The 143,847-nt window shown below is 47.8% G+C and overlaps 2 protein-coding genes across 3 annotated transcripts; one reads left to right on the top strand and one right to left on the bottom strand.

Annotated features, from left to right (window-relative positions):
• Positions 1 to 24,396: 24,396 nt before the first annotated feature.
• Positions 24,397 to 25,383, bottom strand: LOC114810222 (GSK-3-binding protein FRAT2-like). Its single transcript, XM_029061106.1, has one exon. It carries the CDS (start codon positions 25,324 to 25,326, stop codon positions 24,736 to 24,738), a length of 591 nt encoding a protein of 196 aa, XP_028916939.1. The 5' UTR covers positions 25,327 to 25,383; the 3' UTR covers positions 24,397 to 24,735.
• Positions 25,384 to 65,792: 40,409 nt separating this feature from the next.
• On the top strand, positions 65,793 to 112,817 carry ARHGAP19 (Rho GTPase activating protein 19). 2 transcript variants are annotated; one of them, XM_029060876.2, is made up of 12 exons: positions 65,793 to 65,874; positions 89,007 to 89,272; positions 91,254 to 91,334; positions 91,721 to 91,930; positions 93,603 to 93,829; positions 94,434 to 94,520; positions 96,892 to 96,957; positions 100,528 to 100,719; positions 105,791 to 105,889; positions 107,498 to 107,608; positions 108,682 to 108,760; positions 111,883 to 112,817. In XM_029060876.2, the coding sequence occupies exons 1-12, from the start codon at positions 65,822 to 65,824 to the stop codon at positions 111,891 to 111,893; spliced, it is 1,482 nt and encodes a 493-aa protein (XP_028916709.1). In that variant the 5' UTR covers positions 65,793 to 65,821; the 3' UTR covers positions 111,894 to 112,817. The 2 variants fall into 2 exon arrangements, with proteins under 2 accessions (XP_028916709.1, XP_028916710.1); XM_029060877.2 differs by lacking the exon at positions 111,883 to 112,817 and having other exon boundaries at positions 108,682 to 108,771.
• The last annotated feature ends 31,030 nt before the right edge of the window (positions 112,818 to 143,847 follow it).

Genomic DNA, 143,847 nt, shown 5'->3' on the forward strand with positions numbered 1-143,847 from the left:
CATTGGAGGTGTCCCCTTAATAATAATAATAATAATATTGGTATTTGTTAAGCGCTTATGTGCAGAGCACTGTTCTAAGCGCTGGGGAAGATACAGAGTAATCTGGTTGTCCCTCGTGAGCCTCACAGTCTTCATCCCCATTTTGCAGATGAGGTAACTGAGGCACAGAGAAGTCAAGTGGCTTGCCCACAGTCACACAGCTGACAAGTGGCAGAGCTGGGATTCGAACCCATGACCTCCGACTCCCGAGCCTGGACTCTTTCCACTGAGTCACGCTGTCTGCTGTCACCTTTCTTCTCTCCTTTCTACCTCCTCTTTTTCTTCTTATTCCTAGACTTAGTTCCCCATGTACTAGCCTCTCCCCTGTTCTGTAGTGGCTGAAATTATGATAAAAAGCGGGACAATTATCAATCAGTGATGCATATTGAGCACTTCCTGTTTGCAGAGCACTGCACCAGGCACTTGGCAAAGCTCAATAGAGGTGGTAAACACCAGCCCTGCCTTCAACGAAGTTTACCTAATGTAGATAGGTAAATGAGATATCTAAATCTTGCCCTTGCATGGTGATTTCTAAATAACAAAGCGTGGCCTTATGGGGAGAGCCTGGGCCTGGGAGTAAGGAAGGACCTGGGTTCTAATCCCAGCTCTGCCACTTGTCAGCTGTGTGACCTTGGTCAAGTCACTTAACTTCTCTGAGCTTCAGTTACCTCATCTGAAAAATGGCAATGTAAAGCTCTGAGCCCCATGTGGGACATGAACTGCGTCCGATCTGATGAGCTTGAGAATCTATCCCAGCACTTAAAACAGTGCCTGGCACATGCTAAAGCAGCATGGCCTAATAGAGCACAGGCCCGGAAATTAGTCGGACCTGGATTCTAATTCTGACTCTGCCACTTTCAGTCATTCAGTCGTATTTATTGAATGCTTATTATGTGCACAACACTGTACTAAGTGCTTGGAAAGTACAATTCAGCCATAGAGAGAGACAATCCCTGCCCACAACGGCCTCATGGTCTAGAAGAAGTGGGGGAGAGAGACATCAGAAGTAAACAGGCATCCATAACATCAATGTAAATAAATATAATGATAGATATAAACACATCAAAGAAAGTAAACAGGCATTAATATAAAGAAATAAAATTATAGGTATGTGCATATATACACAAGAGCTGTGGGGTAGAGAATATGGATAGAGCAAAGGGAGCGAGTCAGGGCGATGGGGGCTATGGGGAGGGGGAGCAGAGGAAAAGGCACTTGCAGACACTTGCCTGTGTGACCTCTTTTCCGTGGTTGTTACCTCAGCTGTAAAATGGGGAATAAGATTGTGAGCCCAAGTGGGTCAGGTACTGTGTCCAACCTGATTTGCTCGTACCCACCCCAGCGTTTAGAACAGTGCCTGGCACATAGTAAGCGCTTAACAAATACCACATAGAAAGAACTTAAATTCCAAGAGTGGCCGAAGGGCCTGGGAGGGCTTCCGGGAGGAGCAGCAGTGAGTTTGGGTCTCTCTGGTCCTCCTGCCCCTCCTCCCCCAAATCCCCTGCTCTCTGGCCTGCTTCCCCTCTGCTGCTGCCTCAGTCCTGTGAACTCTACTAGCCAACTCTCTGCGGGTTGAGGGCCACTTTTTCCTCTCCCTAGCCTTGGGAAAACTCCAGCTCCACCTGTATTCCAGACCTTTTTTTCCCCCTACAATAAAGTGTCTTAGAATTGTAAACTTCTAAAACCAAACTTTTCTTGGCCTGGAATAGGGTTGGTAGCAGTGGGGAAAAGTCACAACCCCCCCCCCCCCCCCAATAACATTGGTCTAAGAGTTTAGGGCTTGCAGGGTGGGGGGGACTCTGAATTTCTGTGATTTTAAATCGATTCATCAGTGGATATAATGACTAAGCATCTTAGGACAAGATCAAAGTTCTGGTTCTTCTGAATGGAGGAAACGAGAAACACAAAAAAGTGTTCAATAAGTGTCAAAGGTTAACAGCAGGAGAACTAGGAAAATTTTAAGGATAGCTCCCCATTCCTCCAGTGATTGTCCATCCACCTCTGCCTCATCATCATTAGTTGTATTTATTGAGTGCTACTGTGACTGCTGTACTAAGCGCTAATACAATAGAGCTGGTAGACATGGGCTCTACCCTCAAGGAAGTTACAGTCTTAAGGGAGAGACATATTAAAATAAATTAAGGAAACTAGAAATGGCAGATTACAAGGAAATGTACATAAGTGTTGTGGGGCTGAGGGTGAGGTGAACGTCAAGAGCTTAGGGGGAACAGATCCAAGTGGAAAGACAACACAGAATGGCGGGGCAAGTAAGGGAAACGAGAGCTTGGGGAGGAAATGGGATTTTTAAGAGGGTTTTGAAGGTGGAGAGAGTGGTGGTCTGTCATATATGAAAGGGGAAGCCAGAGGCAGGATGTGGCGGTGAGATAGATGCAATCGAGGTGCAGAGTAAATTGGCAGTAGAGGAGCAAAGTGTGGGTTGGGCTGGGTTGTAGTAAGGGATCAGTGAGGTAAAGTGGTAGTGGGCAAGGTGACTGAATGCCCTACAGTGGATGATGATGAGTTTCTATTTGATGTAATCTGTCCCGAGGCTGTAAATTCCTTGTGGACAGGGAACATATCTACCAACTCTGTTATATTGTACTCTCCCAAGCACTTAGTACACTGCTCTGCATGTGGTAAGCAGGATTTGGCACATAGTAAGCGCTTAAATACCATTATTATTAAATATGATTGAGGAGGAGGAGATAGATGTGGTGGATGGGCAGGCACTGGAGGCTTTTAAGGAGCTGGGGAGTTATCCTCCAAATTTTCCAAGTTCTCCTGTTGACAACTTTTGACACTTAGTGAGCATTTTCTGTGTTTCTCACTTCCCCCATTCAGAGGAACCAGAACTTTGATCTTGTCCTAAGGTCCTTCGAGGAGTGCTCTGCCCACAGTAATAAATAACATTGATTGCATTCATCGGGGTGTTGGGTAATCCTTACCGCTATATAATTATGTAAAGAAACGGATTCAAAGGGAAACGCAGCTAATACACCTGAACTATTTTGATGATGAAGTTGTATTTTATGTTAAACATTAGCAACCTTTTGCTAACTAACCATCCACCCTTCTTCTATCCTCACTGCCTCACTCCCGTCCTGTCCTCTTTGGCCTAGATCCTCACTTTCCCTTGCTTTCCCTTCCATCTCTATTCACTCAGCCGGTCAAATTCACAAATCCAGCTTTTCTCATTTTTTGCTTTTCTCTTCCTTTCTTTCCTTCCACATGAGTGCAGTCGTAGGTACACAGGGATTTGTGTAAACAGTCTTATATATATATATATATATGTCTGGGAGAAAATGGGTGTCAGTGGTGGTGTTATTAAATGTACCTATTTATATTAGCATTCGTCTCCTCCTCTAGACTGTAAGCTCGTTGTGGGCAGAGAATCTGTTTATTGTATTGTACTCTCCCAAGCGCTTACTACAGTGCTTTGCAAACAATAAGCCCTCAATTAATAATAATAATTATGGTATCTGAATGCTTACTATGTGGCAGGCACTGTACTAAGCAATGAATGAATGAATGATTGGTGTCTTTCTGTTCTTTTGGCAGAGGTGTGGAGTAGCAGCAGGAGAGGAGAAGGGTTTTCCTCGGTGGGCAGGAACCAATGAGGACATGAGAGTGGGCACGTTACTGGACTCCTAGGAGGTTTTCAATGAATCATTAGAATTATCCTCTTTCCCCTAACTCCTCTCCCTTCTCTGTCAATCAATCAATCAATCAGTGGTATTTAGAGAAGTAGCGTGGCTTCGAGGATAACCACAAGCCGGGGAGTCAGAAGGACCTGGATTCTAATTCTGGTTCCGCCACATGTCTGCTGTGTGGCCTTGGGACTTCACTTCTCTGGGCTTCCGTTACCTCATCTGTAAAATGGGGATTTAGAGTGTGAGCCCCCTGTGGGACAGGGACTGTGTCCAACCTGACTAACTTGTACCTAACCTAGCACTTGCTTAGCACATAGTAAGCGCTTAAGCACCATAGTATCACTATTATTTACTGAGCGCTTACTGGGTGCAGAGCACTGTGCAGGGGAAGCAGCGTGGCTCAGTGGAAAGAGCCTGGGCTTCGGAGTCAGAGGTCATGGGTTCGAATCCCTGCTCTGCCACTTGTCAGCTGGGTGACTGTGGGCAAGTCACTTCACTTCTCTGTGCCTCAGTTACCTCATCTGTAAAATGGGGATTAACTGTGAGCCTCACGTGGGACGACCTGATTACCCTATATCTACCCCAGCGCTTAGAACAGTGCTCTGCACATAGTAAGCGCTTAACAAATACCAACATTATTAGAGCACTGTACTAAGCACTTGGAGAATACAGTACAACAGAGTTGGTAGACATGTTCCCTGTCCACCACAGGCTTACTGCCTGCCCTCAGGGGTTTTACAGTCTCCCAGAAAGCAGCCCATGATGGGTATGCTACTTTAAGGCACTTGACCGGCTCTCTCTCGCCTACCACCTGGCCCACACACATCTCTAATGCCAACTTACTCACTGTACCTCTATCTCACCGCCCACCCCTTGCTCACATCCTCCCTCTGACCTGGAACGCCCTCCCCCTTCACATCCGACAGACCACCACTCTCCCTACCTTCAGAGCCTGATTCAAGTCTCATCTTCTCCAAAAGCCCTCTTTTTCCCCTACTCCCTCTCCCTTCTGTGTGGTCTATGCCCTTGGAAGTGTACCCTTTAAGTCTCTAGACTTTAGTCTCTTAGGTCTCTGGGCCATGGGTGGAGAACAGGTCTACCAACTCTGTTGTATTCTCCCAAGTGCTCTGTACACCGTAGGAGAAGCAGCTTGGCTTGGTGGAAAGATTGTACATTAGTAATAATAATAATGGTGGTATTTATTAAGCGCTTACTATGTGCAAAGCACTGTTCTAAGCGCTGGGGGGATACAAGGTGATCAGGTTGTCCCAAGTGGGGCTCACAGTTTTAATCCCCATTTTGCAGATGAGGTAACTGAGGCACAGAGAAGTTAAGTGAATTGCCCAAAGTCACACAGCTGGTAAGTGGCGAAGGGGTCTTTGAACCTATGATCTCTGACTCCCAAGCCCAGACTCTTTGCACCGAGCCATGCTGCTCTGCATGTAGTATGTGCTCAAAAAATACAAAGAAATGAATGAAAGAGCAGGGGCTGGGGAGTCAGAAGTTGTGGGTTCTAATCCCGACCCCGCCATTTATCAGCTGTGTGACTTTGGGCAAGTCAATTACCTTCTCTGTGCCTCAGTTCCCTCATCTGTAAAACGAGGATTAAGACTGTGAGCCCCACGTGGGACAACCCGATTACCTTGTATCTACCTCAGCGCTTAGAACAACAGTGCTTGGCAGATAGTAAGCGCTTAACAAACACCATCATCATTATTAGTAGTAGGCACTCAAAAAGTGCCACCAATCCATTTAAGCACTTGATATTCACCCCAACCTCAGCTCCACAGCACTAGTGGATAGAGCACAGGCTTGGAAGTCTGAAGGACCTGAGTTCTAATCCCAGATGCAGTGCTTGTCTGCTGTATGACCTCGGGCAAGTCCCTGAACTTCTCTGGGCCCATAACCCCATCTGTAAAATTGAGATTAAGACCGTGAGGCCTGGGTGGGATGTGGACTTTGTCCAACCTGATGAGTTTGTACCTACCCCAATGCTGAGAACAGTGCTTGACACATAATAAGTGCTTAACAAATTATTATTATGGGGTATACACTTGTAATTTATTTACATTAATTCCTGTCTCCTTCCTAGACTGTAAGATATCTGTGGGCAGGGGAAATGTGTGCTGGCTCTGTTAGTCTTGTAGTCTCCCAAGCACTTGTGACAGCACTCTGCACTGTTTGGGGCATACACTTGACCTTTTAATCTCCAGTAACTGTTCAATCTCTACCCTCCCCAATTCTGAAACTCCTCTGTACGACTACAACCCTGCTCTCTTTCTCATTCACCCACCCATCCCACCCTCCATCTCCTTTCTTTTGACCACCCCCGGCCCCCTTTTTCTACAGGCATCCTACCCCATTTGGTCTCCATACCCAAACTACCTTCTCCTGACGCACAATCGACACATTCAACATCACCCTGTCCACTGAACTGAACTCCCCGGCTCCCCGTCCATCCACCAGTCTTGTACAACCTACCCGCAACCCTGGATCGCCTCAACAGTCCGCTTTCTCCGCTCCAACAGTCTGCTTCCTCCGCTCCTGTACAGTGCTGGAGGAAATCCAGACAGCTCTCTGATCTTGTCCACCTTAGATTAATTCTTATCAGCTTCAATCTGGGCCTCTCCACTGCCCAACAAAAATACTTCTTAATTCGCTCCTATATCCACCGCCCCCGCCAACAGTTCCAGATATTTAACTCCCTTCTCAAACTCCTGTTCCCACCCACCCACCTTCTCTTTCTCCTAATGATCCGGATACCTACTTCATCATCAAAATTGAAACCATTGAGCATGATCAGTTCTTCTCCATTCCCCCCCCCCCCCACCTCCTCCACACTCTTCAACTTTCCCTGCATCCCCCTCAGTAACTCAAGATGAAATCTCTCGCCTCCTCTCTAAATCTACCCTCTCTAGGCTCCCTCTGGTCATTGCCCCATCTCCCTTCTATCATTTCTCTTCAAACTTTTGAGAGAGTTGTTTACCCGTGCTGTCTCCACTTCCCCTTCTCCAATTCTCTCCTAGATCCCCTCCATTCTGGCTTCTGCCCCCTTCACTCCACAGAAACAACCAAGGTGACCAATGACCTTCTCATCAAATCTGACGGCCTCTACTCCATCCTAATCCTCCTAGACCTCTCAGCCACCTCCTCTTCTTGCAACGGTATCCAACCATGGATTCACTGACACTGTTCTCTCTTGGTTCTCCTCCCATCTGACTGCTCCTTCTCAGTTTCTTTTGTTGGCTCCTCCTCTGACAGTGGGGGTCCCTTAAGGTTCAGTTCTGGGTCCCCTTCTATTGTCCCCTTACCCCCTCCTTGAAGAACTAATTCTCCCATGTCTTCAATTGCTATCCCCCTGCAGATGATTCCCAAATCTATATCTCCAGCTCTGACCTCTCTCCTTCCCTGTAATCTCGCATTTCCTCCTGCCTTCAAGACATATCTACTTGAATACCTCATATCAAACATGTCCAAAACTGAACTTCTCATCTTCTCACCTCTCGTTCCCATCACTGTCCCATCACTTACCACTATCCTCCCTGCCTCACAAGCCCAAACTTTGACATTGTCCTTGACTCATCCACCCTCATATTCAATCTCTCATGAAATCATTCATTCATTCAATCATATTTATTGAGCACTTACTGTGTACAGAGTACTGTATGAAGTGCTTGGGAGAGTACAATATAACAATAAACAAATACATCCCCTACCCACAATGAGCTTACAGTCTAGAGAGGGGGAGACAGACATCAATACAAACAAAATACTGATATGTACATAATGTGCTGTGGGGCTGGGAGGGGGAAAGAACCAAGGGAACAAGTCAGGGTGACGCAGAAGGGAGTGGGAGAAGAAGAAAGGAAGGGCTTAGTCTGGGAAGGCCTCTTGGAGGAGATGTGCCTTCAATAAGGCCTTGAAGGTGGAGAGGTAATTGATTTGAGGAGAGAGGGCATTCCAGGGTCTGCAGCGAGATAAGCAAGAGTGAGGTACAAGAGTGAGGTCCAGTGAGAAGGTTAGGACTAGAAGAGCGAAGGTGCAGGCTGGATAACAGAAGGAGAGTAGTGAGGTGAGGAAGGAGGGGGCAAGGTGGTGGAGTGCTTTAAAGCCAATGGTGAGGAGTTTTTGCTTTGATGCAGAGGTGGATGGGCAACCACTGGAGTTTTTTGAGGAGTGGGTGACAAGTCCTGAATGTTTTTGTACAAAAATGATCTGGGCAGTAGAGGGAAGAGTGGGGAGAGGTAGGAGGCTGATGCAGTAATACAGGCGGGATAGGATGAGTGATTGTACTAATGTGGTAGCAGTTCGGGCAGAGAGGAAAGGGCAGGTTTTAGTGATGCTGTGGAGGTGGGACCGAGAGGATTTAGTGATGGATTGAACGTGTAGGTTGAATGAGAAAGAGGAGTCAAGGATAACCCCAAGGTTAAGGGTTTGTGAGACAGGAAAGATGGTGGTGCCATCTACAGTGATGGGAAGGTCCAGGGGAGGACAGAGTTTGGGCGGAAAGATAAGGAGTTCTATTTTGGACCTGTTAAGCTTGAGGTGTTAAACTCCCATCAGGGAGGACATCCAGGTAGAGATGTCTTGAAGGCAAGAGGAAATGCGAGACTGCAGAGAGGGAGAGAGATCAGGGCTGGAGATGGAGATTTGGGAATCAACTGCATTTAGATGGTAGTTGAAGCTATGGGAGAGAACGAGTTCTCCAACAGAGTGGGGGTAGATGGAGAATAAAAGGGGACCCAGAACTGAACCTTGAGGGACCCACCCCGCAGTCAGGAGGTGGGAGGCAGAGGTGGAGCCCGCAAAGGACACAGAGTGAACAGCAGAGAGACAAAGAGGAGAACAGGAGAGGACAGAGTCAGTGAAGCATTTCCAGGAGAAGGCGAAGGGCGACGGTGTCACAGGCGGCAGAGAGGTTGAGGAGGATTAGGATGGAGTAGAAGCCATTGGATTTGGCGAGAAGGAGATCACTGGTGACTTTTGAGAGGGCGATTTCTGTGGAGTGAAGGGATGGAAGTTAGATTGGAAGGGGTCAAGGAAAGAATTGGAGGAGAGGCATTTGAGACAGTGGGTGTAGACAACTCGCTAAAGGAGTTTGGAGAGGAATGGTAGGAAGGTAACAATAATAATAATAATGTTGGTATTGGTTAAGCGCTTACTATGTGCCGAGCACTGTTCTAAGCACTGGGGGAGATACAGGGTAATCAGGTTGTCCCACGTGAGGCTCACAGTTAATCTCCATTTTACAGATGAGGTAACTGAGGCACAGAGAAATTAAGTGACTTGCCCACAGTCACACAGCTGACAAGGGGCAGAGCTGGGATTCAAACCATGACTTCTGACTCCCAAGCCCGGGCACTTGCCACTGAGCCACACTGCTTCTCATGAAGGTGATGGGGTGATAACTGGTGAGAGCCATGGGGTCAAAGGAGGGTTTTTTTTAGGATGGGGAGACAGGGGCATGTTTGAAAGCAGAGGGGAAGAAGCCTTTGGAGAGCAAACAGTTGAAGATGGCTGTTAGGGAGGGAAGAAGGAAGGGGGTGAGAGAGTTTTGATGAGGTGCAAAGGAATGGGGTTGGATGTAGTTGGTGGGGTGTGGGTTTTGAGAGGAGGCAGGAGTTCTCTAGTGATATGTTGGGGAGGACGGGAGACTTGAAGAGGGGGCCAGGATGGGGAAGGGGCTGAGGAGGGGCAGAGGTGATGTTAGGAAGCTCACTCCTGATCAGTTCTACCTTAACAACATTGTTAAAATCTGCCCTTTCCTCTCCATCCAAACTACCATGCTGATCCAAACACTTACCCTAACCGGCCTCGACTATTGCATCAGCCTCCTCGCTGACCTCCTTGCCTCCTGTCTCTCCCCGCTCCAATCCATACTTCTCTGTTTCATGAGTCATTTATCAACAAAAACTTTCAGTTCATGTCTCCCCACTCCTCAAGAACCTCCAATTGCTGCCCATCCACCTTCACCTCAAACAGAAACTCCTTACCGTTGGCTTTAAAGCACTCAATCAGATCACCCCACCCTACCGCACCTCCCTAATCTACTACAGCCCAGCTCACACATTCCACTCTTCTAGCGGCAGTTGACTCACTGTGCCCCGATCTCTGTTTTGCCTCTGACCCCTTTACCATGTCCTCTCTCGGCCTGGAACTTCCTCCTGCTCCATATATGCCAGACCACCACTGTCTTCACCTTCAAAGCATTACTAAGGTCACATCTCCATGAGGCCTTCCCCCATTGAGCCCGGCTCGCTCTCCCTTCTGCCGCCATCCATGCGCTTCGATATGTGACCTTTAGACACTTGATATTCACCCCACCCCCACTGCACTTATGTACAGATCTTTCAATTATGTATTATAAATTACATATTTACTTATATTAATGTCTCCCCCTCTAGAATGTAAGCTCGTTATGGGCAGGGACCAGTGTCTGCTAATGTGGTATTGTAACTGTGTTGCACTGTAATTGTTCCACTGTGCTTAGGAGAGTACTCTGCAAAGCACTTGATAAATGCCGCTGATTGAATTAATTTGACTTGGGTGAGTACCTGAGTACCTTAAAATTAGTAAAACTGACACCTACCTGCCCTCAAGGACCTGACAATCTCCATCTCCCTGACCGGAGGCCCAGACCCCAGAGGCCCTCTACCCAGCCCATCCTGGGCATGCGGCTCTTCCCACTACATTCTCCTCCTGGCTTCGGCAGCCAAACAATAGGGAATCAAGAGTGTCAGCCAAAAGTTTCACTTCTTGAAGTCATTCATTCATTCAATAGTATTTATTGAGTGCTTACTATGTGCAGAGCACTGTACTATGCGCTTGGAATGAACAAGTCGGCAACAGATAGAGACAGTCCCTGCCGTTTGATGGGCTCACAGTCTAATCGGGGGAGACGGACAGATGAGAACAATGGCAATAGTGAGTCGAGGGGAAGAACATCTTGTAAAAACAATGGCAACTAAATAGAATCAAGGCGATATACATTTCATTAACAAAATAAATAGGGTAATGAAAATATATACAGTTGAGCGGACGAGTACAGTGCTGAGGGGATGGGAAGGGAGAGGGGGAGGAGCAGAGGGAAATGGGGGAAAAGAGGGTTAAGCTGCAGAGAGGTGAAGGGGGGGAGGTAGAGGGAGTAGAGGGAGAAGAGGAGCTCAGTCTGGGAACGCCTCTTGGAGGAGGTGAGTTTTAAGTAGGGTTTTGAAGAGGGGAAGAGAATCAGTTTGGCGGAGGTGAGGAGGGAGGGCGTTCCGGGACTGCGGGAGGACGTGGCCCGGGGGTCGACGGCGGGATAGGCGAGACCGAGGGACGGTGAGGAGGTGGGCGGCGGAGGAGCGGAGCGTGCGGGGTGGGTGGTAGAAAGAGAGAAGGGAGGAGAGGTAGGAAGGGGCAAGGTGACGTAGAGCCTTGAAGCCTAGAGTGAGGAGTTTTTGTTTGGAGCGGAGGTTGATAGGCAACCACTGGAGGTGTTTAAGAAGGGGAGTGACATGCCCAGATCATTTCTGCGGGAAGATGAGCCGGGCAGCGGAGTGAAGAATAGACCGGAGCGGGGCGAGAGAGGAGGAAGGGAGGTCAGAGAGAAGGCCGACACAGTAGTCTAGCCAGGATATAACGAGAGCCCGTAGCAGTAAGGTAGCCGTTTGGGTGGAGAGGAAAGGGCGGATCTTGGCGATATTGTAAAGGTGAAACCAGCAGGTCTCGGTAACGGATAGGATGCGTGGGGTGAATGAGAGAGATGAGTCAAGGACGACACCGAGATCGTGGGTCCGAGAGACGGGAAGGATGGTCGTGCCATCCACGGTGATAGGGAAGTCCGGGAGAGGACCGGGTTTGGGAGGGAAGATGAGGAGCTCAGTCTCGCTCATGTTGAGTTTTAGGTGGCGGGCCGACATCCAGGTGGAGACGTCCCGGAAGCAGGAGGAGATGCGAGCCTGAAGGGAGGGGGAGAGGACAGGGGCGGAGATGTAGATCTGCGTGTCATCTGCGTAGAGATGGTAGTCAAAGCCGTGAGAGCGGATGAGTTCACCGAGGGAGTGAGTGTAAATGGAGAACAGAAGAGGGCCAAGAACTGACCCTTGAGGAACTCCAACAGTTAAAGGATGGGAGGGGGAGGAGGCGCCGGCGAAGGAGACCGAGAATGACCGGCCAGAGAGGTAAGAGGAGAACCGGGAGAGGATGGAGTCCGTGAAGCCAAGGTGAGATAAGGTGTGGAGGGGGAGGGGATGGTCGACAGTGTCAAAGGCAGCAGAGAGGTCAAGGAGGATTAGAATGGAGTAGGAGCCATTGGATTTGGCAAGAAGGAGGTCATGGGTGACCTTAGAGAGAGCAGTCTCGGTAGAGCGGAGGGGACGGAAGCCAGATCGGAGGGGGTCCAGGAGAGAATGGGAGTTAAGGAATTCTAAGCAGTGATTGTAGACGACTCGCTCTAGGATTTTGGAAAGGAAGGGTAGTAGGGAGATAGGGCGATAACTGGAGGGGGAGTGGGGTCGAGAGCGGGTTTTTTTAGGATGGGGGAGACGTGGGCATGTTTGAAGGCAGAGGGGAAGGAGCCATTGGAGACTGAATGGTTAAAAATAGAAGTTAAGGAAGGGAGGAGGGCAGGGGCGATGGTTTTAATAAGGTGAGAGGGAATGGGGTCCAAGGCGCAGGTGGAGGGGGTGGCACTTGCAAGGAGGGAGGAGATCTCCTCTGGGGATACTGCAGGGAAGGATGGAAAAGTAGGGGAGAGGGTTGGTGGGGGGGAGGGGAGAGACGGAGGGGTGACTTTGGGGAGCTCAGACCTGATTGTGTTGATTTTCGTGAGGAAATAGGTGGCCAGATCACTGGGGGTGAGGAACGGGGGGAGGAGGCGGAACAGGGGGCCTAAGGAGAGAGTTAAAGGTCCGGAACAATCGGCGGGAGCACACGCACGCACGCAACCCCACACCCCCCACCACCCCCAGCCTGCCCCAACACACACACACCCAACCGCGGACACCGCCGGAGTGGGGCCGGGATGGGGAGGTGGGGATGGGGAGGGGAGAGGTGGTGGTGGAGGCGCGGTGGAGGGCGGGTGTGGGGCGGGGTGGGGGCAAGCGGAGAAGCGGGGGAGAGAGATCGGGAGGGAACTGGACCTAGGCCCAACAGCAAAGGTCAAAGGGCCAGACCAGAATGCCGAGTGGCAGATGATGATGATGTCAGGTTTTTCCATCAGGGCTCACCCCTCACCATGAGGGGTAATCCCTGACTACTGTCCCCCATAATCAGAGGGCTGCAGGGCTGCTGTGTCTCTCTGTCTATTCATTCAATTCAATTGTATTGATTGAGCGCTTACTGTGTGCAGAGCACTGTACTACGCGTTTGGAAAGTACAGTTCAGCAACAGATAGAGACAAGCCCTACTCAACAACAGGCTCACAGTCTTGAAGGGGGAGACAAACAACAAAACAAGTAGACGGGCATCTCTACCATCAAAATGGATAAATAGACCATAGATAAATGCACATCATTAATAAAATAGAGCAATAAATATGTATAAATATATGCAAGTGCTGTGGGGAGGGGAAGGGGCTAGAGCAGAGGGAGTAGGGGCGATGGGGAGGGGAGGAGGAGCAGAGGGAAAGGGAGTGCTCAGTCTGGGAAGGCCTCCTGGAGGAGGTGAGCTCTCAATAGGGCTTTGAAGAGGGCAAGAGAGTTAGTTTGGCGGAGGTGAGGAGGGAGGGCATTCCAGGTCAGTGGTAGGACGTGGGCCAGGGGTCGACGGCCGGACAGGCAAGAACGAGGTCCATTGAGGAGGTGAGTGGGGGAAGAAGAGTGGAGTGTGCAGGCTGGGCTGGAGAAGGAGAGAAGGGAGGTGAGGTAGGAGGGGGCAAGGGGATGGACAGCTTTGAAGCCAAGAGTGAGGAGTTTTTGTTGCATGCAAAGGTTGATAGTCAACCACTGGAGATTTTTGAGGAGGAGAGTGACATGCCCAGAGCATTTCTGTAGAAAGATAATTTGGGCAGCAGAGTGAAGTATAGACTGAAGCAGGGAGAGACAGGAGGGTGGGAGATCAGAGAGGAAGATGATGCAATAATCCATTTGGGATATTATGAGAGATTGTACCAGCAAGGTAGCAGTTTGGGTGGAGAGGAAAGGGTGGATCTTGGCGATATTGTGAAGGTGAGATGGGCGATGAGACAGGAGAACTGAGATGGGAAGGGGAAGGGGGGAAGATGGGAGGGAAGGAGTTGGAAGGGAGGGGTATGGCGGGGAACTGCACAAGGGGAAGGGGATGAGGGTCGGTGCTGGTACAGTGGGATTCTGGGGTGGGAGAGGACGGTTGGGGGTGGAGCAAAGTGAGGGAAAGAGCTGGCTGGGAGAGGGGAAGGGGAAGGTGAGGATTGGGAAGGGGAGAGATTGGGAAGGGCAGAGATTGGGAAGGGCAGAGATTGGGAAGGGCAGAGACTGGGAAGGGCAGATGGGAGTAGGGGAATTGAAAGGTCACGGTGAGGTCCACGAAGTAAATGACAGCACTGAGAGCAGTTAACAATTAACATGCAATAGCAATAATAAAATACACGGTGATGCCCATTGTAAAAAGTTGAATTGTCCATGGGTCAGTCAAATCAAATCAAATCAAATCAAAAAAGCTAGCAGCAAGGGGAGTCCAGGGGCTCTTGGCTGAATTGTCTCTGAGGTGGTGGAGGGAGTCCTGGGGATGGCCGATCTGGAGAAGGGTGATACTATTATGGGGAACTGTAAGCTTGTTGTGGGCAGGAAACTGTGTAGGTTTATTGCTATACTGCACTCTTCCAAGGGCTTAGTACAGTGTTCTGCACACTGTAAGCGCTCAATGAATACAACTGAATGAATGAACGCACGAATGAATGCTGCCCTCGAGGCCTACATGGGCTAAAGGCCCAGGGGTGGAGCTGTCTAGGTAGGGACAAGAAAGTTGGGTTGGTCAGAGGGGCCTGCGTTCCTCAGTTCCCTGCTGTCTTGCTCAGGAAGCTCTTTCACTCATTCATTCAATCGTATTTACTGAGCGCTTACTGTATGCAAAGCACTATACTAGATGCTTGGGAGAATACAATATAACAATAGACACATTCTCTGCCCGCAATGAGCTCACAGTTTAGAGGGACTGGGCTCCCTCCAACAGTCGTAATCGGTCGTGGTGTCGGTTAAGCGCTGTGCCAAGCACTGGGGTAGAGACGAGATAAACATACCAAACATGGTCCTTGCCCCACACGGGTCTTACACTCTAAGGGAGAGAGAGATCAGATATCTTTATCCCCATTTTTACAGAGGAGGAAACAGCCACTGAGACGGTTACTTGCCCAGGGTCCCACAGCAGACGAGTGACAGAACCAAGATGAGAACCCAGGCCTCCTGTCTTTCAGGTCTGTGCTCCATTCATTCATTCATTCAATCGTATTTATTGAGTGCTTACTGTGTGCAGAGCACTGTACTAAGCACTTGGAATGTACAATTCAGCAACAGATAGAGACAATCTGCCCAACAACGGGCTCACAACCTAAAAGGGGGAGACAGACACCAAAACAAAACAAGTAGTCAGGCATTAATACCATCAAGATAAATACAATCATAGATACCTACCCATCATTAATTAAATAGAATAATAATATATACAAATATACACAAGTGCTGTGGGGAGGGGAAGGGGGTAGAGCAGAGGGAGGGAGTTGGGGGAATGGGGAGGAGAGGAGGGGAGGAGGGGCAGAGGGAAAGGGAGGGCTCAGTCTGGGAAGGCCTCCTGGAGGAGGTGAGCTCTCAGTAGGGCTTTGAAGAGGGGAAGAGAGTTTGGTGGATGTGAGGAGGTCAGTGGTAGGACTGACCTACCAGAGAGAGGAAGATGGGAGATCAGAGAGGAGGCTGATGGAATAATCCACTCAGGATATGATGAGAGACTGTACCAAAAAGATAGCGGTTTGGATGGAGAGAAAAGGGCGGATCTTGGCGATGTTGTGAAGGTGAGACTGGCAGGTTTTGGTGACGGATTGGATGTGTGGGGTGAATGAGAGAGTGGAGTCAAGGATGCCACCAAGGTTGCAGGCTTGTCCCACGTGAGGGTCACAATTTAATCCCCATTTTAAGGATGAGGTAACAGGCTCAAAGAAGTTAAGTGACTTGCCCAAAGTCACACAGCTGACAAGTGGCAGAGCTGGAATTAGAACCCATGACCTCTGACTCCCAAGCCCATGCTCTTTCCATTGAGCCACGCTACTTCTCTTGACCCCACTTCCCCTTCCAGTCATCATCCTATCTCCCTCCTACCCTTCCTTTCCAAACTCCTAGAATGAATCGTCTACATTCGCTGCCTTGAATTCCTCAACTCCAACTCTCTCCTGGACCCCCTTCAATCTGGCTTCCGTACCCTCCACCCTACCGAGACTGCTCTCTCAAAGGTCACCCACTACCTCCTTCTCACCAAATCCAATGGCTCCTACTCTATCTTAATCCTCCTCGACCTCTCAGCTGCCTTTGACACTGTTGACCATCCCCTTCTCCTCCACACCTTATCTCACCTTGGCTTCACGGACTCCGTCCTCTCCCGGTTCTCCTCTTATCTTTCTGGCCGTTCATTCTCAGTCTCCTTCATGGGCTCCTCCTCCCCCTCCCATCCCCTAACTGTAAGGGTTCCTCAAGGGTCTGTTCTTGGCCCTCTTCTGTTCTCCATCTACACTCACTCCCTGGGTGAACTCATTCGCTCCCAAGGCTTCAACTATCATCTCTATGCAGATGACACCCAAATCTACATCTCCTCCCCTGGTCTCTCCTCCTCCCTCCAGGCTCGTATCTCCTCCTGCCTCCAGAACATCTCCACCTGGATGTCTGCCCACCACCTAAAACTCAATATGTCTAAAACTGAGGTCCTTATCTTCCCTCCCAAACCCTGTCCTCTCCCTAACTTCCCTGCCACTGTGGGCAGCAGAACCATCCTTCCCGTCTCACAGGCCCACAATCTTGGTGTCATCCTTGACTCTGCCTTCTCATTCACCCCACACATCCATCTGTCACCAAAACCTGCTGGTCTCACCTTCACAATATCGCCAAGATCTGTCCTTTCCTCTCCATCCAAACTGCTACCTTGCTGGTACAAGCTGTCTCTCCCCACTTCAGTTTATACTTCACTCTGCTGTCCAGATTATCTTTCTACAGAAACACTCTGGGCATGTCATTCTCCTCCTCAAAAATCTCCAGTGGTTGCCTATCAAATTTCCCACGAAGAAAAACTCCTCACTCTTGGCTTCAAAGCTGTCCATCCCCTTGCCCCCTCCTACCTCACCTCCCTTCTCTCCTTCTCCAGCCCAGCCCGCACACTCTGCTCCTCTGCCGCCGCTAACCTCCTCACTGGGCCTTGTTCTCACCTGTCCCGTCGACCCCTGGCCCATGTCCTACCTCTGACCCGGAATGCCCTCCCTCCTCACATCCGTCAAACTAGTAATCTTCCCCTCTTCAAAGCTCTACTGAGAGCTCACCTCCTCCAGGAGGCCTTCCCAGACTAAGAGTCCCCGTTCCCTCTGCTCCCCCCCCCCCCCGACCTCTCCTCCTTCCCTCTGCTCTAACCCCTTCCCCTGCCACAGCACCTGTACATATTTGTACATATTCATTATTTTATTAATAATGTGTACATATCTATAATTCTGTTAATCTATTTTGATGATATTGATGTCTGTCTACTTGTTTTGTTTTGTTGTCTGTCTCCCCCTTTTAGACTGTGAGCCCGTTGGAGAGTAGGGATGGTCTCTGTTGATGAATTGTACTTTCCAAGCGCTTAGCACAGTGCTCTGCACACAGTAAGCGCTCAATAAATACGATTGAATGAACAACCCGATCACCTTGTAACCCCCCGGCTCGTAGAACAGTGCTTCGCACATAGTAAGCGCTTAACAAATGCCATCATCATTATTATTTTTACTAGGCCACTAATCAATCAATCCCATTGACTGAGCACCTACTGTGGTTAGAGCACTGTACTAAACATTTAGGAGAATGCCATGATCCCTGATTTCAAGGAACTTATGAGCTCATGGTGGGGAGGAGGGAAGACTAACAATAATAATGATGATATTTGTTAAATGCTTACTGTGTGCCAAGCACTGTTCTAAGTGGGCCCTCCCTCTAAACTCTAAGCTCGCTGTGGGCAGGAAACATGTCTACCAACTCTGTTCTATTGCACTCTTCCAAGCCCTTAATACCATGCTCTGCACACACTAAGTGGTCACTAAATACACTTGATTGACTCAGTCTAACTCCTCATTTTCCCACCCTCTTCTCTCTATTCATTTTATCGAAGCAGCGTGGCTCAGTGGAAAGAGCATGGGCTTTGGAGTCAGGGCTCATGAGTTCGAATCCCAGCTCTGCCACTTGTCAGCTGTGTGACTGTGGGCAAGTCACTTAACTTCTCTGTGCCTCAGTTCCCTCATCTGTAAAATGGGGATTAAGACTGTGAGCCCCACGTGGGACAACCTGATTCCCCTATGTCTACCCCAGCGCTTAGAACAGTGCTCGGCACATAGTAAGCGCTTAACAAATACCAACATTATTATTATTATTATTATCGCATTTATTGAGTGCTTACTCTGTGCAGAGCACCGGACTATGCGCTTAGGAAAGTACGATATGGCAATAAAGTGAGACAACCGCTGCCCCCAAGGAGCTCACAGTCCGTGTCACCTATGCACTGGGGTTGGTACCCCTTAAGCACTGATACCCCATCCCCAAAACTTATGTACATATCCATCTGTAATTTCTTTTAATGCCTGTCTCCCCCAGCTAGACTGTAAGCTCCTTGAGGTAAGGGGTGGTCTCTACCAAGAGTATCATATTATACACTCCTAAGTGCTTAGAACCATGCTCTGCACATAGTAAGTGCTCAATAAATGCCACCGACTAATAGAGCATAGGAGATATCAATCAATCGAGGGTATTTGTGTACTTACTGTTTGCAGAGCATTGTATTAAGTGCTTGGGAGTGTATTCATTCATTCATTCAATAGCATTTATTGAGCACTTACTATGTGCAGAGCACTGTACTAAGCGCTTGGAATGTACAAATCGGTAACAGAGACAGTTCCTGCCCTTTGACAGGCTTACAGTCTAATCGGGGGAGACGGACAGACAAGACCAATAGCAGTAAATAGAACCGAGGGGATGAACATCTCATTAAAACAATTGCAAATAAATAAAATCAAGGCGATGTACATCTCATTAACAAAATAAATAGGGTAATGAAAATATATACAGTTGAGCAGATGAGTACAGTGCTGAGGGGATGGGAAGGGAGAGGCGGAGGAGCAGAAGGAAATGGGAAGAAAAGAGGGTTTAGCTGCGGAGAGGTGAAGGGGGGCGGTAGAGGGAGAAGGGGAGCTCAGTCTAGGAAGGCCTCTTGGAGGAGGTGTTTTAAGTAGAGTTTTGAAGAGGGGAAGAGAATCAATTTGGCGGAGGTGAGGAGGGGGGGCGTTCCAGGACCGCGGGAGGACGTGGCCCGGGGGTCGACTGGGGGTAGGCGAGACCGAGGGATGGTGAGGAGGTGGGTGGCAGAGGAGCGGAGCGTGCAGGGTGGGCAGTGGAAAGAGAGAAGGGAGGAGAGGTAGGAGGGGGCAAGGTGATGGAGAGCCGTGTGAACGTAAATGCTGCAAGTGTGGAGTGTGCTCAGGTGGCAAAAGGGTTGAAGAAGACAACTGAGAAACAGAGGATGAACTGGTGAAGGCCTGCAAATCTCCTGCTACCCAGCTTGGTTGGGGAGTCTGGCAGGGACAGGGAGGAAGCCTGGAGCCCAAGACCAAGTGCTGGCTCGAGACAGCAGAGAAGCAAGCCAGACCACTCTCTCTCACTGGGCAAGTGAACGAAGGAGGGGTGAGCGTTCTAGACCACCGGAAAGCAAACCTGTGAAAGAAATAAGATTCAAGATTCATCCACCCAGTTACCCCAGTACAGAAGCCGTGGGGGCGGGGAGAGGCGGCAGCAGATCCCCCGAGGCACCATTTTCCCATCATCCCAAGCCAAAACCCTCCAGGGAGAAGATGCCTTCCTGTTTTTCTGCCCAATTCCCTTGCCCAGGGTAACACACACCTGCTCTCCCCTCAAGAGAGTTTCTGAACCTCGCCCCTCATCTCCTGGCTGGGTTGCCTAGTCATTATTGTTTCTCCCATTTCCAGGTGGGTAGGGGAAGAAGAAATAAGTGGGGGGGGGGCGGGGGAGGGTTGGGGGAGAGAAAGAGAGACTGCCACACAGGTAACAAAAGGAGGGAAGTGATCTAAAAAAAACATCCATCTGCATATCCCTAACCTACATTTTCAAAGTCCTCCTGAACTCCCACCTCCTAGTAGACAGTCCCAAGTTGTAAACTCCAAATTAGATTTTTAAGCTCCCCGAGAGCAGGAAACATATCTACCTGCTCTATTGTGTACAGCGCTACACACACCATAAGCTCTCAATAAGCACCATTGATTATCTTCTCTTCAGGTCATAATACTATTAAACATAATTCATTCATTCTATCGTATTTACTGAGCGCTTACGGCGTGCAGAACACTGTACTGAGAGCTTCGGAGAGTACAACAAGATAATGGACACATTCCCTGCCCAAGGGAGTGCAGAGCACCGTAGGAAGTACTGGAAGAGGATGCACAGATGGGCATTAGACATGGTCCTTGTCCCCTGAGGAGCTCCCTCACCTATCACTTCAGCACATATTTACTTAGCTGTAGTGCTTTTGTACATGTCAATTTGTTCACCCTCAGCACTTGTCCAGCCACCCATCTTTCCCTTTTCACCCTCCTATCGGTAATTTATTCTGTGTCTCACTTCCCCTTAGACTGTAAATTCCTCAAGGTCGGGAATCGTATCCTTTCCCATTAACTATTGTGTTCCCTCTCGAGTTCACAAGAAGCAGAATGGCTTAAAGAGCCCGGGGTTGGGAGTCAGAGGTCGTGGGTTCTAATCCCCGCTCTGCCACTTGTCTGCTGTGTGACCTTGGGCAAGCCACTTAACTTTTCTGTGCCTCAGTTACCTCATCTGGAAAATGAGGATTAAGACTGAGCCCCATGTGGGACAACCTGATTACCTTGCATCTATCCCAGCATTTAGAATGGTGCTTGGCACATAGTAAACGCTTAACAAATACCATCATTATTATTTCAGCCTGGCCGGTGAACAGGGCCAAGTCTCCAGAGGTGGGGGAACTCTCTGGCCCAGCTAAACCCGGCTCCTGAGAGGCTCCGAGGAAAGGCTGGGTTAGGGGCGTCCCCCTTGGGGTCGTACACTGCAGCACTAGATTGAGGCCCATTCCCCCCTTTAGTGCAGTGAGGAGGGGAGCTGGATCCGCACAAGGACTGGCTGTGCCCAAGTTGTTTGATGTCCTTGTTAAACATTTACTACGTGTCAAACACTTTTCTAAGCACTGGGGCGGGTCCAAGTCAATTAGGTCAGGTACAGTCTCCATCCCACAAGGGACTCACCGTCTCAAGTAGGAGGGAGAATTGGTATGGAATCCCCATTTTACAGTTGAGGAAAAAGACTCAGCTAAGTTAAGCAACTTGACCAAGGTCACCCAGCAAGCAGTTGGCACATCCTGGATTAGAACCCAGGTCCTCTGACTCCCAGGCCCATGCTCTTTCCATTAGGCCACGGCTGCTTCTCCAAGTTGTGGGCATTTACAGTACTCGGTACCTGTAGTGGAATTAGGATCCTCCCAGGCTGTAATAATAATAATAATAATGTTTTTCATTAAGCATTTACTACATGCTAGGCATTGTACTAAGCGCCGGGATGGATACATGCAGGTTGGACACTATCCCCATCCCACTAGGGGCTCACAGTCTCGATCCTGACTTTACAGATAACTGAGGCCCAGAGGAATGAAGTGACTTGCCCAAGGTCACACAGCAGACAAGTGGCAGATCCGGGATTAGAACCCACAACCTTCTGACTCCCAAGCTTGCGCTCTCTCCACTAAACCAGGCTATTTCTTTAGCCCTTCGACATCAACAACGGGAACAGAGCATCTACTGGATAGAGCATCTACTGTGAGCCCCATGGGGGACAGGAACTGTGTTCCACCTGATTAATGTGTATCTCCCTCAGTGCTTGGCCCATAGTATGAACTTAAATATCACCACCCCCATATGCTCATACAAGCAGAGGGGGCCGGATCCCATTCCGTGGGCCAGGGCAGAGTTGGCTAATGAACCATTCTGATGATGACCCACTGTGATGGAATCATCTAAGTAAAAGCAAGATCAACTCTTACTACCCATTCCAGCTCATAATATCAATTTTCTTCTCAAATCTAGATCCCCCTGGAATCGGCTCTATATTCACACTGCCCTGTCACCTCCCTGATTCTCCAATTTCGCTTTCATCCTAGAAATCTTGGAAATAATAATAATGGCATTTGTTAAGTGCTTACTATGTGCCGAGCACTGTTCTAAATGCTGGAGTAGATACAGGGTAATCAGGTTGTCCCACGTGAGGCTCACAGTCTTCATCCCCATTTTACAGATGAGGGAACTGAGGCACAGAGAAGTCAAGTGACTTGCCCGAAGTCACACAGCTGACAGGTGGCGGAGCAGGGATTAGAACCCATGACCTCTGACTCCTAAGCCCGGGCTCTTTCCACTGAGCCACGCTGCTTTCCTTGTCAAGGAAATCCCTTGACAACCTCCCAAATGTCTTTTCCAAACCCTCTTCCAGAGATTTGGGCACTAGTAGAGATCTTGTGATTCGAGTTCCATTTATTTTGTGCCAGCACTGAGACAGGCAGTGTGGCTTTCCGAATTTAACAAAATATTATTCTAAGAAACAAAGGGTCATAGTCATTCAACCTAATCCATATTGATTTCAAAATCTACAGAATTTAATAGCGGTAAGACTTTTTTTTTTTTAATGGTATATGTCAAGTACCTATGTTCCAAGCACAGAATTAAGTGCTGGGGCATATACAAGGTCATCAGGTTGGACATAGGCCCTGTCCTTCATCGGGCTCACATTTTAGGCAGGAGGGAGAACGGGGATTTTATCCCCGATTTAGAGACGAGGAAACTTGAGGCACAGGATAGGCAAGAGGCAGAGCTTAGATTAGAATCCAGTACTTTGGACTCCCACGACCTAGTCCATCCACTTGGCCAGTACTACTAATAAAGTGTTTTCCACCTCTTAGGAATCAGTTGCCAAATTCCCTGCCCAACAGGGCAGCCTTGCCTAACGGTTAGAGCACAGACCTGGGAGTCGGAAGGACTTGGGTTCTAATCCCTGCTTCACCACTTATCTGTTGTGTGACCTGGGGCAAGTCACTTCACTTCTCTGGGCCTCAGTTCCCTCATCTGTAAAATGGGGATGACGGCTGGGAGCCCCATGAGGGACATGGACTGTGCCCAATCCGATTAGCTTGTATCTACCCCAGCGCTTAGAACAGTGCCTGACCCATAGTAAACGCCACCATTAAAAAATAGTAAACGCCTAACGATACCATTAAAAAACCCACGACCACCACCAACAAACGGAACCAGGAGGAGGTAAAAAGCAAGTTTATTCATCCGACATTTTCACTTAAGACAAATCCTGTAAATCAGGATCACCACAGTTTCTGACACTCCGCTGCGAAGTGTATTTGATACTTGTCACTCGCCACATCTGTACGACGAGCAAGACATTGAATCTTACAAAAAAAAAGCGATTGTTTTTAGCTATCTCGTCTCGTGGGAACAGAGGGTCCGCACAGGGTGGCCAATGCGCCGTTCAGTTTCACAGTCGAAAATCCCGGGGTGTGGGGGTTCCTCTGCTAGCCAGCGGAGTCACATTTTAAAACCTTTCAATTCAAAAGGGGGAGAGGGGAAACAACCCACCTCCACCAAGGAAAGGGCCTTTTTCTACATCACATCGGAGACCCGAGAAGACCCCCGCAGGGAGTCTCTTGCCTTCAGGAGGGCCTGCGCCTGACAGTATAAATAGGGAAAGGGGCTGGAGAAAGGAAAACCAATTGAAACGACAGTTGTTAACACGCTCTGGTTTCTGAGAAATCGCACTGTTGGGCCTGGAGCTGCAGGAGGAGGGGCTGCTTGCTCATCGAAAGGGAAACAAACACACCCTTCCCGTCCCCCGCCGCACCTCGCAACTCCGAAAAAAACCCAAAAAAAGTCAACACACGCATGTCCTCAGGAGACTCGGCGGTTGCAAAACATGAGGCCGTCTTGGACTGCAGTCAAAACAAGCCCGGGATGAGGTTACTCTCCGGCTTAAAGAAAACTGCACAACGTGTGAAACCACCACCGCCTCGGGGGGCGGGGGGAAAAGAAGAAGGGAAAAAGGGGGAAGGGGTTTTCAGAGGCCAGGAGCACATTTCAAGCCAATCACCTGTTCTCCCCCCAAGGCCCAGCCCTCCGCTCCCCTTCCCCGTCATTGTGATGGTCCCTTTGGGCGGACCCTCCCCGCCCCCCACTATCCCCACCCCCCAACACTTCCCCGTTCATTAGCACCACGTTCACAGTTGAAGCCCCCCACCCCACGTCCCCCCCCCCCCCAACCGAGCCGATGGAGAGGATTTGGGGAGGGATTGAAGGCCGGTGGAGCCCAGGGCAGGATTTCCCGGGGTGTTTCCCCCGCCCCGCCCAAAAGCAGCAGCATAGGTTAGTGGAAAGACCCCGGGCTGGGGAATCAGAGGTCGTGGGTTCAAATCCCGGCTCCGCCGCTCATCAGCTGGGTGACATGGGGCAGGTCACTTCACTTCTCTGGGCCTCAGTGCCCTGACCCGGGAAATGGGGATGAAGACTGGGAGCCCCAAGTGGGCCAAACTCATCGCCTTGCGTCCTTCTCCAGCGCTCGGGACAGTGCTGGGCTCACAGCAAGGGCGGAACAAATGTCATTATTAGTTTTAAGGGATGATGCTCCGGGGGGGGGGGGGGGAAAGCCCCCCAAGTCCCCTGGATCTCCCGAGCGTCGCTGCCCCCCATCCTCCCCGCCGCATCCTGGTCTCCTTGTCCGGACGCCCCCTCCCCACTTTGCGAGCAGGGGAGGCTCCGGGCTTTGCAGGCCGGAGGTGGGGGGGTCGGGGGTCACTGCAGGCCGTCCGGGGGGGCCCCTGCGGCGGCGGCGGCGGCGGCGAGGGCCCGCTGCAGGCGTCGCACGGCCTCCTTGATGAGGTTCCCGGAGAGGAGGAGCTGGTGCAGCAGGCGCTGGGGCTCGTCGTCGTCGTCGTCGTCGTCGTCGTCGGGCCGGGGCAGCGCGGGGGGCTTGGGGCGGGGGCCCGGGCCCGTTCCCGCGGCCGTGGCCGTGGCCGTGGCCGTGGCCGGTCCCGGGGGCTTGCGGCAGTAGGGGGCGGGGCGGGCCCTCGGGCGTGCGGACGTGCCCGGGCCGGGCTTGGCGCCCGGGGTCCGCAGGGGCCGGGCCGGCGGGGGCGGCGGGGGCGGCGGGGGCGGCGGGGGCCGGCGGGAGCCCAGCTGCAGCGCCTCCCCGATCTGCGCCACCAGCACGTCCACCTCGGCCGAGCCCCCCACCCTCACCGACTGCTCCAGCAGCAGGAACCTGCCCCCCTCCTCCTCCTCCTCCTCCTCCTCCTGCTGGTCCTCCTCATGCTGTTGCTGCCGCTGCTGCTGCCGCCGCCGCTGTCGCCGCCGCCGGTCCGGCTGGTGGGGCGGGCAGGGCATGGCGCCCGCTGCCCCGCGGGGTCAGGCCGGGGTCAGGCCGGGGTCGGGGTCGGGGTCGGGGCCGGGGTCGGGGGCGCCGGCGGCCGCGCGCCCGTCTGGGCTTTGTAAACAATGGGTGACGTCGGGCGCGCGCGTGGGCCCCACCACCGACGCCGCCCCCGGGGGGGACGGACCACGGGGACGCGACCATTCGCGAGCCCGGGCGGGGGGGGAAACGGGACGGGCGGGGACCCCACCATCCGCGGCGGCCGGGGGGAGGTGGGGACCCTACCATCCGCGGAGCCCCCCCGGGGGGGGACGGGGACCCTGCCATCCGCGGCGGCCGGGGGGGGTGACGGGGACCCTACCATTCACGGAGCCCGGGGGGGGGGGACGGGGCCCCTCGCCTCACCCTGCTCCTAACGCGTGTGGTGTCGGAGCCCGTATGAAGTCATTCATTCATTCAATAGTATTTATTGAGCGCTTCCTATGTGCAGAGCACTGGACTGAGCGCTTGGAATGGACAAATGGGCAACAGATAGAGACAGTCCCTGCCCTCTGATGGGCTTACGGTCTAATCGGGGGAGACAGACAAGAACAATGGCAATAAATAGGATCCAAGGGGATGAACATCTCATTAAAATACAATAGCAAATAAACAGAATCAGGGCGATGTAATAATAATAATAATGTTGGTACTTGTTAAGCGCTTCCTCTGTGCCGAACACTGTTCTAAGCGCTGGGGGAGATACAGGGTCATGAGGTGGTCCCGCGTGCGGCTCCCAGTCTTCATCCCCATTTTACAGAGGAGGTCACTGAGGCCCAGAGAAGTGAAGTGACTTGCCCACAGTCCCCCAGCTGACAGGTGGCGGAGCCGGGATTCCAACCCATGACCTCTGGCTCCCAAGCCCGGGCTCTTGCCACTGAGCCACGCGATGTACATCTCATTAACAAAATAAATAGGGTAATGAAAATATATACAGTTGAGCCCAGGGGTGAGGGGATGGGGAGGGAGAGGAAGGGAGAGAGGGATGACGGTCACACTCACAACGACTGAGCTCTTCCTTAAGCGCCTGCCGGGCGCCGGACACTGTGCTAGACGCTGTGTCCCCCCTCTCCCCCGGGTAGGACCTGATCTCCGTCCCCCTGGGAGCCCCGGGCCTCCATCCCCCTTTTCCAGCCCAGGGACCCGAGGCCCAGAGAGGGGCAGGGGGCGGCCCAGGGGCGCACAGCCCACCGGCCCGGGATTCGAACCCAGCACCTCGGACTCCCGGGCCCGCGCTCTTTCCAACGAGCCCCGCGGCTCCTCGGGGGAGCGAGGCCCGGGGGAGGGAAGTGACTCGGCCAAGGTCACCCGGCAGTCACCCTCCCGCTCCCCTTCGAAGCCCACTGGAGGGTCACCTCCTCCAGGAGGCCTTCCCACGCCGAGCCCTCCCCACATCTTGCACCACTGGCTCCCTTTGCTCCCCTCCCCACAAGCACTGCATCCATAGAAGCAGCGTGGCTCAGTGGAAAGAGCCCGGGCTTTGGAGTCAGAGGTCATGAGTTCGAATCCCAGCTCTGCCACTCGTCAGCTGTGTGACTGTGGGCAAGTCACTTTGCTTCTCTGTGCCTCAGTTACCTCATCTGTAAAATGGGGATTAAGACTGTGAGCCCCACGTGGGACATCCTGATTCCCCTGTGTCTACCCCAGCGCTTAGAACAGTGCTCGGCACATAGTAAGCACTTAACAAATACCAACATTATTATTATTATCATCATCTATCATTCTGTCCTAATTAATAACGCTTCTTGCATTCCTTGTGGTGATGCGTCTCCCCGATTAGAGCGGGAGCCCGTCGCTGGGCAGGGCTGGTCTCTCTCTGTGGCCCGATTGTCCGTGCCAAGCACTTGGTTCAGTGCTCTGCACATAATAAGCGCTCAATAAATAGGATCAAATGCAGGAATGAGCAGCCGTGATCCCATTTCTTCGTCCGGAGGCTCGGCCGGCTGCTTCCTCCAACGGCCGCCTCCCGCCTCCGGCCCCCCGAGCCCGCCACGGGCTGCCGCCGTCTCTCTCTGGCGCCCAACTGCGCTTTCCAAGCGTTCAGAACAGTGCTCGGCGCCCAGCGAGTGCTCCGGCAAGACGATCGATCGCCAAAGGATGGAGCGAAGGCGTCGGCCCGGCCCGCGCTCTCCCCGCCGCACCGGGCCGCTTCCCGTGTGCCGGGCACTGTGCGAAGCACTGGGGAGAGCTGGAGGATGACCGGGTCGGCCGTGGTCATTCAATTGTATTTATTGAGTGCTTACTGTGGGCAGAGCAGTGTACTAAGCGCTCGGAGTGTTCAATTTGGCAACAGAGACAATTAGAGAAGCAGCGTGGCTCAGCGGAAAGAGCCCGGGCTGGGGGATCAGAGGTCATGGGTTTTAATCCCAGCTCCGCCACTCAGCTGTGTGACCTTGGGCAAGTCCCTTCACTTCTCTTGGCCTCAGTGACCTCATCTGGAAAATGGGGATAGGGACTGTGAGCCCCACGTGGGACAACTGATGACCTTGTATCTACCGCAGCGCTTAGAACAGTGCTTGGCACATAGGAAGCGCTTAACAAATACCAATATTATTAATTCCTGCCCAGCAATGGGCCCTCAGTCTAGAAGACTCACAGTCCCGGACCCACGAGGGACTCTCGATCTTCCTCCCCCATTTTCCAGACAGGGGCAGTGAGGGGCAGCGAGGGGAGGGAGGTGGCTTGCCGGGGCTGTGGGGGATTTGGGAGCCGGTCCTTCCGTCTCCGCGGCCCGGGGTCCCGCTGGCTGGACCTCACCCACCGGGACTCGTGGACCTGCCCATCCCTCTTCCTGTCGCTGCTGTTTGAGGGCCTTAAACAATAATAATAATAATAATGTTGGCATTTGCTAAGTGCTTACTATGTTCTGAGTAAGTATGTTCTAAGTGCCGGGGTAGATACAAGGTAATCGGGTTGTCCCATGTGGGGCTCACAGTCTTCATCCCCATTTTACAGATGAGGACACTGAGGCCCAGAGAAGTTAAGTGACTTGCCCAAGGTAATAATAATAATAATGATGATGGTATTTGTTAAGCGCTTACTATGTGCTAAGCACCGTTCTAAGCGCCGGGGTAGACACAAGGTAATCGGGTTGTTCCACGTGGGGCTCACAGTCTTCATCCCTGTTTACAGATGAGGACACTGAGGGAAGTTAAGTGACTTGCCCAAGATCGCACAACCAAGTGGCTGAGTCAGGATTCGAACCCCTGGCCTCTGACTCCCCAGCCCGGGCTCTTTCCACTGAGCCACGTGGCCTCTCTAAAGCCAAACAGTGAGGAGTTTCAGTTGGATGTGGGGGCGGATGAGCAACGGCCGGCGGTTCCGAAGCGAGGTCCGGGCTGACCACTGCTCCTCCTCTGGGGAATTCCAAGCGCTTAGTCCAGTGCTCTGCACATAGTAAACGCTCAATAAATACTATTGAATGAATGAGGAGGAGAAAGGAGGAGAAGGAGGAGGGAAGGGAGGATCCCAGGACCTGAGGGCTGGAGGGCCGCCAGGAGGCTGATGCAGGAGGTCAGGGGGAGCCAGGGTAGGAAATAAGAATGATGCCAGCCATTTGTTAAGCGCTGACTCTGTGCAAAGCCCTGTGCTAAGCGTTGGAGAGGGTACAGAGTAGGCCCGTCGGTCCTCCTTCCGGCCTTGTTTGGCCTCCGGGCCGAGGCTCTGCCAAGTGGCGGGGCTCAGGGGGAAGATCCCGGGCTGGGGAGTCAGAGGACGTGGGTTCTAATCCCGCCTCCGCCGCGTGTCTGCTGTGGGACCTTGGGCCGGTCGCTTCACTTCTCTGGGCCTCAGTGACCTCGTCTGGAAAATGGGGATGGAGCCTATGAGCCCCTGGTGCGACAACCCCATTACCTTGTATCTCCCCCAGCGCTTAGAACAGTGCTCGACACGTAGTAAGCACTTAACAAATACCATCATTATTATTATTCCAGCTTTATTTGGAAAGAGCCGGGCTGGGGAGTCAGAGGACGTGGGTTCTAATCCCGCCACGGCCGCGTGTCTGCTGTGGGACCTTGGGCCGGTCGCTTCACTTCTCTGGGCCTCAGTGACCTCCTCTGGAAAATGGGGATGGAGCCTGTGAGCCCCACGTGGGACAAGCTGATGACCTTATATCGACCCCAGCGCTTAGAACAGTGCTCGGCACCTAGTAAGCGCTTAAGAGATGCCATGATGATGATGATGATGGCTGTGTGATTGTGATTGATAGAGCCCCTGTGCCCGGCCTCCCGGCCCGGCCGATGCCCCCCACCCCTCCACCCCGGCAGAGGTGAATGGTGTCGTCCAGCCGGAGCCCCCCCGCCCCCACCGTTTTGGGGAGGGGGCGGGACCGATGCCCCCCCCCTTCCTTCCGTCTCCTCTCTCCTCCCTCCTTCTCCTCTCTCCCTCCCCCCACCCCCGTCCTCTTCTCTCTTTTCCCTCCCTCCTGCTCCTCTCTTCTCCCGCTCCCTCCCTTATCTTGCTCCCTCCCCCCACCCCCGTCCTCTTCTCTCTTTTCCCTCCCTCCTGCTCCTCTCTTCTCCCGCTCCCTCCCTTATCTTGCTCCCTCCCCCCACCCCCGTCCTCTTCTCTCTTTTCCCTCCCTCCTGCTCCTCTCTTCTCCCGCTCCCTCCCTTATCTTGCTCCCTCCCCATCCTCCTCCCTTCTGCCTCCTCCTCCCTCCCTCCTGCCTCCTTTCTCTCTCCCTCCTCCCTCCCCCTCCCTTCTTCTCCTTCTCCCTCCTCCTCCTTCCCTCTTCCTCCCTCCCCTTCCCCCACCCTCTTCTCTTTTCCCTCCCTTCTGCTCCTCTCTCCTCCTTCCTCTCTTATCCTGCTCCCTCCCCATCCTCCTCCTTCTCTCTCCCTCCTCCCTCCTTCCCCTTCCCCCCTCCTCTATCCCTTTTCTCTTTTCCCTCCCTCCTGCTCCTCTCTCCTCTCGCCCCTCCCCCTCTTCCATCCTCCCCCATCCTCTGTCCTCGCCTGTCCTCCCTCTCTCCTCCTCCTCCCTCCCTCCTCCTCCTCTCCCTCCTCCTCCTCTCTTCCCTCTCTCCTCCTCTCTCCTCCCTCCCTTCTCCTCCTCTCCTCCTCCTCTCTTCCCTCCCTCCTCCTCCTCTTTCCTTCTCCCTCCTCCTCTCTCCTCCTTCCCTCCTCCTCCCTCCCCCTTTGTCCTCCTCTCTTCCCTCCCTCCTCCTCTCTCCCTCCTCTTCCTCTCTCTTCCCTCCCTCCTTCTCTGTGCTCTTCTCTGCTCCCTCTCTCCTCCTCCTCTCTCCCCCTCCTCTGACTTCTTCTCTACCTCCTGCTCCTCCCTACTCCCCCTCCCTCCTTCCCCCATGTCCTCCCACTCAGGGCAGGTGAGGGCCTGGTCCTGGCTGACCATGGGCCAGATCCACAGCACATCCTAGCTGACCCCTCATCCCGCTCCTCAAAAGTCTCTGGTGGTTGCCCATCCACCCCCGTAGCAAACAGAAACTCTTCACTCTTCTCTCCTGGCTTCTCTCCTTCTCCATCCCAGCCGGCACACTCCTCTGGTGCCGCTCACCTCCTCACTGGGCCTCCTTCTCACCTGTCCCACCATCGACCCCTGACCCGTGTCCTGCCTCTGGCCTGGGACACCCTCCCTCCTCACATCTGACAGCCGATCACTCTTCCCCCCTTCAGAGCCCTACTGAAGGCCTATCTCCTCCAAGAGGCCTTCCACCATCCTCCTTGTCTCAGGTGTCATCTTATCTCTCTCATTCAACCCACACATTCAATCTGTCACCAAATCCTGTCTGATCAACCTTCGTAAGGTCACTAAAATCCGCCCCTTCCTCTTCATCCAAAGTGCCACCACATTAATCCAAGCATTTATCCGATCCCACCTTGATGACTGCATCAGCCTCCTAACTGACCTCCCGGCCTCCTGTCTTTCCCTACTTTCCTCCATACTTTACTGCCCAGACCCCTTTTCTACAAAACCATTCAGTCCATGTTTCCCCCCTCCTCAAGAACCTCCAGTGGTTGCCCATCCACTTCTGCATCAAACAGAAACTCCTCACCTTCAGCTTTAAAGTACTCAGTCACCATGCCCTCGCCTGCCTTACCTCCCTGATTTCCTACTACAACCCAGCCCCCACCCTTGATTCCTCTAATGCCAACCTACTCACGGTACCTCAATCTCATCTATCTCGCCACAGACCCCTCGGACACACCCTGCCTCTGGCCTGGAACACCCTCTCTTGGAGAACTCATTTGCTCCTGCGGTTTCAACTATCATCTCTATGTGGATGATGCCCAAATCTCCATCTCCAGCCCTGATCTCTCTCCCTCTCTGCAATCTCGCATTTCCTCTTGCCTTCAAGACATCTCTACTTGGATTTACTCCCATCACCTCAAACTTATCATGTCCAAAACAGAACTCCTCATCTTCCCGCCCAAACCCTGTCCTCCCCCTGATTTTCCTGTAGAAGGCACCACCATCATTCCTGTCTCCCAAGCCCATAAACTGAGCGTCATCCTTGACTTCTCTCTCTCATTCAACCCACATATTCAGTCCATCACCAAATCCTGTCAGTCCCACCTTAACATCTTCGCTAAAATGCAGAGAAGCAGTGTGGCTCAGTGGAAAGAGCCCGGGCTTTGGAGTCAGAGGTCATGGATTTGAATGCCACTTGTCAGCTCTGGGCAAGTCACTTCACTTCTCTGTGCCTCAGTTCCCTCATTTGTAAAATGGGGATTAAAACTGTGAGCCCCACGTAGGACAACCTGATCACCTTGTATCCCCCCCAGCGCTTAGGACAGTGCTTTGCACATAGTAAGCGCTTAACAAATACTACCATTATTATTATTATTAAAATCCACCCTTTCCTCACCATCCAAACTGTTACCACATTAATACAGTCACTCATCCTAATCCTCCTGGATGACTGTATCAACTTCCTTGCTGACCTCCCAGCCTCCTGTCTCTCCCCACTCCAGTCCATACTTCACTCTGCTGCCCGGATCATTTTTCTACAACGACATTCACCCCGCTCCTCAAAAAAAAACTCCAGTGGTTGCCCATCCACCTCCACATCAAAGAAAAACTCCTCACCACCGGCTTTAAAGCAGTCCATCACCATGCCCTACCTCACCTCGCTACTCTCCTACTATCACCCAGCCTCCACACTTTGTTCCTCTAATGCCAACCTTCTCACTGTGCCTCCATCTCCCTTATCTCCCTGCTGATCCCTCGCCCACATCCTGCCTCTGACCTGGAATGCTCTCTCTCCTCAAATCTGATAGACAATTACTCTCCCCCGCTTCAAGGCTTTTATTCATTCATTCAATCACATTTATTGAGCACTTACTATGTGCAGAGCACTGTACTAAGCATTTGAAATGTACAATTCGGCAACAGAAACGATCGCTGCTCAACAACGGGCTCACAGTCTAAAAGGGGGAGACAGCAAATAAAACAAGTAGTCAGGCATGGTGAGAGAGTCTCTGGGATTACTGTAACTGTTCTCCTTCTCGTAGGTAGTCTTTATTTCAATTTAGGGGAGTTGGGATGAAGTCTGACTATCGTTAGACTTTGCTTCTTAAAAACTTGGCCGGTTTGGATAGGTTTTGAAATTTGATAGGATAATTTTAAATGGCTCCTGTAGTCTCACCAAGATATTTTAAGTGTTGTGAAGAAGAAGAAAGCACCTTACAGACAGCAGCAGGCATCACACGGTCAAGACTGAAGAAATGGGGGAACAAACGGAAAATGAGAAGACCGAGTGATTCCTCTGTTTTCAAAGAGCACCAGAGAAAAGGGAGTGATGAGAGATTGGTCCCAGGTGGCTCCTTCAGAGCCACAGGGGTCTGTTAGGATCTGAATGTTAAAAACAGAAAGATGAAGAGGAAACTGATTGGTTCTGAAATGCCCATTTCGCAAGGCTGGAAACATTTCATTTAGAGACTGGGAGCTAATTTGGGGTGGAGAATTGAGAGGACAGGTGGTGGGTCTTTGAAGTAGTCAGGGGTACAAGGGAGGACTGAGCAAAGGAGAAGGAAAGGAGGAAAGGAAAGAGAAGGGGGAAAAAAGGAGGAAGAGGAAGCGAGAAGTGGGGAAAGAGAGCAGTTGAGACCATGTACCTTCTATTGTGCACTCCTAAACTGCTAGTATAGTGCTCCGCGCACGTAATCGTTCAATGAATAAATTAATGAAAATATTTTCCCTGCCACCCCTTCTTCAGTTCAGCTGCAGTCTGCAGTGATACTTCTCTTCCCATCACCGTGCAGTGGAGCAAGGTCAGGAGTGTTTCTTGCCCCTGTCCCTCGCTGTTCACTGCTCCAAGCCTCCATCTTCCGATGGTCCAAGGGCTCCTGAGACGCTGGGTTGGGACATCAGAGGCAGTTGAAATTCCTAGCAGAGGCTCCATGGCAAAGCGTTTGGATTCCAGTCCCACGAGCGTTCAGCAGGACGGGACATTCATTAATCCCATGGCTCCTCACTGGGTGCAGGCCCAACGTGCTTCTCACACTCTGGACAGAGGCGACCTGCAGCCGGCTGCTGCAAGTCTCGATCCTCTGCCAGGAGGCCTTCCCTGACTACGCCCCCCCCGTTTGTGAGAAGCAGCGTGGCTCAGTGAAAAGAGCACGGGCTTGGGAGTCAGAGATCATGGGTTCAAATCCCGGCACAGCGCTTGTTAGCTGTGTGACTTTGGGCAAGTCACTTCATTTCTCTGTGCCTCAGTTCCTTCATCTGTAAAATGGGGATGAAGAGTGTGAGCCCCACTTGGGACAACCCGATCACCTTGTATCCTCCCCAGCGCTGAGAACAGTGCTTTGCACATAGTAAGCGCTTAACAAATGCTATCATTATTATTATTATTTCCTCTTCTCCCACTCCCTTCTGCATCACCCTTACTTTTTCCCCTTTTTCTTCCCCCCTCCCCGCCCACAGCACATATATCTATATCTGCAATTTATTTATTTATATTAAAGTCTATCTCCCGCCCTCATCTAGGCTGTAAGTTTGTTGTGGACAGAGAATGTGTCTGTTGATTGTTGCATCGTACTCTTCCAAGGCTTAGTACAGTGCTCTGCACACAGTAAGTGCTCAATAAATAGAATTGAATACATGAATGAATGAATGAATGTCCTCTAGACATTCACTCTCCCCATCTTCAAAGCCTTATTAAAAACACATCTCCAAAAGGCCTTCCCCAACTAAGCCCTCATTTCCTCTTCTCCCATTCTCTTCCTCTTTGCCCTTGCACTAGGATTTGCACCCTTTATTAACCTCCCCGCTCAACCCTCTAGCACTTATGTACATAGCGGTAATTGAATTAATTTATTTATACCGATGTCTGTCTTCCCCTCTAGACTCTAAACTCATCATGGGCAGGGAATGTGACTACTAACTCTCTTATGTTGTACTCTCCCAAGCTCTTAGTACAGTGCTCTGCACACAGTAAGCACTCAATAAATGCTATTAATTAATTGATTGATTAGTATGTGCCGAGCATCGTACGCTGCACTGGGGTAGATACAAGAAACTCAGATTAAGCACTCAATAAATGCTATTAATTAATTGATTGAGTAGTATGTGCCGAGCATCATACGCTGCACTGGGGTAGATACAAGACACTCAGATTGGACACAGTCCCTGCCTTAGGTGGGTCTGACAGTCTAAAGGAGGGGGTGGACAGATATCAAATCCCCATTTTATAGATGAGGAAACCAGAAAAGTGAAGTGACTTGCCCTCGGTCACATAGTGTTGGAACTGGGATAAGAACCCAGGTTCTCTGACTTCCAGGCCCATACTCTTTCCACTAGGCCATTCTTCTTCCCAAACAAAGCAGGAAGGATGATCAATCAACCAATCAATCAATCAGTGCTATTTATTGACCGCTAACTGTGTGCAGAGCACTGGGCAAGATTCTTGGGAGAATACAATACCACAGAGTTGGTAGGTAGAGTCCCTTCTTACAAGGAAGCAGCAAATCCTAGTGAAAAGAGCATGGGGTTAGGAGTCAGAGGACCTGAGTTCTAATCCTAGCTCTGTCACTTCTCTGCTGGGCAAGTCACTTCACCTCTCTGCTTCTCAGTTTCCTCATGAAGATTAAACCCTGCTCCCTCCTACTTAGACTGTGAGCTCCATGTGGGACAAGGACTGTGTCCAACATGATTATTTTGTATTTACCTCAGCGCTAGTACAGTGCTTAGCACATAGTAAGCACTTTACAAGTATAATAGTAATAGTTTTGGTCGATGTTTTGGATCTTGGGAATGCATGAAGGCACTTTACATTTTCTCCTAAAGGTGAGGATAAATTTGAAGTGGATGAGGTTGGCCTGATGGAAGCCATTAAGTATGTTAATTAGGGTAGAGCAGAGATCTTTCGGTGCTCTGTCCCCCAGGGAGGGGTAGACGGTGAGTGGGAGGGGGCTGTGGCAAACCTGTGGAAGAGAGGTCAGTCACTCAGAGGTTCGGAGAACCCCTTCCCATTCCTGCAAAACAGATGAGCAATAATAATCCAATTAAGGAAACAGAACAATCCCCTCCCACTTTCCAGGTATGAATCAAAGATCGAGCAGGCCTGCCCTAGCCTTCCCTCCCCTAATTACAGTTTCCCATCTCGTTGGGCAGGCTTGCTGTTTTTCCCACATTACACCATAGACAACAATCTGTTCAGACTGGTTTAAAATGGAAGAACTCCAAGTGAGACAAAAGTAATTCTGGGGGGGAATTTCTCCAGTGCCAATTAATCCCCTCAAAGACCCCCATTTCACTTGGGTTACACTTTGGAAGGAAGCTCTGTGGGCTGGAAAAGGAAACCTAGGATGGGGTCCGTCAATCAATCCATAGTATTTATTGAGCTCTTACTGTGTGTAGAGCACTGTATTAAGCGTCTGGGAGAGTATAATACAACAAAGTTAGTAGGCATATTCCCTGCCCGCAATGACCTTACAGTCTGGGGGGAGACATTCATTCATTCAATTGAATTTATTGAGCGCTTACTGTGTGCAGAGTACTTTATTAAATGCTTGGGAAAGTACAATACAACAATAAACAGACCCATTTCCTGCCCAAAACAAATTTACAGTCTAGACGAGGGGTGGAAGACAGACATTAATATAAATAAATTACAGGTAAGTACATAAATGCTGTGTTGCTGGGAGGGGGGATGAACAAAGGGAGCAAGTCAGGGTGGCGCAGAAGGGTGTGGGAGAAGAAGAAAGGGGGGCTTAGTCAGAGACAGGCATTGATAAAAATAAATTACAGCTATGTACATAAGTGCTGTAGAGCTGAAGTTGGGGGGAATATCAACTGCTTGAAGGGTACAGACCTCTCTCAGGGTCGTACCTGGAGAGTTTCCAGTAGTCTATCAGTCTCGGCTATGGGAGTCAAGCAGAGGCCTATCCATTCCATTCCTAGCTTGGCTAGTGAGTGGAAGGCAACCTGCTGCAAGTCAAAACTCACCCATGCTGGGCACCAGCAGCAGGGGAGAGAATCAAGGTGGAGACTCGAGTTTACTGCACTGAAGAAGGCAATGGTAAACTACTTCTGTATTTTTACTAAGAAAACTGTATGGATACATTATCACAACAATTGCAGATGGAGAGTGGGCCATTCTAGGAGAGATGTATCCATGGAGTCGCTGTGGGTCAGAGATGACTTGATGGCATAAAACAAAACAAAGGGTACAGATCCAAGTGATTTGGCAGCACAGAAGGGAGAGAGAGTAAGGGAAAGGAGGGCTGTCAGGGAACTTTTTTTAAGGAAAAATGATCTGGACAGCAGAGCCAGGTATGGACTGGAGTGGGGACAGACAGAAGGCAGAAAGCTTAGCCAAGAGGCTGATGCAGTAATCAAGGCCGAATAGGATAAATTTGGACGGAGAGGAAAGGGTGGATTTTAGCAATACTGTGAAGGTAGAACTGACAGGATTTGGTGACAGACTGAATATGTGGGTTGAATAAGTGCGAGAGATAAATCAAGGATAATGCCAAGGTTAGGGCTTGTGAGACAGGGAGGAGAGTGGTGCTGTCTACTGTGATGGGAAAGTTAGGGGGAGGACAGGAGTTGGGTGGGAAGAGAAGAAGCTCTGTTTTGGACATGTTAAGTTTGAGTTGTCAGTGGAACATCCAAGTAGAGGGGTCCTGGAGGAAGGAGGAAATATGAGACTAGAGAGAAAGAAAGAGATCAGGACTGGAGAGGTAGATTTGGGAATTATCCGCATACAGATGGTAGTTGAAGCCATGGAACTGAAAGAGTTCTCCAAAGGAGTGGGTGTAGATGGAGAATAGAAGGGAACCCAGAACAGAACCTTGAGGGACTCCCATAGTTAAAGGATGGGAAGCAGAAGGGGAGCCGTGAAAGAGACAGAGAATAAGCTGCCAGAGAAATAGGAGGAGAACCAGGGGAGGACAGTATCAGTGAAGCCAAGGAAAGGGAAAGGTCCACAGTCAAGGAAGATTAGGATGGAGGAGAGGCCATTGGATCTGGCAAGTTGGAGATCATTTGTGACCTTTGAGAAGACATTTTCCATAGAGTGAAGGAGGCAGAAGCCAGATTGGAGGGGGTAGAGGAGATAATTGAAGGAGTGAAAGTGGAGGTGGTGGGTGAAGGCAACTTGCTCAAGGACTTTGGAGAGGAATGGTAGAAGGGAGATGGGGCAATAACTGGAAGGACCTGTGGGGTCAAGGGAGAGTTTTTAGGATAGGGGAGACTAATCCCGGCTCCGCCACTTATCTGCTGTGTGACCTTAGGCAAGTCTCCTAACTTCTCCGTGCCTCAGGTTTCTCATCTGTAAAATGAGGATTAAATCCTCCCCTCTCTTCCTAGACTGTGAGTCCCATGTGGGACAGGAACTGTGTCCAAACTGAATATTTTGTATCTATCCCATTGCATAGTACTGAGAAACAGCATGGCACTGAGTAGCAGCGTGGCTCAGTGGAAAGAGCCCCGGGCTTGGAAGTCAGAGGTCATAGGTTTGAATCCCGGCTCTGCTACTTGCCAGCTGTGTGACTGTGGGCAAGTCACTTCACTTCTCTGTGCCTCAGTTACCTCATCTGTAAAATGGGAACTAAGACTGTGAGCCTCACGTGGGACAACCTGATTACCCTGTATCTACTCCAGCGCTTAGAACAGTGCTCTGCACATAGTAAGCGCTTAACAAATACCAACATTATTATTCAGTGGAAAGAGCCCGGGCTTAGGAGTCAGAGGGCATGGGTTCTAATCCCAGCTCCGCCACCTGTCAGCTGTGTGACTTTGGGCAAGTCACTTGACTTCTCGGTGCCTGAGTTCCCTCATCTGTAAAATGGGGATTAAGACTGTGAGCCCCAAGTGGGACCAACCTGATTACCCTGTATCTACCCCAGCGCTTAGCATTTGCTCTGCACATAGTAAGCGCTTAACAAATACCAACATTATTATTATCATTAGTACAGTGCTTGGCACATAGTAAGTGGTTAGCAAATATCATAATAATAATTATTATTTTTGACCATGTTTGAAAACAGGAGGGAAGAAGCCACTGGAGAGTAAACAGTTGATGATGATGGTCAGAGAGGGGAGAAGGAAGGGGGCAAATGTTCTGATAAGATGTGAAGAGATGGGGTTGTAAATACAGGTGGAGGGAGTAAGTTTTGAGAGGAGGTGAGAGATCTCTTGAGATTCTTCTGGGACAGGGGAGAGTCAAAGATGGGGCAGGAGGAAGGAGGGGTTGGAGAGAAACAAGGGAAGTTTTGGGGAGTTCATGCCTGACAGCTTCAATTTAGTCAATAAAGTGTGTGGCCAGGTCATTAGGGGCAAGAGATGGGCAAGATGGGGGGACAGGGATTTTGAAGAGGGAGTTAAATTTCTGAAACAACTGGGGAGGGCAATGAGCTTGGGAGTCAGTAAGGATGGAGAAATAATATTGCCAGGTAGAGGAGAAGGCCGAGTTAAAACAGGCAAGGATAAATATGAAGTGGACAAGGTTGGCCTGATATCTAGATTCCACCAGCAGGGATCTGCAACTTGTGCACAGGAGCAAAGGCCATGTATTGGGGAGGTGATCCAGGGGTATGGGTTAGTGGTATGAGATCGGTGAAGAGGTTAGGGAGTAAGTGAGTTGAGGAGAAAGGGTGGTGTTGAAGGTGTCAATTGTGCACCAGAGGAAGGTGGTTTGAATATGGAGACTAAGTTGAGGTTGCTGACTTGAGAAAATTGGTGGGGTCAAAAGACCAGAGGTCTCTGTCGGGGAAAAGGACAGATTTGTGGGGTGGGGGAATATGGAAGAGAAGGCAGATGAGGAGTTTGTGATCAGATAGAGAGATTTCAGAGTTGATGAGGGCAGTGATTGTACAGTGACTAGGGATGAGGAGATCCAAGTTGGTGAGTGGGTGAGATGGGGTGGAGCAAGAGGTCAGTGGAGTTGAGGAGTTCATTGAGACATTCAGTCATATGTACTGAGCACTTACCATGTGCAAAGCACTGCACTAAGCTCTTGGGAGAGTATGACAACAAACAGATACATTTCCTGCCCACAACAATCTCACAGTCTAGAGGAGTGAAAAGTGGATAGTGAAAGGATCTATGGGAACATCCGTATGGACACTGAAGTCCCCGAAGATCAGCATAGGGACGGAGATGAGAAAGGGATCAAAATGGTTGGACTGAAATGCAAGGGAGATCAGCGAGGAGGCTGATGCAATAGTCAAGTCAGCTTATGACAAGTGTTCGAACCGGCGTATTGGCAGTTTGGCAGTTTCTAGAGATGATGTGAAGATAAAACTAACCTGATTAGGTGACAGACTGTGGGGGTTGAAAGAGGGAGATGATTCAAGGATCAAGTTTTTTTTTATGGTATTTGTCAAGCACTTACCATATGTTCAGCACTGTTCTCATTGCTGGGATAGATATACCTCAGCCCAAATGCAGTTCCTGTGCCACATGGGGGTCACAGTTTCAGTAGAAGGGAGAGCAGGTGTATAATCCCCATTTTGCAGTTGTGGAAACTGAGACAAAGAGAAGTCAAGCAATTTACCCCAGGTCACACAGCAGGCAGGGAATAGAACCTAGCTCCTCTGGCTCCCAGGCCTGAGCTTTATCCACTAGATCACGCTACTTCCCCGGCCACACACCTTCTCCAAGATTATGGGCTTGTGAGATGGGAGACTGGTAGTGTTGTCTGCAGTGATGGAAAAGTTAAGAGGAGGAGAGGATTTGGAAGGTGAGAGGAGTTCAGTTTTGGTCATGTGGTACTTGAGGGGTCAGGAAAAAAATCCTTGTAGGGATGTCTTGGAGGCAGGAAGAGATGGGAGGTGGTAGAAAGGGAGACAGGTCCTTGATGGAGAAGGAGATTTAGAGTCATCTCCGTACCCGTGGTGATCAAAGCCGTAGGAGATGAGCACCTTCAGGGAGTGGATGCACATAGAGAATAGACGGGGACCTGGGAATGAACCTTGAGGGACCTCTCATGGTTATTTCTTTCTATTAATGTCTGTCTCCCTTCCCTCTAGACTGTAAGCTTGTTGTGGGCAGGGAATGCGTCTATTGTTGTTTAGTACTCTCCCAAGCGTTTAGGACAGTGCTCTGTACACAGTATGCACTCAATAAACATGATTGAATGAATGAATGAATGAGGCTGAGGAGAAGTCGGGGGAGGTAGCAGAAGAGGTAGAGGAGAACCAGGAGAAGACAGTGTTTGGGTTTCCAGGGGAAGGGGCTCAATCACAGAGTCAAAGGCGGCCTACAGGTCAAGAAAGATGGGGAGGGGTCAGGCTAATATTCACCCTATTTTAGCCTCCTCTCTGAAACAGGTGTGAAGTTCAGGCTTTTCTCTCCTTGCTAGTTTGACTGAGGACCTGGGTTCTAATCCTGCCTCCGCCACATGTCTGCTTTGTGACCACGAACAAGTCACTTAACTTCTCTGTGCCTCAATTACCTCATCTGTAAAATGGAGAGAAAATCTTCCTCCCTCGAATTAAGACCATGAGCCCTATGTGGGACGGGGACTGAATGCAACCTGATTTCCTTGTATCTATGCCAGCAATGAGAACAATGCTTGACACATAGTAAGCACTTAAATACTTTAAATTAAACCAAAACAAAAACCGAACCATAATTATTATTACTATTCAAGTTGTTCAGCGTAATACCAGTGCTGGTGGTGTTTGGAATTTAAAAAAAATGGAATTGGTTAAGAGCTTACTATGTGCCAGACACTGTACTATGCAATGGGGTAGATATAAGATAATCAGCTTTTTTTTGGTGTTTGTTAAGCACTTACTATGTGCCAGGCACTGTACTAAGTGCTGGCTAGATGCAAGGTAATCAGGTTGGATAATGTGAGCCCATTGTTGGTGTCTCTATTTGTTGCCGAATTGTACTTTCCCAGCGCTTAGTACAGTGCTCTGCACACAGTAAGCTCTCAATAAATACACAATTGAATGAATGGATGACAGACACTGTCCCTTCCCACATGGAGCTTACAGTCTTAATCTCCAGTTTATAGGTGAAGTAATTGAGGCCCAGAGAAGTTAAGTGACTGGCCCAAGGTCACACAGCAGACAAGTGGCAGAGCTGGGATTAGAACCCAGGTCCTCTGACTTTTGTCCTGAGGTCGGGATCCTGATGATCACAAATATCCTGACATTTGCACCCTGGTTTCACCTAGTGTGTGGTCATCTCCAGACTGTAAGCTCATTGTAGGCAGGGAATGTGTCTGCTATATTGTTATACTGTACTCTCCCAAGTACTTAGTATAGTGCTCTGCACACAATAAGTGCTCAATGAATACTATTGACTTCCTGTTTTCACCCAGTGCAGATGGGCCTGGGCGGGAGGGACTGAACCCTCCTCTAACTTCTCCGGGAAATAACTTGAGTCATCACCAGTTTCCCAATGACCCTCAGGTCTTCCGGGATCCTGTTTCTTCAGGCCCCTCCCCCTACTCTATGCTGGCCTCCTCTGAGTTTCATCAGGTACTAATAGAGATTTTCTGGCTACAACGTGTTGGGTTTTGGAATTATTAGCTGATCAGCACAAGACTCATCTCTGTTTTTCTTTTGATTGTCCTCTGAGAGAAAAAAAAATTCTTACTTCCCCTAGAAAGGTACAATCAATCAACCAGAACACTGACCTGAGAGTCAGAAGGACCTGGGTTCTAGTCCCGCATTTCCATTTGTCTACTGTGTGACCTTGGGCCAGTCACTCCACTTTTCTATGCCTTAGTTACCTCATCAGTTAAATGGGGATTAAGACTGTTAGCCCCATGTGAGAACTGGACTGTGTCCAACCTTATCCAACTTTGTATCCACCTTGTCCAACTTTGTATCACCTTATCACCTCAGCACTTAGGACTGTGTCTGACACATAGTGAGCACTTAAGTGTCATTAAAAAAAATCAATCAATCATCTTTATTGAGAGTTTACTGTGTGCAGATCACAGCACTAATCGCTTGGGAGAATACAGTATAGGAGCTGGTAGACAGGTTCCCTGCCAACAAAGAGTTCACAGTCTAGAGGGGAGGAGACAGGCATTAATATAAGTAAACAAACTACAGGTATGTACAGAGGTGCTGTGGGGCTGAGGGGAGGATGAGTAAAGGAGTCAAATCCAAGCTAATACAAATCCAGAGTGATACAGAAGGGACTGAGAAGAGAAAATGAGGGCTTAGTCAGGGAAGGACTCTTAATAATAATAATAATAATAGTGATATTTGCTAGGCACTTACTATGTGCCAAGCACTGTACTAAGAGCTGGGATGGGCACAAGCAAATTGGGTTGGACACAGTCCCTGTCCCACGTGGTGCTCAGTCTCAATCCCCATTTTACAGATGAGGAAACTGAGGCACAGAGAAGTGAAGGGACTTACCCAAGGTCCCACAACAGACAAGTGACAGAGCTGGGATTAGAGCTCATGACTTCCTGAGTCCCAGGCATGTTCTCTATCCACTATGCCATGCTCCTTCTCGTTTGGAGGCATGTGCGTGCGTGCACATGCACACACACACACACCCCATAATAATAGTAATGATTGTGGTGTCTGCTAAGTGCTTATTATGTGTGGAGCACTGCACTAAGCTCTGGGGTAGATACAAGATAATCAGGTTAATTAATTAATGTTGGTATTTGTTAAGCACTTACTATGTGCAGGGCACTGTTCTAAACGCTGGGGTAGATACAGGGTAATCAGGTTGTCCCACGTGAGGCTCACAGTTAATCCCCATTTTACAGATGAGGTAACTGAGACACAGAGAAGTGAAGTGACTTGCCCACAGTCACACAGCTGATAAGTGGCAGAGCAGGGATTCAAACCCACGCCCTCTGACTCCCAAGCCCAGGCTCTTTTCCCTGAGCCACCCTGCCTCTCTATACAACTATTTATTGCCATTGTTCTTGTCTCCCCCGATTACACTGTAAGCCCGTCAAACGGCAGGGACTGTCTCTATCTGTTGCCGACTTGTTCATTCCAAGTGCTTAGTACAGTGCTCTGCACATAGTAAGCGCTCAATAAATACTATTGAATTGAATGAATACAACAATTTACCCCAGAGAAAGGCTAACCACATATGCCCAGTTTCAGTCAGATGATTTTATGGGGTTATTAATGTCCAAGAACTGACTTAGAGACTGTGATCCCATAGTTGGGCAGGGATTGTCTCTATCTGTTGCCGAATTGTACATACCCAGTGCTTAGTACAGTGCTCTGCACACAGAAGCGCTCAATAAATATGACTGAATGAATGAGTGAACCAGGCAGTTAACCTACACCGACCTATTGTTATACTTTCATGTCCGACCTAGGATACATCTAAGATAGGCTTAATTTAGATCCCACAGAATCCTGGGCTGCAACTCTGGTTTGCTTAGAGGGTGGAGGATTTCAACACCCAGGGAGAAGCGACGTGGCCTAATGGAAAGAGCATGAGCCTGGGAGTCAGAGGACCTGGGTTCTAATCCTGACTCTGCCATCTTTCTGCTCTGTGTCCTTGGCCAAATCACTTAACGTCTCTGTGCCTCAGTTTCTTCATCTGTAAAATGAGGGTTAAGTACTACTCCCTCCTTTCTAGACCATGAGTCCCATATGTCCAACCTGATAACTTTGTATTCATTCAATAGTATTTATTGAGCGCTTACTATGTGAAGAGCACTGTACTAAGCGCTTGGGATGAACAAGTCGGCAACAGATAGAGACAGTCCCTGCCGTTTGACGGGTTTACAGTCTAATCGGGGGAGACGGACAGACAAGAACAATGGCAATAAACAGAGTCAAGGGGAAGAACATCTCGTAAGAACAATGGCAACTAAATAGAATCAAGGCGATGTACAATTCATTAACAAAATAAATAGGGTAACGAAAATATATACAGTCGAGCGGATGAGTACAGTGCTGTGGGGATGGGAAGGGAGAGGTGGAGGAGCAGAGGGAAAAGGCGAAAATGAGGGTTTAGCTGCGGAGAGGTAAAGGGGGGATGGCAGAGGGAGTAGAGGGAGAAGAGGAGCTCAGTCTGGGAAGGCCTCTTGGAGGAGGTGAGTTTTAAGTAGGGTTTTGAAGAGGGGAAGAGAATCAGTTTGTCTGAGGTGAGGAGGGAGGGCGTTCCAGGACCGCGGGAGGACGTGGCCCGGGGGTCGACGGCGGGATGGGCGAGACCGAGGGACGGTGAGGAGGTGGGCGGCAGAGGAGCGGAGCGTGCGGGGTGGGCGGTAGAAAGAGAGAAGGGAGGAGAGGTAGGAAGGGGCAAGGTGATGTAGAGCCTTGAAGCCTAGAGTGAGGAGTTTTTGTTTGGAGCGGAGGTTGATAGGCAACCACTGGAGTTGTTTAAGAAGGGGAGTGACACGCCCAAATCGTTTCTGCGGGAAGATGAGCCGGGCAGCGGAGTGAAGAATAGACTGGAGTGGGGCGAGAGAGGAGGAAGGGAGGTCAGAGAGAAGGCTGACACAGTAGTCTAGCCGGGATATAACGAGAGCCCGTAACAGTAAGGTAGCCGTCTGGGTGGAGAGGAAAGGGCGGATCTTGGAGATATTGTAGAGGTGAAACCGGCAGGTCTCGGTAACGATAGGATGTGTGGGGTGAACGAGAGAGACGAGTCAAGGATGACACCGAGATCGCGGGCCCGAGAGACGGGAAGGATGGTCGTGCCATCCACGGTGATAGAGAAGTCTGGGAGAGGACCGGGTTTGGGAGGGAAGATGAGGAGCTCAGTCTCGCTCATGTTGAGTTTTAGGTGGCGGGCCGACATCCAGGTGGAGACGTCCCGGAGGCAGGAGGAGATGCGAGCCCGAAGGGAGGGGGAGAGGACAGGGGCGGAGATGTAGATCTGCGTGTCATCTGCGTAGAGATGGTAGTCAAAGCCGTGAGAGCGGATGAGTTCACCGAGGGAGTGAGTGTAAATGGAGAACAGAAGAGGGCCAAGAACTGACCCTTGAGGAACTCCGACAGTTAAAGGATGGGAGGGGAAGGAGGCTCCAGCGAAGGAGACCGAGAATGACCGGCCAGAGAGGTAAGAGGAGAACCAGGAGAGGACAGAGTCCGTGAAGCCAAGGTGAGATAAGGTATGGAGGAGGAGGGGATGGTCGACAGTGTCAAAAGCAGCAGAGAGGTCAAGGAGGATCAGAATGGAGTAGGAGCCATTGGATTTGGCAAGAAGGAGGTCACGGGTGACCTTAGAGAGAGCAGTCTCGGTAGAGTGGAGCGGACGGAAGCCAGATTGGAGGGGGTCTAGGAGAGAATGGGAGTTAAGGAATTCTCAGCATCGATTGTAGACGACTCGTTCTAGGATTTTGGAAAGGAAGGGTAGTAGGGAGATAGGGCGATAACTGGAGGGGGAAGTGGGGTCAAGAGCGGGTTTTTTTAGGATGGGGGAGACGTGGGCATGTTTGAAGGCAGAGGGGAAGGAGCCATTGGAGATTGAGTGGTTAAAAATAGAAGTTAAGGAAGGTAGGAGGGCAGGGGCGATGGTTTTAAGAAGGTGAGAGGGAATGGGGTCCGAGGCGCAGGTGGAGGGGGTGGCACTTGCGAGGAGGGAGGAGATCTCCTCTGAGGATACTGCAGGGAAGGATGGGAAAGTAGGGGAGGGGGTTGGTAGGGGGAGGGGAGAGGCGGAGGGGTGACTTTGGGGAGCTCACACCTGATCGTGTTGATTTTCGTGAGGAAATAGGCGGCCAGATCATTGGGGGTGAGAGATGGGGGAGGGGGAGGAACAGGGGGCCTAAGGAGAGAGTTAAAGGTCCGGAACAATCGGCGGGGGTGACGGGCATGGGTGTCGATGAGGGAGGAGAAGAAGCTTTGCCTGGCGGAGGAGAGGGCAGGGTTAAGGCAGGAAAGGACAAATTTGAAGTGTGTGAGGTCGGCTCGGTGCTTGGACTTTTGCCAGCAGCGCTCGGCAGCTCGAGCATAGGAGCGTAGGAGGCAGACGGAGGAGGTGATCCGGGGCTGTGGGTTAGTGGAGCGAAAGCGGCGGAGGGAAAGGGGGGCGAGAGAGTCGAGATGAGTAGAGAGGGTGGAGTTGAAAGCGGAGACCTGATCGTCGAGAGTGGGAAGAGAGGACAGGGTGGCAAGGTGAGGAGAGATGCTATTGGAAAGACGGATGGGATCGAGAGAGCGGAGGTCTCTGTGGGGCAGTAGCGAAGATTTGCAGGGGGAGGGAGTGCTTAGTACTGTGCTTGGTACATAGTAAACACTTAACAAACATCATAAAAAAAGTTCTGCCTCTTCCCCCCTCTCCCCTTTACAGTTACTAAGTGGGAAGGAGATGACTTGTAAACTTGGATTAGGCCCCAGTGTCCCAGTTTCAACAAAAATATGTTCGGCCTCCTCTCTGGAGTAGACAAATCTTCCAAGTCCACATGTTACAAAGGCAGGAAAAAACAAAATACCAGTTCAGTCTTCAACCCACATGACTTACACACTGATTAGAAAAAAATGTTTCACAATACACCCCACCCAAAGATAGTATTAACCCTTGGTAAACTCTTTTCTCCTAAAATCTCCATAGAAGCGGGGTTCTAATCCCAGCTCTACAATTTTCTTGCTGTGTGACCTTGGCAAGTTACTTAACTTCTCTGTGCCTCAGTTCCCTCATCTCCTAGGGCCCATCGCTTAGTTCTTAGAGTAGCAGCATGGTCTAGTGGTAAGAGCACGGGCCTGGGAGTCAGAGGACCTGGGTTCTAATCCCAGCTCTGTCATTTGTTTGCTGTGTCACCTTGGGCAAATTGTTTAACTTCCCAGTGCTTCAGTTTTCTCAATTCTAGACTGGGGATACCTGTTCTCCCTTCTACTTAGACCATGAACTCCATGCGAGACAGGGACTGTGTCTGACTTAATTTGTATTCATTCAATCGTATTTATTGAGCACTTACTGTGTGCAGAGTACTGCACTAAGCGCTTGGAATGTACAATTTGGCAACAGATAGTGACAATCCCTGCCCAGCAACGGGCTCACAATCTAAAAGGGAGACAGTGAGGTGTACCTACCTCAGTGCTTAGAACAACATTTGACACATAGTAAATGCTTAACAATTACCATCAAAACGGTCTAGAGAGTCTAGGTTTCATTATCTGTAAAATGAGAGTTAAGTCCCTGTTTTCCCTCCCCCTTAGACTGTGAACCCCATGTGGATCAGAGACCCAGTCTAACTTAATTATCTTGTATCTACCCCAGCACTAGTATGGGGCTTGACACATAGTAAGTGCTTAACAAATACCAACATTGTATTATTATTATAATTAGAAGAAGGAGGAGGAGGAAGAGGAGAGGGCCATGGGACCCTTGCTCTCTGCAACTCAGAACGAGTGCTCAGCGCTTAGATTTCAATTCAATTCAATAGTATTTATTGAGTGCTTACTATGTGCAGAGCACTGTACTGAGCCCTTGGAATGGACAATTCGGCAACAGATAGAGACAATCCCTGCACATTGACGGGCTCATAGTCTAAATGGGGAAGATAGACAGCAAAGCAAAACAGCACAAAACAAAAACAAGAGGACAGCATCAAGATGAATAGAATCAAGGAGATATACACCTCATTAACAAAATAAATAGGGTAATAAAATAAATAGGGTAATAGAACAGTCCTTGGCACATAGTAAGCTCTTAACGAGTACTATCATTATTACTCAATTCATTGGCTGGTTTCCCACATCTCATCTCCTTTCAGGTCCCTACACAGCTGCTGTTTCCAAACCAGACCAACACCTACTGTGTTTATTAGGCTTCATTCATTCATTCATCCATTCAATCATATTTATTGAGCACTTACTATGTGCAGAGCACTGTACCGAGCACCAAGCTTAGAGAGCTCAGGAGAGTACCATACAATACTAAACAGACACATTCCCTGCCCACAAGGAGCTTACAGTCTAGGGGGGAGACAGACATTAATGTAAATAAATAAAGTACAGATATGTCCATAAGTGCTGTGGGGCTGGGAGGGGGGATGAAAAGTCAGGGCAAGTCAGGGCATCACGGAAGACAGTGTGAGAAGAGGAAGGGAGGGTGCAGTCAGGGAAGGCCTCTTGGAGGAGGTGTGCTTTCAATAGGGCTTTGTAGCTGGGGAGAGTAAATTGTCTGTTGGATTTGAGGAGGGAGGGTGTTCCAGGCCAGAGGTAGGATGTGGGTGAGGGGCCTGAAGCGAGACAGATGAGTTGGAGGCACACTGGAGAAGGTTGACATTAGAGGAGCGAAGTGTGCGATCTGGGTCGTAGTTGGAGAGTAGGGAGACCTCGGGTAGCCAAGTTAGCTGCCTCGGCTATATAAATTCCTGGGGTTCAAGAGCAGACTCTGTGCCCCGCTCTGTACCCGCAGTCAGAGTAGTCCGTGGTCTCGCCCTTAAAAGGTCCTCCGGGAGGCGCCTCGGTGACCTCAGGGCCGGACCCGTTTTCTCATGCCTCTGCTCCTGAGCCTACTGGTATTTCCAGGGCGGTGGTGGGTGTTCCCCTTATTTAGTAAATGCCTGTGGTTGTTTCCCTTATTTAGAAAATGCCTCTGATAGTAGGGCCTTGCCTCAGGCCCCATCTAAATACTTGGATCTTAGCCCAAACCAATGGTTCTGGGACGGCCCCTCTTTTGACCCCACTGGGTCCTCTGCGGCTGGGACTGTTTTAACCACAGGGCAAACTGGGCAATTGGCCAGGCCCTCTCTGACAAACATTCACCCTTGCTGTGACCTCTGATTTAAAAATACGGAAGGAACAGTATGGCAGTACTATGCATGTGGGGATTCTGGAGGGTGAGGAGGGGAGGGACACCCAGCAAGGCTTCCGCTGCCCAGGGACTTAACCAGAGCCTTAAACTGGCCCTGCCCAAAACAGCCCATCTTTGGTATGTTATAGGCTGGGCAGAGTGCCCAGAGGGCCACCACACAAGGAAGGCTTGTCACAGCTGCTTGAGAAGCAGCTTGGCCTAGTGGATAGAGCATTGGCCTGGGAGTCAGAAGGAGCTGAGTTCTAATCCCAGCTCCGCCACTTCTCTACTCTGTGACCTTGGGCAAGTCGCTTCACTTCCCTGGGCCTCAGTTACCTCATCTGGAAAATGGGGATTAAAACTGTGAGCCCCATGTGGGACAGGGACTGAGTCCAGCCCGATTTGCTTGTATCTGCCCCAGCGCTTAGTACAGTGCCTGGCACATAGTAAGAGCTTAACAAATACCAGAATTATTATCAGCCTGGCCTGCCCATACCCAGCAGGTCTGGCTACCTCAACCAGATAGTTCTGCTCTTTGAGACGGCAGCGTGGCTTAGTGGAAAGAGCATGGGCTTGGGAGTCAGAGGTAGTGGATTCTAATCCCGGGTCCGCCACTTGTCAGCTGTGTGACCTTGGGCAAGTCACTTCACTTCTCCCTGTCTCGGTTATCTAATCTGTAAAATGAGGATGAAAACTGTGAGCCCTACGTGGGGCAACCTGATTACCTTGTAACTACCCCAGTGCTTAGAACAGTGTTTGGCACATAGTAAGTGCTTAACAAATACCAACATTATTATTATTATTATTACTTTTGATATGTCCTTAAGCTCACTGTGGGCAGGGAATGTGTTTGTTATAAATGGGTTCTAATCTCTTCTCTGCTACAAGGCTGCTGTATGACCTTGGGTAAGTCACTTCACTTCTCTGGGCCTCAGTTCCCTCATCTGTAAAATGGGGATTAAGAGTATGAGCCACATTTGGGACAGGGACTGTGTACAACCTGATCAATTTGTGTCTACCCTAGTGCTTAGAACAGTGCTTGGCACATAATAAGCGCTTAAGAAGTACCATTATTATTATTACTCTCCCAAGTACTTAGTACAGTGCCCTGCATACAGTAAGCACTCAATAAATATGATTGATTGAGTTACTATAAGTGTTTAACTTTTCTCTCTCTCTAGCTCCTTTACTGAGTTGATCCAGTCCTTGGTTCTCCTGGGTTCATTCATTCATTCAATCGTGTTGATTGAATGCGTACAGTGTGCAGATCACTGTACTGAGCACTTGGGAAAGTACAATGGGATACTTGTATATAATGTTCCCCCCTTCTAGACTGTAAGCCCGGTGTGGGCAGAGATTATCTCTCTTTATTGCTGAATTGTACTTTCCAAGATCTTAGTACAGAACTCAGCATACAGTAAGCACTCAGTAAATACGAATAAATGAATTAATTCAATACAACAATAAACAGACACATTCCCTGCCCACAGGAAGCTTACAGTTTAGAGAGGGGAGACAGATATCAATACATATAAATAAATTACAGATAAGTACATAAGTGCTGTGGGGCTGGGAGGGGGGAAGAACAAAGGGAGCAAGTCAGGGCCATGTAGAAGGGAGTTGAAGAAGATGAAAGCGGGGGACCTAGTCTGGAAAGACCTTTGGATATTTCTTCAGTAAGGCTTTGAAGGCTGGGGAGAGTAATTGTCTTTTGGATTTGAGGAGGGAGGGCATTCCAGGCCGGAAGTAGCACGTGAGGCAGGGGTCGGCGGTGAGTCAGAGACAGGTGAGATGGAAGCACAGTGAGAAGGTTAGGACCAGAGGAATGAAGTGTGCGGGCTGGGATGTACAAGGAGAGAAGGGAGGTGAGGTAGGAGGGGGCAAGGTGGTGGAGTGTTTTAAAGCCAATGGTGAGGAGTTTTTGTTTGATGGGCAACCACTGGAGTTTTTTGAGGAGCAGGGTGACATGTCCTGAACGTTTTTGTAGAAAAATGATTCAGACAACAGAGTGAAGTGTGGACTGGTGTGGGGACAGACAGGAGCCTGGGAGGTCAGCAAGGAGGCTGAGGCAGTAATGGAGGTGAGATAGGTCGAGTGATTATATTAACGTAGTAGCAGTTTGGATGGAGAAGAAAGGGTGGATTTTAGCCATGTTGTGAAGGTGGGTCCAACAGAATTTGGTGACAGATTGAATATGTAGGTTGAATGACAGAAAGAAGTCAAGGATAATGCCAAGGTTATGAGCTTGTGAGACAGAAAGGATGGTAATGCTGTCTATAGTGATGGGAAAATCAGGGGGAAGGCAGGGTTTGGGTGGGAAGAGGAAGATAAGGAATTCTGTTTTGGACATGTTAAGTTTGAGGTGATGGGAGGACATCCAAGTAACGATGTCTTGAAGGCGAGAGGAAATGTGGAACTATAGAGAGGCAGAGAGATCGGGGCTGGAGGTGTAGATTTGAGTGTCATCCGCATAGAGGTGATAGTTGAAGCCATGGGAGAGAATGAGTTCTCCAAGGGCATTGGTATAGATGGAGAACAGAAGGGGTCCCAGATCTGAACCTTGAGGGACCCCTACAATTAGGGCTTAATAATAGTAATAATAATCATGGTATTTGTCAAGGACTATGCATCAAGCACTACTCTCAGCACTGGGGTAGACAAGTTTATCAGTAGGGACCCATTCCTTGACCTGTATTCGGCTCCCAGTCTAGATGAGAGGGAGGATCAACCTGTTACTCCATCATATTTATTGAGTGCTTAATGTGTGCAGAGCACTGTGCCGAGCACTTGGGAGTGTACAGTATAAGAGAGTTGGTAGTCATGTTCCCTGTCCACAGCGAGTTTACAGCCTAGAAGGGGAGACAGACATTAATATAAATAAATAAATAAATTACAGCTATGTACATAAGTGCCATGGAGCTGGGGGGAGAGGGAGGTGATAAAAGGGAGCAAATCCAAGTGTAAGGGCGACTCAGAAGGGAGTGGGAGAAGAGGAAATGAGGGCTCAGTGAGGGACGCCCTCTTGGAGGAGATGTGCCTTCATTAAGGCTTTGAAGGTGGAAATAGTGATCTTCTGTGTAATATGAAGGAGGGCCTTCCAAGCCTGAGACAGGATGTGGGTGAGGAAGATTTAATTCCCATTTTCCAGATGAGGAATGTGAGGCTTGAGAAGTTAAATGATTTGTCCAAGGTCACCCAGCAGACCAATGGCAGTCGGGATTAGAACCCAGGTCTTTCTGACTCCCAGTCCCATACTCTTTCCACTAAGCCATGCTGCTTTTCTGGCATCTGTACTCTCATCTCTTCACCTTCTCAAACCCGTACCTCAAACTTGTCTAAAATAGAAATCTTTATCTTCCCACACAAACTCTGTCCTTCCCCTGACCTTCCCATCACTGTAGAAGGTACCACCATCCTTCCTGTCTCCCAAGCCTTAACTTTGTTGTTGTTCTTGACTCCTCTCCCTCATTCAGCCCACATTTTAATTCCATCACTAAATCCTGTTGGTTCGACCTTCACAACATCGCGAAAATGTGCTCTTTCCTCTCCATCCAAACGGCTACCGCATTAATTCAATCACTAATCCTATCCCGGCTTGATTACTACATCAGCCTCCTTGCTGGCCTTCCTGCCTCCTGTCTCTCCCCACACCAGTCCATACCTCACTCTGCTGCCTGGATTGTTTTTCTACCAAAACGCTCAGGCCATGTTTCCCCACTCCTCAAGAACTTCCAGTGGTTGCTCATCCACCTCCGCATCAGACAGAAACTCCTCACCATCGGCTTTAAAGCACTCAGTTACCTTGCCCCCTCCTACCTCACCTCGTTACTTTTCTTCTACAACCCTGCCCACACACTTTGCTCTTCTAATGTCACTTAACTGCCTGGGCCTCAATTTCCTCATTTGTAAAATGGGGATTAAGATTGTGAGCCCCACTTGGGACATGAACTGTCTTCAACCTGATTAACTTGTATCTACCTTAGCCCTTGGTAGAGTGCCTAAACCCGTTGTTAGGTAGGGATTGTCTCTATCTGTTGCCGAATTGTACTTTCCAAGCGCTTAGTACAATGCTCTGCACCCTGTAAGCGCTCAATAAATATGATTGAATGAGTGAATGAATAAGCCCCAGTAAGCACTCAACAAATTCCAAAAAAAAGAGAGACTGAAAGATGTCTCCTCTCCTAGCATTTAAAAAAAAATGATCTCTTTTGGAATTTTCTTTTCGACTATTTCTGTAATTCACGGTCTCTTAACTCAATCTCTGAAGCCTTGTCTCTTCCTGGGTTTGCTGCCTTGAAGATGGCTAAACTAGTTATTTCTGCTGCTTCTGTCAGGCAGATATTCCCGAGTCTCTTGCCATTTCCATCTAATAACTCTGTGGAAGACAAACTTCTGAAGAAAAAAAACACCCAACAACAAAACAAATCTCTAATGCCTCTGAGTTTGGGAACCAGCTTTTCCACTCCATACCTGCCAAAGGTGGCTATCCTGATCTTGGAAATGCTGACACTGGCAGCGGTTACCAAGAGCGGTGTGTGTATATGTGTGCATACACTGGGTGCTGTTGAGCAGGTTTTTACAGATCATAATTAAGGTAAAAAAGATTTCCTATTTGCAGTGTGTGCCGCAAGTTGAATTTGCTTCTCTCTTTCTGAGCTGCTTCAGTCAAGGTTTCATCCAGGTTCCACTGGACATCTCTAGGTTAACTTTTTCTGTTTGTTTGGGGTTTTTTTAATGGTATTTGTTAAGCCCTTACTATGTGCCAGGCACTGTACTAAGCGCTGGAATAGATACAAGATAACCAGGTCAGACACAGTTCCTGTCCCATATAAGGCTCACAGTCTTAATCTCTGTTTTACAGATGAGGTAACTGAGTTACAAAGAAGTTTAGTGATTTGCCCAAGGTCAAACAGCAGGCAAGTGTTGGAGCTGGGACTAGAACCTAGGTCCTCTGAGTAGCAGGTCTGTGCTCTCTCCACTAGGCCATACTACTTTCCTTTTCCTGTTCCATTTTGCACACTCTACTGCTAAATTTCTTAATCAACTGACCTGAAATTCTAATTTATTTTCGAAGCTTGTGTCTTCTCCAGGTGGGGGAGAGAAGAGGAGAGGAACACCTATCCCTTACGCAGTTGGTTTGAGATTAAAATATATGGATTTCATTGTGGGCAGGAAATGTGCCTGTTATATTGTTGTGAAGCAGCATGGCTTAGTGGAAAGGGCACGGACTTGGGAGTCAGAAGATGCGAGTTCTAATTCCAGCTCCGCCACTTGTCTGCTGGGTGACCTTGGGTAAGCCGCTTAACTTCTCTGTGCCTCAGTTATCTCATCTGTAAAATGGGGATTAAGACTGTGAGCCCCACGTGGGACAAACTGATTACCTTGTATCTACTCCAGTGCTTAGAACAGTGCTTGGTACAGAGTAAGTGCTTAACAGATACCATAATTATTATTTATTATTATTACTCTCCCAAGCCCTTAGTACAGTGCTCTGCACACAGTTAGCGCTCAATAAATATGATTGATTGTGACCGTGAGCCCCATATAGGACAGGGACTTTGTCCAACCCGATGTGCTTCCATCAACCCCAGCACTTAGTACATAACAAATACCACAATTATTCTTATTATTATTATACTAAGAGCATTGGAGAGTACAATTTAACAATGTAACAGGCACATTCCCTACCCACAGAGAGCTTGCAGTCTAGAAGGGGAGACAGAAGTGAAAACAAATAAACTAAAGAAATGTACATAAGTGCTGTGGGGTTGGGAAGGAGGATGAATAAAGGGAGCATGTCAGGATGATGCAGAAGGGAGTGAGAGAAAAGGAAAGGGGTGTTTAGTCAGGTAAGGCCTTTTGGAGGAGATGTGCCTTCAGTAAGGCTTTGAAGGCAGGGAGAGTATTTATCTGTTGGATATGAAGAGGGAGGGTGTTCCAGGCGGATGGCAGGATAAATGAGATGGAGGTACAGAGAGTGGGTTGGCATTTGAGGAGCGAAATGTGAAGGCTGTGTTGTAGTAGGAGAGTATCCAGTTGAGGTAGCAGGGGGCAAGGTGATTGAGGGCTTTAACAGTTGATGGAAGGTGTTTCTGTTTGATGGGCAACCACTGGAGTTTCTTGAGGAGTGGGGAAATATGGACTTAATGTTTTTGTAGAAAAATGATCCGGGCAGCAGAGCAAAGTATGGACTGGAGTCTGGAGAGACAGGAGGCAGAGAGGTTGGCAAGAACCTATAAAAAAATTTTAACAAGAAAAACACCTTGAGGCCCCTGCTTTCTAGCCTGGTTAAATCCGGTTCTGACAGTGAGAGCCCAATTATCAGTCCGTGTCTGAGACAGGACAGACTGGTTTGGAGAAAAGTGGGGCCTGACACTTTGGGAGGGATATCCTTCTAACTCTGGAACAGGAGCTGGCCCCTCCCTCTTCCCAGAAACAGTGGCTTTGTTTGTATCTCAAAGCCAACACAGCTGTTGCTGCTAGGAAATAACCCTGAGAGCTGACACTTGTACATCTTTAATAGCATCACCTACTGAAGGTGAAGCACTGTACTATGTGTGGGAGAGTACAAGCAAGCCACGCAAATACCAGTCTTCCAGGAGGTTTTGTTTTTGTTGGGTTTTTTTTTTAATGGTATTTGTTAAATTACCCTCTCAGGGTCGCGTGTGGAGAGTTTCCAGTACTCTACCAGTCTCGAATAATCTCTAATCTCCTTGGGCAACCCCTGTAAATATGAACACCTGCTGTCTGCAGTTTCTGTTTGTGAGCCTAGAGTCACCCGCTCACCCTAAGAGTTAGTTATAACAGCCTTCTCAGAAAATACCTTTTCTAGTCATAGAAATGCAACCATTTGGAAAGAGTAAAGAATAAAGGGCTCTCGGGATTGCACCTGGAGAGTTTCTGGTACTCTACTAATCTTGGCTACGGGTGGGAGAGTCAAGCAGAGGCATAACCAGTTGATTCCTAGCTTGGCCAGTGGCTAGCAAGTGGAAGGCAATCTGCTACTAGTCAAAACTCACCTGTGCTGGGCAGCGGCTGCATGGGAGAGAGTCGGGGCCAGAAACTCAAGTTTACTGCGCAGAAAGAGGCAATGGTAAACAACTTCTGTATTTTTACCAAGAAAACTTTATGGATACACTACCATAAGGATTGCAGGTGGAGGTGGGGCATTCTGGGAGAGATGTGTCTATGGTGTCGTTATGGGTCGGAAGTGACTCGACAGCATAAGACAAGACAAGATTTGTTAAATGCTTACTATGTGTCAGCACTGTTCTAAACACTGTGATAGATTCAAGTTTTTCAGGTGGGACACAATCCCTGTCTCAAATGGGGCTTGAATTTAAAGTAGGAAGGAGATAAGGTATTGAATCCCATCAATCAATCAATCATATTTATTGAGTGCTTACTATGTGCTGAGCTCCATACTAAGTGCTTGGGAGAATATAGTGTAACAGAGCTGGTAGACATGTTCCTTGCCTACAAGGAGTTTACACTCTAGATGGGTAGACAAACATTAATATAAATGCATAAATTCTGGATACTTATATAGGTGCTGTGGGGCTGAGGGAGGGATGAATAAAGGGTGCAAATCCAAGTGAAAGGAGTTTTACGGTTTTTACAGTTTTGCCCATTTTTCAGGAATCTGGGGCAGAGAGAAGTTACGTGACTTGCCCAAGGTCACACAACAGGCAAGTGACAGAGCTGGTATTAAAACCCAAGTCCTCTGACTCCCAGGCTGGGACTTTTCCCACTGGGCTTTGTTGCTTCTAAGGAATTTCCTAGGATACATCACTTAGGGAAGACTTAACTTTCTGACCTCTCAACCTCCTGCCTCTTCCCCACTCAAGACTATACTTTACTCTGCTGCCCGGATTGTCTTTCTACAGAAATGCTCAGGGCATGTCATCCCCCTCCTGAAAAATCTCCAGTGATTGCCTATCAACCTTTGTATGAAGCAAAAACTCTCACTATTGGCTTCGAAGCTCTCCATCACCTTGCCCCTTCCTACCTCATCTCGCTTCTCTCCTACAAACTAGTCCACACACTCTGCTCTTCAGAAGGTTAGCACCCTTCTTACTGTGCCTCCATCTCTCCTGTTTTGCTGCTGACCCCTGGCCCACGGCCTACCTCTGACCTGGAATGCCCTCCCTCCTCAAATCTGCCAGACAATTACTCTCCCCCCCTTCAGAAGCTTCCCAGACTAAGCCCCACCTTACCTTTCAGCATCTCCCACTCCCTTCCACATCACCCTGATCACTCCCTTTGCTCTTCCCCCCATCTCCATGCCCCAAAGCAGTACATATATATCTGTAATTTTATTTATATTGACGTGTGTTTACTTGTATTCATGTCTGTCCTCCCCACCCCCAAGACTGTGAGTTCATTGTGGGCAGGGATTGCCTCTCTTTATTGCTGAATTGTACTTCCCTAAGCGCTTAGTACAGTGCTTTGCACACAGTAAGTGCTCAATAAATATGATCAAATTGAATTGAATTCTATTCCTCAGTTCCTTCAAGTTGTAATTTTATGACCCTGGGAGCCATTGTTGTTCTGATTAATGCTTGGTAGCTTTGTTCCCAAAGGAGTGAAACAAGGCTTGGAACCCCACTGCTTTCAAACATGCCCTGTATTTGCTATCCTAAAAAATCCCTCCCTTGACCCCACAGCTCCCTCAGGTTATCATCCCATCGCCCCCCCCCCCCCCATTCCTCTCCAGACTTTTGGAGTGAGTTCTCTACACCTGCTGCCTCCACTTCTTATCCCTCATTTCTTTCTCCTTGACCCCCTGGCTTCTGCCCCTTCACTCCAAGGAAACTGCCCTCTCTAAGATGATCACTATTGAACTTCTTCTTTGCCAAATCCAACCTCCTTAACCCCTCAGCTGGCTTTAACACTGAGGACCTCCTCCTTCTCCTGGAAACATTATCCAATCTTATTCATCCACTTTTGCATCAAACAAACTCCTCACCATTAGCTTTAAAGCACTCAGTCATCTTGTACCTCTTATCTTACCTTGCTGATTTCCTTCATTTCACTCTGTAACACTGCATCTCAGTCTTGTCTATCTCACCTCCAACTCCCCTCAAAAAATAACCCATATATTCAATCTTTCCCAAATCCTGTCAGTTCAACCTTTACAACATTGTTAAATCCACCCTTTCCTCCCCATCCAAACTGCAACCACTTTAATCCAAGCACTAATAATAATAATAATAATAATAATAATAATGTTGGTATTTGTTAAGTGCTTACCATGTGCAGAGCACTGTTCCAAGCACCAGGGTAGTTACAGGGTAATCAGGTTGTCCCACGAGGCTCACAGTTAATCCCCATTTTATAGATGAGGTAACTGAGTCACAGAGAAGTTAAGTGACTTGCCCACAGTCACACAGCTGACAAGTGGCAGAGCCAGGATTTGAACCCATGACCTCTGACTCCCAAACCCAGGCTCTTTCCACTGGTCCACACTGCTTCTCCTGCTTATCCTATCCCATCTTGATACTGCATCAGCCTCCTTGCTGACCTCCCGCCTCCTGTTTCTCCCGACTCCAGTTCATACTTCACTTTGCTGCCTGGATCATTTTCCTATGAAAATGTTCAGACCAGGTTTCCCCATTCCTCAAGAATCTCCAGGAGTTGCCCATCCACCTCCGCATCAAACAGAATCTCCTTACCATAGTATTTAAATCACTCAATCACCTTGGCCCCTCCTATCTTATCTCTCTGATTTCCTACTAATAATGTTGGTATTTGTTAAGCGCTTACTATGTGCAGAGCACTGTTCTAAGCGCTGGGGGAGACACGGGGGAATCAGGTTGTCCCACATGGGGCTCACAATCTTAATCCCCATTTTACAGATGAGGTAACTGAGGCCCAGAGAAGTTAAGTGACTTGCCCACAGTCACACAGCTGACAAGTGGCAGAGCTGGGATTCGAACTCATGACCTCTGACTCCAAAGCCCATGCTCTTTCCACTGAGCCACGCTGCTTCTCTAGCCCAGCCCACACATTTCACTCATTTAATACCAACCTACTCACTGTACCTCGAACTTGTCTATCTCACCTCTGACCTCTCTTCCGTCTTGCCTCTGTCCTGGAACTCCCTTTCCCTTCATATCTGACAGATGGTTATTCTCCCCACCTTCAAAGCCTTAATAAAAGCACATCTCCTCCAAGAAGCTTTCCCTGACAAAGCCCTCATTTCCTCTTCTCCCCTCCCTACTGCTTCCCCTTCCCCCTTGCACTGGATTTGCACCCTAGCACTTATGAGCATATCTGAAATATATTTATATTTATGTCTGTCTCCCACTTTAGAGTGTAAGCTCACTGTGGGCTGGGATTGTGTCTACCAACTCTGTTATACTGTACTCTCTCAAGTGCTTAGTACAGTACTCTGCACACAGTAAGTACTTAAATATGTTTGATTTATTGAAATAAATATGATTGATTTATTCACTGACACTATCCTCTCTTGGTTCTTCTATCTCTCTGACTGCTCCTTCTCAGTCTCTTTCACAGGCTCTTCCTCTGCCTCCCACCCCTATCTTTGGGAGTTCTTCAAGGTTCAGTTCTGGGTCACTTTTATTCTTCATCTTCACCCACTTTCTTGGAGAACTTATTTGCTCCCATGGCTTCAACGACCATCTCTATATGTAGATAATGTAGACAACTCCACTATATTCATATTCTTAATAAAAGTACATCTCCTCCAAGAGTCCTTCCTTGACTGAGCCTTTTTTGTTCCCTATGCCCTCTCCCTTCTGCGACACCTCTGCACTTGAATCTGTAACCTTTAAGCATTTGATATTCACCCAACCCTAAGCCCCCCAGCACTTATGCATGTATCTGTAATTTATTTTAATGTCTGTCTACCCTTATAGACTGTAAGCTCCCCGTGGGCAGGGAATGTGTCTACCAATTCTGCTGTATTTTACTTTCCCAAGCGCTTCTCACACAGTAAGTGCTCAATAAATGTCACTGATTGATTGATTGCTCTGACCATATTTATTATAGTCCTTGTCTTTTATGTTCCCTTTGCATTTTGATTGTTTCACCTTTCCTGATGTGTTTATTGCCAACCTTGTTTCTGCTTTATTCTTAGGTCATGAGGCCTGGGAGGGCTGGAGGTCCAGGGCCAGGGTGGAGGTCCAGAGCTGGGACACCCTGAAGCGGTTATATGCATCCCTGCGTGCAGATCCAGTTTGCTCGGCCCCCTGGCTCCCTGCTCCCAGCTCTCAGTTTTACTGCAGTGCCAGAGCCCCATCTGCCGCCTCCACAGCCAGAGCTGTAGTTCAGCTGGCTGACCCTGGCTGGGCGCAGGTCGCTTCTCCTCTGGGGGTGCCAGGACCCAGCAGAGGCTCTCCCCATCCTCATATCTACCCTTCTGCCACCTCACCCTGCCCCCCCATCCCATTAGGCTCCAGAAAGGAGCTGGGACTCTGCCTGCCACCAGTGACTCCGGCCCTGCTAAGAGGGCAGCGGTCGCCTTCTGGATCCAAGCGGAAGACCCCCTGAAGACCCTTACCCGGCCCCTCCCACATTGGAGGATTTCCTCTTCCCCAGCAGCCCCCCTGGTCCAACCCAGGCTTTTTGGGGTAATACTCAAAAGGAATTCTTCTTTGGCTCAAAGACGATCATTCATCTGCGAGCACCCCCGTTATTCTGACATGACTGACTCCATTTTAGGGAGGCCGCCATTTCAGGACTTGGCCGGCCCGGGAGAGATAAACATCCTGCCCCAGCAGTTAAATGCTATTCCTGTGGTTTCTGAGTTCCTCAGAAACGGGGGCCCTCCTCGGTAACCGACCAACCAGAAGCTGCCACGATGCTTGGCTCGCAGCGATCCGCTTCCCCACAAGGTTTTGGTCCGACTCCTACAGATCATAGACACCCCATAACTGGGTGAGTGGTCAGCCCAGACTCGACTCTTGGGGTCACCTGTGGGGCCCCGTGACGAGATAGAGGGGATTTAGGGACTTTGGCTTGTTTTCTGGTGTTTTTTGTGAGTATTGCCCCCCTCCCCCACCTTTTCCCCTCAACTGCAGTTGTTTGTTTAAAGTTTAGTTGTTTCCAAGTATTAGCATATATTTCCCCTGATGAAATGTCTTCAGTCCAAGCTAACCACCATTAGCTAATCACCCACAGAATTTTGATCAACTGTAAACTAATTATGGGCACCGAAATGTCTGCTAATTCTGTTGTATTGTACTCTCCCAAGTGGATTAGTACAGTCCTCTGCAATAATAATAACAATAATAATAATAATGATGCTATTTGTTAAGCGCTTAACAATGTGCCAGGCACTGTACTAGTCGCTGGGGTTGATACAAGCAAATCGGATTGGACACAGTCCCTCTCCCATGTGGCGCTTACAGTCTCTATCCCCATTTTATAGATGAGGTAACTGAGGCCCAGAGAAGTGAAGTGACTTGCCTAAGATCACACAGTAGGTGCTCAAAAAATACCTTTAATTAATGGAGTAATTGGTTACTGCTTCTCTTTGTTGCAACTTATACAATAAACTTGCTACTGTGGGTTTGACCACATCCGCAGACATTCACCGGTCTCCATTATCCTGGCTCCAGCCATCTCGATACCCAGAGACATCCTACTCCAGGTGTGACGTTATTAATATTGTTGGTATTTATTAAGCGCTTACTATGTGCAGAGCACTGTTGTAAGCGCTGGGGTAGATACAGGTTGTCTATCTCACCTCTGACCTCTCATCCATGTCTTGCTTCCAGCCTGGATCTCCCTTTCCTTTCATACCTGACAGACGGGGTAACTGAGGCACAGAGAAGTGAAGTGACTTGCCCATGGTCACAAAGCTGACAAGTGGCAGAACGTTACTGGTGATGAGGATGAGATTCCAGGATTGTGGGAAATGGACAAGGATGGGTCTCTCAGAGGGGTGATAAGTGGGTAGCCAATATTTGGCAGAACCCTGCCCTGTTAGCCGCAGAGTGACTTGCTCAAAGTCACACAGCTGACAAGTGGTGGAGCCAGGATTAGAACCCACAACCTTTGACTCCCAAGTCTGTGCTCTTTCCACTAAGCTACGCTGCTTCTCTATTCCCCCTATTCTCCCTGTCTTCTCTCTCTGGGAGAGGTAGCACTTAGATATCGACTGAGCACTGGCTTTGTGCAGAGCTCCATACTAAGCGCTTGGAGGAGTACAGTACAATAGAGAATAATGATGTTGGTATTTGTTAAGCGCTTACTATGTGCCGAGCACTGAGAAGCAGCGTGGCTCAGCGGAACGAGCATGGGCTTGGGAGTCAGAGGTCATGGGTTCAAATCCTGGCTCTGCCACTTGTCAGCTGTGTGACTTTGGGCAAGTTACTTAACTTCCCTGGGCCTCAGTTACCCCATCTGTAAAATGGGGATTAACTGTGAGCCTCACGTGGGACAATCTGATTACCCTGGATCTACCCCAGCGCTTAGAACAGTGCTCTGCTCATAGTAAGCACTTAACAAATACCAACATCATTATTATTAATAGAATTGTTGCACATGATCCCTGCCCACAAGAAGTTTACAGCTTAGAGATTGTAAACTCTTTGAGACTGGGAATTTTTAACCTCAGTTGAGTTCTCATCCTGCACACAGGAGATACTCAGTGAATACCATCGATTGATTGTTTGAATAATCTCACCCTTCCTCCGCAAATGAACATGTTGAGAGAACCATTCAGAACTTGAGTCAGGACTGTGAGGTTGACCGATAGGTTAGGATCGGAGCGGGAAAGTCACTCCAAAATGGAGTGACAGAGAAGGGTAGAGGTAGAATAAATGGGTGCATATTTTCCAACCATTAACGCATTGCACTGGCTCGGTGCTATTGAAATTCTGTGAGTAAGAATCCAAAGAATGGGATCTGATAGAGGTAATCAGAGAATATCAGACCCTTGAAGTTTGAAGGAACGTCCAGTGGGAAATGAATTTGCCTCAATTTCCACAAGGTGGCAGTCAGTGGTGGACTTAATATGTACTTAAATTCAATATATAGGGCTGTCCTATTTCATTCATTCAATCGTATTTATTGAGCGCTTACTATGTGCAGAGCATTGGACTAAGCGCTTGCAGCGTGGCTCAGTGGAAAGAGAACGGGCTTTGGAGTCATAGGTCATGGGTTCGAATCCCGGCTCTGCCACTTGTCAGCTGTGTGACTGTGGGCAAGTCACTTAACTTCTCTGTGCCTCAGTTACCTCATCTGTAAAATGGGGATGAAGACTGTGAGCCCCACGTGGGACAACCTGATTCCCCTGTGTCTACCCCAGCGCTTAGAACAGTGCTCTGCACCTAGTATGCGCTTAACAAATACCAACATTATTATTATTATTAATGTACAATTGGGCAATAGAGACCATCCCTAACCAATAACGAGCTCACAGTCTAATCGGGGGAGAGAGACGGACAAAAACACGACAACATAATCACGATAAATAGAATCAAAGGGATGGACACCTCATTAACAAAATGAATAGGGCAATAAAAATATATGCAAATGAGCACTGCTGAGGGGAGGGAAGGGAGAGGGGGAAAGGGGGCTTAGCTGAGGGGAGGGGAACGGGGAAAGGGGGAGGGAGCAGAGGATTTGAAGACGGCACTAATAATAATAATAATAGTGGTATTTGTAAAGCGCTTACTGTGTGCCAGGCACTCTACTAAGTGCTGGGGTGGATACAAGAAAATAGTAGACGAGGGAACTATTCTATTTATCTTGTTGTTACTGATGCCTGACTACTTGTTTCGTTTTGTTGTCTGTCTCTCCCGTTTAGACTATAAGCCCGTCAATGGGCAGGGATTGTCTCTATCTGTTGCCGAATTGTCCGTTCCAAGCGCTTAGTACAGTGCTCTGCACATAGGAAGCGCTCAATAAATACGATGGAATGAATAAATATTATTTATTTATATTAATGTCTGCCTCTCCTCCCTCGCCCCCTCAGACTGTAAGCTCATTCATTCCATCACCCATATTGAGTGATTACTGTGTCTGCACTTAGTTAAATGCATAGAGAAGAGAAACAGCGTGGCTAAGTGGAAAGACCCCCGGACTTGGGAGTCACGGGTCATGGGTTCGAATCCCGACTCCGCCGCTTGCCAGCTGGGTGACTTTGGGCAAGTTACTTCACTTCTCTGGGCCTCAGTGCCCTGACCTGGAAAATGGGGATGAAGACTGTGAGCCCCACGTGGGACAACCTGCTCACCTTGTATGGCCCCAGCGCTTAGAACAGTGCTTTGCACATAGTAAGCACTTAACAAATACCATCATTATTATTATTACTAAGCCCTTGGGAGAGTACAATAAAGAGTGACATCCATTGTGGGCATAAACTAGTTGGGGGCAGGGTAAGTGTCTACTGTTGTGCTCTCCCAAGCGCTTGGTACAGTGTTCTGTGCCCAGCAAGCTCTCATTAAATATGATCGAATGAGATGAACAGTGCTCCAACGCTTAGAATAATAATAATGGTATTTGTTAAGTGCTTACTATTTGCAAAGCACTGATCTAGGAGCAGTGTGGTTCAGTGGAAAGATCCCGGGCTGGGGAAGCTGAGGTCATGGGTTCAAATTCTGCCTCCCCTGCTTGTCAGCTGTGTGGCTTTGGACAAGTCACTTAAATTCTCGGTGCCTCAGTTCCCTCATCTGTAAAATGGGGATGAAGACTGTGAGCCCCATGTGGGACAACCTGATTACCCTGTATCTCCCCCAGTGCTCGGGGGAGTGCACATAGTAAGTAAGCGCTTAACAAATACCAACATTATTATCATCCTGTTAATAATAATAATGTTGGTATTTGTTGGGTTGGGATTCGAACCCATGACCTCTGACTCCCAAGCCCGGCCTCTTTCCACTGAGCCACGCTGCTCAGGTTATCCCATGTGGGGCTCCCAGTCTTCAGCCCCATTTTCCAGATGAGGGAACTGAGGCCCAGAAAAGTGAAGTGACTTGCCCAAAGTCACCCAGCTGACAAGCGGTGGGGTCGGGATTCAAACCCATGACCTCTGACTCCCAAGCCCGGGCTCTTTCCGCTGCTTCCCTATAGTGTTTGGCACATAGTAAGCACTTATCAAATACCATTATTATTATTATTATTATTATGAACGAATGCATCTGCCCTCCCCTCAGAGCCAGGCGGTCCCCAATAGGAGGCGGGAGGCCGAGGGCGGTTATTTGAACAGACCAATAAAGCCATAGCGCGGCCTTAGTATGGCAAGACGGGGGGAGGGGAGGCCCGCAGGCCAATCAGAAGCGAGCAGGCGGGAGCCTTAGCCAATCAGAAGCGAGCAGGCGGGAGTCTTAGCCAATCAGAGGGGCTGGGAGGCGGAGCCGTGGGCGGTGACCATGGCGGCGGAGGATTACGAAAATGGCGGCGGTGAGAAGTGAGGAGGGGGAGCCAAATCAGGACCTGAGGCCTAGGTGAGTGGGGGGGTGGGGGGGGCGCCTCGGCTTGACCAGGCCTAACTACGCTTGACCAGGCCTGACTAGGCCCAACTAGGCCCAACTCCTGAGGGGAGGAGGACAAGGCCACCACCAGTCGATGGGGAAGGCTGGGAGCCCAGCTGGGGCGGGTGGGAGGGAAGTTATAATAATAATGTTGGTATTTGTTAAGCGCTTACTATGTGCAGAGCACTGTTCTAAGCGCTGGGGGAGACACAGGGGAATCAGTTTGTCCCATGGGAGGCTCACAGTCTTCTTCCCCGTTTTACAGATGAGGTCACAGGGGAATCAGGTTGTCCCATGGGAGGCTCACAGTCTTCATCCCCGTTTTACAGATGAGGTCACTGAGGCACAGAGAAGTTATCTTCCACGGTGTTTAATAATAATAATGTTGGTGTTTGTTAAGCGCTTACTATGCGCAGAACACTGTTCTAAGCGCTGGGGTAGACACAGGGGAATCAGGTTGTCCCATGTGAGGCTCACAGTCTTCATCCCTGTTTTACAGATGAGGGAACGGAGGCACAGAGAAGTGAAGTGACTTGCTCACAGTCACACAGCTGATAGGTGGCAGAGCCGGTATTCGAACCCATGACCTCTGATTCCAAAGCGGGTGGGAGGGAAGTTATCTTCCACAGTGTTTAATAATAATAATAATGGTGGTATTAAGCGTTTACTCTGTGCAGAGCACTGTTCTAAGCGCAGGGGGAGATACAGGGTCATCAGGTGGTCCCATGTGAGGCTCCCTGTCTTCATCCCCATTTTTACAGATGAGGTCACTGAGGCCCAGAGAAGTGAAGTGGCTTGCCCGAGGTCACACAGCAGACAAGTAGCGGAGGCGGGATTATTCATTCCTTTCATTCAGTAGTATTTATTGAGTGGACTGAAGCAGCGTGGCTAAGTGGAAAGAGCCCGGGTTTAGGAGTCAGAGGTCATGGGTTCTAATTCTTGACACCACTGCTTGTCTGCTGGGTGACTGGGCAAGTCACTTCACTTCTCTGGGCCTCAGTGACCTCATCTGTAAAATGGGGATGAAGACTGTGAGCCCCCCCCCCCCCCGTGGGACAACCTGATCACCTTGTATCCTCTGCAGTGCTTAGAACAACGCCGTGCACATAGTAAGCACTTAACAAGTGCCATTATTATTTCCAAGAAGCCAGCTGCTGTTTTGTGGGAGAGGAAAGCCAAAATAATGGTGATATTTAAAGTGCTTACTATGTGCAAAGCACTTTTCTAAGCGCTGGGTGGGATACAAGGTGATCAGGTTGTCCCACATGGGGCTCCCAGTCTTCACCCCCATTTTCCAGATGAGGTAACTGAGGCACAGAGAAGTGAAGTGACTTGCCCACAGTCACACAGCTGATAGGTGGCAGAGCCAGGATTAGAACCCATGACCTCTGACTCCCAAGCCTGGGCTCTTTCCACTGAGCCAGGCTGCTTCACTGAATGTAAATAGATTACAGATATATACATTAATGTTCTCAAGAAAGCCTCTGCACTGGCCGGAAATCGAACCCAGGTCAACTGCTTGGAAGGCAGTTATGTTAGCCACTATACCCCCAACATACAGTCGTGAAAGGGTTTAGCAAAGAGAGCAGTCCAGGCTAAGATGATGGGCCCATAACCAGCATTATATTATTTATATTAATCATAATATTAGTAGTGGTATTTGTTAAACGCTTACTATGTGCCAGGCACTGTACTAAGCGCTGGGGTGGTTGCGAGCAAATGGAGTTGGACACAGTCCCTGTCCCATGTGGGGCTCACAGTCTCAATACCTGTTTTACAGATGAGGGAACTGAGGCACAGAGAAGTAAAGTGACTTGCCCAAGGTCACGCAACAGACAAGTGGCAGAGCCGGGATTAGAACCCATTAATACAGTGCTCTGCACGTAGTAAGAGCCCAGTAAATATGATTGAATAAATGAATGCCCGGCTTAGCGGAAAGACCGTGGGTTTGAGAGTCAGAGGATGTGGGTTCTAATCCTGCTCTGCCACTTGTCTGCTGTGTGACCTTGGGCAAGTCACTTAACTTCTCTGTGTCTCAGTTACCTCATCTGTAAAATGGGGTTTAAAAGTATGAGCCCCATGTGGGACAACTTGATTACCTTGTATCTACCCCAGTGCTTAAAACAGTGCTTGGCACATAGTGTTTAACAAATACCATCATCATTATTATTATTATTCTGACTCCCAGACCTCTGCTCTATCCACTATGCCATAATGTCCGCCTCCCCCTCTAGACTGTAAATTCATGATGGGTGGGGAATGTGACTGCTAGTTCTGTTGTGCTTGACTCGCCCATATGTTAGTACAGCACTCTGTACATAGTAAGCGCTTAATAATAGTAATAATGTTGGTATTTGTTAAGCGCTTACTATGTGCAGAGCACTGTTCTAAGCGCCGGGGTAGATACAGGGTCATCAGGTTGTCCCACGTGAGGCTCACAGTCTTCATCCCCATTTTACAGATGAGGGAATTGAGGTACAGAGAAGTGAAGTGACTTGCCCACAGTCACACAGCTGACAAGTGGCAGAGCCGGGATTTGAACCCATGAACTCTGACTCCCAAGCCCGGACTCTTTCCACTGAGCCACGCTGCTTAATAAATATGATTGATTGATATCCTCTAGTGCTAACCTTCTCACTGTGCCTTGATCTCTCCTATCTCGCTGCCGACCCCTCGCCCTCCCTCTGGCTTGGAATGCCCTCCTTCCTCAAATCCGACAATTACGCTACCTCCGCTTCAAAGTCTTATTGAAGACACATCTCCTCCAAGAGGCTTTCCCTGATTAAGCCCCTCGCTTCGGGAAGTAGCATGTTGTAGTGGATAAATCACAGGCCCGGCAGTCAGAAGGTCATTGGTTCTAATCCTGACCCTGCCTCTTGTCTGCTCTGTGACCTTGGGCAAGTCCCTTCACTTCTCTGTGCCTCAGTTACCTCATCTGCAAAATGGGGATTGGGACAGTGAGCCCCACGAGGGACAGGGACTGTATCCACTCGATTTGCTTGAATCCACCCCAGCGCTTAGTACAGTGTCTGGCACATAGTAAGCGCTTAAATACCATAATCATTATTTCCTCTTCTCCCACTCCCTTCTTCGTCGCCCTGACTCCCTTTGTTCCCCACCTTCCTCCAACCTGAGCCCCATAGCACTTATGTACATATCTGTAATTGATATTAATGTCTGCCTCCCCAGCTCCATTGTGGGCAGGGAATGTCTATTTTTGTATTGTACTCTTACAAGCACTTAGTACTCTGCACACAATTAGCCCTCAATAAATATGATTGAATGAATATTGCTTTTCTTACTGTTTTGGTAGCTGACTACAATGAGGTCCTCGACTCAATAGCGAGAATTAGAATTATAGTTGATAATATAATATAGTTGATAGTTTTCGCCTATCCTGCTGTCGACCCCTGGCCCACGTCCTCCCGCTGCCCTGGAATGCTCCTCCCGCTGCCCTGGAATGCCCTCCCTCCTCACCTCCACCAAACTAACTCTCTTCCCCTCTTCAAAGCCCTCCTGAGAGCTCACCTCCTCCAAGAGGCCTTCCCAGACTGAGCTTCCCCTTTTCCCTCTGCTCCCTCTCTGCCCCCCCTTCACCTGCCCTCAGCTAAGCCCCCTTCCCCCCCTCTTTCCCTCTGCTCCTCCCCCCTCCCTTCCCCTCCCCTCAGCACTGTCCTCATCCGCTCATTTGTATATATTTTCATTACCCTATTTATTTTGTTAATGAGATGTACATCCTCTTGATTCTATTTATTGCTATTGTTTTTGTCTGTCTGTCTCCACCGATTAGACTGTAAGCTCGTCAATTGGCAGGGATTGCCTCTATCTGTTGCCGAATTGTACATTCTTGTCTGTCCGTCTCCCCCGATTAGACTGTAAGCCCGTCAAAGGGCAGGGACTGTCTCTATCTGTTGCCGACTTGTTCATTCCAAGCGCTTAGTACAGTGCTCTGCACATAGTAAGCGCTCAATAAATACTATTGAATGAATGAATGAACATTCCAAGCGCTTAGTACAGTGCTCTGAACATAGTAAGTGCTTAATAAATATTATTGAATGAATGAATAATGCCAATGATTGTGGTAGGTAGAGTATAATCAGATCAGACACAGTTCCTGTTGAATACGGCAGTCTTAAAGTAGGAGGGAGAGTGGGTATTGAACCTTCATTTTTCAGATGAGGAAACTGAGGCAGAGTCATTGAATGACTTGCCCAAGTTTACATAGGTGGCAAAAGCCAGAGCTGGGCATTAGAAACTAGGTTTCCTGCCATCAAGTCCTGTATGCTTTCATACTCCTCTGCTCCCTAATTTGCTTTAACTGGTTCAGGGATTTTTATCTTGTTTCTAATCATATTCATTTCTGGACTAAGGAATTGTGTATGTTAAAATTATTTATATTTTCTAAACTTGTAATAAAATTTCCAGTGTTTTAGATTCCTTGGGTAATATCAACCCTCAGAAGACATTTGGGATGCGTGGGCTTAGTGCTCTTTGCTGGATTGCTCTGAACCTTTCGATTTCCCATCAGTTAGAATCTGCTGCCTTCTTGCTTCACAGAGATGTTGCAGTATGCTCATTTATTATTCATCAAAGAAATCTGTGATGTGTGAAAGATTTGATGCCATTTAAATTAAAGATAATTGTCATCCAGAAATTAACGAATGTGGCCTCTGGTGAAAGCTGATTCCTCTAGTATACTCATTCTATGATGCAAATACATTGTAGCTGAAGTTTCTGTGTCCGTTGGTGACTTACTGACTCACTGCTTTTAATTGTTTTTTGACTTGTTGCCTGTTAATGCTAAATTGGCACCTTGATGATGCCAGATGCTTTTGAAACTTTTTCCATAGCTTTTCTGGCTTTGTGTTCAGTCATGTTCCAGTCCCATAAAGGGAGAAGGGAGTAAAATATTTATTTAATAATAGTATTAAGCATTTATGCTGAGAACTGTACTAAGGGCTGGGAAGTAATTCACAGGTGAGAATTAGACACAGTCCCTGACCTTCAGGGGGCTCATTTTAAGAATATACCCAATCAACAGTTTGTTGAGCACCTACTATGTGCAGAGCACTGTATAAAGCACTTGGGAGTACAATGTAATAGATTTCGGTAGACACGATCCCTGCCCTCAAGGAGCTTATAGTCTTGTGGGGAAGACAGACATTAATATAAACGAATTATGGATATGTACTAAGTGCTGTGGAGCTGAGGGTGGTGTGAATATTAACCGCTAAAAGGGTGCAGATTCAAACACATAGGCAACACAGAAGGGAGAGGGAAGCAGGGAAAGAGGGCTTAATCAGGGAAGGCCTCTTGGAGAAGTGATTTTAGTAAAAGAGTGGTATTCTGTTGTCGAAGGGGGTGGGAGTTCCAGCCTGGGGAGAGATGAAGCAACATATGAAGACACCAACAGGACATTAATGAATGCACAAAATAAGAACAACAATTCCTAGGATGCTATGTCTTGAGGGGCAAAATTTTAGGTGTGTTTAATAATAATAAAGTGTGATATTTAAATACTCATCTTCCCTCCCAAATTTCAGCCCTCCCCCATATTTCCTATTACTGTAAACAACACCATTCATTCATTCATTCCCTCCCTATCTTGCAAGCTCATTATGAGAAGCACCGTGGCTTAGTGGAAAGAGCCCAGGCCTGGGAGTCAGTGGTCGTGGGTTCTAATCCTGGCTCTGCCGCTTATCAGCTGTGTGACTTTGGGCAAGTCACTTCCCGGTGCCTCAGTTACCTCATCTGTGAAATGGGGATTAAGACTGTGAGCCCCACGTGGGACAACCTAATTACCTTGTATTCATTCAATAGTATTTATTGAGCTCTTACTCTGTGCAGAGCACTGTATTAAGCACTTGGAATCTCTGCCAGCACTTAGAACAGTGCTTGGCACATAGTAAGTGCTTAATGTTTAGACTGTGAGCCCGTTGTTGGGCAGGGATTGTCTCTGTTGCTGAATTGTACATTCCAAGCGCTTAGTCCAGTGCTCTGCACATAGTAAGCACTCAATAAATTTGATTGAATGAATGAATAAATACTATCATTATTATTAATATTATCTTCAACTCATCTCTTTCATTTGCAAGCTCATTACCTTGGCAGTATCTTCAACTCATCTCTTCCATTTGCCTCACATATTCCATCTGTCACCAAATCCTGTCGGTTCCACCTCCACATCATTACTAAAATCTGCCCCTTCCTCTCCATCCAAAATGCTACCATGCTGATCCATCTCCTGCCTTGACTACTGCATCAGCCTCCCCACTGACCTCACTACCTCCGCTCTCCGGTGAAGACTGTGCTGTTTGGATCATTTTTTTCTAAAAAAAAAGCTCAGTCCACGTTACCCCATCCCTGAAGATCTTCCAGTGGTTACCCATCCACCTTCACATCAGACAAAAACTCCAGCCCATCAGCTTTAGAGCACTTAATCAGCTCACCCCTTCCTACCTCATTTGTTTCCTACTACATCCCCAGGTTGCACATTTTGCTCCTCTAAAGTCAACCTGCCCCCTGTACCTCAGTCTTGTCTGTCCTGCCACTGACCCCTTGCCCATGTCCTCCCCCTGGCTTGGCACCCCCACCCCCTTCATTACAACAGACTACCACTGTCCTTCATTAATTCATTCATTCATTTAATCATATTTATTGAGTGCTTACTGTGTGCAAAGTACTGTACTAAGCGCTTGGAAAGTACAATTGGGCAACAGAGAGAGACCATTCATTCAATCGTATTTGAACGCTTACTGTGTGCAGAGCACTGTACTAAGCACTTGGGAGAGTACAATTCAGCAACAAAGAGAGACAATCCCTGCCCTACAATGGGCTCACAGTCTAGAAAGGGGGAGACAGACATCAAAATAAATAAATAGGCATCAATAGCATCAATATAAATCAATAGAATTATAGATATATACACATCATGAATAAAATAAATGGAAAAATAAATATGTACGTATATAAGCAAGTGCTGTGAGGTGGGGAGTGGGGGAGAGCAGAGGGAGGGAGTTGGGTGATGGGGAGAGAGGAGGAGCAGAGGAAAGGGGGACTTAGTCCAGGAAGGCCTCCTGGAGGAGGTGAGCTTTCAGTGGGGCTTTGAAGGGGGGGAAGTGTGCTATTTGGCGGATTTGAGGAGGGAGGGCATTCCAGGCCAGAGGTAGGACGTGGGCCAGGGGTCGACGGTGGGACAGGAGAGAACCAGGCCTAATGAGGAGGTAAGCGGAGGCAGAGGAGCGAAGTGTGCGGGCTGGGCTGGAGAAAGAGAGAAGGGAGGTGAGGTCGGAGGGGGCAAGGGGATGGACAGCTTTGAAGCCAATAGGGAGGAGTTTTTGCTTCATGAGAAGGTTGATAGGCCACCACTTATGATTTTTGAGGAGGGGGATGACGTGCCCAGAGTGTTTCTGTAGAAGGATAATCTAGGCAGCAGAGTGAAAAGCCTTACTAAAGTCATATTTCCAAGAGGCCTTCGCCAACTAATCCCTCATTTCACCTACTCCTTTTCCCTTCTGCATTGCCTACGCACTTGGATCTTCATTCATTCACTCGTGGTTATTGAGCACTTACTGTGTGCAGAGCACTGTAGTAAGTGCTTGGGAAAGTACACTACAACAATAAACAGACACATTCCCTGCCCACATGAGTTTACAGTCTAGAGGGGAGAGACAGACATCAATTCAAATACAGACGTGTATATAAGTACTGTGGGGCTGGGAGCGGGGAAGAACAAAGGGAGCAAGTCAGGCTGACAGAAAAAGGAGTGGGAGAAGAGGAAAGGAAGGCTCTTGGAGGAATTGTGCCTTCAGTAAGGCTTCAAAGGCGGGGGAGGTCGAGGAACAGTGAGTAAGCTGGCACTAGAGGAGCTGAGCGTGTGGTCTGGGATGTGGTAGATTAGTGAGGTGAGGTAGGATGAGGTAAACTGAGCACTCAATAAATACTACGGATTGATCATTCAGTCAGTCGTCTTAAGTGCTTACTGTGTGCAGAGAGCATCGTTTTAAGTGCTTGGGAGAGTACAATATAACAGACATTCCCTGCCCACAGCAAGCGTACAGTTTAGATCTCTGGCCTTGGCATATGTGATATATGTGGCATCCCTCTTGAGCTCCATTTCTGTCCCTAACTTTGGTGGTTTTGTGAAAGAGTCAATGCTGCACTTCTTTGTATCCTTCCTTTCATCCCTCCTCCAGATGGTCTATATTCCTACCAGCCAGCTCTGGTTTGTTGTCATCTTTCTTTGGCCACGTGTGACTCTGAGGCTGTCTGGTTCCTTGTAGGCGTGGAAAGGCCTGCTTCGTGCATACTGCACACACGCTCATTACTTGGGGCCGCCCACACTCCTTTCAGAGCTATTCGGTTTTGTCCTGGGAACGGTTCCATTCATTCCCTTCAGCTGTTTGGGGATTTTAAAATCTCGTTCCCACATTCTTCTCATAGTGACTCTCCACACGGTATTTGAATTTCTAATCACTTCCCCTTTATGATGCATCTGGTCGGCGTAACCGATAGAGCCGGGGCCTTGGAGCCAGAAGGTCATGGATTCTAATTTCGACTCCGCCACCTGTCTGCTCTGGGACCTTGGGCAAGTCACTTCACTTCTCTGTGCCTCAGTTCCCTCATCTGTAAAATGGGGATTAAGACTGTGAGCCTCATGGGGGACCGGTACTGTATTCAACCCGATTGGCTTGTATCCATCCAAGAGCTTAAAACAGTGCCTGGCTCATAGTAAGAGCTAAGCAAGTATCACAATTATTATTATTATGAGTTTTCTTTCTCGGTCCTTCCTGTGATATTGGCAGCTCCCTGTAGAGGAGAAGTACTAGCGTGGCCGCCTGCGAATCCGTGTCGCTTGACACAGGGCAGACCGTGACACGGACTCGTACTTTGTAAAAAGTGGCAGGCTGACTCAAGGGATGAGAGAGCTGCATGGATAACAGACAAGGGCGTGGCTTAGTGGAAAGAGCCCGCGTTTGGGAGTCAGAGGACGTGGGTTCTAATCCCATCTCCACCACTTGTCTGCTGTGTGACCTTGGGCAAGTCACTTAACTTCTCTGTGCCTTAGTTACCTCATCTGTAAAATGGGGATTAAAATTGTGAGCCCCACGTGGGAAAGCCTGGTTACCCTATTAATAATCTTGACGGGAGACCCAAGATCACACTGCAGACAAGTGGTGGAGCTGGTATTAGAACCCAAGTCCTTCTGACTCCTGGGGACTTGCTCTATCTACTAGACCTCGCTGCTTCTCAGCAACTCCTGACCCCCTTTCCTTACCAGAAGGATGCTGGGTTAAGGGAGGGGTTCCTGCCTTGCTCCTCTTCCTGTCTTGCCCTTCTGCACCCTCTTTTGGGGTCTACAGAGAGCTGCCCTCCAAACTTGATGGACCCCTCCAACCCCCACGGCACCTATGCATATGTGTATATGTTTACATATCTATAATTCTGTTTATATTAATACCTGTTTACTTGTTTTGATGTGTATATATCTATAATTCTATTTATTTATATTGATGCTATTAATGCCATTTACTTGTTTTGATGCTGTCTCCCCCCTCTAGACTGGAAGCCCCGTGTGGGCAGGGATTGTCTCTCTTTATTGCTGAATTGTATTTTCCAAGCGCTTAGTACAGTGCTCTGCACACAGTAAGCACTCAATGAATAGTACTGAAGGAATGATTGAGTAGGAGAGAGTTCAGAGGCTTATGGCAAGCTTTTTATGCAGTGTCTCTTCTCCCCTCGCTTCAGTAATAGCATGTGTGGGTAGTGCCCGTGGGTAATGAATGTCTGCAGCCCCCTCGGCACATATGTTCTCAAGTCTGCGTTCTAGTAACCCTCCCCTGGCCTAAAAAGAAAGAAACATGAACCCGGTTTTTTTGACATCACTCTTTAGGATTCACCCTGGGTCCAGCACCATGCGTTTAGTCGTTTCTTTCAACACCATTTTGTGTACTGTAAAATGATAGTGTTTTTTTTTTTTAACCTTTATTATGTGCCAAGCACTTGGCTCAGTATTGGAGCGGATGCACGATAGATTGGGCACAGTCCCTGCTCAGAGTGGGGCTCCCATACTAAGAGGGAAGCAGGGCAGTCGTTTTATCCTCATTTTACAGGTGAGGAAACCCGAGGCACAGAGGAGGAAAGTGACTTGCCTGAGGTCTCACAGCAGGCAAAGTGGCAGAGTCAGTTTTAGCAGGTGGAGCCTCCAGATCCCCCAGGCCCTAGCGCTTTCCACTAGGCTTCACCACCTTCCATCCAGCAGATGCAGATGTGTCCAGTGACATCTCTCCGAAACATTCTCTTCAAAACGCTGGACCTAGTCAGTCAATCGTATTCATTGAGTGCTTACTGTGTACAGAGCACTGTATTAAGCTCTTGGGAGAGTACAATAGAACAGTGTAACAGACACAGTCCCTGCCCAGAACAAGCTTATAGTCTAGTGAAAGAGCACGGGCCCAGGAGTCAGAGGATGTGGATTCTAATCCCGGCTCTTCCACTTGTCTCTTGGTGACCTTAGGCAAGTCACTTCACTTCTTTGTGCATCAATTACCTCATCTGTAACACAGACATTAAGATTGTGAGCCCCACATGGGACATGGACTATGTCCAACCTGATTGCCTTGTCTCTACCTCAACACTTAGTTCAGAGCCTGGAACATAATAAGCGCGTAATTACATTCCAAGTGCTTAGTACAGCACATAGTAAGTGCTCAATAAATACTATTGAATGAATGAAATACCATTAAAAAGCCCCTCCAAAAACACGTGTCAGATCTGACTGGGTATTAACGCCATTTGGGTTTTGCTTTTTTTCCTTTAAGCCTCATGTTCCTAGGGGAACTGTGGGGCCGGCTCCACCACTTATCAGCTGTGTGACTTTGGGCAAGTCACTGAACTTCTGTGTGCCTCAGTTACCTAATCTATAAAATGGGGATTAAGGCTGTGAGACAACCTGATTACTTTGGCACAGTGCTTCGCACATAGTAAACACTTAAAAAAATCATCATTAGTATTAGTACTCCTTCCCCAGCACACTGTACAGAACTCTGCAGACAGTAAATGCTCAAAAGGTGGTATCGATTGGTTGAGACAGGGCAGAATAGTTTGAAGCCATTTCCTGAAGTATAATAGGGATAAAAGACATATTCCCTACCGTGAAGGAATGTACCGCTTAATAGGAGAGACTTACATGGGATTACTGACAGTTGGGGGGAAAAAGAGATCCAATTGGTTATAACAAGAGACTAGAAAGAGGGATAAGTGAACACATAAGGCCAAAGTAGCATATGTACATAAGTGCTCTAGGGGGCTATAAGTGCCGAGGTGGTGATTGGCAGGACACGACCTGAGGAGAAGAAAATTAATCAGGGAAAGCTTCCTGGAGGAGGTGTGATTTCAGGAGGACATTAAAGATGTGAAGAGCAGTAGTTTTATGATTTGTTGGGGGTGGGTGTTCCAGGCAGTTTTGTGAACAAGGAACAGTGGAAAGATTTGTTTGGGAGGAGTGGAAAATAAGGACTGGAGAGTACCAGGTGAAGAGGCAGATAAATAAGGAAGAAGAGAGTGGGGAAGCTTAGAGTTTAGTGTCAGTTTTTCCTTGATAGTCATTGTGGCATTTAAGTGCTTACTGTGTGCCAAGCATTATTCTAAACTCTGGGGTGATACTTTCATTCATTCATTCAATTGTATTTATTGAGCGCTTACTGTGTGCAGACCTCTGCACTAAGCTCATGGAAAGTACAGTACAGCAATAAAGAGAGATAATCCCTGTCCATAACGGCTCACAGTCTAGATGGGGCAGGGGGAGGGGCACTGGGACAGACATCAGTGCAAGTAAACAGGCATCTATATAAATAGAATTACAGATATATACATATATACATAAGTGCTGTGGGGCAGGGGGAGGGAGGAAGAGCAAAGGGAGTGAGTCGTGGTGATGCGGAAGGGAGGGGGAGCTGAGGAGAAGTGGGGCTTAGTCTGGGAAGGCCTCTTGGAGGAGGTGCCACCTTCAGTAGGGCTTTGAAGGGGGGAAGAGTGATTGCGGATTTGAGGAGGATTTGAGGAGTGTTCCAGGCCAGAGGTAGGACATGGGCCAAGGGTCGGCGGTGAGACAGGCGAGATCAAGGTTAGCACCAGAGGAGCAGAGTGTGTGGGCTAGGATGTAGAAGGAGAGAAGGGAGGTGAGGTAGGAGGGGGTAAAGTGATGGAGAGCTTTAAAGCCAATAGTGAGGAGTTTTTGTTTGATAAGGAGGTGGATAGGCAAGCAATGGAGATTTTTGAGGTGGGGGGTGACATGCCAGATAATCAGGTCGATCACAATCCCTGTCCCACATAGGACTCACGGTCTCAGTAGTAGGGAGAACAGGGGTTGAATTGTCATTATTCAGATGAGGAAACTGATGTTCAGAGAAGTTGAATGACTTGCTCAAGGTCACACAGCTGGCAAGTAGTGGAGTTGGAATTAGGACCCCAGGTTCTCTGTCTCCCAGCCCTGTGCTCTTCCCACTAGGCCACACTTCTTTTCAGGAGGGCAAGCCACTAGGCTTGATTTGGAGGGAAATGGCTTAGCCAAAGGAGTGTTTGATGGGGGCAAAGATAAGAGCAGAGTGACAAAGGTTTATACTTTTATCTTTTTAATTTTTTTAATAGTACTTGTTAAGCATTTACTATGTACTAGACATTGTACTAAGTGCTGGGTTAGATACAAATGATCACATTGGATGTAGTCCCTGTCCCATACAGGGCTCACAGCCTTAATCCCCATTTTACAGAAGAGGTAATTGAAACACGAAGAAGTTAAGTGACTTGTCCAAGGTCTCCCAGCAGGTAAATGGCAGAGCCGGGTTTAGAACCCAGGTCCTCTGACTCCCAGACCTGTGCTCTATCCCCTAGGCCACACTGCTTCCCTGTCATGTCAAAATACCTGGGTCCCAGCCATCTCTGTGAAGCTCCCAGTATTAAATCAGGTGCTCTTTCATTGTTCAGTGGCATTTCCATCAAATGGCTTGCTGCAATCTCAGAGTGTTTGACTTTGGTCAAAATTACCTGTCAGTAAGCGTGGTGCTGAAAAGAAGTTACTCCAACGAAAGGTGGGGTTTTTTCCCCCCCAAAGATCTCTGTGCATTGACCATTGACAGATGCAGTCAATTGGTTCAGCTTTTCATTTCTGTTTTGTCCTTAAATGCAGACCAGTACACAAGGACGGCCTTTCAGGTTTCATAATGTACCCTTGTCTCTCCTCGCCTGCTTGGAATTTGCTTGGGTTGGGTTCGCTGGCGAGGGTTTCTTGGTGGCTGCAAACAAGGACGAGTTCTTGTCCTGCGCCTGCCTCCCCAATGCCTCGCCAGAAGCTCTCTGCACTCATGTAAGATATTTTATATTCTTTCTTGCTTTTAACATTTTTTTTAGTTAGCATAAGGGCCAACTACCACCCTGTGGGAAACCACAACTGTGTTGCACTAATCTGTTTAACTCTAAATTAATCTCAATTGAAATGTTCCCGGTTTTATCTATTTGGAAATAATAGGAACCCCGAGTTGACGGGGGTGGGTTGGGTTAATGTAGTGCCAGAAATTTTATTTTTCACTTCAGCCCTGAGGAAGCCACCAGGATTTCTGTGGCCAGGATGGGAGAAGAGTTTAGGGATGCAGGGCAGCTGTAAGAGGAACCCAGAATTGCCCCTGCTGCCACCCACATTTTTGGTGCTTGGCGCCATCATTGCTAGCTCTCCCTCAGTGCCCCGAGCAGCCTCTGAGCGGGGCTACCCAGTCCCGGGTCCCTCCCAAGGCTTGGAGAGAAAGGGTTAACTGAAGGGGTAAGAAAGAGGAGGAAAAAAGTTGAGAGCTGAAGTGGGGAAAGGAAAATGGGCCTGGAAATAGGTTAAAAAGGGAGAAGAGAAAAGGAAGTACAGAAAGAATGCCCCCTCTAGATTGTAAGCTCCTTGTGGGCGGGGAACGTGTCTACCAAGTTTATATTGAACTCTCCCGAGGGCTGAGTACAGTGCCCTGCACATAGTAGGCTCTCAGTAAATACCATTGATTGAAACGTTGTTCGATGATGATGGTATTTAAGTGCTTACTATGTAATAATAATAATAATGTTGGTATTTGTTAAGCGCTTACTATGTGCCAAGCACAGTTCTAAGTGCTGGGGTAGATACAGGGCAATCAGGTTGTCCCACGCAGGGCTCACAGTCTTAATCCTCATTTTACAGATGAGGTGGCCGAGGCACAGAGAAATTAAGTGATTTGCCCAAGGTCACACAGCAGACTATATGTCAAGCACTGTTCTAAGTCCTGGGGCAGATACAAGGTAATTAGATAGGACACAGTCCCTGTCCCACATAGGACTCACAGTCTTAACCCCCATTTTACAAATGAGGGAACTGAGCCCAGAGAAGTGAAGTGACGTGACCAAGGCCACACAGCAGACAGGTGGCAGAGTTGGGATTAGAACCCAGCTCCTTCTGACTCCCAGGCCTGGGCTGTATCCACTAGGCCATGGTGGAGTGACCTTTGTGGCATTAAACTCTTAGATGGAGCTGGCAATCTGAGTATCATCCTTCCCAGGCCTAGAGGCTCTGGGTTTGTTAGGGAATTTGGAGTGGGAGTGGGCTGGAGGGAGCTGGGCCGAGGGCTGGGGAGGCCAGGAGCCTCAGGGGTTGGCGACCTGCACTTGGTTCCTATAGCACAAGACTGGTCTGGGCGATTGGTCGGAGAGGAGGACCTCGACTGTGCTCTAGCTTTTGTGGAAGAACTAAGATTGGGACCACCATCTTGTAGATCTTAGGCTTTGGCACCAATGAATCTGTTTCACCACAGTGAAAGTTGAAAGGTTGAAACTAGAAAAACCCACCTGTCATCTATGGTGTTCCCAGGCAAGTAGAGAAAGGGCTTTAAAAAAAATAGTATTTGGTAAGTGCTTACTATGTGCCAGGCACTGTACTAAGCGCTGGAGTAGGTACAAGCTAATCAGATTGGTCACAGCCCAGGTCCCACGTGGGGCTCACAGTCTTAATCCCCATTTTGTGGATGAGACAGTTTAGGCCCAGAGAAGTGAAGTGACTTGTCCAAGGTCACACAAGTCAGACAAGTGGTGGAGGCACGATTAGAACCCATGTCCTTCTGGCTTCCCGGACCGTGTTGTATCCACTAAGCCACGCTACTTCTCTGCTTTGGAAACAGTAGGGCCTATTGGATAGATGACCCCAATTCCACATGTATCGAACATCCACAGACTTTCAAAATTTGAAAACTAGCCTAGTAGCCTGATTACAGCTTTTTGCAACAAGAATAAATTTTTACCAACTTTGGGATATGTAGATGTTTGCATATATAACAAGCCGATAGTAGAGTGCTTTTCTAAGTTACAGTGAGTTCAAATCACATACTTGGGTGCTAAGGATTGTGTATTCCTGTTTCTTGTCTCAAGAAATTTCCTTGGACCCTAAAGGAGAGTAGATAATTAAAAAAAATGGTACTTGTTAATTGCTTACTATATACCAGGCATTGTACTAAATTGTAATTGTATTTATGGAGTGTGAGAATGTGTGTGTGTGTGTGTGTGTGAGAGAGAGAGAGAGAGGGAACAAAAACAAAAACAAAAAAAGAGCAAGACTGGCCGATGCAGAAGGAAGTGGGAGAAGAGGAGTGGAGGGCATAATCAGGGAAGGCTTCTTGGAGGAGATGTGCCTTCAATAAGGCTTTGAAGTGGGGCAGAGCAATAATCTGTGTGATATGAGGAGAGGGGGCACTCCAGACCAGAAGTAGGATGTGGGCAAGAGGTTGGCGGCAAGATAGACAAGATGGAGGTAGAGTGAGAAGGTTAGTATTAGAGAAATGAAGTGTGCGGGCTGGATTGTAGCAGTAGAGTTAGCGAGGTGAGGTAGGAGGGGGCAAGGGGATTAAGTGCTTTAAAGCCAATGGTGAGGAGTTTTTGTTTGATATGAAGGTGGATGGGCAACCATTTCTTGAGGAGTTTCTTGAGGAGTGGGAAAACATGGCCTGAAAGTTTTTGAAGGAAAATGGTCTGGACGACAGAATGAAATATGGGCCGGAGTGGGGGAGAGACAGGAGGCCGGGAGGTCAGCAAGGTGGCTGGTAGAATAATCAAGGCTGGGTAGGATAAGCGCTGGCATTAACGTGGCAGCAAGTTTCGATGGAGAGGAAGGGGCGAATTTTAGTGATCTTGAGAAGGAAGAACAAACAGGATTTTGTGATGGTTTGAATATGTGGGTTGAACGAGAGAGAATGGAGTCAAGGATAATGCTATGGTTGGGCTTGTGAGACAGGGTGGTTGGTGCCATCAGCAGTGATGAGAAAGTGGGCGGGAGGACAGGCTTTAGGTGGGAGGATAAGAAGTTCAGTTTTAGCCATATTAAGTTTGAGGTGACGGGAGGACATCCAAGGAGAGACGCCTTGAAGGCAGGAGGAAATGTGAGACTGCAGAGAGGGAGACTGTCAGGGCTGGAGGTACAGATTTGGGTGTCATCAGCATAGAATTAATAGTTGAAGTGGTGTGAGCGAATGAGTTTTCCAAGGGAGTGGGTGTAGATGGAGAAAAGCTGTCATCAGCATAGAATTAATAGTTGAAGTGGTGTCAGCTGTGTGACTGTGGGCAAGTCACTTAACTTCTCTGTGCCTCAGTTACCTCATCTGTAAAATGGAGATTAAAACTGTGAGCCCTACATGGGACATCCTGATTCCCCTGTGTCTACCCCAGCGCTTAGAACAGTGCTTGGCACATAGTAAGCGCTTAACAAATACCAACATTATTATTATTAAAAGAAGGGGACCCGGAACTGAGCCTTGGGGGACATCTACAGTTAGGGAGTGGGAGACAGAGGAAGAACTTGCAAAACAGACTGAAAATGAGTGGCCAGAGAGATAGTAGGAGAACTAGGAGAGGACAGTGTCAATGAAGCTGAGGTTAGGTAATGTTTCCAGGAGGAGGGAGTGGTCAGCAGTGTCAAAGTCAGCAGAGAAGTCGAGGAGGATTAGGATGAAATAAAAACTGTTGGAGTTGTTGAGAAGGAAATCATTGATGACCTTCGAGAGGGCGGATTCTGTGGAGCAAAGGGGACAGAAGCCAGATTGGAGGGGGTCAAGGAGAGAAGTGGAGGAGAGGAAATTGAGACAGTGGGAGTAGACAGCTCGCTCAGGGAATTTGGAGAGGAATGGTAGGAGGAAGATGGGACGATAACTGAAGGGAGCCATGGGGTCTAGGGAAGTTTTTTTTTTTTAGGATGGGGAGACGTGAACATGTTTGAAAGCAGTGGGGAAGAAGCCATTGGAGAGCGAACAGTTGAAGATGGCTGTTAGAAAAGGAAGAAGGGAGGGAGCAAGAGATTTGATATAATGCAGAGGGATGGGGTTGGATGCACAGGTGGAGAGGGTGACTTTTGAGTGGAGGCAGGAGATCTCCTCTAGAGATACTGCTGGAAAGGATGAGAGAGTTGAAGGGGGAGCTCTTCAGGGAGGGGCAGGGGTGATTTTAGGGAGCTCACTCCTGATAGCAGTTTTGTTGATAAAATTGGCGGCCAGGTCATTGGGGGCAAAGATGGGCGAGGCAGGTGGACAGGGGACCCGAGGTGGGCATTAAATGTCTGGGGAGCATGGACCTGGGAGTCAGAGGAACTGGGTTCTAATTCCAGCTCTGTCACGTGCCGACTGTGTGACCTTGGACAAGTAATTTAACTTCTGTGTACCTCAGTTACCTACATCTGTAAAATAGGGATTAAGACTGTGAGCCCTGTGTGGGACAGGGACTGTGCCCAACTCAATTATCTACTCCAGAGTTTAGTACAGTGCCTGGCACAAAATAAGTGCTTGCAGTGATGGTATTTATTAAGCATTTTCTCTGTGCCAAGAACTCTGGTCAGTGCAAGATAATCAGATTGGACACAGTTCCCATTTCACACAGCGCTCACAGTCTGTAAGGTTATAGGGGGGAGCAGAGATATCATCCCCATTTTATAGATGAGGAAACCGAGCCAGAGAGAAATCAACTGATTTGCCCAGGGTCCCACAGAAGCAGCGTGGCTCAGTGGAAAGAGCCCGAGCTTGGGAGTCGGAGGTCATGGGTTCGAATCCCAGATCTGCCACTTGTCAGCTGTGTGACTGTGGGCAAGTCACTTCACTTCTCTGGGCCTAAGTTCCCTCATCTGTGAAATGGGGATTAACTGTGAGCCTCACGTGGGACAACTTGATTACCCTGCATCTACCTCAGCGCTTAGAACAGTGCTCTGCATATAGTAAGCGCTTAACAAATACCAGCATTATTATATGGTGGAGCTGGGACAGGAACCCAGGAGTCCCTGCTCCCAGGGTCTCTCACTCTATTCACTGGGCCACACTGCCCACCCATGAAAGGATGAGAGAGAGCCTAAACATTTCGCTCAGGCTGGGCCTAGCCAGAATTTCCCAAGCACGTGGGGCCGGATTGGGCCGGCACATGCCGAGACCAGTTGGGCTCCGGCTGGGAACGCCCACCCTCCAATCCGACAGACAATTACTCTCCCCTGCTTTGAAGCCTTAATGAAGGCACATCTCCTTCAAGAGGCCTTCCCAGACTAAGCCCCACTTTTCCTCATCTCCCACTCCCTTCTGCATCGCCCTGACCTGCTCCCTTTGCTCTTCCCTCCTCCCCCGCCGGCCCAGCTCCAAAGCACTTGTAATAATAATAATAATAATAATGTTGGTATTTGTTAAGCGCTTACTATGTGCCGAGCACTGTTCTAAGCGCTGGGGTAGACACAGGGGAATCTGGTTGTCCCACGTGGGGCTCACAGTCTTAATCCCCATTTTACAGATGAGGGAACTGAGGCACCGAGAAGTGAAGTAGGGATGGTATTTGTTAAGCGCTTACTCTGTGCCAAGCACTGTTCTAAGTGCTGGGGTAGATTCAAGGTAATCAAGTTGTCCCACATGGGGCTCACAATCTTAATCCCCATTTTACAGATGACGTAACTGAGGCACAGAGAAGTTAAGAGACTTGCCCAAAGTCACACAGCTGACAAGAACCCATAACCTCTGACTTCCAAGCCCATGCTATTATTTCTGTAATTTAATTTATTTATATTGATGTCTGTCTCCCCTGCCTCTAGACTGTGAGCTTTTTGTGGGCAGGGAATGTCACTGTTTATTGTTATATAGTATTTTCCCAGTACAGTGCTCTGCACACAGTAAGCACTTAATAAATACAATTCAGTGAATGAATGAATGAAAAGTAGCCTCCCTCTTGTCTTCTTTGTGCCAACCCCCTTCCAGACCAAGCTGGAAAGGGCAGTTTGGGCGAGGAGTAGGAAGGGCCAAATGGATATTTAAAGATTTTTTAAAAAAACCCCTTCATTTTCCATTTGGTAGGAACTCAGATAAAAAAAAGCTTTGCAGGACTAGAAACCAAAAAAGGAAATCAAATTGAATTTATGCTGCCACTACCTGAGGCAAGACTGTGGGCACAGGTAGAGCTGCGTAGCAGCCTTTTAAAGGGCCAGTTTAGACAAGTGCTCTGCGAAGATTTGGGTTTCAGCCGGCTGAGTCCATAAATGAGTGCCTTTTAGGTTTTGGCTGAGGGCCAAAAATCTGGCCACGTCCGAGTGCGTGGGTGGATGGATGGATGAATGCGATATTCTGACTGTTCATCTGAAGAGGTCATGGTGTAGGTTGCCAGGAACTCACAAACTGACACAGATTTTTACCTAGGAAGTCAGGTTTCCGATCCTCTTTTACATGGCTCAGTAAATACTGAAGTAGCATAGCTCAGTGGAAAGAGTCCGGGTTTGGGGTCAGAGGTCCTAGGTTCTAATCCCGGCTCCGCCACTTGTCAGTTGTGTGACTTTGGGCAAGTCATTTCACTTCTCTGGGCCTCAGTTACCTCATCTGGAAAATGGGGATTAAGACTGTGAGCCCCACATGGGACAACCTGATCACCTTGTATCCCCCCCCCCCAGCACTTAGAACAGTGCTTTGCACATAGTAAGCGCTTAACAAATACCATCATTATTGTTATTACTCTTGATTGATCGAAATCATGATCCAGTGCATGGAAACTATTTTGGGAACCTCCTTATAGTGGGGAGAAAACAAAGATAACTTCAAACTGATAGCATCATGAATGATGGGGTTGCCTTTCAGGAACAATGGATCAATCAATCGCATTTATTAGTGCTTACCATGTGCAGAGCACTGTACTAAGCCCTTGGGAGAGTACAGTGTTACAGAGTTGGTAGACATGTTCCCTGCCCACAAGGAACTTGCAGTCTAGAGGGGGAGACAGACATTAAGAGAAATAAATAAATTACGGATATATACGTAAGTGCCATGGAGCTAAGGGAGGAGTGAATAAAGGGAGGAAATCCAAACACAAAGGTGTCGTAGAAAGGAGTGGGAGAAGATGGGTGACCTTTGATCCTGAAACTTCAGGATGGAGAACCAGCCCGGAGGAGTCGATTATAGTACTAGTGACTGGCGCAGTGCCATTTTAGCAGTTGCATCCCTGCCGGTCATGTTCTTTTTGGGGTTTGACATGCCAGGAGTACAGCATTTTGCAGAGTGGGTGGGTGAGTTTGTTGGTTAAGCAGAAAGAGCGCTACCCTGGCAATCAGGAGACCTGGAGACTAGGAGTAGAGAAGAAAGCATTATTTCAAGCCATGCTGTTTGATTTATAACCTTACCTAATGAACTGGGGAGCAGCCACCTTTGGGAAGGGCATACAGTCTTTTCAGGTCCTTCTGTCTGTTAACACAGAATGCAGTTGAAGAATCACTCAACTGTAAAGAGAAGAGAAATTTTCCCTGGCAGGGAAAAAACGAAGTGGTATGAAAACCCAGCAGAGTTTTCTGGAACTTCTCCCTGCAGGGACTAGGTGAAATGAGTTTGGAAATACTAGGTTTCAAGCTTCATTAATACTCTAGCTTGACCTTTTGATACTTCATCACTTTGTGGTGGAAATTTTCTGTAATTTTATGATTTTGTTACGTATTATAGATGAGAACCAGTGTGGCCTACTCAGAAGAATGAGGACCTGGGTTCTAATCTTGGCTCTGCCAGGGTTTTTTCTTTTTATTTGGAATTTGTTAAGCACTTACTATGTGCCAGGCACAGTACTAAGCACTGGGGTAGACACAAGCTGATCAGGTTGGACACAGTCCATGGGGCTCACAGGCTTAATCCCTATTTTCAAGATAAGTTAACCGGGGCACAGAGAAGTTAAGTGAATCGTTCAAGGTCACACAACAGACAAGTGGCAAAGTAGGATTAGAATCCAGGTCCTTTTGACTTCCAGGCCGAAGTTCTATCCACTAGCCCACGCTGTTTCTCAGTATTATGTGCTTACTATGTGCCAGGCATTATACTACACACTAGGGTAGATCAAGTTAATCAGGTTGGACACAGTCCATCCCACATGGGGCTCACAGTATTAATCCCCATTTTACAGCTGAGGGAACTAAGTCAGAGAGAAGTGAAGTGACTTAACCAAGGTCATACAGCAGACAGCGGAGCCAGGTTTAGAACCCAGGTCCTTCTGACTCTCAGACCTGTGCGCTCATCTTTAGGCCACAGTGCTTCTAGTTGCCTCTTGTGCGACCTTGGGCAAGTCACTTAATTTCTCTTTGCCTCAATTTCTTCACCTGTAAAATGGGGATTCAGTGCCTGATCTCTCCCATGTGTAGACTGTGAGTCCCATGTGAGACAGGGCTGTGTTTGACCTGATTATTTTGTATCATTCGTTGATTCATTCGATCATATTTATTGAGCGCTTACTGATGTTTCCAATATATGGATCTGAAAGCTGAACAGTGAGAAAACAGGATAGAAAGAGCATCGATTCTTTTGAAATGCGGTGTTGGAGAAGGCTTTTGCGAATACCATGGACTGCCCGAAAGACAAACAAATGGATTTTAGAGCAAATTAATCCAAAGTGGTCTTTGGAAGGCCAAATGACTTAGATGAGCATATTTTGGGCACCTAATCAGGAGGACTAATTCTCTGGAGAAGACACTGATGCTAGGAAAAGTCCAGGGAAAATGTGGAAGAGGCAGCTCGGCAGCTAGATGGGTAAAGACCATAACAACGATAACGGAAGAACTATTAGAAAGGGTGTGGATTATGTGGACGTTCTGGAGAATGGCTATCCATGGAGTCACTGTGAATCGGAAACGACTCGACGGCACTTAATAATAATAGTACTGTATGCAGAGCACTGTACTAGACGCTAGGGCGAGTACAGTATAGCAATAAACAGATTCCCTGCCCACAATGAACTTACCCCACCATTTAGAGCAGTGCTTGTTAAGCACTTAACAAATATCATAATAATAGTAATAATAATGATAAATTTAAAAAGCAGCTTCTTTGAAGTAGCTCACATGTCGTGGATCTCCCTCTCTAGACTGAAAGGTGGTTACGGTCAGGGAACGTGTTTGCTAATTCTCTTGTAATGTAGACTCCCAGGCGCTTAGTACAGTGCGGTGCACATACTAAGCAGTCAGTAAATACCACTGATTTATCTGACAGAATCCAATTAGAAAATCAGGGTAACTACAGGCCACATGACAAAATATGATTGGCTGGTGTACTGTATCAACTATTCCTATTATTCATGGTTTCAGAATGACTAATTAAAAAAAAGGAAAAATTATCCTAATGGTAGACAATTGTAGAATTGATTTCCTCCAAGCATTGAGTAGATGTGGGTTGTTTCTCCTCTGAAGAGGCCGTGTTGGGTAGTGAAATATTCCAGAGATTTACCGAGTGGCTGGTTAGAAGGAGGAGATAGATTAGAAGAGTTACAGAGCGAAGGACTTCATCGTTCTTACCCTCTTTTTTTTATGGTATTTGTTAAGCGCTGTTAAGTTTGTTAAGTTTGGACTATGTGCCAAGCACTGTTCTAAGCACTGGGGTAGATACAGGGTCATCAGGTTCTCCCACGTGGGGCTCACACTTTTAATCCCCATTTTATAGATGAGGTAACTGAGGCACAGAGAAGTTAAGTGACTTGGCCAAGGTCACACAACTGACCAGTAGCAGAGGTGGGATTAGAAACCATGTCCTCTGATTCCCGAGCCTGGGCTCTTTCCACTAAGCCACGCTGCTTCACTTTTTCAGCGATGCCATCTGTAGTTTGGTCATCTGCAATGAGTCGTCCCTCCGAGGCCAGCCCATCATCTGCAACCCCGACTTCTTCGTGGAGAAGCTCCGACACGAGAAACCGGAGGTGTTCACCGAGCTCGTGGTCAGCAACATCACCAGGCTGATTGACCTCCCCGGAACCGAGTTGGCCCAGTTGATGGGGGAGGTGGACCTCAAGTTACCCAGTGGCCCTGGCAGCACCTCGGGCTTCTTCCGCTCTCTCATGTCTCTCAAACGCAAAGGTGGGCAATCTGTTGAAGGTGGCTATCAGTCAGTCAGTGGGACTTATCGAACGCTTATGGCGTGGAAAGCCACCATACCGATCGCTTGGGAGGGTACCCTACAACAGAGCTGATGGACAACAGAGCCTGCACACTTTGCTCCTCTAATTCTAACCTTCTCACTGTATCTTGATTTTGTCTATCTCACCACTGACCTCTCGCGCACGTCCTGCCTCTAGCTTGGAATGCCCTCCCTCCTCATATCTGGTAGACAACTATTCTCCCACACTTCAAAGCCTTATTGAAGGCACATCTCCTTCAAGAGGCCTTCCCTGACTAAGCCCTTATTTTCTCTTCTCAACTCCCTTCTGCTCCCTGCTGACTTGTTCCCTTTATTCATCCTCCCTTTCAGCTCCACAGCACTTAGGTGCATATCTGTAGTTTATTTATATTAATGTCTATCTCTCCCTCTAGACTTTAAGCTCGTTGTGGGCAGGGAATGTATCTGTTTATTGTTATGTCTTACTCTCCCTAGCACTTAGTACAGTGCTCTGCACATAGAAAGCCCTCAAATATGATCGACACTCTACCCACGAGGAGCTTATAGTCTACAGGCTGTGGTAGAATAATGCCAGTCTTATTTTCATCAGAGATTCCCTGCTGGGTTACTTGAAAGTTCTGCAGTACTTCCAAATCAGGAATCTGAAAGAAGAGATTTTTGGGTACTTGTGGAACTGTTCAAACGAAAATGGAAAGACACCCCCAAAATGTTAGCAAATGGAGCAAAAACCCAGACCAGCAAGATATTTAGTTTAGTTGCTGGTGGAGCAGCTAACAGCCATTGTGGGCTTCTTTCTTCTCCTCTCTAACCCATTAATACCACATTTCCACTGGCAGGGAGAATAAAAGATTAAAAGTATGGAATTGGAATTGGGTTAGACAAAGAATGAGAAGTAGTGTGACCTAGTGGATAGGCTGTGAGTTCATTGTGGTCAGGGATTGTGTCTATTTGTTGCTGAATTGTACTTTCCAAGCGCTTAGTACAGGGCTTTGCACACAGTAAGCGCTCAATAAATATGATCGAAAGAATGATAGTGCACAGGCCTGAAAATCAGAGAACCTGGTTCCAATCCTGGCTCTGCCAATTGTCTGCTGTGTGACTTTGGGTGAGCCACTTCACTTCTGTGCCTCATTTGCCTCATCTGGGAAATGGGGATTAAGACTGTGAGCACCTTGTGAGACAGGGACTGTGTCCAACCTGATTATCTTGTATCTACCCCAATGCTTAATACATTGCCTGGCACATAGTAAGAGCTTAACAAATACCTTAAAAAAAGTGTGGTCATAATTGCTTATTAAAGCCCAACTTGAACATTGATGGGTACCCTGCACAGTGAAACCAAATCTTACCGTCTAATTGGTACTAGGCAGGACAAGATAGTGTGCTCCTATTTCTAGCATTCTACTTTTTGCTCTTTAATATTTAATTGTCCCTTTAAAGACCTTTTCCAGGACAAGAAAATGCCTCGCTATGTTTTGGGTTTATGCAATAAAAATAACTGTGGTATTTTTTAAGCACTTACTAGGTGCCAGGCACTGGGAGAGATACAAGCACATCAGGTTGGAAACAGTCCCTGTCCCACTTGGGGCTCGCAGCCATAAACCCCATTTTACACATGAGGTAATTGAGGCTCAGAGACGTAAAGTAACTTGCCCAAGGTCACATAGCAGAAACGTGGTGGAGCCGGGATTAGAATCCAGATCCTTCTGATGTGGTGATTGATCATAGTGATCACAGTATGATGTGATGCTTTATGAGCCCCTCTCAAGGGGTAGGACCATATCTAATTTCTCCTTGTGTATTCTTTTCCAGCACACGGTACAAAGCTCTGTACACACAGTAAACGCTTAATAAATACCATTACAATTACTGTGGAAAGATAGTGATGCTATACTGAGTGTGAATAATAGGTGATGACTACCTTGTTTTATGATTTTTTAGATAAAGGAGTAGTGTTTGGGTCCCCACTGACGGAGGAAGGCATTGCGCAAATCTACCAGCTAATCGAATATCTGCACAAAAGTAAGACTTATTTCTCTAGTTTTTCCACCTTTCTGTCTCCGGGGTGGGTAATTTTCTGGGAGCAGTTCACAGTCCTGTGACAAAGCGACAGGGGCCAAATTCCTAGTCAGCCAGGGAATTTTGCTCCAGCCCACAGCCATCTGCACGGAGCTTGGAGCTGCCCCCAGAGGCATTTCTTTAATTTCACAGAAGAGCTTGCCCGTTGTGGTTTTCTGCCCCGGAGGTGGACGAGACCTAGAGCGAGCATTCTGACCTGTGGGGCTTGGGCCGAGGGCAAACCATCTCCAAGATTTGCCAAGTGCCCGAGCCTTATCTGTACCACTCTTCCCCATCTCTGTTTTGGCTCTTCTCTCCTGTTGCTCCCCGGCATCCTCCGTCCTGAGCAGATTTGCGAGTAGAAGGCCTGTTTCGAGTCCCAGGGAACAGTGTCAGGCAGCAGGCCCTCAAGGACGCTCTCAACAGCGGGACTGACATCGATCTGGAATCGGGAGAGTTTCACTCAAACGACGTGGCCACCCTGCTGAAAATGTTCCTGGGCGAGCTCCCAGAGCCCCTGCTGACGCACAAGCATTTTCACGCCCACCTGAAAATTGCCGGTGAGTAGGAGATACCAGATTCTGCTTCTTGGGCAGGAGCTAGGAACTTCAGAGCACCTCAGGTTTGATAAGCCACACTAGTACATCTGTTATCAGGGGAGGACTTTGCTTCCAATCATGAGCGTAATAAAGTGGTTCAAGATTCAGCTGCTTTTCCTTTGTTTTGGTGAGGGTTTTTTTTTCAGGGTTTCTGTGTGCTCACAGAGTAATTAAATAGCATTCTCTGATAGCTTTCCATCTCTGTCAGCATTCTTATGAGCCAGGCTCCTGGCGGAGGTGGGGAGAAACCGGTTGATTCTCTTTGGACTCAGCCATCGGTCAGAAAGTTCCAAGAGAATATTTGGAGACCTCCTCTGAGAAACAGTTTCAGCTCTTGTCAGGTGGCATTGAGGAAATTAATTCTCACACTGCCAGACCTTTATGCCATTAGGTTGGCTGGTAATTGACCTTCCTAATAATAATTGTGGTATTTGTTAGGCACTTTGTATGTCAAGCACTCTATTAAGCTCTGGGTTATATACAAAATAAACAAGTCCTACATGGGTGTAAGTAGGAGGGAGAACAGGTATTGGATCTCCATTTTGCAGATGAGGGACTTGAGGCACAGAGAAGTGAAGTGACTTGCCCAAGATCACAGCAGGAAAGTGGCAGAGGCAGGATTAGAACCGAGGTCCTCTGACTCCTGGGCCTATGCTCTTTCCACTAGGCCACACTGCTTCCCTCCTATTCCTTCCCGCTTTTAAAATGCTATAATTCCACACATTACTAGTAGTTGAAAGAACATGCTCAAACTCACTCCTTTTAAGCCCTTGATATTCCTCTTGTCCTCCTCCCTACACATATCCATAATTTATTTTAATGTCTATCTCCCCCTCTAGACTCTAAACTCTATGTGGGCAGGGAACATGTCTACCAAGTGCTCATTACAATGCTCTGCACAGTCAGTACTCAGTAAATATTATTGATTTAGTAAACGGAAACATAAATCTTTACCTTTAATAGCTGGTATTAACAGAGGTGTTCAAATTAAAAATTAACAGACACTTGTGCCTATCAGCCTTTACAGGAAAACAAAATCCATACCATTGTGTCCCATGACTAAATTGGTGAGATGGGGTTTTTTTTTATGGTATTTGTTAAGCGCTTACTCTGTGCCAGGCACTGTACTAAGCGCTGGGGTAGATACAAATTAGGTTGAGCACAGTCTATGTCCCACATGAAGCTCACAGTCTTACTCCCCACTTTCCAGATGAGGTAACTGAAGCAGAGAAGTTAAATGACTTGCCCAAGGTCACCCAGCAGAAGTGGCAGAACTGGGATTAGAACCCAGGTCCTTCTGACTCTAGGCCTGTGCTCTATCCACTAGACCACCCTGCTTCCAGAGCACAGGAGCTTCTCCATGCCTCAGTTTCTTTGTCTGTAAAATGCTGTTTCTGTTCTCCCTCTCTCTTAGACTGGGAGCCCCATGTGGAACGGGAACTGTGTCCTATCTGTTTATATTGAATCAACCCTAGTGTTTAGTACAGTGCTTTGCCCATAGTAAGTGCTTAAAGAGCACCCCAATTATTATCATTCTTATTTAAATGGGATTTTTGGTGAGTATAATTTGTGAAAGAACTCTGCTAACTGGGGTTTCCTTCATCCTTTGTAATAATCCCCTCTTGGCTTAAAGATTTGATGCAGTTTGATGATAAGGGGAACAAGACCCGCACCCCAGATAAAGAGCGCCAGATCGAGGCCCTGCAGCTACTTTTCCTGATCCTCCCACCACCCAACCGTAACCTGCTCAAGCTGCTGCTCGACCTCCTCTATCAGACAGCAAAGAAACAAGACAAGAACAAGATGTCCGCCCACAATCTGGCCCTTATGTTTGCTCCCCACATCCTGTGGCCAAAGAACGTAAGTGAGAGCGCGGGCCACTGGCGTCCCCTCACCCCGACACCAGGAAATCTCGAGGTCATCTCTTCAGTGTGTTGAGCCAACACTGGGCAAATGGACTTCTTTCCTTACTGGCTTTTCCTTAGGTCGCTAGGGCCTCGTTTCTAATCGTGATTAAAACATACTAAATTCAGTTTCAAAAGCAAAACGAGGCCATTGGTTGTATCGTGCACATCTAATCTAGGTCCCCCGCATTCTTCCTATATCTGCTTTTGCTGATTGTTGAGTCATTTCTTAGTTTAGAGAAAAGTTCTTCCTGTTCAACTCAGTGGAGTCTAAGGTCCCTGAGCCCTGATATTCTCGGGCTGATTGGCCTGTAAAGTAATTTGTACCTCTCCCTACGTGTTGGCTGTGTTTCTCTGGGACCTCACGTGTCTTAGCTGGAACCCGATAGGCTTGGTCCCCTTGGTGTCCCCACGGAGTCTGAAAGAGGGGATCTTTGCTGAGGAGGAAGTGCAGATGTTTCTTTTAGGTTCCACTTATTGATCTCAGATGTTTCCGTTTCCTCACCTGCTCAGTAGTACTTATGATTGTGCTTTGGAATTCTTCTTCCTTCTTTAAACAGGTTACTGCCAATGATCTGCAGGAGAATATTACCAAGCTAAATAATGGGATGACCTTTATGATCAAGCATTCCCAGAAACTTTTCAAGGTAGGTGGATCCTTTCAGTGCAGTCTCCTGGATTAAAATTCACTTGTGGTAATGGAGCATGTTTTTCCTAGAGTGTCCAGATTTAAAACAGTAAGGGCAGACAAGTAGCAATATCTGTGTGTTTCCCGCCACCCGAGATTCACCCTACTGCACCAGTTACTAACTGGTTCCCTAGCGAAGGCGTGACTGGGAAGAAATGCCCCCGGGTCCAAGATGGGAGAGAGTAACTTGGCCTTGTGAGACTCAGTAGTGGCAGTAATATATATTAAGTACTTACTGTGTGCAGAGCATTGTACTAAGTACTGGGAAAAGGATACATAGGTGGAAATTATTATTAATATTAATAATAGTAATAATACTAGTCTCGTAAGCGCTTACTATGTGTCAGGCACTGTTCTAAATGCTGGGGTAGATACAAGATAATCAGGTGGAACTGAGTCCCTGTCCCACAAGGGGCTCACAGTCTTAATCCCCATTTTCCAGACAGGGGAACTGAGGCACAGAGAAGTGAAGTGATTTGCCCAAGATAATATTCATTCATTCATTCAATAGTATTTATTGAGCGCTTACTATGTGCAGAGCACTGGACTAAGCGCTTGGAATGAACAAGTCGGCAACAGATAGAGACGGTCCCTGCCGTTTGACGGGCTTACAGTCTAATTGGGGGAGACGGACAGACAAGAACGATGGCAATAAATAGAGTCAAGGGGAAGAACATCTCGTAAAAACCGATGGCAACAAAATAGAATCGAGGCGATGTACAATTCATTAACAAAATAAATAGGGTAAAGAAAATATATACAGTTGAGCGGACGAGTACAGTGCTGAGGGGATGGGAAGGGAGAGGGGGGAGGAGCAGAGGGAGATGGGGGGAAAAGAGGGTTAAGCTGCGGAGAGGTGAAGGGGGGGTGGTAGAGGGAGTAGAGGGAGAAGGGGAGCTCAGTCTGAGAAGGCCTCTTGGAGGAGGTGAGTTTTAAGTAGGGTTTTGAAGAGGGGAAGAGAATCGGTTTGGCGGAGGTGAGGAGGGAGAGCGTTCCGGGACCGTGGGAGGACGTGGCCCATGGGTCGACGGCGGGATAGGCGAGACCGAGGGACGGTGAGGAGGTGGGCGGCAGAGGAGCGGAGTGTGCGGGATGGGCGGTAGAAAGAGAGAAGGGAGGAGAGGTAGGAAGGGGCAAGGTGACGTAGAGCTTTGAAGCCTAGAGTGAGGAGTTTTTGTTTGGAGCGGAGGTCGATAGGCAACCACTGGAGGTGTTTAAGAAGGGGAGTGACAGGCCCAGATCATTTCTGCAGGAAGATGAGCCGGGCAGCGGAGTGAAGAATAGACCGGAGCGGGGCGAGAGAGGAGGAAGGGAGATCAGAGAGGAGGCTGACCCAGTAGTCTAGCCGGGATATAACGAGAACCCGTAGCAGTAAGGTAGCCGTTCAGGTGGAGAGGAAAGGGCGGATCTTGGCGATATTGTAAAGGTGAAACCGGCAGGTCTCGGTAACAGATAGGATGTGTGGGGTGAACGAGAGAGACGAGTCAAGGATGACACCGAGATCGCGGGCCCGAGAGACGGGAAGGATGGTCGTGCCATCGACGGTGATAGGGAAGTCTGGGAGAGGACCGGGTTTGGGAGGGAAGATGATGAGCTCAGTCTTGCTCATGTTGAGTTTTAGGTGGCGGGCCGACATCCAGGTGGAGACGACCCGGAGGCGGGAGGAGATGCGAGCCCGAAGGGAGGGGGAGAGGACAGGGGCGGAGATGTAGATCTGCATGTCATCTGCGTAGAGATGGTAGTCAAAGCCGTGAGAGCGAATGAGTTCACCAAGGGAGTGAGTGTAAATGGAGAACAGAAGAGGGCCAAGAACTGACTCTATATTAGTATGACTCTAATATCAGAGTAGTAGTATTTGTTAAATACTTACTATGTGCCAGGCACTGTTCTAAGCGCTGGGGTAGATACAAATTTGTCAAGTTGGACACATTTAGATACAGTTCCTGTCCCTTGTGGGACCCACAATTTAAAAGTTTAAGTGGGAAGAAGGGATTGGAAATAGAACCATCAGGAGTGATGGACTATTAAAACATAACACACATACACAAAATAGGCTCATTATTAACCAATCAGGCCAATAGCTTTATGGTATTTTGGAATCTTCAAATAATAATAATGATAATAAGTAATCAAGTAGTACAGATTACATTTTCAAGAGGGGTTGGAAGTGTTGCTCATTTGCTGTGGTAAACTTGAACAGAAGAGCTGACTGACTCATTTGACTGAATTTTGGGTGTCCCAGAGTCGGCCTAGAAGAAGTTAGCCTGTCCTTTGTTTGACTTCAGCCATCCTAACCATTGGGTCCCATCTCTCTCCTGTGCTCCATTTAGGCTCCTGCTTATGTTCGGGAATGTGCCAGGTTGCACTATCTGGGCTCCAGAACACACGCTTCAAAGGTAGGAAGGGAAAATTGGTCCAAACAAGGAGAAAGTGTTACAGCCAAGCTCTGGAGAGGTTTTCCAATAGGGTGCAATCTGAAAATGAAATAAACTTAGTCCTCCCCCCACCCCACCTCTTCTCCACAAAACCCCTTTAATCCTAGGTGAGATGAGCAGTTTAAAGTTACTCTTTTATTTGGTAATAATAATAATAATGATGGTATTTGTTAAGCACTTACTATGTGCTAAGCACGGTTCTAATCGCTGTATAGATACAGGGTAATCAGGGTGTCCCACGTGGGGCTCACACTTTTAATCTTCATTTTACAGATGAGGTAACTGAGGTACAGAGAAGTGCCCAAGGTCACACAGCAGATAAGTGGCAGAGCTGGGATTAGAATCCATATCCTCTGACTCCCAAGCCCGGGCTCTTTTTACTAGGCCACGCTGCTTCTCATTGCTCCGGTTCAGAATCAGCCAGACCCGGTGGGAATCAGGAAGCACAGCTGAGAAGAAGGTAGTTGTATGGTGTTGAAATAACGTGCATGTGAACACACACATGCATGCGCACACACAGTCCTCATTGTGTAGGTTTCTGCAGCCAGCGAAAAATGTTGAGCCTTCATTTTTTGTTGTTGCTTGTTGTGTTCTGTGTGAGGATCGATCAGTGTCAAGCACCTTTGGTCATCTCTGTCAAGAATCGCCTAAAAAATAGCAGGTGAATGGTGAATGAGACAGCCACTCAACCAAAAGGAACTCTTATAGCACGGACACTCAGACTCTGACCCTTATAAGATTATTTACTGAGGAAGTCCATCTCCTAGTTTCAGTAGTAAAGAAGTGTGGCGGTGTTGGGTGCAGGCGGCAAGTGACCACAGGGCTAGTTTTGCAGCTCTGCCTCTTGTTCTCCTGTTCAAAAAAGACACCCCCGGTCTGGTAACGGCTAGTCAGGTTGGCCCTGTTGCTTCTCGGCAGACAAATCATCTTTTATTTTCGGAGTGACCATAGAATTCAGCTCTCCGTGTAAGTAGCCTGCCTTGAGCTTAAATGTTTAAGGAAAGGGAATCAGACTTTTATGGAGGAAAGGCAGTGATGTCCAAGACCTCACTGATGGCCGTCTCCAGCCTCTTCCCTCTCCAATCCCTGCCCCATTCTGCTGCGTTTCCCTAAATCATCGTTATGCCCATTTCTTGCATTCCTCAAACACCAGCAACCCTTAACCCATTCCTTTCTCATCAAGGAGGAATTACGGACTCTTGGCCTTCAGGCACTCCACTAGCTGTACCCCCACTACATTCCAGCTCCCATTATTTATCTCTCCCAAGCTAACTTCCCTTTTTTGGCTTCATTTTTTAACTCTTCCCCCTGCCAACCCCTTGCTTATGCCCTACTCCCTGCCCGCAACTCTCTTCTGCTTTAGATTCACCAGACCAAAGGTCCCCCATCTTTAAAGCCTTCCTGAAATCCCACCTCCTGCAGGAAGCCTTCCCTGTGATTAATTTTGCTTTTCCTCACATCCAATCCTTCAGCGCTCAAGCACCATCTTAGCATTTGCACATTTTTGAGTTCCTTTTCCATTACCATTGATTTATATACTTGGCTATTTAAGCACCTTTTTTCACCTAGTCATCTTTCCATTCTCTTCTTCCTTCTCTCTGTAAATGATTTTGTGGCTGTCTCGTTGGATTTTCAGTTCCTGGAGAATAGGAGTCAGGTTTTTGACCTCTGTGGTGCTCACCAAGTGCATAGTACAGTGCTCTGCACCCAGAGGCTGTCCAATAACTACTGTGATTGATTCAATCAGAGTAGTGTAACATAGTAATAGCCTTTTGAGCCCTGATAGGGTGCAGTGCATTGTGGAAAGCACCTGGAGAATACAAAAGAAAAGAAGTAACTCAGACCCTTCATTCATTCAATCCTATTTATTAAGTACTTACTGTGTGCAGGGCACTGTATTAAGCTCTTGGGAAAGTACAATACAGCAATAAAGGGTGACAGTCCGTGCCCACAACGAGCTCACAGTCTAGCGGGACCCTGTCCACAAGGAACTCAAAGTCTGTCCAGGAAGACAGAAATCAAAATACATAAGGAATAATTCAAGTAAAAATTAATTGTCCAGTTGAATAAACGTTTGTACATAAGTGCGGAGAATGCGTAGGAGTGGATACATAAGTGCTAGACAAAGATATGGTTGTTGCAGGGTGGGGAATTTTAGGGAATCAGTCAATTGTATTTATTGAGTTCTTACTGTGTGCCAAGCACTGTACCAAGCATTTGGGAGAGTACAGTATAGCAGTATAACAGAGTTGGTAGATACATTCCCTGCCCACAGTGAGCTTATAGTCTAGAGGGAAGGCTTTGAATATGGGGAGGGCTGGGGCTCCTCTGATTTGGGGAGGGAGTTCCAAGCCGGGGAAACGGTGTGAGCAAGGCAGAACCACTAAAAGCGAAGTACACTTTAAAGCTTAGTTTGGGAGGAATGAAGGTGGCAAACTGGGGTGCCAGAGGTTCTGACGTGTCAGGGAGCACCTGCTCTAGAGAAAGGAAAATTAATTTCAGCTCATTTACTAACACTTTTTTTTTTTAGAGTATTTATTAAGCGCTTTCTATGTGCCAGGCACTGTACTAAGCCCGGGGATACATACAAGCAAATGAGATGGGACACATTCCCTGTCCCACGTGGGACTCACGGTCTTAATCCCCATTTTACAGATGAGGGAACTGAGGCAGGCCCAGGAAAGTGAAGTGACTTGCTCAAGGTCACCCAGCAAGATCACCCAAATAGCAGAGCTGGGATTAGATCCCTGCTCTGCAGCCACACTGCTCTGCTTCTGTTGAACTGAACTTCTGGGACCAATGATTCCCTGGGAGATCATGGCCCCAGTAGGGAAGTGAAGTGAAGGGGGAGACTTTCTCCTTCACTGAACAAATAATAATAATAATGTTGGTATTTGTTAAGCGCTTACTATGTGCAGAGCACTGTTCTAAGCGCTGGGGTAGATACAGGGTAATCAGGTTGCCCCACGTGGGGCTCACAATCTTAATCCCCATTTTACAGATGAGGTAACTGAGACCCTGAGAAGCTAAGTGACTTGCCCACAGTCACACAGCTGACAAGTGGCAGAGCTGGGATTTGAACCTCTGACTCCCAAGCCCGTGCTCTTTCCACTGAGCTGTGCTGCTTCCCTAATCGCATTGGAGTTCAGAATCCAACTCTGGTTCCTTGTTGCGGTTTAACAATACATATCACCTTATCCTTACTATTTAGACAACAAACTGTGGGGCGAGTTGAGCCATCCTGAATAGTTAAAACCGGTTTCTGGTTTTGTTGAAGAGACCTGTTCTACCCTCTTCTATTTTCATGGACTCGATCTGTCGTGAATTAGATTCCTCTGGCTGTAGTCAATGCTGGGCTAGAGGAATGTCTTTCCCCAAGCAGAGAGAAGTCCTGGAAGGTTCCATTCTAGAACTTCAGAGTCCACGACTGAGTTTCAATTTCTCGAGGCCTTGAGCTTCAGCTTTGAAGCCGACCTGACAGATAGAAGCCGGCGGGGGTGTTAATCCACCGTTCCTCTAAACTGTCTCCAGGATGATCTCGACTTGCCAGCCGCAGGTGCGCCCAAGGAATTCCAGCTTCTGAGGACTCAGAAACGGAATCGGGTGGACTCTTGCTCCCATCAGGAGGAGACCCAGCAACGCACAGAAGACGCGCTAAAGGAGCTGTTCCGTCACGTGCACAACATGCCCGACTCAGCCAAGAAGAAGAAACTCATCCGACAGGTGCCTCTGAGGCGGGGAAAGGAAGCGCTTTGGGAGGGAGTTGCTTACCGGGGTTGTGTCCTCACGAGTGGTGGAGTTTTGGTTTCCCAGGATCCCGTACCTTACACATCTGCCCTCTGCAACTCTGGCTCACGTGAAGTAGTGCAGGTGGGAGAGAACTTCCTGCTTACTGGTGCCATGGGCTGCCTCTGTCAGCTTGACTGGAGCAGCCGTTAACAAACCTATCCAGGGTTTGGGCCTTGGCATTAGTTCCCATCCCTCCTATTGGGTGCGATGGGGAAAAAGTCAATGGCCCGGTCCCCGTTGAACCTTTTCTCCATCACACAAGGTCAGAGTTGTGGGGTGACGAAGTAGGGTTTCTCCTTGACATTCACGGTCCATAAAATGACCAGGTCACTTTGGTTTCCTTGAGGTAGGGTAACTGAGATCCTGCTGTGGTAAATTTGGGAGTCAAATTGCGAGCTGGCACATTATCTTCCCATGAACATCACATGCCTTGGAAGTTGGTGTTGGTGATTTATTGGTCAGTAGAAGCTGTTCTTTTCTCTGGGTCAGTCCTGAATGCAAAGACCTCATTTTGATATGAAGACACAAGGGTAGCTGGAGATGCCATCTTTCTATTAAGACAGATCCGGACCACCTATGCCTAGGAGCAATTCTGAGAGTCTGTAGTCCCTTCCCAAACAGTTGATTGTGTTTTGGATTACTTGATGTAAGTCGCTGAGGGAGATGATGGTTATTTTTCTCCTATGATTCCCGGGCAGGCCCGGTTCTATTAATGGACATCCCAAGATGGCAGGTGCCGTTTCCACATCTCCAGTGGCGCAGTGCCAACCAGCCCATTCCTCCAGGACCAAAAATAACCACTACTTTTGAAAAGTGAACCTAAACTCTAAACGAATACAGGTACACATATGCGGGCCTCTTCCTCCCGAACCCTTCCATTGGCTTGACTCAGAGTTCATGGCTCCTTGAATTGCTGGATCCTCCTTTCTCTTGTCCTAGACTCAGACTGAGAACTCCACCAATAATTCCCGCTTCTTCCAGAAGCCTGCAGCCTGCTTACTCGCTTCAGTAGACTTCGGTGACCTCCCCTTGGCTTTTTTCTGTAATAATTGTAATGACTGTGGTATTTGTTCAGTGCTTATTGTGTGCTAGGGATGGTATAAAGCTCTGGGGTGGATACAAGCAAATCAGATTGGGCACAGTCCCTGGCCAATTTGGGGCTCACAGTCTTAATCCCCATTTTACAGATGAGGGAACTGAGGCACAGAGAAGTGAAGTTACTTGTCCAAGGTCACACAGACAAGTGACAGAGCAGGGATTAGTTGTTGCTGTAGCCACAACTGTCTGGCCCCCAGGCAGTATATGTAGAATGGAATTTTTTATTTTTAATGGTATTTGTTAAGGACTTTATAATGTGCCAGGCACTGTATTAAGCGCTAAGGTAGATACAAGCTAATCGGGTTGGACACAGTCCCTGTTCCACATGGGACTCACAGTCTTAATCCAGCATGTAGTACAGTGCCTGGCACATAGTAAGTGCTTAATAATACCATCATCATTATTATTATTATTATCCCCATTTCACAGATGAGGTCACTGGAGCCCAGAGATGTGAAATGACTTGCCCATGGTCACACAGCAGACAAGTGGCAGAACCAGGATCAGAACCCAGGTCCTTCAACTCCCAGGCCCAGGCACTCTCCTGTAGGCCATGCGCTTCTCTGCTTACTGCTACTAATGCAATTTACTGCTGTTAAGCACAGCATCTCGGCTTCCTTCCTCAGTGGTCTTTCTCTGGCCCTTTTAGGGAAGCAGTTGAGTGTAATTCTAACTCCAAGGTTGTGACCTTGCTAATGTGGGGTTGTAAACATGCCCTCCCTGCCTCAGATCTCCCAATTGGACTTTCTGTTTTCCATTTTTCCACTTTTATCACCCCAGTGAGTCATCAGCAGCTGACCCAAAACCTAAAAGCCAAAAATAGCCACATTAAAAGCAATCCTATTGCAACCTCGCGCTCGCTCGTTTGCTTCTGAAGTTAGTTAAACTGAGGTTTGATGCCCGGCAGCAGGAGAGAGGATGGCTGCCAAATGTTGGGTACGGACAGTTGTGGGGAGGAATAAAATTGAGCCCTATCAACGTTCCCACACAACCGAAGAGAGGGTGTGGTGTCCCCCCTGTCAGCAACAGCACTGGTGGATTGGGGTATAGGCCCCCGCCCCCCCCGCCCACCAAGCCTTTCTCCTTGCTTGCTGCTCTCTGTTGGGTGGGAGTGTCTTTTCAATTTGAGACCTGGATTTAGAGACTCTATTAAAATAAAAATAAAAACAATTATAAGGAGAACCAGCTTGGCCCAGTGGATAGAGCAGGAGCCTGGGAGTCAGAGGACATGGGTTCTCATCTTGGCTCTGCCACCTCGTTCATTCATTTATTCATTCAATCGTATTTATTGTACTAAGTGCTTAGAAAGTACAGTACAGCAATAAAGAGAGACAGTCTCTTCTCAAAGATCAATACAAGTAATAATAATGTTGGTATTTGTTAAGCGCTTACTATGTGCAGAGCACTGTCCTAAGCGCTGGGGGAGATACAGGGTGATCAGGTGATCCCACTTGAGGCTCACAGTCTTAATCCTCATTTTACAGATGAGGTAACTGAGGCATAGAGAAGTGAAGTGACTTGCCCACAGTCACACAGCTGACAACTGGCAGAGCTGGAAGTCGAACCCATAACCTCTGGCTCCCAAGCCTGTGCTCTTTCCACTGAGCCACGCTGCAGCAATATAAAAAATAGAATTATAGGTATATGTATATATACATAAGGATTGTGGGGCGGGAAGGGGGGTAGTGCAAAGGGAGCGAGACATGGTGACCTGGAAGGGAGGGGGAGCTGAGGAAAAATGTGGCTTAATCTGGGAAGGTCCCTTGGAGGAGGTATGCCTTTGTGACCTTGGGCAAGTCACGTAACTTCTATGTGCCTCAGTTCCCTCATCGGTTAAATGGGGATTAAGACTGTGAGCACTATGTGGGACAAGGACTGTGTCCAACCCGATTATCTTCTATCTACCCCAGCACTTAGAACAGTGCCTGGTACATAGTAAGTGCTTAACAAATATCATTACTATTATTATTACTACTACTAATAATAATTATGGCACTTGTTAAGCACTTACTGTGTACCAAGCACTGTTCTAAGCGCTGGGGTAGGTACAAGTGAATCGGGTGGACACAGTCCTATCCCACGTGGGGGTGACAGTCTAAGTAAGGAATAGGATTTAATCCCCATTTTACATATGGGGTAAAACTAAGACACAGGAAGTAAAATGATTTGCCAAAGATCACACAGCAGTCAAGTGGCGGAGCCGGGATTAGGACTCAGGTCCTTCTGTCTCTCAGGCCTGGGCTCTCTCCACTAGGCAACGCTGCTTCCCTAGGCCACGATTTGCAGTGTTTCCTTACTGTTGGGCTTCTAGCCGGCTACAGAGAGACGTCACTTCTCAGCCCTCTATTACTTCTCCAGAATTGGTCAGCCGGTCAGCAGAGCTGCCTAATGGAAATAGGGCAATGAGCATTTCCATTACATAATCTCTTCCTGAAGTCCATCCCCTTAAGTCATTGAGCGTATATCTCAGTGAACGAACTTACTAGCATGTCATAATGGATAGAGCCCGAGCCTGGGAGTCAGAAGATCATGGGTTCTAATCCCAGCTCTGCCATTTATCTGCTGTGTGGCCTTGGGCACACTTCTCTGGGCTTTAGGTACCTCCTCTGTAAAATGGCGATTAAGATTGTGAGCCCTATGTGGGACAAGGACTTGCTTATATCCACCCCAGTGCTTAGTTCAGTGCCTGACATGCAGTAACAAATACCATAATTATTATTGGAAGCAGCATGGCCTAGTGGCAAGAGCATGCTCTTGGGAGTTAGAGGACGTGGGTTCTAATCCCGGCTCCTCCACTTGTCTGCTGCGTGACCATGGGCAAGTCACTTAACTTCTCTGTGTCTGTTACCTCATCTGTAAAATGGGGATTAAGACTAGGAGCCCCATGTGGGACAGCTTGATTACCTTGTATTTATCCCAGTGCTTAGAACTGTGTTTGGCACATAAGTGCTTAATAAATATAATAGTGATAATAATCATCATAATAATTATGAGTATATCTACATTCAAAAACTAGGTCCCAGAAGAGAGATATGTTGAGCTCAGTTCTCTCTGCAGACTCCTCTGTATATTCATTACTTCCTTGTTAGGGAATTAGGGTGATCTGACTTAACTCAAGGTCTGAACTCCATTCATTCATTCACTCAGTCGTATTTATTAAGGGCTTACTGTTTGCAAAGCCTTGTACTAAGCACTTGGGAGAGTTCAATACAACAGCAAACAGACAAATTCCCTGACCACAATGAGCTCACAGTCTAGAGGGGGAGACAGACATTAATGCAAACAAATAAATAGAATTCTAGCTCCCTTAAAGCTAGCCATTTGTGGCCCAGACCCTACCAGAGAAGCAGTGTGGCCTAGTGGATAGAGCACAGGCCGGGAGTTAGAAGGACCTGGATTCTAATCCCCCCTCTGCCACTTGTCTTACTTATCTCCTGTGTGACCTTGGGGAAGTCACTTCACTTGTCTGGGCCTCAGTTATCTCAGCTGGAAAATGGGGACTAAGACTATGAGCCCCATGTTGGACATTGACTGTGTCCAATCTCTGTCTACCCCAGTGCTTAGAACAGTGCCTGGCTCATAGTAAGCACTTAAATGTCCTAAAAACAAAAAACAACCCCAAAACGAAAAACTGTGGAAACTGTTTTAATGCTGTTTAGTGGTGTATGGTACCAGTTAAGTCCTATAGAAGAGAAGCTAAAATGACCTTTTGGCCAGTGACTGCTTTTGATAGCACATATTTGTTCATCTGTCTCCCGACCGAACTGTCAGTATATGCACACCCACTCACATCTGGACCTGTTCTGGATTCTTTGCACCTGGATGGTGAGAAGTGATGCTCTCTGTGGGTGGGAAAGTCATTATGGAATAAGTTAGCTAATGTTCTGTTCATTTTTTTTCTCCCTAGTTTAATAAACACACCACAGCTCAAACCCCCCTGGCTGAAGCCTCTACTCCTCAGGTTCAGAAGCGAGCCCGCTCCCGCTCTTTCAGTGGACTGATTAAGGTATTTTCAGGATTCACACACATCTATAACTTTTTTTCGGCGTTAGTAGAGAGGGTTTTGAGCTAAAGCTGCCTCTTCCTTTGATCCGGCTGGATCTATTTCCCGTGTTCTTGTGTATTTTGTAGGGTCCTGGGGTGAGGCACGGAAAAGGTTTCTGTTCTCTTCAAGTAACTTTGAGGCATTCATGGCTGTGAGGTAGTAGGAGAGAGGCATCTCGTAAAAGTAAGGGGCTTTTATGCAGAAGGAAAGGTCTAAAAAGGGGAATTCTTCCCAAGAAAGAGTGCCTAGTGGAAAAAACACACAGGCCTGGGAGTCAGAAGACCTGGATTCTAATCCCGGCTCTTCCACTTGCTAGCTGCATGACGTTGAGCAAGTGTCTGGAATTTTCTGTGCCTCAGTTTCCTCATCTGTAAAATGGGGGTTCAATACTTCTTCTCCCTCCCTTTCAAGATGGTTCCCATGCGGGACAGGGACTGTGTCTGGCCTGATTATCTCGTATCCACCGAACTCTCGGTACAGAGCTCGGCACATAGTAAGCATTCAACAAATACAGCACGGCATAGTGGATAGAGCACGGGCCTGGGAGTCAGAAAGTCATGGGTTCTAATTCCGGCTCTGACTCTTGTCTGCTGTGTGGCCTTGAACAAGTCACTTCACTTCTCTGTGCCCCAGTTACTTCATCTGTAAAATGGGGATTGAGACTGTGAGCCCCACATGGGACAGGGACTGTGTCCATCCTGATTTCCTTGTATCCACCCCAGCGTTTAGTACAGTGCCCGGCCCACAGCAAGCGCATAACAAATCCTGTCTTGTCTTATGCTGTCGAGTCATTTCCGACCCATAGTGACTCCATGGACGCATCTCTCCCAGAAGGCCCCACCTCCATCTGCTGATAATTATAACCCCTCTCAGGGTCGTACTTGAAGAGTTTCCAGTCCTCTAACAGTCTCAACTACGGGAGGGAGAGTCAAGCAGAGGCCTGTCCATTCCATTCGTAGCTTGGGCAGCGGCTACTGAGTGGAAGGCCATCTGCTACAAGTCAGAATTCACGTGCTGGGCAGCGGTGGCATGGAAGAGAGTCGAGAGCGGAAACTCAAGTTTACTGCACGGAAGAAGGCAATGGTAAACCGCTTCCATGTTTTTAACCAAGAAAACTCTACGGACATACTACCGGAATGATTGCAGATGGAGAGCGGGATGTCCTGGGAGAGATATGTCCGTGCTGTCGCTAAGGGTCGGAAACGACTCGATGGCATAAGACAAGATAATTATAAAATGGCATCACACCTGCAATAATAGAGGAGTTGGTAAACTTAGCTTTTTCTCTTTAATAATAATAATGTTGGTATTCGTTAAGCACTTACTATGTGCAGAGCACTGTTCTAAGTGCTGGGGTAGGTAACAGGGTAATCTGGTTGTCCCATGTGAGGCTCATAGTCTTCATCCCCATTTTACAGATGAGGTAACTGAGGCCCAGTGAAGTGACTTGCCCACAGTCACACAGCTGCCAATTGGCAGAGCCGGGATTCGAACCCATGACCTTTGACTCCCAAGCCTGTACTCTTTCCACTGAGCCATGCTGCTTCTCTGCTTCTCTTTCTCAATCAGCGGAAGGTGCTGGGAAATCAGATGACGTTGGAGAAGAAAAGCAGTTGCTCCAGTCCAGAGTCTCCAACAGTCAATCAAAGGAATAGAGCGAGCAAAGAAAATGTGAACTTGGTAAGATGCTGCTCTGTGTGTGTGTACGTGTGTATGTGTATGTGTGCATGTGTGCACATGTTTGTGTATATACTCATCCTCTTCTCATTGGTTCCATGAAAATAGTGTTTAGGGAGACAATAGGTTTCCCGTAGGAAAAATGTAAAATACATTAAGGCATTCCCAAATTCCCCCAAATTGACCAAATAATATAAATGCATTTTAAATATGATTAAAAGCAACCAATTTAATATGCACTCATGTAACCAGCATGGCCTAGTGGATAGAGCACGGGTCTGGAAGTCAGAAAGACCTGGGTTCTAATCCCAGCTCTGCCATGTATCGACTCTGTGACCTTGGGCAAGTCCCTTCACTTCTCTGTCCCTCAGTTACCTCATCTGTAAAATGGGGATTAAGACTAAACTCCATGTGGGACAGGGACCGTATCCAACCCCATTGGCTTGTATCCACCCCAGTGCTTAGTACAGTACTTGGCACATAGTAAAGGCATAACAAATGCCATTATTACCATTATTATTTTTATATAAATAGATCCCAGATTTTTAGATACATATGTAAATACAGCACTTAATTTTCAGCAAAGACACCTGCTTCAGATCTAAGTTTATGCTGTCATTATTGAATCTGTTTATCAAGTCAGTAATATTATCTTCCAAGTGCTCAGTATGGTGCCCTGCATACAGTAAGTGTTCAATAAATACAGTGGCTTGCTTGCTTGATTTTGTAAGATTAAATCAAAATGAACTCGAATCAGAAGTAGAATGGTTTAGCAGAAGAAACATGGGCCTGAGAGTAGGGGGAGCTGGGTTCTATTCCTGGCACTGCCACTTGTCTACTGTTTGACCTTGGGCAAGTTACTTGACTCCTGTGCCTCTTACCTGGTCTCTAAAGTGGGGTTTAAGACTGTGAACCCCATGTGGAATATGGACAGTGTCCAACCTAATTATCTTATATCTACTCCAGCAGTTAGTACAGTGCCTGGCACATAGTAAGTGCTTAACAAATTCCATCTAAAAAAACTATCAGTTCATTCAGTTAGAGTACAGGATGACCATCCAAATGTTTTCTAACAGGCGTCGTCTGGATCCTCAGCAGTGAAAGTGACTCAATCAAGATTGCAATCATCTGTGGAAAAGAAAGAGGGGCGAAGAGGTATGGTATAGTTCGCTTATCCTTTATTCTCTCTTGTCTTATGCTGTCGGGTCATCTCCGACCCATAGCGACTCCATGGACACATCTCTCCCAGAACACCCCATCTCCCTCTGTAGTAGTATATTGTACTACATGTACAGTAGTATATGCTTAGAGTTTTCTTAGTCAAAACACGGAAGGTGTTTACCGTTGCCTTCTTCCGCACAGTAAACTTGAATCTCCACCCTTGACTCTTCTGTACTGCTGCTGCCCAGCACAGATGAGTTTTGACTTGTAGCAGATTCCCTTCCACCCGCTAGCCACTAGCCAAACTAGCAATGGAATATATAGGCCTCTGCTTGACTCTCCCTCCCATAGCTGAGATTAGTAGAGTCCCGAAACTCTCCAGGTGGAATCCCGAGAGCCCTTTTTTTCTCCTTTTTCCAACTGGTTGCATTCCTATGACAAGAAAAGGCATTTTCTGAGAAGGCTGTTATAAGTCACTCTTAGGGTGAGCGGGTCACTCTAGGCTCACAACAGAAACTGCAGCCAGCAGGTGTTCAGAGCCTGGGCTGCGGAGTCAAAGGTCATGGGTTCAACTCCCAGCTCTGCCACTTGTCAGCTGTGTGACTGTGGGCAAGTCACTTAACTTCTCTGTGCCTCAGTTACCTCATCTGTAAAATGGGGATTAACTGTGAGCCTCACGTGGAATGACCTGATTACCCTGGATCTCCCCCAGCGCTTAGAACAGTGCTCTGCACATAGCGCTTAACAAATACCAACATTATTATTATTATTACAGGGGTTGGCCAAGGAGATTAGAGTTTGCATCGGGCAGAATTTCAACGAGGCTGCTAGGGGCAAGATAACAAGCCAAACCCGACCACGATAGGCTCCCCAATGTGTAAAAGTTGAGGATGGCTGCAGGTTAGGGGTGTCTTTTAGCCTTTGGAAATTTTGCCAGAGCAGATTTGCCTGTGACAATGGGGCCGAGCTTTAAAGAAGAAGCTTTAGAGAAGCAGAGTGGCTTAATGGAAAGAGCCCGGGCTTGGAAGTCAGAGGTCATGGGTTCTAATCCCGGCTCAGTCACTTGTCAGCTGTGTAACTGTGGGCAAGTCACTTAACTTCTCTGGGACTCAGTTACCTCATCTGGAAAATGGGGATTAAGATTGTGAGCCCCACCTGGGACAGCCTAATAACCTTGTATCTCCCCCAGCGCTTAGAACAGTGCTTGGCACAGAGTAAGCGCTTAACAAGTACCAAAATTATTATTATTATTAGAAGCCCTCATCTTGTCCTCGAGACCTGAACACAGTTACCGTTGAGACACCCAGCACCCAAATTCTAGTGAATGTATCTTCCCCTCCTCTTCCTATTGTTGTTGTTTTTATTATTATTATTATATTATCATAGAAATAGTAGTATTACCAGTATGACATTTGTTAAGTGCTTACTATGTGTCAAGCACTGTTCTAAATCATGCGGTCAATCAGTTAATCAGGCTAGACATGGTCCAAAACAGTTAGAGAAGCAGAGGGGCCTAGTGAATAAAGCCCAGGTCAGAAGGACTGGGTTTTCACCTCGCCTCTGCCACTTGTCTGCTTCGTGACCTTGGGGAAGTCACTTCACTTCTCTGGGCCTCAGTGACCTCTTCTGTAAAATGGGGATTAAGATTGTGAGCCCCATATGGGACATGGACTGTGTCCAGCCTGATTATCTTATATCTACCCCAGTGCTTAGAAGAGTTCCTGGCACATAGTAAGCACTTAACAAATACCATAGGGGGAAAAAAGAGTCCCTACCCCCCATGAGGCTCACAGTCTTAGTAGGTGGGGGAACAAGTATTTAATCCCCATTTAACATTTGAGGAAACTGAAGCCAAATGGCTTGCTCCAAATCACACAGCAGGCAGCTGGCAGTCAGTGTTAAAACTCAGGTCCTCGGATTCCCAAACCCTTTCTCTTTCCACTAGGCCACACTGCTTTTCATTTTTCTAGAAAATGGATTCCTATTTAGTACTTAGTGTTGAGGAATTCTGAGAGGGAAGAAAATGACCTGGGAGCAAGCCTCAGTGTTTAGACTCTTTAAAAATCATGCCCTGGTGTCTTTCAGGAAGTTTTCTGATTCATCGGAAGAAGTGCAGGTCGACCCGAGTTAGTCCTTGTCGTTGTGGAGGATGGTGACCCAGACCCAAGTCCCCTGGTGCTTGTGTAGACCATCACTCTTGTTTCCTTTTTTTTTTATAATGGTATTTGTTAAGCACTTACTACGTGACGAACACTGTTCTAAGCAAAAGTTAATGAGTTGGACACAGATCCTGGTCCGCAAGGGTCTCACAGTCTAAGTAGGAGGGAAAACAGGAAAACTGAGGCACAGAGAAGTGGAATGACTTGCCCAAGGTCACACAGTAAGCAACTTGCAGAGCCGGGATTAGATCCCAGGTCCTCTGGCTTCCAGGCCCGTGCTCTTTCTACTAGATCACCCTGCTTCCTTTGTGTCCTTTCTTCATCCGGCATACTGAGTTCAGACCAATTGCAGGGCTTCGTGACTGTTGGGCAGAGAGTTAGTGGAGAAACTTTTCAAGACTCCATGGAGAAACTGCATGATGTCGTGGACAGACCATGGGCCTGGGAATCAGGAGGTCATGGATTCTAATCCCAGCTCTGCCACTTGTCTTCTGTGTGACCTTGGTCCAGTCACTTCACTTCTCTGGGCCTCAGTTCCCTCATCGGTAAAATAGAGATCGAAACTGTGAACCCCACGTGGGAGAGGGACTGTCTCCGACCCCATTTGCTTGTATCCACCCCAGTGCTTAGTATAATGCCTGGCACATAGCAAGCTTAACAAATACCATTGCATAATAATAATAAACTTCCTTAAACCATTTATCAGTCAATCAACCATATTTATTGAGTGTTTGCTGTGTGCAGAGCACTCTACTAAGCATTTGAGAGAGTAAGTATAGCAATATAACATAAACATTCCCTGCCCACAATGAGCTTACAGTCTAGAGGCTCTCCCACCATTTATTGAGAGAGTTAATAGTTGTAGATTTTACAGTTTTTAAGTGCCGTTGTTCACATCACCTCTTCTGAGCGCATTTGTTCAAGTTGTTCAACTCCTCCCTTTCTCCTCCAACCCAGGAATCCTGTAAGAATGAGAAGTTCCCCGTTTTCCACCCAGGAATCTTTCCTTTCGAGCAGCCGGGAGGTAGCCAGCATGCACGCTTCAGAGCATGACCATCCGCCCTGCCTGCCGTCCCTTAAACTGTGAGAGCCAACTAATGCTACTTCGAATCGCCTGCTACCTCTAACCCTACTCACTGGACCATAGTTCGGAAACTGTGCCTTCAAAGATCATACTTGCGGACTCTGATTGTTTCGGCTTCGTTTTTGTCTTGTTAATTTGGGGAAACCACTATCTAACCACCAACGTTTCATCCAGCTGAGCTGTTGGAACAAAGCAGGCTCCAGAACTCTTTCAACGTGTCTGGTTTAGTCACAGAGAGTATTATTGTTAATATTATTATTTTTAATATCTGATATTTGCCTTCAGCACCCATTGTGGGTTGTTTTTTTTTTTAATTTTTGAATAATTCTAAGAACTGTCTGTGGAGACTGGCAGATTTATTTTTATATTGGTGCTTTTTTGCTTTTCTGTGTTGCGGGTCTAATATGTTCACTTCTTCTTTTAACCCATTTTCTGCCTTCAACAACCGCAAAGTCATAGCAAGAAGATCTGAGACTCTGAGCCATCTTTTCCCATCCAAAATGTCCAAGATTTCTCCTATCTTCAAGAGGAATCCTCCCGAGATTAGAAAGTCTTTGTCTCTTGGGATCCCATTTTCCAAGATTCACGATACGAGAGTTACAGATCTGAAATATTCTCTTAGTTTCGTGAGATGGAATAGGAGAGGTGCCCAAGTTGCTGCTTTGAGAAAGCAATATATCGTGTAAACTTGCCATTACATTGACATATATTTCGGTGAGTTACGTTGTAGTATTTCCATTTAACTTTCGTCTACTTTTCCTGTATTTTCTCTCTTATCATCACCAATTGCCAAGGCCGTTCTGAGGTTGCTAATCGTCTTGGGGTATTCATTCTGCTTGTTGTTGCCTGGTACCAGTTTTGTGCTTCTACCCGCCCCACTGCCAAATCTTTGCAAATCAGGAAAAGCTATTGACCGCATAATGACTGTGGTATTTGTTAAGCACCTACTGTCAAGCACTGCTCTCAGCACCGGGGAAACTTCAAGATAATCAGGTCAGGCACAGTCCTTGTCCCACATGGAACTCACAATACTTTTAATGGACGTTTGTTAAGGGGCGTGCACAGATGGACTTATTGCTTGGGGAGCAGAAGCTGGCTTGCTTGGCGTTAAGAGGAGGCAGAGTCGTTGGGAAGAAGGTGTTAAGTCGACAAGTGGAAATGCTCTGATCATTCTCCCTAGGGAAGCAATCAATGAGTTGTATTTATTGAATGTTTACTGTGTGCGGAGCTCTGTACTAAGCGTGTGGGAGAATACAGCGTAACAGAATTGTAGACCCGTTCCCTGCCCACAACGGGCTTACAGTCTAGAGGGAGCAAACCAGCGTGAGCAAAGGAATACTTAGACTCCATTGTTAGAGGAACAGAGGGTCAAGGTGGAAGCGGGCAGGACACCTGGCATTACCCGGCTGAGAGAGGCATAGAAGTTTTCCGGAACTGTACTAGGTGGAACTGTGTCAGTCAGCAGAAGGATCACGCACGCTTAAAGCTGGCAGGCCGCCCGGACAGGACGTGGAGCAGGACACAGCATTGTTCACAGCTGAGTGACGGCACCACGGGGGGGGACCGATTCTCCGTCGGCTTCTGGGCTCTCTAAGCTGCAGATTGCATGGAGATAGTATATGGGCAAAGCAGACATTTTAGACTCTTGGAAAAGGGAAAACCTGAAGCTAGAACTGTGAATTGAAGATTTAATAATGATAATAATAATGGTATTGATTAAGCACTTACTACGTGCCAAGTACCGTACTAAACGCTGGGATGGATATAAGTGTATCCCCTGTCCCATGTGGGACTCGTAGATTCAATCCCCATTTTACAGATGAGATAACCGAAGCACAGAGAAGTGAAGTGACTTGCCCAAGGTCACCCAGCAGACTAGAGGCGGAACCGGAATTAGAATCTTCTGACTCCCGGGCTCTTGCTATGCCGTGCTGCTTCTCTACATTTATTGTGTAGGGGGACAGTTACAATCTCCTCTCCTACACTTTAGCCCCTTCTCTTCGAGAATTAGGGCCTACTTTGCTCCTGTTACTTCAGTAGGGAGGAAAAACCAGAAATGGGAGCCCCCAGCCTCTCCACCATGGACAGGGTTTAAGAGGCAGCACATGGGGGTTCTAAGCTGCTGAGTAACATTAGAATCCACACAAACCAGAGTTGATTTGAATTGTGGTAGAAATGGTTTTATAGGCAACAGAATTCCTTGCTAATTTCTAATTGATTCGGTTGTTCAAAAAAAAAATTTGTTCAGGATTTTACAGCGCCAAGCCAGAAATCTCAGCAGGGCCCAGTGGAAAGAGCACGGGCCTGGGAGTCAGAGGACCTGGGTTCTAATTCCGGCTTCTCCACGTGTCTGCTGTGTGGCCTTGGCCAGCTCGCTAATTTCTCTGTGCCTCAGTTACCTCTTCTGCAAAATGGGGATTCAGTAACTGTTCTCCCTCTATAAAATGTGGGACCTGATTACCTTGTATTTAGTACAGTGCTTGGCAAATAGTAAGCGCTTTACAAATACCACAGTTGTTATATTGGGTTAAGTAACAGAACCAGGTCACACTTATTTTGGGTCTAACTACCGACTTCATTTTTCTTAATAGTCTGTCACCTCTGAGTGTTAGTGGTCTGTGGGCAGCAGGGCAAGGCTCTGGTTAAAGAGGGCAGAGAAGTCTCTGACGAGTTACCTTTGGTGCTTCTGGGGAGAGACTGCTTAGGTTCTAAGGAAACCTGGGCAGTAAGTAACTCCTGGGGAGTTGAGTTGCTGGGGCTTGGGTTCTAAGAAAAATACAGAACTGCCTGAGTCATCTGCACATGCTTTGGATTCCTTTTTGCAGCTTGTGTAACTGTAACTTGGCTCTTGGTAGTTTAGTGTTCTTATTTATTTATCTTTTTTGGGGGGGTTGGTATGTTAAGTCACCGTGAGGGAAGCCAGATTTTTATATGAATGTCAGTTGATTTGGCAGCTCGTGGAAGCAGCCCGCTAAGGTACAAAGAAAGAGGTTATAAATAGGTTGGGGAAATGTCTCTCCTCCTCCCGCCCCTGCTTCTGGCTGTGTCTGTCCCAAAAGTCTGACAGGATTTGTGAGATGTTCGCAGCGTCGGCCTTCTTGCCTGCGGAGAGTCGAGAGTCCCTCCTTGCAGATAGATAATGAGACTGTCAGCAAGAGTAGGACCGTCGTGGTCTAAGACCTCACTGCACTCTTCCTACACTATTGAAAATAATTCCCTCGCTTCAAGTGGACAGCGAGGCATTTTGCTTACTGGGATTGGGAACCAGTGGGCCCTTAGATGAGTAAGGGGAAGGTTGCTGCCACTTTCGGAAACCAACGGATGGAGCCACCCGGAATTCTGGGGAGAGTCCTCCATTTGGTCGTCAGTGGGTGGTACAGCCCTTAAATAGCGTCTGCATATAGCATATATAAAATGTAAAGATGAAATGTATTTTGCTCTCGATTTTCCAGGCTTCAATAATCCTTTGGAAAAATCTGCTTTGTACAGGCTAGTATTTTGTAGATTTCATTTCACTCTGGCAATAATTATAGCGAGGTGTGGATCCAGGCCAAGGAGGGCACTATAAAATGGGAAGTCCTTCAGTATGGGGGTGTGGGTGAAGGCAGGGAGCTGGCTGAATAGAGGAGAAACCTAGATGGTCTCTAACCTTGTCTTCGTGGTCCAGCTTAGAATCAATCAAGGGGTTTGGGGTAAATGAAACAAAGCAGTCGTCCGTGGAGAAGGTTAATGGTTTGCTTTTGCGTCTCTCAGGCCACGTTGTTTCTGGAGAAACCAAAACAGATGTTTAAGAATAACAGACGCTGCCTACTTGGCTGATCCCCACTGAGGGAGAAGGACGGCCTATGAAACTAAAGGTGTTTCCTGGTTGAAGTAGTAGGTCAAGAAACCCCCCGGGTAACCCCAAACTGTGAAGTCAGGTGCCCCCGTAAGTGAAGAACTCTGCCACAGTTGTGGCATTGTAAACCCACCGAGGCAAAGAGATTAATGGCAGTGAGAAAGCTATTCGGCACTCTTAGCCAGATCAACAATTCAGATCTTCCCCAGGGTTCTAGTGGTGGGATGCAGGGTTACGTGGTTGTCCTCTGGGGAGCTGTGAAACCGGATTTCTCTCCAGAAATTTCTGGAGATTTCTCTACATTTCTGGAGATTTCTCTACATAAAGCAGGTGCTTTATGTAGCCGTCTTTTAAAATGGGCGACTTCAGAATCTTCGGGCATCCATCTGCTCCACATGTTGCCCCACCTTCTGCGAGCCCCTGTTGCCACTGGTCGAGCCTCCCTGTACTTCAGGAAGTCAAAGCCTGGACGGGTTCTTCCTGGAGTGGTTGGCAGCTGTTTGGCGTATTCGGTTAAGGTCGGGGAAAGGGAGTGTTGGAGAGAGAGAAAGAGATAAGAGACATCGCCTCTCTCCAGGAAGGACTTTTGGGCCTCAGAGAGGCTCTCCCATTTGTGAAAGAAGGGAGGAGGGCAGGCCCTGGTTGGAGCCTGCAGTGTCACCCCCACTGGCTTATCCGCAGTTTGGGAAGTTTCTGGTTCCGGCAAGTTGTGGTTTCGTGACGTGAGAGTCTTTCCAAGCCAACCGTTCCTTTGAGTTGGGCACTTAAGAACAATAAGAAGGTGAAACTCCTTTGAGAAAAAACTCACCGTTTTGGGCTGGTGGTTTTTGGTCATGCAGGACTTTGAAGAAATGACTAGTCAGGTAGGTGCCCAGAGGGTCACCGAAGCCTCGCTGCAGGAGCCCTCGAGCCGGTAAGTAGCCGTGGAACCGGCTGGAGAAACCGAGGCTCCTCCTGGAATCTCCCACCCTACCTTGCGTGTCTGATCGCTCAATTAACAGCAACTCATAGGGGCTTTTCAGGTTATTTTATTGTTCCTTATTTATGACTCTAAGTGTAACTTTAAGAAACCGTATGTAATAATTCCTATGGATTTTTCCCTTTTAATTCATGTACTATTCCAAGATTAAACGCTGCTGGGGTTTCATATTCAAAGGTTTGTCTGGATTTTTATTGTCACATCCCTCCTTTTGCATTCAGAGCTATTTTAGCATAATAGGGCTTCTTGTTTTGACAATGAAGTGGCCTCTCTGGGAGGGAAGACTCACTAAATAGCTCCACTAGTAGAGTGTTGATGAAGTCACAACTCTTGAGTCGCATCAACCCGTCTCCATCCTTATTGACTGCCCCCCCGACCCTGCCCGTTGCCCTCACCAGTTCCAGACATTTAACTCCCTCCTCAAATCCCCATCCCTCCACCTCCCCCATCCTTTGCCCTTAATGACCTGGCTACCTACTTCTTTGAGAAAATGGAAAGTATCAGGCATGAGCTCCCTAAAATCTTCCCTGCCCCTCCCCAGTTCCTCCCTCCTCCTGCCCCGTCTTCAACTCTCCCCCCAAATTAATAATAATGGTATTTATTAAGCGCTTACTATGTCCCAAGCACTGCTGGGGTAGATACAAGGTAATCAGGTTGTCCCTTATGGGGCTAACCATCTTGATCCCCGTTTTACAGATGAGGTAACTGAGGTGTAGAGAAGTTAAGTGACTTGCCTAAGGTCACAGGGGACAAGTGGCAGAGGCAGGATTAGAACCCACGACCTTCTGACTCCTAGGCCCATGCTTTATCCCCTACACCGTGCTGCTTCTCCTTCCCAGCAGAATCTCAAGACATCTCCTGCCTTCTCTAAAAATCCACCCCCTCCACCTATGCATCTGACCCCCTCCCTTCCCACCTTATCAAAACGTGTGTCCCCTCCTTTCTTCCTTCTGTGACCGCCATCTTCAACTGTCCGCTCTCCAGTGGCTTCTTCCCCACTGCTTTCAAACTTATGCTTATGTCTCCCCTATCCTAAAAAGCCCTCCCTTGACCCCACGACTCCCTCCAGTTATTTCCCGGAGGGAAGAGCATGGGCCTGGGAGTCGGGGGATCTGGGTTCTAATCGTGGCTCCGCCACTGGTCTGCTATTTGACCTTAGGTAAATCACAACTTCTCTGTCCCTCAGTTTCCTCAACTGTAAAATGGGGATGAAAACTGAGCCCTATATGGGACATGGGCTGTGTCCAACCTGATTATCTTGTATCTACCTCAGCCCTTAGTAAAGTGCTTGGTGCATAGTAAGATGTCATTAAAAACCGAAACAAAACATGTAAATTATTTCTGTTGTATCCTCCCAAGCACTAGTACAGAGCGATGTATACAGTAGGTGCTCAATAAATACCTCTAATTGATTCACTGAATGGCTGTGGAAGGACAACTTTCATAGAGGCAACTCGAGTTGCTGCCCAAATGATCTTGTGATTAGGGATGGGGGAGCGGTCCCTTACTGTTTTTGACCATCTGTGTCCCTCCAAAGGCTAATCTTCAGCCTCCCAACCACGAAGAAGTGGGAGGGGGGAGGTGAGGCAGCAATCCGGCCTGGATTTGAGAAGGTCCAAACTTCCGGAATCGGGACTAAGAGCGTGCATTTGGGAATCACGAGACCCAGGAATACCATCAAGGCCTCCTGGCTTGCTCTCATTTAGACTGACCTTCCCCAGTGGGTACCTTGGCCTGGCAGTGAGGGCATCCCTTTCCAGTGGAAATTTTCCCAGAGTATTTCTGGGGAACATTTCTTTCCCAGTGGAAGGAAGGACGAGGAGATTTGGAAAGACCAGCATTCACTGGCTAAGAAATGAGGATGATGTTTCATTAAGTGATTTTCCCAATACAAGCGAGTCCTAAACTGGCATAAGAGTTTGGGTCAGTAGCTTCATCCCCGGGCTGACAGACCGCTCTTCTGCTGTGGGTTTGAAGTACTTTCCATTGCGGTTCCAACTGGTCTTCGCCTGATGCCTAAACGCATGGGCACCCTTGCATTCCCCTCATTGCCTCCTGATCAGGCATAGACTTTTTGCCCCACACGGGTTTTTCTGAAATCTGTTCTTCTCTAAAAAGACTTGGAGGTAAGAATAAGAACAATGAAAACCAAAATAATAATTCAGTCCAGTGTCTGACCAAGACTAAGATGCAGATTTCCATGGTAACAACGACCAGACAAAAGGAAAGCATCTTCCTCCCAGAATTTTCAAGTTTCCCTTGATGGATGTTGATGGTTTTTCTATTTTTCAGTGTAACTGGAGCATAAAAGCTATTTTCTTCTCCATAGTCTGCCCAACTCCACTGCCCAACCTCTCGTCTTCCCCCTTGCCCTCGCTCGGCATCTCCTTCCTCTCTCCTCTGGCCTCCGCTCCTAATTCACAGCTGTAACAGAAAACTTTCTGGCAAGTCTGCACTGCCTGTTTAGAGAGGGGCAGGTAAGGGAAATTTCACTCCTTCGGAGAGTTGCTCAGTTCAGGCATTCTATGTCATGATGCATAGAGTGAGCTACGTCGTTCAATTGTCTGCCTCCAGAGTAATCCTTTAGAGAGAAGAATTCTCTTAGGGTAATGGGGTGGTGTTCGACAGCCGGTAATTTGCCGCACTACCACTTGGTAACGCTTTGGATTGGACACAAGGTTCATGAAGACAGGGATGATGTCCTTTCTCAGCTGGGTCTGTCAAAACAGCTGCACACAGCCTCCAACGCTTCCAGAAAACAAACGAGTTCTACCCAAAACTTCCTGCAGAAACCTTCTGGTAAAAAGACACCCACCAGTGACATTTAGGAAGAGACCAGTTTCTGTTACAGATTGCTGCTGTATGAAGCAGTGAGATTTTGTGGAAAGAGCACGGGCCTGGGAATCAGAGGACCTGAGTTCTAATTTTGGCTTTACCACTTGTGATCTTGGGCAAGTCATTTCATTTACCTGTGTCTCAGTTTCCTCAAATGTAAAATGTGGATCCAAAATCAAAGGTGGAGGCTTATCCTTTTGTATGCTCCCAAATGCTTAGTCTAGTGCTCTGCACATATTCAATAAATACCATTGATTGACTGAATGGTGCTCACCCCACATCTATAGATCAAGTTGTCATTTATTTTAGCTTCTGTCCCTACTCCTAGCCTGTAAGCTCCTTGAGGGTGGGGAATTTGTCTTCTTACGCCTATTGTACTCTCCTCGCTTGTTATGGACAGGGAACATGTCTTCTAATTCTGGTGTATTATACTCTCCCAAGCACTTAGTACAGTGCTCTGCAAATAGTAAGAGCTTGATAAATATCGCTGATTGATAGTAGGGTGCTCTGCTGCTTTGACTCCCAGGCCTGTGCTCTTTCTACTAGGCCACCAAGCAATGGAGGGCTTTCCCCCTTCATTTATTTATTCATTCATTCATTCAATAGTATTTATTGAGCTCTTACTATGTGCAGAGCACTGTACTAATTGGAATGTACAATTAGGCAACAATAGAGACAATCCCAGCCCAATGACAGGCTCACAGTCTAATCGGGGGAGACAGATGGACAAAAACAAGACAACATAATCACGATAAATAGAATCAAGGGGATGTACACCTCATTAACAAATAATAATGTTGGTATTTGTTAAGCGCTTACTATGTGCAGAGGACTGGTCTAAGAGCTGGGGTAGGTAGAGGGGAATCAGGTTGTCCCACGTGAGGCTCACAGTTAACCCCCATTTTACAGATGAGGTAACTGAGGCACAAAGAAGTTAAGTGACTTGCCCACAGTCAGACAGCTGACAAGTGGCAGAGCCGGGTTTCAAACCCATGACCTCTAACTCCCAAGCCCCATCTCTTTCCACTTAGCCACGCTGCTTAAGCACCGTGTCCTAGTGGGTAGAATATAGGTCTGGGAGTCAGAAGGATATGGGTTCTAATCCTGGCTCCGCCTCTTGTCTTCTGTGTGACCTTGAGTAAGTCACTACACTTCTCTGTGCTTCAGTTACCTCATCTGTAAAATGGGGTTTAAGAATGTGAGCCCCATGAGGGACACGGACTGTGTCCAACCTGATTAGCTTGTGCTTAACCCGGTGCTTAGTACAGTGCTTGGCACATAGTAAGAGCTTAACAAATACCACTAAGAGGCAAATCAAAAACTGCAGGAAAAGGAGCTTTCTCTGGCTTTTCCCTGAGCGTCCCCCTTTCCCTCCCGAGCGTATTGCTGTGCTGCCTCCTTGTGGATATTAGAAAAGTGACAGTGCAAAGCACGGGGTGGATGGAGTCTCCCTTCTGAAAAATAATAATGATGGAATTTGTTAAGCGCTTACTATGTGCCAAGCACTGTTCTGAGCGCTGGGGTAGACACAAGGTAATCAGGTTGCCCCACTCGGGGCTCCCAGTCTTCATCCCCATTTTCCAGATGAGGTAGCTGAGGCACAGAGAAGTGAAGTGACTTACCCAAAGTCACACAGCTGACAAGTGATAATAATAATAATGTTGGTATTTGTAAAGCGCTTACTATGTGCAGAGCACTGTTCTAAGCGCTGGGGTAGACACAGGGGAATCAGGTGGTCCCACGTGGGGCTCACAGTCTTCATCCTCATTTTACAGATGAGGTAACTGAGGCACAGAGAAGTTAAGTGACTTGCCCACGGTCACACAGCTGACAGGTGGCAGAGCTGGGATTCGAACTCATGAGCTCTGACTCCAAAGCCCAGGCTCTTTCCACTGAGCCACGCTGCTTCCCTGGCGGAGCTGGGATTAGCACGCATGACCTCTGACTCCCAAACCCGGGTTCTTTCCACTAAGTCATGCTTAATAGGAGGGTCCTGCCACCAGACGGTATGAACGCCTCAGGATGGAGAACCTGCGTGAGGGAACCAACTACAGGAAGACCTCAGACTAAAGGCGCAGTCAGTTCTGGAAGCCTGCAACTTAAACCGAAAGGTATGTTGGAACCAGTTTTCCCATAATAATGATTGCATTTAAGTGCTTACTATGTACCAAGCACTGCTCTAAGCGCTGGGGGAGATACAACGTAATCAGGTTGTCCCACGGGGCTCACAGTCTTAATCCCCATTTTCCAGATGAGGTAACTGAGGCACAGAGAAGTTAAGTGGCTTGCCCAAAGTCACACAGCTGATAAGTGGCAGAGCCAGGATCAGAACCCACATCTTCTGACTCCCAAGCCTGGACTCTTTCCACTGAGCCACGCTGCTTCTCTGCATGAAGAGAGAAACCAGAAACAGCATGGCATAGTAGATAGAACACAGGCCTGGGAGTCAGTAGGACCTGGGTTCTAATCCAGATCTGCCATTTGTCTGCTGTGTGATCTTGGGCAGGTCACTTCACTACTCTGTGCCTCAGTTACCTCGTCTGTAAAATGAGGATCGAGACTGTGACCCCCACGAGGGACAGGGACTATATTCAACCAGATTTATTTGTAGCCACCTCAGTGCTTGATATGGTGCCTGACACATAGTAAGCACTTAACAGATATTATTATTTATTATTCTTAGAAACAATGGGAAGCAGGTGACAGACAGCTCAGGAGGAAAAGGAGGAAAAGCAATCCCTGTAGGAACAGACTCCTCAGGGCAAACAAGCCAGACCACCTGTCATGGAATAAAGCTACCAATCAATCATTTGTATTTACTGAGCACTTACCAGGTGCAGAGCACTATACTAAGTGCTTGGGAAAATACAATGATGTAGTGGATAAAGCACAGGCCTGGGAGTCAGAAGGATGACCTTCTAATCCTGTCTCCGCCACTTCTCTGCTGTGTGACTTTGGGCAAGTCACTTCACTTCTCTGGGCCTCAGTTGCCTCATCTGTAAGAAGGGGAATGAGACTGTGAGCCCCATGTGGGACAGGGACTGTGTTCAACCCGATTTGCTTGTATCTACCCCAGTGCTTAGTACAGTGCCTGTCACATAGTAGGTGCTTAACAAATATCATTATTATTATATTATATTATTGTTATTATGAAATAACAGAGTTGGTAGACACATTTCCTGTCCACAAGGAGCTTACAGTCTAGGGGCGAAGACCCCACCAAGTGACATAACAGATGGACTGCTTCCTCTTCCTCTTTCCCCAAAGGTTGGTCGGGGTCACCGGAGAAGAAATAAATCCAATGGCACAAATAAAATTATTCCCACTATGAACTCAATGGTACCGGTTGAACAGTAGTCATCATTCATTCATTCATTCATTCATTCATTCATTCATTCATTCATTCATTCATATTTATTGAACACTTACTGTGTGCAGAACACTGTACTAAGCCCTTGGGAGAGTACAATACAACAATAATAGATATATTCCCTGCCCACAGCAAGCAATTAAGACAATGACCCTGCAGCAGGGGACATTTAAGGAAAGCAGCATGACCTAATGGATATAGAACAAGGGCCAGGGAGTCAGAAGAACCTGGGTTCTAATCCCAGCTCCACCATTCATTCCTTCATTCAGTCGTATTTACTGAACACTTAAGGTGTGCAGAGCACTGTACTAAGTGCTTGGAAAGTACAATTTGGCAACAGAGACAATCCCTTCCAAAAAATGGACTCACAGTCTAGAAGGGGAAGACAGACAACAAAACAAAACAAGCAGACAGGCATCACTACCATCAAATTAGATAAATAGAACCATAGATAAATGCACATCATTAATAAAATAGAGCAATAAATATGCACAAATATATACAAGTGCTCTGGAGAGGGGAAGGGGGTAGAGCAGAGGAAGGGAGTTGGGGGGATGGGGAGGGGAAGAGGAGCAGAGGGAAAAGGACGGCTCAGTTTGGGAAGGCCTCCTGGAGGAGGGGAGCCCTCAGTAGGGCTTTGAAGAGGGGAAGAGAGTTAGTTTGGCAGATGTGTGGAGGGAGGACATTCCAGGTCAGTGGTAGGATGTGGGCCTGGGGTTGACGGGAGACAGCCGAGAACAAGGCCCAATGAGGCTAGTGGCAGAGGAGCAGAGCGTTTGGGCTGGGCTGGAGAAAGAGAGAAGGGAGGTGAGGTAGGAGGGGGCAAGGGGATGGACAGCTTTGAAGCCAAGATTGAGGTTTTTGCGTGATATGAAAATACCACTGGAGATTTTTGAGGAGAGGGGTGACATGCCCAGAGCGTTTCTGTAGAAAGATAATCCAGGCAGCAGAGTGAAGTATAGACTGAAGTGGGGAGAGGAAGGTTGGGAGATCAGAAAGGATCTGACCACCTCTCTGCTGTGTGACCTTGGAGAAGTCACTTTACTTCTTAATGTCTGTTACCTCATCTGTAAAATGGGGAATAAAACTGTGAACCCCATGTGGGACATGGACTGTGTCCAATCAGATTAACCTTGTACCTACCCCAGTGCTTAGAAAAGTACCTGGCATATAGTAGGTGCTTAACAAATACCATAAAAAAAATTAAGGGGGTTAGCCCTGTGCAATAATTAGAAGAGGAGTGGTCTGTTGGGGAGGGAAGGAAAAGAAGCAAAAGCATACTGCAAAAATTAGAGAACAATGTCAATGAATAAATTACTGGTTCAGCAGCCAAAATATAGCTCCCCCACCTTATGAATGAGATATATTGAGAGGCAGAGGCAGGTCGCTGAGTGGAAAAAAATAGATCCAAGCAAATTAAAGTGGCATCTAGGAGGGGAAACAAATCAAAGTGAGTTCAATTTGGGGGTGAAAACAGCAAAATAAAACCCACTGTGTTCTGCCCATGTGTGTAAACCAAATGCAAATCAGAACAGCCCAAAATCAAATTGTCTTTGGGGATTAGCCTTGTCAAGGAAGCACCCACTGAGGGAGGGCAAAGCCTAATCCATCCATCCGTTCTACTGGACAGAGCTGGCGATCTTCCCGAATAAAAATGGAACTAGGTCAAGTTGAGGGCAGAGAGTGTGAATCAGGAGTTGATCAGTCAGGCGTAAGGCCGACTTTTCCTCTTGATAAATTGGCTGCTCGTGAGCGGGAGTAGAGGAAGGAAGTGATGGGATCGGGGCAGGTGGAGGCAGTGGAGGAGGGTTTGAGTGTGGTGAAGGCTCGAGTTGTGTTGTCGTTCAGTGGATCGATTGAAACGACACTGTAGGCCGACCAATTCTGTGGGTGCTCAGTTAACACTACGACGCCTCACGGAACTAAGTCCCAGACTAACTCCGAGGAGAGCCGAGAGTGAAGAAGGGAAACCAGAGGCAGGTGAGACCGAGACTTGAACAACTTGGGTTGTGTGAGCACTACTGAACAATGAGTAGTAATAGATGAAGACTTTACTACTAAAATCAGTGGACTGCCTGGCAAGGAGTTTCCCCAGTACCTTCAAAATGAATGAATGAATAAATCAACCACATTTATTGAGTGCTTACTGTACGCAGAGCACTGTATTTAGCACTTGGGAGAGGACAGTATAAAAGGGTTAATAGACACGTTCCCTGCCCACAATGAGCTTATAGTCTAGAGGGGGAGACAGACATTAATATAAATAAATTAGGGAGATGTGCGTAAGTGTTGTGGGGCCGACGTGGGACACTGAATAAAAGGAGCGAGTCAGGGTGCTACAGAGGGAGTGGGAGAAATGAAAATTAGGGTTTAGGAAAGACCTCTTGGAGGAGATGTGCCTTCTATAAGGCTTTGAAGGTGGGGAGAGTAAATGTCTATCTGGAGTTATGTGACGGATTTAGAAAAGAGAAGAGAGAAGGTCAAAGGAAATTAAACTCCTGCCTGCTGATCCCCCACTATCCTCTCAGCTGGTGGAGTTTCTGGGCCTAGAATAGTCCTGTGACAGTTCTTATATTATCCAAAGTCCTAAGTCTATGGTTCTGGATCCAGTTTAGCTACCCAAGCAGGCTGGAGAGCCAGAGAAGTAATAAGGAGAGAAGGAAAACAGACTCCTTCCTAGTCAGGGGAAATCAAATATTCTGAGGCCAATTTACTTTGAAGTCTGACAGTGAAGAACGAGAATGAAAAATAGGTTGCCTCAGCCTGATCCGAGGCTCCCACTGATTTCCTCTTTGGCCTCTCAGGTGGGTTGGGAATTCTATATCTATAATTCTATTTTGATGCTATTGATGGCAGTCTACTTGTTTTGTTTTGTTGTCTGCCTCCCCCTTCTCGACCGTGAGCCCGTTGTTGGATGGGGATCGTTTCTTTCTGTTGGCGAATTGTACTTTCCAAGCGCTTAGTACAGTGCCCTGCACACAGTAAGCGCTCAATAAATACGATTGAATGAAATTCTTTGATGAACACACCCGAAGTGAGCCAATTGGTCACCAGGAGGCGCCGGGAGGCCTCCTTTGACCACCAGCAACCTCCTTCAGGTTGCCTTCAAAAACAGCTTCGGGGTTCAGGAGTCCTGCTTTCCTCTCCCCTCCTCTCCCTTCCAATGCCCCCCTCTTTTTCATTTGTGTAATTTTTAGCTGCTGTTTTAAGCCCAGTGCTATTGCTGGTTGCCTCAACAACCGGTCTTCCATCCTTCCAAGTATGTTGGAATATTGTCTCGTCTTCTGTTCTTCGCCTCACCCCGCTGATTCTATTCTAGAGGGGACCCTGAAAACATGTTCAGTTAAAAAGGGCGGGGGCAGAAAGACAGAAAGAGATAGAAAGTCTTTGCTTGTTCCCTCTGTTCTTATATCCTGTAGGCTGATTCTTTCCTAACAAGCCCAGAACGCGGGGCGGGATTCGATCGTATCTATTGAGCATCCTGAGTGCTCGGAAGAGTACAATATTACAATAAATAGACACATTCGCTGTCCATAATGAGCTTCCAACCTACAGATATGGGGAGGCAGGTGGAGAAGAGAGAAGAATGGGTCTTGGAGGGGCGGGAAGTGATAGAAAACATTCTCACAGCCCAGGCAAGTAGAGTACCTTCTCTTGGAGATTCCAGTAGCCTGGCTCTGCTGTCAGAAAAACTGATGGCATTAAGAATGATAATAATAATAATGACACTTGTTAAGCATTTACTATGGCCTAATGGATAGAGCATGGCCTGGGAGTCAGAAGGACCTGGGTTTTAATCCCATCTCTGCCACTTTTCTGCTGTGTGATCTTGAGCATTCTGCTTCACTTCTCTGTACCTTAGTTACCTCAGCTGTAAAATGGGGCTTAAGACTGTGAGCCCCACGTGGGCACAGGGACTGTGTCCACCCCAATTTACTTGTATCTACCCCGGTGCTTAGCACAGTACCTGGCACATAGCAAGTGCTTAACAAATGCTATGATTATTATTATTACTATTATTATTATTACTAAGATCTGGAGTAGATACCAGGTAATCATGTTGAACACAATCCCTGTCCCATAAGTGACTCACAGCTTAGGTAGTAGGGAGGAGGAATTGAATCCCCATTTTACAGATGATTGAAATTGAGGCACAGAGAAGTTCAGTGACTTAACCAAGGTCACACAGCAGATGAGTGGCACAGCCAGGATCAGAAACCAAGTCCTCTGACTCTCAAGCCCATGCTGCTTCCACTAGGCCACGCTGCTTCCCAGTTATGTGAATTTCCCCTCCTTACCTCCTTTCTCTGGTCATTAGCAGAAAGGAAGGGCTCTCTAATCACAGCCCAGGTGCTTTGTAAGTGCAGGGAACAGCCCCCGGGCACAGATGTTCTCCCAAGTGGGTCAGGGGCATGTCCGGTGATCCCTCTGAAGCTGCTCCCAGAAAACCGTAGACAAGTGCCCGTAATGCTTGAGGGCTGGGGTTCCCCTGCTAAATTGTAAGCTCCTTGAGGGCAGGGGTCACGTCGACTTACTCTGTCGTACTCTCCCAAGTACTTAGTACAGTGCTCTGTCCAGAGTAAGTGCTCAGTAAATATTATTGATTGTTTGATTGATTCCCCCGACAGGTGTCAGATTTCACCCTTCCCATGATCAGGAGGAGGTGGGGCCTTTTTCATCCCTAGTTTCATTGCTTTTCTGTGAAGACTCTTGAGATTTATCTCAGGTAAGAGATTGGCCTGGACTGGCGACACCCCCTCTTCCTCCCCATTTCCTGCTCCCCAACCATGGGTACAACTCATCAGATTTCCATCCTCTAAAAACCTTGCGAGTGACCACTACTTCTGCTTTGGTGCTGTCCCCTTCCATCCACTACTTGGCCTAGGGTGAATGGACTGGGGTAGTCATAGTAGAAATAATAGTATTTATCAAGCACTTATTATGTGCAGAGCGCTGTAATAAGCGCTGACCATGGATAGCCCACATTCTCTGGATGAAGCACTCACCAGTGGCAGCTTGACACCCTCCACTCCTTTAAGCAAAGTGATGAAGAGATTACAGTGAGAGTGTGCATACACACACACACACACACACACACACACACAAACACCCTCCCCCCAGAACCTAGCCATTGGGGTCCCCAGGAGCGTGGATGAATTGGTGAACTTCAGCTGCACTTTGGCCCCAATGGGGCACATTTTTCTGGTTATTTCCCCCATCTATCGAACAGGAAAAATCTTTTCCACCCCGTCTCCCATGCCCCTTGGAAGATGGTGAGGGAGTGGACACAGTGTGGCCCAGTGGATAGAGCACAGGTCTGGGTGTCAGAAGGACCTGGGTTCTACTCCTGGCTCCACCACGTGTCTGCTGTGTGACCTTGGGTATGTCACTTAACTTCTCTGTACCTTGGTTATTTCACCTGAAAAACAGGGATTAAGATTGTGAGCTCCATGCGGGTCAGGAATGGCGTCCAGCCCATTCACCCCAGCACTTAGAACAGTGCCTGACACATAGTAAGTGCTTAACAAATACCACAGTTGTAATTATTATTATTATTGTTACAACCCAGAATGCCCATACATGTGTGTGGGGGTCTATAATCCAGATGCCCCCAGTGAGGATGATGCTGGCAAGAGGCTTCAGACGCTAACCATGTCCTCCTCGATGGAAACGCCCAGTGCGTGACCATGTCCTTTCAGGTTCGAGATCCAGGAGGGCAGAGGGTTCCTTCAAGTGGTCACAACTCACACCAAACCTTAAGCCCAAGAAAGAAACTGATAGATAAAGAGCTGGGTCTTCAAAATTTTTCTCCTCCCAGTTGGCCGCCCCCCCCCCCCCGGCTCCCCATTCTCATGTGTCCAGTTGGGCCAGCTTCTGTTCCTGGGGGATCCAAAGGTTTGGGGGTGGAGCCTGGGGTGGTCCAAGGAGGCATCCACAGTTGCTGCTCCTCCTCTTCCCTCTGACATCTGGGAAAGTCTGGGAATATTGCAGGAGCTGTCACTACATTCAACAAAAGTGAGAATGTTACGGACACCTGGATCAAGACCTCAATTTCTTCCCTTCCTGACTGCCATCTTCAGCTGTTCACTCTCCAGTGGCTTCCTCCCCACTGCTTTCATTCATGCCCATGTCTTCCTTATTCTAAAAAAACCCTCCCTTAACCCCACGTTTCCCTCCAGTTATGGTCCTATTTCCCTCCTACCATTCCTCTCAACTCTTTAAGTGAGTTGTCTGCATGCACTACCTCCATTCTCTCTCCAGTTCTCTCCTTGACACCCTCAAATCTGGTTTCTTCTCTCTTCACTCCATGGAAACCACACTCTCTAAGGTCACCGATGACCTACTTCTTGCCAGATCCAAAGGCATCTACTCCATCCTAATCCTCCTCCACCTCTCAGCTGCCTTCAACACCATCGACCACTCCCTTCTCTTGGAAATATTATCCAATCTTGTCTTCCCTGATATTGTCCTCTCCTGCAGCCTCACATTTCCTCCTGCCTTCAGGACATCACCACTTAGATGTCCCACCAACACCTCAAACTTAACATGTCCGAAGAGAACTCCTCAACTTTCCACCCAAACCACTCCCTTTCACTATCTTGCCCATCACTCTAGACAGCACCTCATCCTCCCTGTCTCCCAAGCCTGTAAACCTGGCATTTATGTACATGTCTATTTCCCTTATCTGTAATTTATTTTAGCGTTTGTCTCCCCAATCTAAACTGTAAATTCCTTGTGGACAGGGACCGTAGTATCAACTTTATCGTACAATATGCTCCCAAGGGCTTAGTATTGCGCTCTGCACCCAGTGAGCATTCAATAAATACCACTTACAGATTTACTAAGTGCTGAGATCATCAGGTCACAGGATGATCAGGATAATAATAATATAATAATGTAATAATAATAATTAGCGTAACTATCACAGCCAATCCCTGCCCCATCTGCGGCAGGAGGGAGAACAGCATTGAATCATCAGCAAACTGAGACACAGAGGAGTTGAGTGACTTGCCCAAAGTTACACGGCAGGCAAGTGATGGAGCCAGAACTAGAACCCAGGTCCCCCCTCTCCCAGACCAACTGTCCATGCTTTTTCCAATAGGTGATGTTGCTTCTAACAGCCTTGACATCTAAGGCTGAATGTGCCTTAAATATCAGTAAATCAATCAGTTGTATTAGTTATTATAATATTATTATAGCAATCGCCTGCCCCACTGTCGGCCCCTGGCCCACGTTCTACCTCTGGCTTGGAACGCCCTCCTTCCTCACATCTGCCAAACTAACTCTTTTCCCCCACTTCAAAGCCTTACTGAGAACTCACCTTCTCCAGGAGGCCTTCCCAGACTGAACCCCCCTTTTCCTGTGCTCTTCTTCCCCTCCCCATCACCCCGACTTCCTCCCTCTGCTCTACCCCACTCTCTGCCCCACAGCACATGTGTATATATGTACATATTTACTATTCTATTTATTAATGATGTGTATATATCTATAATTGTATTTATTTCTACTGCTGCTACTGATGCCCGTTTACTTGTTTTGATGTCTGTCTCCCCTCTTCTAGACTGTGAGACTGTTGTTGATCCGGCGCTTAGAACAGTGCTTTGCACACAGTAAGCGCTTAACAAATACCAACATTATTGTTGGGTAGGGATTTTCTCTTACTGTTGCCGAATTGTACTTTCCAAGTGCTTAGTACAGTGATCTGCATGCAGTAAGCACTCAATAAATACGATTGAATTGGTAATAAGAATAATAGTCTAAAGTGCTTACTATATCCAAGCTCTATACTAAACACTAGGGTAGATACAATATATTCAGGTTGGAAGCAGTCCTTATCCCACACTGGGCTCACAGTTTAAGGAGGGAGTAGGATTTAATCTGGGATCTGGGTTCTAGTGTTGGCTCCAACACTTTTCTGCTGGGTAACCTTGGGAAAGTCACTTAACTGCTCTGTGTCTCAGTTACCTCATCTGTAAAGTGACAATTAAGACTGTGAGTCCCATGTGAGACATGGACTATGTCCAAACTGATTAGCTTTTCCTATGGGAAGCAGCATGGGGTAGTGGGTAGAGTACAGGCCTGGGAGTCAGGAGGTCATGGGTTCTAATCCTGGCTCTGCCACTTGTCTGTTGTGTGGCCTTGGGCAAGTAACTCCACTTCTCTGTGCCTCAATTTCCTCATCTGTAAAATGGGGATTAAGGCTGTGAACCCCCTGTGGGACATGAACTCTGTCCAACCCGATTACTTTTTATCTTCCCTGATGCTTAGTACAGTCCCTGGCACATAGTAAGCACTTACAAATACCTCAATTATTATTGCCCCAGCATTTAGTACAGTGTCAGGCACTGTACAGTGCCTCCCTCCCCCTCTAGACTGTAAACTTGTTTTGGGCTCTAGACGGTGAGCCCGCTGTTGGGCAGGGATTGACTCTATCTATTGCTGAATTGTACACTCCAAGTGCTTAGGACAGTGCTCTGCACACAGTAAGCATTCAGTAAGTAAGATTAAATGAATGAATGACTGTGTCTGCTAATTCTGTTGTATTGTACTCTCCCAAGTGCTTAGTACAGCTCTCTGCATATAATATGTGCTAAATAAATACAATTGATATAGTAAGCACTTAATAACTACCATTAAAAGATCTCCATTTTATGGATGAGGAAACTGAGGCACAGGGAAGTTAAGTCATTTCCCAAGGTCATGCAGCAGACAAATGGTGGAGCTGGGATTAGAATCCATATCCTCTGACTCCCAGGCCCAGGCTCTTTCCACTAAGCCACACTGCTCCTGTCCCCAGGCTCCTGCCAATTTACTTAGCTTTTGTAACAATCAATCCACCCAAGCCACTTCTTGGCTTTTCATTCTTGGGCCAAGCTTCCTCTGTTCTGATAAAGCTTGTGCACATCTGGGCAAGGGAAACAGGGAGTCCCAAGGGGAGCTGGTGGGAAAAGAGGGGCTTCCACAAAGCACTTTCTTCGGCAACAAAACCGGTAGACAAAGCATCCCGGTTTCTCAAATGTTCCTTCCAGAGAAGGTCACCAGCGCAAACCTTGAGAACTCCATCACTCTGAGCAGGGCACGCAGTTTTATTGCAGACGGGACTGGGTTTATGGCACAGGGGAGAAATATGTGTGATGGACTTGGCAGTGGCAAATGGAAAGTTAGTCTATTAAACACTAAATTATCCCGCCAACACGTCTTCATTTGGACCTTAATGAATGGCTCCCTGCCAGGTGAGGCAGAGAAAGGGAAGCGTGAGGTCTAGGGAAAACAGCCGATGTCTCAGACAAGCTTTCGGTTCAAGGCCCCACGATTTACAACGAGAAGAAATTGGGTTTCCGTGTCTTAGTGGCTTCCGAGCCGCATAACCGCATGAATTCAGCCGGGCTTGGGTGTGTCCCATCCATCTGAGATGTCAGGAAATTGGCAATGCCTGACCATTGTCCTAACACATGGGTCCCGTTTTGCAGCATTTAGAACAAACGATTTTTTTTTCCCTCTTGGTGGTACAAAATGGATTGCGTAAACGTAGAGCAAGCACCACCAAGACACCAAGCTGCAGCCTCTGCTCCATCTCTCCCCCTCCCCGGGTCTCTGGTGCCAAAGAGATCCTCAAAGACTCAGCAGGTCTTGGCCTGCCTAACAAGGCCCGTTTATTTTTTGGGAACTGGATGGCCCTGAGTGAGGATGAGGCACATCCAAGAGAGGAAGAAAAGGTGAGGACAAAGAGAGAGAGGAGGTTCCTTCATGTGACCTGTGCAGTGTGGTTTTGGCGGAGGCTTGGTGACCCTATTTATTACCTCTGGGCTGGTGTGCTGATCAGGCAGGTCTGACTCATTAGGCAAAGCTCCTTGGTTCCATTTTTTTTAATGGTATTTGTTAAGCGCTAACTAGGTTCCAAGCACTAAGCACTGGGTTGGATACAGTTGGATACTGGGTTGGGAAGCAACGTGGCTCAGTGGAAAGAGCCTGGACTTCGGAGTCAGAGGTCATGGGATCGACTCCCGGCTCTGCCACTTGTCAGCTGTGTGACTGTGGGCAAGTCACTTAACTTCTCTGTGCCTCAGTTACCTCATCTGTAAAATGGGGATTAACCGTGAGCCTCACGTGAGACGACCTGATTACCCTGTATCTACCCCAGCACTTAGAACAGTGCTCTGCACATAGTAAGCACTTAACAAATACCAACATTATTATACAAGCGAATTGGGCTCGACACGGTCCCTGTCCCAAGTGGGGCTCACTGTCTTAAATCCCCATTTTACAGATGAGGTAACTGAGGCCCAGAGAAATGAAGTGACTTGCCCAGTGTCACACAGCAGACAAGCGGCAGGGCCGGGTTTAGAACCCAGATCCTTCTGACTCCCTGGCCTGTGCTCTATCGATGAGTCCATGCTGCTTTCATTCCTGACTCATTACGGGCCCCGGCTAAATCTCTTTCTCTAGACTGTAGAAAGCAGAGACTCCTCTAGACTTTAAGCTCACTGCGGACTGGATTCATATCTACCAACTCTGTTGCATTATACTCTCCCAAGCACTTAGTACAGTGCTCTGCCCACTGTAAGAGCTCAATATATACCACTGATTGATTCTAGGCCATCAGATCACTCCTAGCTGGAGCAGGTAATTCCGGTCAGCCCTGAAGGAACCTGGGAACACAGCTACCGCGAATGTGCCGATATACCTGGACTGCTCGGATATCCACTTATCCCTCTCCAGTGGGATTAGAATGGTCATTTTTGTTTCTAATCTTTTTTTTCCAAGGAGCCAGAAAGGTGGTGTGGAAAATCCCCCTGGGGCAAAACTCAGAAAAGGATCTCTAATGCAAGGATCCCTTACTGGGAGAAACCAGAACCCTGGACTCCAGACTCTGTGCTGGAGAGATTTTCCATTTCCCAGGAGGCCCAATTTAGCTTCAAACAGATGCAATCGTGGGACCCTTCCTGGGGCCATACTGAATTAGGTTGATGTGAGATGGGTTTTTTTTTCCTTTTGTTTTGTTCATCTTCAGATTTTTAGTCCTGTGTCCAGAGAGTTAGGGCAGAACCTCTTCATGTGAAACACCTGAGAGGAAGTTGGGGAAAATCATCTGCAATTTCCTTTAATGGTGGTTGATCAGTTAGTGCTATTTATCGAGCACTAGGCTAAGAGCTGGGGAGAGTATTTGGAAAATGGGGATTCTATATCTGTTTTCCTTCCTACTTAGACTAGGAGCTCCATGTGGGACAGAGAATGTGTCCAACTTGATTAACTTGCTTAGAACAGTGCTCAGGGCTTAGAATGGTGCTTGGCATATGGTAAGCACTTAACAAATACTATCACAATTCCAGTGCTTAGAACAGTGCTTGTCAGCCAGTCACTTGTACTTACTGAGCACTGACTCTGTGCAGAGCACTATACTAAATGCTTGGGAGAGTATAATACTATAACATGCAGACACTTTCCCTGTCTACAACAAGTGCTTCACACACAATAAGCGTTTAGCAAATGTAATAATAATAATAATAATAATAATTGAGAAGCAGCATGGTCTAGTGGGTAGACCTGGGAGTCAGCAGGACCTGGGTTCTAATTCTGGCTCTGCCACTGGTCTGCTGGGTAACCTTGGGAAAGTCACTTTACTTCTCTGTGCCTCAATTCCCTCATCTGTAAAATGGGGACCAAGACTGTAAGTCCCATATAGGAGAGGGGAATGTGTCCAACCTGATTACCTGGTACCTACACCAGTGCTTCTAGCAGTGCCTGGCACATAGTAAGTGCTTAAAAAATACATTAAAAAAAATCCAATAGCGTTAGTAGCCCGGATCCCTGCCTTGGAGGAATTTATAATCTAGCAAATATCTCTAGGGCCCGAGGAGTTGGGGAGGAGGAGGGAGGCAGGGCAGTGGGAGTACCCTAGGTTAAGAACCAGACTATTGCCCACTCCCTGGCTTCCAATTCCTGAGTGATTGTAGCTTAGGAAATCCTTGTTGTGGGAATTTCCCATCCCCCAAACTCAAAGCATAGCTCAGTTCTTCTCCAGGGCCATTTTGGCTGGTTCTCCACACTCTCCTCCCTTCCTTCTGGGTCATTTAAGCTCTTGGTTCTGTACCCCTTAAGAATCTTGATATTCACCCCATTGCAACTTCCCCAGCACTTAATGTTCATCTCCTTATACTCTATCACTTCCTCTAACTTTGATTTATTTTACTGTGTCTCTTCTCCACTAGATTGTAGGGGGATCATATCTAGCAACAATATTGTACCGTACTCTCCCAAGCGCTTAGTACAGTGCTCTGCATATACCTAATGCTCAGTAAATACCATCGACTGCTCTGTGGATTGAACAGGGTACAAGAGAGAGAGTGTGGGGAAAAGGTGGGTGCTGATCAGTACCCCTTAAGTACTTAATATTTGCCCCACCCTCAGCCCTTATGTCTAGATCCATTATTTTTATTAATGTCTGTCTCCCCCTCTAGACTGTAAGCTCACTGTGGGAAGGGAGTGTTGTATTGTTCTCATTCCAGTGCTTAGTACAGTGCTCTGCATGCAGTTCAGAACTCCATTAATACCTTTGATGATGATGATGGTTCGTTAGGAAGAGTTTATAGCTGCCAGTGCAATTTCAGCAAGTTGTTTTTTGGAGTGATAGGGAGAGCTCAGGTTTCTTACTGCACCATTTAAGTTGCAGTGATGAGATCCTTCCAAGTTCTGCTCTTCCTTGGCCCGTTTTGAACAACATGCAGCAACATACTAAGGAAGGACAGCAAATTACTAGGAACCCTGGGCTTTTTCTGCTCCTTCCCCCTTGGGCTGGCAGCTGGGACCCGTTTAGTTAATGGTGCAATAATGATGATGACTGTCAGTCTGGGGCCTTGAATGGGTGTCACTAGGGTTAGCAAATACTGGTAACACAAGAACTTTCCCAGATTTTCTTAAAACATGACAACTCCTCTTGATTGGTTTTAAGGCACTCAGTTGGTTCCTACCAATCGACCCTCCTCTCCCATTATAAACCAGCCTGCTCACTTTCATTCAGTAGTATTGACTGAGTGCTTACTTTGTGCAGAGCACTGTACTAAGTGCTTGAATAATAATGTTGGTATTTGTTGAGCACTTACTATGTGCCAAGCACTATTCTAAGTGCTGGGATAGATACAAGGTTATTAGGTTGTCCCACTTGGGGCTCACAGTCTTGATCCTCATTTTACAGATGAGGTGACTGAGGCACAGAGAAGTTAAGTGACTTGCCCAAAGTCACACAACAGGCAAGTGGCGGAGCTGGGATTAGAACCCACGATCTCTGATTCCCATGCCTGTGTTCTTTCCACTAAGCCACACTGCTTCTCTTAACTTCTCTTAACTTCTCTTCACTTCTCTTCTCTAACACCAACCTACTTACTGAGCTTTGATATCATCTCTTTTGGCATAAACCCTTGCTCAAACCATCCCTCCTGTTTCAAACTCCCTCTTTGTTTATATCTGACAGACCAGCATGCTACCCATCTTCAAAGTCCTTCTGGAATCACATCTTCAGGAAGCCTTTCCTGATTAACCCTTCATCTCCCCACCTTATTCTCCCTCCCTTCTACATTGTCTCCGCACTTAAAACTGTACCCCCTAAGCACTTTGACATCACCTCATCTGTACCTAGGTAACACTTGTGTCCATAGCCTTACACTTGTTTGCTTCCCCTGTCTGTAATTTATTGTGTTACCTGTCTCCTCCACTAGATTGTAGGGTCCTTAATGTTGGTATTTGTTAAGCGCTTACTATGTGCCGAGCACTGTTCTAAGCGCTGGGGTAGACACAGGGGAATCAGGATGTCCCACGTGGGGCTCACACTCTTAATCCCCATTTTACAGATGAGGTAACTGAGGCACAGAGAAGTTAAGTGACTTGCCCACAGTCACACAGCTGACAAGTGGCAGAGCTGGGATTCGAACTCATGACCTCTGACTCCAAAGCCCGGGCTCTTTCCACTGAGCCACGCTGTCCTTGAGGGCAGGGGTGGTGTCCGCTAACTCCCTTGAACTCTCCCTTCTGGTGCTCTGCAGAGTGAGTAATAATAATAATTACGGTATTCATTAAGAGCTATGTGCCGGGCACTGTTCTAAGTGCTGAGGTAGATAAAGGATAATTGGGTCGGACTCAGTCTCTGTCCCACACAGTCTTCATCCCCATTTTACAGATGAGGGAACTGAGGCCCAGAGAAGTGAAGCAACTTGTCCAAGGTCACACAACAGACAAGTGGCAGGCGAGTAAGTACTCATTTACTGATTCATTCATTCAATAGTATTTATTGAGCGCTTACTATGTGCAGAGCACTGTACTAAGTGCTTGGAATGTACCAATCAGCAACAGATAGAGACAGTCCCTGCCCATTGACGGGCTTACAGTCTAATCGGGGGAGACAGACAGACAAAAACAATAGCAATAAATAGAATCAAGGGGATGTACAGCTCATTAAAACAATAGCAATAAATAGAATCAAGGTGATGCACATCTCATTAACAAAATAAATAGGGTAATGAAAATATATACAATTGAGTGGACGAGCACAGTGCTGAAGGGAGGGGAAGGGAGAGGGGGAGGAGCAGAGGGAAACGGGGAAAGGGGGCTTAGCACCTTAAAAGGGGAGGTGAAGGGGGGTGATTCCTCCCCGACACACCCTATGCCCCATAACCCAGGGTCCGTGGGTTCTATTCCCAGCTCTGCCAACATTACAACATTGGAGGAGTGAAGTGAGTGGGCTGGATTGTAGTAAGAGAGTAGTGAGATGACGTAGGAGAGGGGCAAAGTGATTGACTGCTTTAAAGCCAAGTTGAGGAGTTTTAATTTGATGTGGAGGTGGATGGGCAACAGTTGGAGTTTCTTAAACAGTGGGGAAACATGTCCTGAACGTTTTTGTAGAAAAATTATCCAGTCGGCAGAGTGAACTATGGACTGGAGTCAGTACAGAGAGGAGGTTCTAATCCCTACTCCACCACTTGTCTGCTGGGTGACGTTGGACAAAACTGTAAGCTCATTGTGGGCAGGAAATATGTCTGTTTATTGTTAATTGTACTTTCCCAAGCACTTAGTCCAGTGGTCTGCACACAGTAAGTGCTCAATAAATACAATTGAAAAAAGTCACTTCACTTCTCTTTGCCTCAGATATCTCAACTGTAAAATGAGAATTAGGATTGTGAGTTCCCTGTGGGTCAGGGACTTTGTCCAACCTGATGATTGCATTAGTCAGCAAAAAATTAAAAGAGAAAACCCAGCAACTATCGATCGGCTACTCCAGCTTCCTTTCTTGCTTACTGGGGGGACTTAGAAAGAGCTGAGGCCCCAGCAACAATCATTTAAATCAATCAATGGTGTGGGCAGGGAATGTGTCTGTTTATTGTTCTACTGTCCTCTCCCAAGCGCTTAGTATAGTGCTCTGCACACAGTAATTGTCAGTAAATATCACTGAATGAATATATAGCTCGTACTATGTGCGGAATGCTGTACTAAGGAGTGCTTGGAAGAGGAGCGCAGAGCTAGTAGACCTGACTTCTGCCCTCTAGGAGATGTGGGGGAGACAGCAACACCGGGTTGATTTCCTGGGCTGGTCTCCTTCCCCATTTCCGAGATCCTCTAGACCCTCTAATAATAATAATAATAATAATAATAATGATGACAGTATTTGTTAAGCGCTTACTGTGTGCCAGGCACTGTACTAAGTGCTGGGGTGGATACAAGCAAATTGGGTTGGACACAGTTCCTGTCCCAGGTGGGGCTCACAGTCTCAATCCCCATTTTACAGATGAGGTAACTGAGGCCCAGTGAAGTTACTTGCCCAAGGTCACACAGCAGACGAGTGGTGGAGCTGGAATTAGAACCCTTCTGACCTTCTGACCTTCTGACTCCCAGGCCCATGCTCTCTCCACTGCACCATGTTGCTTCTCACGACTGTAAGTTAGGTCGCTGGTTCAATTCCGGCTTGAAGGAAGAGCTCTCGGAGAAGCAGCGTGGCTCAGTGGAAAGAGCACGGGCTTTGGAGTCCGGGGTCATGGGTTCGAATCCCAGCTCTGCCACTTGTCAGCTGTGTGACTGTGGGCAAGTCACTTAACTTCTCTGTGCCTCAGTTACCTCATCTGTAAAATGGGGATGAAGACTGTGAGCCCCACGTGGGACAACCTGATTCCCCCGTGTCTACCCCAGCGCTTAGAACAGTGCTCTGCACATAGTAAGCGCTTAACAAATACCAACATTATTTTCTAGACTGTGAGCTCTTTGTGGACAGGGAACATGTCTGCCAACTCCATGGGATTGTACTCTCCCAAGTGCTCAATGCAATTCTCTGTACCTGGTAAACACTCAGTAAATATGATTGATTAACTGGATCACTGAGGGGGCTAGAGATGGGAATGGCCTCCACCCTGACCACCACATGTCACTGCTAGGAGACAGACCAGGCCGAGAGCCATTCCAGCCTGGGAGCAGGTCCCAGGTGGGAGAATGGCCATGGAGAGGAGGATGTTTCCCCCTTTTCTCCTGTCCTGCCTCCCCGCCCCAGCAGAGCCTAATGTGGGCTGAGCCCCAGAGCTCCAATGCTCTCTCGCTTGCTTAAGCACTGAGCTCACTCTTCTGTGACTAATAACCTGGACCGCTGTGGGGCCTTTTTAGCCTCCTGTCTTTCTCTAGTCATGTGTGACAAGAGCCAGTGGGGAAAGGGAGGAATGGATCCATTAGTGCACTCTCCCGACCTACCCCGCAGGTAAAATTTTCTCTTTAGGGAGGAGAATGGAGCTGGTTGGCTGGGTCTTTCTCTCTCTCTCTCTGCCCCAAGGACAGGCAGCAAAGGGACAAGTTCTCTGTTTCGGGCTGCTTTTTGGCTCCTGGGATACTTGGCAGACCTATCCACCCCTTACTCAGGGTTGGGGGACAAAAACCGGGGATATCTCCTTGAATGCTATTAAAGAGATCGCTCATCCGATTCCTGGCCCGGGCGCTGGGCAAATGGGTGTTTGAATAAGGGTGAGAGTTGGTGAGAGTGGGCCTAGGGTCAGGAGGGTCCCAGAGCTGCATCAGTTGGGCACCAGGCCCACCTGGGGTTTGAACCACGGGAGACGAACCCCTGGTCAGAAGGGGCACGCCCCCTTTGGATCTACATTTACAATGAAGACATAAACCAGCGGAGGGAACCTTGTTTAGGACTTCATTGTAAATATTGACCCAAAGCATCTGTTTTTCTTCATTCCAACCTTGAGTAGGCCTGAGCCAGGCCAATAGGGCTGCCATTTGTTGCCAACAGCCGTTTGCCTTGTCTCTGAGCCTGGGGGTGGGGGGTGCAGAGGAGGTGGCTATGTGGCAGAGCCCTGGGACAACAGAGAGGGGAAGCTAGGGAGGGGAAGACCATCCAGAACCGGGGTCCTCTAGGCTGTAAGCTTGTTATGGGCTGGGACTGTGTCTGTTTATTATCTTGTACTCTGTCAAGCTCTTTATACAGTGCTTTGCACACAGTAAGCACGCAATAAATATGTTTGAATGTTGGCAACAAAAGAACACCAAGGAAAGAACACTGCTGCAACCAAGCATTGGCCCCAGCAGAACTGGGTACAGGGCGGGACAGATTTTGTTCCCTGCTTTGGATTTTTCTCTGGAGCACCGTTGCCAGAGTCCAGTTTCTCTCTTTCTCTCTCCCCCCGACCCTTCCATTTTTTAAAAGTTCCATACTCTTCCCCCACTGCTTACTCATTAGAGATATTAACCAGAGGAATCAATCAATCAATCAAGAGGAAGCAGCTTGGCCTTGTGGAAAGAGCCCAGGTCTGGGAGGCAGAGGACCTATCAATCAATCAATCAATGTTATGTTTTGAGTGCTTAATGTGTGCAGAGCACAGTACTAAGCGCTTGGGAGAGTGCAATATAAAAGGGTTGGTAGACATGTTCCCTGTCCACAGTGAGTTCACAGACTATTACTGAGTACTTAAAACAGTGCTTAGCACATAGCGCTTAATAAATACCATAATTATTATTATTAGAGGGAGGATAATGGTGCCGTCTACAGTGATAGAAAAGTCAGTGGGAAGTCAGGGATTGGGTCGGAAGATGAGAAGTTCAGTTTTGGACATGTAAAATTTGAGGAGTCAGTGGGACATTAGATGTCCTGAAGGCAGAAGGACATGCAAGACAGCGGAGAAGGAGAGGGGCCCTGGGTTCTAATCCCAGCTCCACCACCTGCCAGCCATGTGACTTTGGACAAATCATTTAATATCTTTGTGCCTCAGTTTCCTCAAATGTAAAATGGGGATTCAGCGCCCCTCTAGACTATAAGTGTGTTGCGGGCATGGAATGTGTCTGTCACACCATTGTGTTGCACTCTCCCAAATGCTTAGTACAGTGCCCTGAACATAGTAAATTCTCAAAAAATATGATTGATTGGCTGACTCTTCTCCCTCCTACTTAGACTGTGAACCCCAGGTGGGACAGGGATTGGGTCTAACCTGATTAACTTGTATCTACTGCAGTGCTAGGAACAGTGATTGACACAGAGTAAGTGCTTAACAAATACCATTTAAAAAAGAGTGTTTATTGAGCTCCTACAGTGTGCAGAACACTGTATTAAGCACCTGGGAAAATACATGATCACTTACCTCAAGGAGTTTACAATCTAGCAGGAAAGAGAGACCCTAAAATAAATTACAGATAGCAGAAAGCAATTGCAGTTTTAAAAGTAATAGTATTTTTATAGCATGTAGTAAGCATTTACTCTGTTCTAAGCCCTGGGGTAGATACAAGGTTGGTAGATGCAGTCCATATTCCATATGGGGCTCACCATTTTAATCCCCAATTTAAAGATGAGGTAACTGAGGCACAGAGAAATTGACTTGCTCAAGGTCACACAACAGACAAGTGGCAGAGCTGGGACTGGAACCCAGGTTCCCCTAGACTATAGGATTGTTGTGGGCAGGGAACGTATCTGTTTATTGTTGTATTGAACTCTCCCAAGTGCTTAGTACAGTGCTCTGCACATAGTAAGTGCTCAATAAATATGCTTGAATGAAAGAATGAAGGTCCTCTGACTCCCTGGCTCATGCTCTGTCCAATAGGACACATTGCTTTCCAATCCCCATAAACAACATCGAAGCAACTACTTCGGCTTCATTTTTCTAGTGCCTGTGATTATTCCTCATCTGATCAATCCCCCAACTGCAGCCCCCAAGGAAAACCATGATTAGTACCCCAAGGGTTGGGGGTGGGGGTGGGGTGGAGGAAAGCCTGGGCAACAGCCATTTCCTCCCAAAGTTGGGACCTTCTCTGGATTCCCTTCAATTCCCAGGCAGGCTCTGGCCCTCCGGCTCCAGTGGAGATGGATTTCAAAATATCCTTTGTGCTGGCAGCTCCTGGAAACCTCCCAGGACTCCTCTTCGTTTTGTTTGTTTCCAGAGGCTCCATTTGTATTGATTAACAGATATTAAAAAAAGGCAGGGGAAAAAGTTGCCCATTTAATTGCAGTCTCCCCCTCCCCTCCGGCCCCCCACCAGCCCCCTGAAAAACGGTCTGAATCGATAAGAAGGATCCAGATGGCTGCTGTCGATGTTGCCTCCTCAACCCTACCAGGGCCTGCTTGGCCTGGGTCCTGGGGGCAAAGAGAACAGACCCAATCTTTTTGGTAAGGGAGGGGCAGAGGAGGAACGGGGGTGGGTGGGTGGTTTCATCCAGTTCCCAGGCTGAGCCCCGCCATCCATTTTGTTTCTGAGGGCCATTCCCAGGCAGAAACTTTCTCCAGGGGATCGCAGCCTCGGGTGATTAGGGTTGTAATAATAATAATAGTAATGATGGTATTTGTTAAGCGTTTACTATGTGCCAAGCACTGTTCTAAGCGCTGGGGTAGATACAAGGTAATCAGATTGTCCCAGGTGGGGCTCACTCTCTTCAACCCCATTTTACAGATAAGGTAACCGAGGCACAGAGAAGTTAAGTGACTTGCCCAGAGTCACACAGCTGACAAGTGGCGGAGCCGGGATTAGAACCCATGATCTCTGACTCCCAAGCCCAGGCTCTTTCCACTAAGCCACGCTGCTTCTCTGTAGAAGTCTGGAGTTCTGCTGTCAGGGTGGTGTTCACCTAATGGGCCAGAACCCAAGTCTTCCGTTGGCCGAGTGACCTTTGAGGGGCCTGAGAAGGCTCATTTAGATGGGCTAATGCATGGAAGGGTGAATACAGGTGGAGGCGAGAAGCAGCATGGCCTAATGGTATTTGTTAAGCGCTTACCATGTTCCAGGCACTGTACTAAGCCCTGGGATGGATACAAGCAAATCGAGTTGGATACAGTCTCTGTCCCATGTGGGGCTCACAGTCTCAATCTCCATTTTACAGATGACGTAACCGAGGCCCAGAGAAGTGAAGTAACTTGTTCAAGGCCACCTAGACAGTGATGGAACTGGGATTAGAACCCAGGTCCTTCTGACTCCCAGGCCTATTCTCTATCCACTATGCCCTGGTGTTCCATCCATTATTATTATTATAAAATAACAATGTTGGTATTTGTTAAGTGCTTACTATGTGCCAAGCACTGTTCTAAGCGCTGGAGTAGGTACAAGGTAGTGAGGTTGTCCCACATAGGGCTCACAGTTTTCATCCCCATTTTACAGATGAGGGAACTGAGACACAGAGAAGTGAAGTGACTTGCCCAAGATCACACAGCTGACAAGTAGCATAGCCAGGATTGGAACCCATGACCTCTGACTCCCAAGCCTGTGCTTTTTCCACTGAGCCATGCTGCTTATCATTATGGTGACCACTGAGGAAATGATCCCACCTTCTTTCAGTTCCCCAAGCCCTTTTGCTATCCTCTCAATCCT

The sequence above is a fragment of the Ornithorhynchus anatinus genome, chromosome 3, assembly GCF_004115215.2.
Source record: "Ornithorhynchus anatinus isolate Pmale09 chromosome 3, mOrnAna1.pri.v4, whole genome shotgun sequence".
In the NCBI taxonomy this organism is placed as follows: Eukaryota; Metazoa; Chordata; class Mammalia; order Monotremata; family Ornithorhynchidae; genus Ornithorhynchus; species Ornithorhynchus anatinus.

Coding starts and splice junctions, on each gene's coding strand:
- LOC114810222 (XM_029061106.1), bottom strand. CDS start 25,326: ATGCCCTGCCCGCCCCACCAGCCGGACCGGCGGCGGCGACAGCGGCGG.
- ARHGAP19 (XM_029060876.2), top strand. CDS start 65,822: ATGGCGGCGGTGAGAAGTGAGGAGGGGGAGCCAAATCAGGACCTGAGG. Junction 94,521..96,891: donor ATTCCCAGAAACTTTTCAAG/GTAGGTGGATCC, acceptor TGCTCCATTTAG/GCTCCTGCTTATGTTCGGGA. Junction 96,958..100,527: donor CCAGAACACACGCTTCAAAG/GTAGGAAGGGAA, acceptor AACTGTCTCCAG/GATGATCTCGACTTGCCAGC.